Source organism: Thamnophis sirtalis, unplaced genomic scaffold, assembly GCF_051295495.1.
Source record: "Thamnophis sirtalis isolate CommonGarterSnake01/CBP01778 unplaced genomic scaffold, rThaSir2_p1.2 scaffold_11, whole genome shotgun sequence".
In the NCBI taxonomy this organism is placed as follows: Eukaryota; Metazoa; Chordata; class Lepidosauria; order Squamata; family Natricidae; genus Thamnophis; species Thamnophis sirtalis.
Genome location: NW_028261391.1, coordinates 44,352,640 through 44,464,869, shown reverse-complemented (window position 1 = coordinate 44,464,869; position 112,230 = coordinate 44,352,640). Strand labels below are relative to the sequence as shown.

Sequence of the window (112,230 nt, the reverse complement as noted above, 5' to 3'; positions counted from 1 at the left end):
AGATGATACATTTTATCTGATGGTTGTGTGGTTTGCTGTTTATCTTGTTCGTCTCGTGGTTTTTCACCATATCCCGAAGGTTCAGGGTATCCCATCTTCAGGATCTTATGATAGAAATCACGAGCTTTCCATACAGAGCTGAGACAATATCTTTGTTTGTCCATTGTAACTATAATACCGAATGGGGCATCCCATCTGTACTGTATCTGACGCTTTCTGAGCTCTTCCACCAGAAAAGCATAATCTCTTCTGGCTCTTAGCATCTGAGGTGGTATTTCTTTCAAAACAATCAGGTCCTGTCCACCAATTTGAAGCTTAGTATTGTAAGACTCTTGTAATATCATATTTCTAGATTCTCTTGTAACAAAGTATATTACCACGTCTCGGGGAAGTTGCCTTTGTTTTGCCGCCCATGAGTTAACACGAAAAATCCTGTCAATCTGCCAATCAAAATTGGATCCCGGTTTTCCCACCAGACGGTCAAAAGCTTCAGAAAACATTTGCTTTAAGTTCTCCTGCTTTTCTTCACGCAGCCCCCTCACTCTTAATGCAAGCTCCATCTGCTTATACTGTATCATAATGATTTGTTTTTCAGCATTATCAATTTTTTGCTCCACCACTTCAGTTTTGGATATCAGGTTGGTTTTAGCTTCATTGAGAGTTTCTAAATTATCTTCCATTCCAGAAATATATTCTGTTATCACATTTACAATTCCCATCATATTATCATTCATTTTAGTGACCCTGGTCTCGAATTTGTCATATAGAACTTCCATCTCATTCCTTATTTCATCTTTGAAATCTTTAAGCATTTCTATATTCTGTTCTCTGAATTCTTTAAACATTTCTAAGTTCTGTTCTCTGGATTCTTTGAACATTTCCAGAAAAAATTCTTTTGTTAGTACATCTCCACTAGGGGGCATAGATGGTGGGGGCTGCAACTTTGTACCAGGTATGGGAGACGTTTTCGGAGGTAATTTGACAGAGGTTGATTTGGATGCCATTATATTTTGGTTTTAATTATTTATTCTAAATTACTAATCCACTGTGCTATGTGGAGAAAAAGAAATTCCTCCCCCCCCCTTTTTTTCCTTCTTTTTTTTTTCAAGGGGTTTTACGGAGGATTTCAAAAGAGAAAGTCCGTTTGGAATGTTTGGAATGTCTCTGTATCAACAACAAAGAGTCTTGAAAGCTTTAAGGGAGTAGCTCTAATTAAATTATAAGAGATTGTTTCTTTGATTCTGTAGCAGGAAGCCGGAGATAACAAATGCAGAAGCTGTAAACACCATTTTGAAGACAATTAAACAAAAGAGGTTTTTATAACATTGAAGCTGGTATTTCAGATAGAGAAAGGTTTTAAAGTTCACAAGTTTGGTCTTTGCTCGTATTGATTTTTAATAGTCTCTTTTCTAAAGATTGTCCTAATGGGGAGGGGTTCCTGTCTAGTGCTGTGAATAACAGCTGCGAAGTTCAGGTCGGAGTTGAATGACTCAGCTTTGGGTTGATCCTCCCCCTCCGTCCACAGCTCACAAAGAAACAAACTGTGAACTTCAAAGAAGATTCTTACCAGCTGAGATTCCTCACTGCTTTTTTCTTGTCTGAAAAAAGAGTTATCTTCTTGATATTGAGTAGATAACGAACCTGAATTCTGGGGGCAGCTCTGTTAAGCTGCCGACGGCGACAGGCCACTCCCCGGAAGCCCAGATCACTCAAATTCTTATTCTATGATAGTTTAAGTGAAATTTAATTGGATAATAATTTGTTTAACTATGCTTTAGTAAATAAATCATATTTGGGTTTATACAATGCATTAAACCATAAACTATAGTTTAAAAACTAGAGTATGCTAATGCTAATGCTAATGCAGAAGCAAACAAATGAAATGATTCTCTATGTATTGCTTGAATCAAGACATCCTAATGAACAGATAAATGGAAGAATCTAGTTTTAAAAATGGAAACTTGAGTACAACAATAGTCGTTCAATATTTTTTTTCATTAAATAATAGACCTATATCTAATATCCCTATGATTCTTCTTGAAAGATTTCAGACATGACACAGCCAACATGCATTGGAATAAATATGATTGTGAATTACATTGATATTAATAGTTTTGGTGACATGCAAGCACTTGAGAAACACAATTGTTTTCCCAGAGAAAGGTTTCCTTATATTCAATATATTATGCAATCCTTATGCTAAGCAATTCTGAATGAAAAGAATGAAATAAAACATATAATAATGTCCACTAGCTGATGATTTTTGAGAAGCACACTAAAGCTGTTAAGGAAGTAAGAAGGGGGTTAAATTTGCAAGTTTTTAATAGCTTAAGCAAAATATTCTCCCCTCCCCCCTCTTTAAATAGGAACTGTCACTTTGGAGAGGAAAAGTACAGAATTTGCAACACAGCGTTGGTGGTGGAGTGAGAAGGGCAGGGATTGCCAAGTGTGCATGCCATGCTGAAAGTAGTTGAAGTGGAATTGCGATGTAGGAGTTGCGATTGTTCTCCAACATTTTTATTTCAGAACAGCCAGAAATACCAATTCTGTCAATTTCCCAACATTAGAATAATTGAAATAAAACAACCAGGGAAGCAGATAATTAGAACAGATGAGTTCTAACAGGATTTATTTACTAGATTTTTATCCTACTTTTATACTTTATAAGTAATTCAGGGTAGTAAGCATATATAATACTCCTACTTCCCCCTATTATCCTAACAACAACAACAACAACCCACAAAGTTGAGAGAGTGTGACTGTCCCAAAGTCACCCAGTAAGACTGTCATGCCTTACAGAGTGGAACTAGAATTCACAGTGGCCTGGTTTCTTCAGCACTACACCTCTTGGGTAGAAAGAAGACAAATCAAGAAAACTGTCCAGTGACTCCACCATTCAGTGACAGTGTTGCCTGGTTCCCATGATGAAAGTGAATGGGGTGGGGGCGGGAGTGTAGAAAATTATTGGAATCGAACAAGATCATAAATATCCAGAGGATACAGGCAGCCATTTCCTAAGAAAAGGGAGTCTTTAGGATTATTGCGATTAAAGGCTATGGGGTAATTTATTTCCCGCTACAAGTTTTAAGTCCCTTAAGATCCACGAAGTCCGTCCAGCACATTTGCAATGCCAGCCTTTCTGCAGCCCGGGCAGTAGGATATATAATTTTTTTCGAAAAGATTTACAATAAGATCGCATGAACATTCCAAAGCGGTGTTATACGTACATGATGTATACCACTGTACATTAACTAGGGAAAAGAATTGTGTATAGCATACTGACAAATGGTCATTGCAATCAGCGCAGAATACGTAGGTGTGTGATTTAGCAACGGAGCGCTAGATGACATAAAATGTCTTCAGCATAATCAGGAGGCGATACAGTATACAGTAAACTGTACATGTAATGCAGAATGCGGGCGGCGCTCTGATCAAGAAACGGAATTGTGGCAATAGGGCCCTAGTGGGGGGAAAAGGCACAGATTGAAAAGAAAGGAATGGATCTATATTTATGCTCCATTCAAAGGCATGACTTAGCTTAAGAAGTGGGAGGCGGAACTCTACCTAACGAAGAGGCGTGTACTAGGCGGGACAAGCTTTGCGAATGGACGATGGGTTCTCCAATAGGCGTGGCTTCCGGGTACTCTGTAAACAGGGGGCGTGGCTGCAGTGTGATTCGCTGATGCTACTCTGGCGGAAACGGCAGTGGCCGCGGGCCGGCGTCAGGTGATCCGAACTGAGCGGCGTTGAGTCTGAGACCGCGGGGCCGTGGTTTATGCGTGCAAGCGCCCATCCGGGGTTAGATCAGCGCCTCGGACCGGCTCGGCCTATGGATGAAACGAGCCCGCTGGTATCTCCAGAGCGCGGTCCGGCCCCGGGATATGGGCTGCCTGGGGGTGCCGTGCGCTCCCCGCCCTGCTCCGCTGCCCCTACTACTCCCGCTGGACCGTGTCCCTGTCCCTCCCCACCGGGATCCCCCGCAGGTGGCCGCGACCGGGAGCGCCAGCCACTGTTGGATCGGGGTGGTGGTTCGGAGCGTGGAGGCTCCCGGGGGACTGTAGCAACAGCCGGGGCGACCCAGACTCAGGCTCAAGTGGGGGTCGGAGTAGGGATCGCCGCGGGTCGAGGTGAACGGGAGCACCGGAATGAATTTCCCGATGACCCAGAATTCGCCGAGGTGGTGCGACTGGCAGAGCTGGCGAGCGAACGCGGAATCTACCCTGAGCGCATCTACCAAGGTTCTAGCGGCAGCTATTTCGTCAAGGATCCGCAGGGGGTGAGAGATCGGGGCTCGGGAAATATATTCAGATCACAGGACAAGGGGAAAAAGAACAGGACGTGGGTTGGTTGAATTTTTAAAATAACCGAAGGGCTGGAGAGAGGGTGCAAGGGTTGTGGGATATTTGTAGTTGCTACCCTTGTCAGTCTCTTGCTCCCCAATTCCGTATTGACTTTTGCTCACTTTTTTTCCTTCTAAGCTAGGTCTTCAGAATGAGCTGTAGTACTGGAATTGCTTCTTCTGATGCTTAAAAAAATGGCACACCCATATGCCTTTGTCATTATGGAAGATTTTATTGAATTAATAAGACCATATTTAGGAACATAGATAATGATATTTAGTGAAACAACTTTGTTGCATAGTGACATCCTTTCTGTTTGGCCCAGAAACTTTGGGAACTATGCTGAGGTATCAATGAATTTGCAATCAATAATATTAAATGTTTGGTATGTAGTTTTTTTGTTATCAGGATGAAATGTATTTTGAACAGTCTTGAGCCCTATGTTGATTAACAATTTAGAAATTATATTTAACATTGATACATACTTTCCCCCTTATCTTTAAAGGTTTAGTTTACTTTATTGACAATTTCTAGTTTTTATTGCATAAACACTACTGTAGTTCACTATCATCTTTATTCAACATATATTATATACATTGTATAATTAATAAAACAATTAATTTAGGAGAAAGGATATTTTGATGCTAATGCATATTTTTTGGTTGACATGATCAATTAACAGAATAACAGAGTTGGAAGGAACTTAGGAGGTCTTTTAGTCCAACCTCCTGCACAGGCAGGAAAACTATTTCAGATAAATACCATTTGTATACCATTTCAAATGGTTGGTCAATCTCTTCTTAAAAACTTCCAGTGCTGGAGCATTCACAACTTCTGGAGGCAAGTTGTTCACTGATTAATTGTTCTAACTCTCAGGAAATTTCTCCTTAGTTCTAGGTTGCTTCTCTCCTTGATTAGTTTCCACCCATTGCTTCTTATCCTGCCTTCAGGTGCTTTGGAAAATAGCTTGACTTCCTCCTTTTTGTGGCAGCCCCTTAGATATTAGAACACTGCTATCATGTCATCCTTTTCATTAAACTAGACATACTCAATTCCAGCAACCGTTCTTTATGTTTTAGCCTCCAGTCCTCTAATCATCTTTGTTGCTCTTCTCTGCATTCTTTCTAGAGTCTCAACAAATGTTTTTACATTGTGGCGATCAAAATTGGATGCAATATTCCAAGTGTGGTCTTACCAAGGCATTATAAAGTGGTATTATTTAATTTCTTATACTTAAGTGTTTAAGTTGGATCGGAAGTGGAAGCTTTCTAATAGTCCTGTAATGCACTATATGCTGTCTTATTCAAGTAATACTGTTGCTAGCCTTTGGTTCTATTTTACAAGTCACACATGAAGATGATCAATGTTAATGTTAGTCAGTAGGAATACAGTCCAGGTACATTCCTTTGAATTATTTTAGATTCTTAAAAATTTAATGGCTGCCTTATAGCAAAACATTGCTCTGGAGGAAAATAACTGCTAGCTGTAAGAACAACCCCTTCTTTCCTAAGTTTTCTAATCTTTTGAACAAAGCAAATCAAATCTTCAAAATTTGATTTGGATTAATTCTGCATACAGTATTGAAAATAATCTCTGCCATTCATATTTTGGGCAATACAGAGTACGTTTGGAAAAGAAAGCTGAAAGAATCAGACAAGTTTGATTTGTAGAAACAGTTGTATGAATTGCTCATTGTTCTCCTTTTCAGCTTTAAACTGAAGCAGGTTACCATTTGCCCTTTGCTTTCCAAACAACTTTTGCCATTGTTTACTCAACCAGCTTTCAAAAACCAACGCAATTTATTCGTGTTTTTTCACCCATTGGTCATTGATGGCAATTAAACTACAATCTTTTCCCACCTTTTGAAACCCAGCGTTTTAGAAAAGGGGTTAAAATTCTATGAAAATGATACATCAATCCTTTTGTCGCTATTTTAGAGTGTAAGCTTGTTTTGGAGGCAGGCAGCTTCTCATCTTACTGTTCTATAAAACTTTGGGTACATGGACAATGATACATACATTCTATCAAAAGCATTGGAGAAGACAATAAGCATATTTTTTTGTTATTTTTACTGCTATGAGAGTCCTTGGCAGGAGAATAATTCCCCAAGGCGTCACTGGAATTGGCATCACTCAAAGTTTAAAATCTATTTGGGTAAAGATTACAAGAAGAGAAGATTTGTCTCTATTTGTGTTTCTGTATTTGCAACTGAAAGAGGTTTTAAATACTCTTGTTCTCCAATTCTCAGATTGAAGCTCACATAGTGTTTTTTTAGTTTAGAACATCTTTGAGGCTTTGGTTGTGGTTGCTGCTGCTGTTTGCATTTCTGTTTCTCCACTTTTAGGAAACTGGGCATTTCAGTCTATGGTTCAGTTTTACATGCTGTATCATAATGTATTGAAATAAGAGGAACAATTGATCACATGGAGAATGGGATGACAAGTTTCCAATCAGCTGCAGTACATTCCTCATGCTTATATAGAACTGACTGTGTTTGTAGCCTGATGGTTTCCCTTGTGACCTATTATATCTAACTAAATTAATTTGGCTCCTTTATTCTGCATACCCAACTGCATGAAATCATATAGCATTACAAATCTTTTCATTGCTCGGAATCCAGGCTCTTCTTTTCTGCTTAAATTAATGTCCTTTCTTGTTGGATTTGTGAGATGCAGCCGAGATGAATGAAACTTTTGTGTTGATTCACTTTATATCACTATAAAGGAATTAAGTCTTTGAATTTAGGACTTGGTATCTCGGTTATCTGTTCCCAGTTAGCCTTGCAAGATTAGAGTTGGGTCAGTGAAAACTGTAAGATTGTGCTGTGGAATTCGTTTATGTTTGCTGCATGTGTGGGGCTACAGCTATGTTATTGTATTTATTTACTTATTTATTAGTTGTGTGTTCTATTCATTCCCTCAAATCTTAGAATGTCATACACATCATTCTCTTTTCCTCTTTTATCTTCACAATGAAAAGTCTGTGGGTTCAGTTGGATTGACCTAATTATTGCCCCAAAGGGGTAATACCCTATGGATTTCTCTGTGTGAATATTTTTATCCTAAACTATTATTATTATATTTTGTCCCACCTCTTATATATATATTACTCAAGGCAGTGAACATGCCTAATAGTAGTGCCTCCTATTTCCTCATAACAAAAAATCTGTTGGTGGGTTGTGCTGAGAAAGTGAGACTGGCCTAAAGTGATCCAGCTGGCTTTCATGCCTAAGGGAGATCTAGAACTCAGAGTCTCCTGGTTTCTAGGCCACAACTTTAACCACTACACCAAACTGGTTCTCCCATCTGGCTCAGGGCAGACTTCCAAATCTAGTGCCCTCAAATATTCTGGACTATAGTTAACCATAATCTCCACAGAATGATCAGTAAATTATGCTGGCTGGAAGAAATGGGACTTGTACAGTAGTTAAGTATATCTGGTCTTTGCTAGATTGGGAAAGATTGATTTAGGAATATGCTTTTCTACTTGATTAGAAGTGATTTAGCTAGTATGGTATCTGTTGTGGCCCAGCAGGATCCGGTTGAGCTGCTGATGGACTCGGATAGCGAGGAACCATATGAGTCTGCCATGGAAGATGTGGAGGACCCTGGGCAGGGTTCAGACTCAGAGCAGGGACCAGAGAAGCTGGTTGGCCACCAGGAGGCGTCTGAGGCATGGAGCGGTGGGGAGGATCAAAGGCAGTTTGTCCCTGATGCTAGATTGAGAAGGGCTGAGAAACGGAAGCAGCAACTTCATAGGCAGACTCACAGAAGATGATTAAGCACAGGTGGTTGTTGATTGGCCCCTCCCAAGAGAGATTATAGGTGAGGCGTTGGGAGGGGACATTTACAGGAAACAACCGTTCCTATTAGTAGTTAAGAAAATCTATCTGTGTATTCTAGTCGTGTGTGTTCGTTTGGACTATCTGTTTTGCGTCGTTTGAATTATCTGGGTTGCTGCAGAGCTACTGTATTGAACGTGAGTTGCCTGGGCCCTCAGCCAAAGGATTCGTTATCTCAGTAATTGACCAGTGGCAAACAGCCAAGCCTGTGTTCTGGTGTATTCACAGGCTGGGGGGGTCAGTTGTATTTCAGAGGCAGTCAGATCAGATAGCTCAAGGAAAGGAGTAATTTTGGTAAATATTTTCAGAATATTCCATCTGAATATGTTGAAGTCTTCAATATATGGTTCTTGGCAACCTATTTGAATTAAGTTTCTACCTAAAAATATTCCTTAAAGAGGTTTTGTGATAGTAATGTTCCCATCTTCAATTTTTTGCTCTCGTTTTAATAAAAGCATTGATTATATCTGATGGACAAAATGTGTTGTCCTAACATTTACTAGTATATATAAGTCTGGTAAATCAGACAGCTTATCCCGTATTTTCTCCCCTGCATTTTATTTGTAAATTGTTTCTAATGTTTCACAGAAATGGGCATAAAAAGGCTGAAGGTAGAGCTGCTGGCTTGAAGCCTTAATGACTATGCTCTATATATCCAAGGTTTAGCAAAATTATCTGCATTTTTCAGGGGTTCAACAAATCATGAGACTCAGTGAACTTTGTATAAAACAGAAGTCTTTTGTGAAAATAAAATCACTTACTATTTAAGTCTAGGTTCCCCCTGTCCCTGGCAAGCACACTCAAGACTGCTTCTTTTTATATTAGCATTCTGGAAAACTTCATAGATTTGGGAAGAGACATGAGATGAGAGATGACTAAATTGGTTTTATCCTGATCTATGTTTATCTACTGGAGTTACTGGTCTACTACTTCACAGAGTTAAAGAGCAGGAGGGAATGGAAACAAGGGATTCTCCAATTCTGGAGCAGAATATATTGAGCAGAATTCTGAAATATCAGGCAAGAGTCTAGGAAGAATATATTGTTTCTGTAAAAAGAGCTATCTTTGAAAGATAGATTTAAAAATCATTAGTTAGAACTATGTATTGCACAAGATTATTTTAAATCTGGTTATGTGTGTTTGTTTGATTTTTGTTTTTTCCTCTAGTGACTATTTTCTCTATACAGCCTCTCAATGTTTTAGACAATTCTTTATGCCACAGTTGTTTCTTTATTAGTTGAGATCAACTGTCTTGTGATATGCTCAGAGCCTTATATTAATATGCTATGTATTTTTCTATGGGAGGTGCTTTTCAGATCCCCCCCCCTTTATTATGGTGACTGTGTCTTTTATTGGAGTCATGGTTTTCAACAGCCTCTGCTTTAATATTGTGATTTTATTTATGCTTAAACCATACCCAACATCCCATGTTATTTAACCTCCATATTCTACATAAAGCCTTTGCCCCTTTTTTAAAAAAACCTTATCTCCTACAAAGGAAGAGGGAGAGAGGAATTAAATTCCCTAGTCACACATTTTGGAGCTACAGGGTTATCGCCAAGCTGGGATAATTAATTTTCTGTGTTGCCTTTGCTTTATCCAGCCTATATTAGCAATATCCACTCTTCTCTTCTTTTCAGAAAATCATCGGTGTGTTCAAACCGAAGAATGAAGAACCCTATGGGCATCTGAACCCAAAGTGGACAAAATGGCTCCAAAAACTTTGCTGTCCCTGCTGTTTTGGAAGAGATTGTTTAGTTCTCAATCAAGGATATCTGTCTGAAGCTGGTGCAAGTCTTGTTGACCAAAAGCTGGAACTGAACATTGTACCTCGCACAATGGTGAGCCCATTCATAGGAGAGAGATAATCAAATGGGATTAAACTGTGGTTCATGAGGCTTGGATTAGGACCATGCCAGGTACAGAAAACCTCAGGGGCTTTTGGATTGCATTCAACTTCCAACTCCTACCTTGCTTTCCTTTTGGACCTGTGACTCAGACTTATGGAAGTTGCAATTTGAAAATACCTGAAAGTTTGATTTCCCATTACTGTATTCGACATCACCAGACAGTGTCACATCTTCAGACAGTGATATTCTTTCCCCCACTCTCCTTTTAAATTTCATGTCACTTATTCCTCCAGTGAATATTTATGAATCTCAATTATATTTGGTTAGAAACAAAGGGTACATCTGAAAAAGTATCTGTTCTTTTGAAAAAAGACATTGCAGACGGGGAAAAAATGGTAGTAATGCAATACTTACTATATTTTTTGGAGTATAAGATGCACTGGTGTATAAGATGCACTAAGATTTTGAAGAGGCAAATTAAAAAAAAGTTTTTGAATGTTGACCTCCCCAAAACGGCCCATTTTTCTTCAAAAAAGAGCATAAATAGCCTTTAGGAGGCTTGTAGAGTGCTCCTGGGAGGTGGATCCCCCCAAAAAACGAGCAAAAAGCAGCCAGTTTTTTGCAAAAAGTGGCCTGTTTTTTGTTTTAAAAAGGGCATGCATAGGCTTTAGGATGCTCAGAGTGCTCCTGGGGCAAAAAACAGCCCATCTGTCGCTCATTTCTGCCCTCCCCAGTCCCCAGGAGCACTCTGGAAGCCTCCTAAAGGCTCTGCATGGCCATTTTGGTGAAGGGGACTGGGTTTTGGGAGGCAAAAAATGCTGTATTCAGTGTATAAGACACACCCAGATTTTCAGCCTCTTTTTTTGAGGGAAAAAGGTGTGTTTTATACTCTGAAAAATACGGTAAGTTTTTTTTAAAGAAAAATAGTTTTACTTTGACAGTTAAGCACATGTAACAATTGGGAAAGTGGGGCCTGAGTCCTTTCCTGAAATCAGCTTGAGAAAATGTCTCAAACAGGCCACTCCTTAGTTCACATAAAATCAAATGAGGGAGGGGAGAAGCGCATTCAGACTTTTAAGATTTAGGCCCATATGGCATTGGTTTCTTGATTTGGTCTACCTTACAGAGCTGACATATGTGTTATAGTATGTACACTTGACACCAATCTCTAATTTCTCATTCTCCATTGTTGTTATTATTTGTTTTCAAACCATTTAACATCTACGTTCAACCAGATGATTAGAACTGGTTCTAGACAGACAGGCCTGGATATGCTTAGGTTTACGCAATTATGACTTTGTTCTTTAAATGGGGATGGCTAGTATAGATGAGAAACTGATTATGAATTTACAATTTCTTCAAGGTGGTGCACTTGGCCAGTGAAACATTTAACTACAGCGCCATTGACAGAGTGAAGTCCCGGGGCAAGCGTCTGGCCTTGGAAAAAGTGCCAAAGGTTGGGCAGAGATTTCATCGAATTGGTCTGCCACCAAAGGTAGGGGATATTGATAAAGGAGTAAAGCATTGGATATTGTTCTTTGGTATGTTGCTCTTCTTAAGGTATTTGCTTCTTATTCTCAGGTGGGTTCCTTCCAGCTTTTTGTGGAAGGCTATAAGGATGCAGATTGCTGGTTGCGGCGCTTTGAGTCTGAGCCTCTTCCAGAAAAGAGTAACCATCAATTGTTGCTACAGTTTGAGAGATTGGTGGTGCTGGACTATATTATACGCAATACTGGTAGGTTCTGCCTTTTCCTTGCTCTTGACATGGAATGCTGATTAAGGTTATTCATATTGAAAATGCTTGTTCAGTGTATACACTCTCCAGTATGCCTACTTAATTTTTTGTCCAATCAAGGCATTGTTCCATATATCTCAGTATTGCTGAAATGAACTAGCTACAGCTTTCCAGAATTTCACACCGGACTCTTTTCCAGCCATTTCTGAAGATCTTAAGGTCTGGAACTGGGTTCTTTGGGCTGGAAAACATAGGACCTTCTTCCTACTTCATATTCCAGTCATGCCATATTCCAGTAATTTTTTCCTCCCATAATATTGGGATGTGAGGTTTGTTATGTGTGGTGAGATACTTCTCTATTTTCCATCTGTGCATTTCTATTTCTTTGCAGATAGGGGTAATGACAACTGGCTGATCAAGTGTGATTGCCCCCTGGACAGTACAAGTATGCAGGTGAGTAGGGCCCAGTTGGGGCTCTGACAACTCCATATGAATCAATCATTTAGAGAATAAGGGGCTCTCAGAGACTTGCATATAACGTTGTATGGAACAGATGTAGGGAAGTGGCTCAAACACCAGAGATCCAGATTAATCAAGTATACTAGAGATGTACATATGATAAAAAATACTTAGATATGTCATGTGAACTGTATAGAAATATACTTAAAGCTAACTCTAATATTTCTATACAGTTCACATGACACATCTAAGTATTTTTTATCATATGTACATCTCTAGTATACTTGCAGAGGGGATATAAAACAGAGGTAGGTTAAATTATGTTGACATGGTTTAAAAGCCATGATGGTGCAGTGGTTAGAATGCAGTACTGCAGGCTACTTCTGCTGACTGCCAGCAGTTTGGCAGTTCAATTTTCATCAGTTTATATCCCCACTGCAAAGGTGCAAAGGGAAGCCAGGCACTGCTATGCATGGACTCCATGGTGTTACAGACATTATTAATGCACTTTCCTATGTTGCCCCCTATAAAACCAAGATGCCACAAAGTGCTATTGCTGAATTGCCAAAGAAAGGTCTAGCAAATCCTAGATCTCTATATCCATATACTTGTTAGGTCAGTAAAATGTGGACCCAGATTGTTGGGGGCAATATGCTGACTCTGTAAACTGCTTAGAGAGTTCTGTAAAGCACTGTGAAGCAATATATAAGTCTAAGTCAGTGTTTCTCAACCTTGGCAACTTGAAGATGTCCGGACTTCAACTCCCAGAATTCCCCAGCCAGCATTCGCTGGCTGGGGAATTCTGGAAGTTGAAGTCCGGACATCTTCAAATTGCCAAGGTTGAGAAACACTGGTCTAAGTGCTATTGCTATGGTTAGTATTCCATTGTGATGGTTGTGGGGCAATGAATCTTCTGGAATTATGCATTATCTCTTCAACTAATGGGCAGTGATTGCTGGGATTTGTATCATTTCCTGATGCAACATTTTCTGTTTTCTTGTAGGACTCAGAATGGGTTGTAGTCAAGGAGCCTATAATTAAACTGGCAGCCATTGACAATGGTTTGGCTTTCCCTCTTAAGCATCCAGACTCTTGGAGAGCATGTAAGTACTCCAAATAAGAGAAGCCATACAAGTTCATTTCTATGGTTTTTTTCTCAGTATAGATGTTTGTGAAGGGCTAATTTCTTGATGTTTCTTTAATAAGTCTGGGGTGTTAAGTCCTGAAGTATTTCCTTTGTACTTGAATCTATGCTACCCTTATTGCTAGTCTGGCTTTATGAGCCTAATTTTTGCCTTCTGTCTGTTCTTCCTTCATAAGATCCTTTCTATTGGGCATGGCTGCCACAGGCCAAAGTGCCATTCTCTCAAGAGATCAAGGATCTTATTCTGCCAAAGATTTCAGACCCTAATTTTGTCAAAGATCTAGAAGAAGATCTCTATGAACTCTTCAAGGTAACCACAAGAACAACTTAATATTGGAATATTAGGCACCTATTTTTCTCTAAGGAGCAGTGATGTAGATGTCACACCTATCCTAATTAGATATACTATTTCTTTTATAGAAAGATCCAGGTTTCGACCGAGGCCAATTTCATAAGCAGATTGCAGTAATGCGTGGTCAGGTATGTACTTAGTCCCACTGGAGAGATGGAACCTGTGTTGGGCATTGGGCAATTTTTACCATTTATACATTACTTTGGTATTCAGGTTTTTTTTCTTTTATTCCTAGATCCTGAACTTGATGCAAGCCCTGAAAGATGGGAAGAGCCCTCTTAACTTGGTCCAGATGCCTCCTGTTATTGTAGAGACTGCTCGCTCCCATCAACGCTCTGCCAGTGAATCATATACACAAAGCTTCCAGAGCCGCAGGCCCTTCTTTACCTGGTGGTAGCAGTTGCCTCTATTCTCAGTGAAGAACTTTAGAGGGGGCACCATTTGAGAGCAGGCAATCAACCCTCCAGACTGAGGTTACCTGCTGTAGATGGTCGGGAATGTAAGGATCAATCTCAACTTTGCACGTTCCCTGTGAGAAACAAGGGATGTTCATTGGTCTGATTGCTGCTGCCCTCTCTTTGGGCTGGACATGTCTTATCATCAGCCCAAGCACGACAGCATTTCCTAGCAGGAGCCTGCATGCCATGCCCTTTTGTCTCAAGATATCCTTCTAATGTTTATTTGGATGGACGTCTCATAAGGTCTCCTACAAGGAAGGGCTGGTGGTGAGGGGATAATCCAAATTGGATGGAAGCACTTCACTGTGTATCACTGCCAGCCTTGTTCCTTCCTTCCTTGTTGCACATTTATTATTCCTGTTGAAAGCAGGTTTTCCTGCCCCACTGGATTTGCTGTTTCTCTTGTCCTATGGAGAAGCTCCTAGGGTGTATGCCTTGGGGCTGTTCAATAGGAAATGTGGCTATAATCAGAATTTAATCTGATATAAAGTAATTTATTGAGGATTGGAACAAAGCCAAACGTAACAGCTTCAATTCCACTTAGGATAAATAATAAGCAGACAGATTCTGCAAGACAACCATAGAGCAAAAATTAAGCAGTGTGCTTCCCATTCTTCATATGTGGCTAAGACCAAGGGCCTCAGATACTAGTTTTTAATTTGGTTTTAAATTATCCATCCCAAGCTCGTACATTCATGCTCCACATAATCCTAGAGCAAGCGAATAAGAGGTTATATACCTACCACTATTATCTTGGGTTAGCATTTTGGACACATTTATAGTATTCCCAAGAGTAAGCAATAGCTGTCTCTCATTTCTAGAAATGCTGGCTGATTTAGGAGAGAAGAGAGGCTATTCCAGAGGCAATGGTGTGGAAGTTCCATTGGGCTGGTTTGAGCATTGACAATCTGTAGGGAGAGGGAAGTGGGGAGGGAAATTCTCTATGGATGCTGACATGGGGAGATGTCCTCTACAGGGCTGTAGAGAATTGTAAGAGGAAGGTAGAATTTCTACCATATCAAGATGATGTTCTATGTACAGTGGAACGATAGAGTGATTGCTGCTTCTCACAGGCTACTGTACTGAACTTCTGGCAACAAGAACTTATTTGAAATTTTCCATATAAGTTTCCCAGTTGGCTATTTGGCTGCTTCCCAGACCGACAAGAAGAGACCTTTTACTAATTCCAGCTTCCTGCCTCTTCTAAATAAAATCCTGATATGCTGAATGTAGGACCTCTTTTTCTCTGGTGTTGCTGGCTCAAGAGACAGCTTCCTGCATTTTGCTAGAAGTGGCAGGCAGAAGCTGGCACTTGGAAATACTTTACATTTTTGCCAGTCCGAACTGAAATGTATTGTTCTTATGCACTACAGAAATGTATGTAATATATTTAAATCAATGCAACTCTCTTCATAACAGATCTGCTGTTACAGAGTCAGTCTCTTGTGTGTGTTTGTCTTCTGGAGTTAATAAGAACTAGATCTTCTTCCCCCTTCACTAACCTCACACCATGCAGTAGAGCTGCAACTGTGCCTTGACATAATGACGGACTTTTATTTACCATACAGATTATTGTCGTCTACAATGCCTGCATTGTCAGAAAGTCCCTCCTTATTGTTCTTGTTTTATTTGTAAAGTATGATTGCAGGACCTGGTTTATGTTGGAGCTGCTACAACATGGATAAATTTCCTCCTTTCCCGTATTTTAATCATTTATCGTTGCTGCCCGATTAGAACTGACTTAATTATTACATGTTCTATGCTGAAAGCATTGCATGTGTGCAATGACTGAAAATCAATTTTTCAAATTCAACATTAAAATATGGAGTGGGATTACAGGATTATATTCCAGAGTTGTAGGGAAACCATTACATTTAGGCTTAGGGTGATACAAAATTGTATATTGTCTCCTGGGAACTGTTGTGCCTTATTTTTTCCTATGCTGCTGTTTAATTTGGCCTTGACACACTTCCAAATGTTGATTTAGTAATGTTCAGAAACAATTGCAGAGGTGAAGTAAGTAGTAGTGTAACTTTTTGCCCATTGGAAGTCAGACCTTCCTATCAGTGCTTGAATGGCAATATGACATAATTGTTCCTTGGCAGCTGTCAATCGTGTCCATGAAGTGAAAAAGCAGCTAAGTGTATCATGCTGTCCTGCAGCTGCTTATAACTGGTTCACATATTACTCTTAAGGCCAGGTCAGCGCTTTTCAGACTACAGCAAATTATCTCAAATTGGGTAAATGTGGTTTTTCTTTGGTAATGACACACGAACCTATTACCTAATCACAACAGGGACATTTAAATTAAAGTATTTACCTATGTTGGATTAAAAAGATTCTCTGATAAACAGTTTTGTGTAACGAAAGAAAAAAAATTAGGAGGGCACTGCTCTAGGCTAGAATATAGTTGGATCCTTGGTAGTTCAAGCAGGCTACAGAAACTGAATTATCTTTTTATGTGTCAGGTTATCATGGTTTATTTGCAAAGGCATAGTAGGCTATATGAAGATATCATCAAGGGTATGATAATCTGGGTTAATATATTGACTGAATCTAATTATATACAAAGTCAAATGATTCCCTAAGGCTTAGTTGGAGAAGGTAATAATTTATCAAACGTGAGTGTTGCCTGACTCCCAATGACGCCAGATGGCTCACAATTAAACAACTTACAGTAAAATTGATAAAAGATGGCAAGCTTGACAGACAAGATTGAATGAAACAATGGATTCTCTCATGCTAAAGACCTCATTTTTATATATCTTATACATATTATGAACCTATGAATATAGATGTGGATTTAATAGAATTTCTGTGGTGCTTTTTCTGCAATTGTAGGGAAAAGGTACCTGCCTTTAGAATATTTGTGTGCATTTGTGGCAGTGGGAAAGCATTTAGTTCGATCTGCAATGAGTTAGCAAACATGTTCAGAAACTTGCTGTACTTACTAAAACCTTTTATTTAAATAAACCTTGCCAGTTCAATGTTCAAAGCAAAGGTAAGCAGCTTGCAGTTCTAAAATTGATGTAGTCCTTTTCATATTCGGCATACTGCCAACAAATGATTCCAGACCTTTGGTAGGGCAGACTCTTTTCTCTGACACACTGCTGAGCAAAAACTATTGAAGTTGGTGATGTGAGGGAATGTGGCCTCCTACATCGTGATATCATAAAGCTATTACGCTAAGGCCAATATGTTTTCATAGGCTGGACAAATGCACACAATGCATAATCACCAAATTGGTTTCTCTGAAACAATTTGTAAAAGTAGATCAGGTGATGGAAGATAAATACAGAAGCAGTTATTAACAGTGTTTACCTACACCACCTCTGAATAGCGGTAAGTTTGCATATGTGGAATAATGAAAAGTAATTTCTTCTGCATTCTGATTGTAAATTTTTCAAAAGATCTCTTGGGAGAAAACACTTATGTACTACAGAGACATTTGGACTCTTATTCAGAGACATCTTTAGACAGGAAGCTTTATTAAATATAAACCATAAATAGTCAAAATACGTAGTGTTTGTGCTTTGACATAAACTGATCAAGTCTAAATTAGCAAACCAAAGTGCTTTAGAGCAAAATAATTTTTCAATTTTTTTTCTGCTGTTACCTGCAATCATTTGTCAGACATCCTCCCTTTGAGGCTTCTCCAGGCTAGTCTGATTACACTTGGCTACAACCATTGGCATAAGATCACAATCATTTTTCATTGTGTACATAGCCACATCCATCTCTTTTTCCTTCTTCCTAGATTGGGAAGCAATGTAGTGGCCACTTCCATCTGCTATCTCTTTCTGTCTCTTCTTACTGTCACCATCAAGAGCAGTAGATGTATCACAATCTTCAATCCTGTGGGTCAACAAAAGTCTCATTAAGGATTGCATTATACTCCTTTTTCTTAGAAGCAGACAATCAAGAAATAAGGAATAGGGAGCAAAGCCTTGTGATGCTGGTTTGCTAATGTAACAAAAAAATTATACAGCTGCTCTTCAACTCAATATCCTCTTGCTATGTTAGCAGAAGAATATATTCTCCAGATGTTTTAGACTACAGCCATAATTTGTCATGGATCATGCTGCTTAGAACTGATGGAAAATAAAATCCAAATAATCTCTCAATGTCAGTCTACTATTGATTTACAGTATGTTATTTAGCCATGATGGATATATTCTGTGCTTTAACAACCCTTAACAATAGGAAGGGAGAATAAAGAATTTGCCCAGGGTTGCCTATAGCAAGTCCAGATGGCAACAAAATGAGAAAATGAAATGTTTGTAATATTATGATGCAAGCACTGTCCCTTACATAATTAATTGCACATCACGTCCAAAAGGTAGAGGTTATCTTGAAATATCATGACACATTTGATCATTTCATCTTCTCTCCCACTGCAGTTTCCTATAACTTTGTTTCTTCTGATCTGCAATATTATAAATTATTCACCTACCTATTTCGCTATATGAGCTAAAATCTGTTTTCCATTTGTGAAAACCCGAGAAAAATCAATTCTACATAAATTTGGTTATATTGTAATATCCATGAATATCATTTAACAAAAGGTGCTTCAAGACTGGAAACCTTTTAAAGAAACTCTTCCCAATACATGCTTTTATTACTGTTTAATAATTATACAATACCAATTGTATTAGAAATATATTACAATTGAATGGTTCACAGTTCACAATTAAATAGTTCAGCAGCTAACTAAGGGTACCTCTAAATACATGCCAGAACAACAGTTTCAATTTAAAAAACCCAAGCTAAATAAATTCTTACCTTCCTTCCTAAAGAAAGATGTACAGTACATTAATCAACTGTGAACGGAATAAAAATATGTTCACTCTCTTAGCTGAAAGCAACTGAAGAAGTTTCTGGGAAAGGGAATAGAGCCTACAAATTCTGTTTCCAGTACCAGCAATCTAAGTAAAATTAAAAAGCGGTATAAGAGCAAATTTCAAAATTATACCTTAAGTGATTGAAGTGCTGTAGCTCTAGCAATCTGGTACTACTGCCCTTTCCAGATAGAGGCTTCCCATTGGCTTGCAGCTTCAGTTTTCTCTGTCTTCTGTGGAGCTGTTGTAAGGCCCGAGTAATGCATTGGCTTTCTGCACGCTCCCAAATTAGCTGGGCTCGTTCTTCTGCTTGCATATCCCCACTGCTACGGAAGAGACGACGTAACTGCAGTAACCCCACCCCCTGGAAAATATTGGCAGATGCTCTCTTTCTAGTACATGATTTAGCGATTTGATTCTGTGACAAATCACGGGTAATAGAGGCTGGAGTTCCCATGGTGCTAGGATCTCTCCATATTGTAGCTAATGGTGGTTCTGTAGAAAGGACAAAACCAGGAAGAAGCAGATTGGTTAACTGGTCCTGACAGCAGTTCCTCTTTCCTATCATAACCTGGGTCTGTGGAAGCACGCATAGATGTTTAAGAGCCTTAATCTGAGGTACCTACATTTTGGGATCACAGGTCAGAACTAAATTTCCTTATAACACAGTTCATCCTAATTGCTCCCAGATGATGATTCCTCAGAACAGAGGAATCATTTTAGTCATTAAGTCTTAACTTTCTGCTCTATGCAAGAATCCAAATTAAAATATCCATGGCAGACTCCTTTCTCTACCATTGTGGTTATTCAGTTATGCAATATTTCAAGAATGTTAATTCAGAGCTTTTCATTGTTTAAGACTAAAGGCACTGACATTCAGATATTGCAGCTTAATGCGAAAACTGTATGGTAATTCATGTATAGTAGTAGATAGAATATGTATTGTCAAGTCAGGACTTGCACATTTACTCAATTAGCAGGAAACATGAGCTCCAGGTTATTCCACTTAAACTGGTATGAGTACCAGGGTGGATCCATTTGGGGTAGGAAGTTTTCTTAGTCAACAACAGGACATTTTTTTTCTCCATCAGCCTTTCAGGTTCTGACATGCCTTGTGTTTGACAAAGCCTAGTAACAACAGCTACAATTTCCTATGAAAACCCTTACCTATCCAGATGCCCAAAAAGTACGTAAGAAAAGTGAGCAACACACATGACGGACCAACAGCAATTTGAACTGGAGTCGTATTTGCCAAACTGGCAGATTAGATCAATGAGGCACTTCAATTAATCCACCAATCTGACTGAAAGGGTATGTGTGTGTGCTAACACTAATGTCTGGGGGGGGGGGGTCCTTGGTGCTTTCTGAGTTTGCTTCTTTTCTTGCAGACATTTCATTACCCTAACTAGGTAATATCATCAGTGCTGCTAAGTCTCCTTACTAGCACTGATGATGAAAGGTCTGCAAGAAAACAAGCAAAGTCAGAAAGCACCAGGGACCCCTCATTTCATCCCTGAGCTAAAAATATTCTCCTTTATTGGTACTACTAATGTCTCCGTTCTCACGAGGGTAAAAGCACATCCTTTTACAATGCCGAACACTGTTATTTATTCTATAATATCAGAGTTTGAGGACACTCGTATTTAGAAGGGTCCTGAATTCCAGAGGGAGATAGGTTTTTTAAGGTTTGAGAATACATTGAGACCCAGAGAAGTTTGAGAACACATCCAAGTCACAATGAGCCATATATAAGACTTAAACGGAGGCTTGAATAACAATCAGTGTTTACTCTGATCAAAGTTTAAAGCCATGATGGTCAGTTGTTCTCAAGGTACCCCAAGGATATGCAGGGAAGAATTACCCTTCAGAGAAGGTGTAAGCTCCTTTTCATTCAGTTAGAGACATCGTAGAACAACATCCTGACTTTACAATACTCCTCATTAGCCTTATCAGCATTATCTCTTTCCTCTGTTCCCATTTGGCCCCCTGTTGTGAAGGGCACAGATCAAAGGTGAGATACCTTCTTAGGTGGAAGGGGGGACATAACAAAGGTGTCAGTTTTACAGCTCTTTACAGCTCCATTCCGGGATAAATTCTATGCCCATAGATTGCAGATTGGTAAGAGTTCAAATGGCAAGGATCTGACATTTGCCAGACACCTTACAAATACAAGGCATAATATATGTGTGTTACAGAAAACAAATGTTTCTACTAAAACCAACAAGTTTGTATCCTTATTACTATTCTCCTTCAGTTTGAAATATACAATTTTGTAGCCTCTCAGTCGAATGGGCCTTCACTGAATTCTCTCCGATATTCGCAAGTGTCAGCAAACCATTAATATATAAGTAGAACTCCCTGCGAGTCATTAAATCCACTGAGTAATACAGGGCAAGTCCCTCGCTTCAGAGAACCCCACCCCTCACGAGCGCTCTGAATTCTTTGGAGATACGCAGCAGCCGGAATCCGCCTAACTAAAACAAATTTCAGCAGGTTTGTCTGAATTATTGCTAGAAAACCTTCGGACGTCTTTTGGGCGGCCATAAGGAATCACCTTTCTCCCCTCCCTTCTCCATCCCGTCCAGAATTTTAGAACGGCGGGCGAGGCTGAAGGGCGAGGCCTTCAAGCTCTGCAGGCACTCACGGACCTGGCGTCTGCCGTCCTGCTGGGGGTCGCCGGCCCCTCAAAGGCTCTCGAAGATCCGCCAGAGTTGCCCGAGCTCAGGGAAGCTTTAACCTCCCTTCTCAAACCGACCTCCGGCCATTCATACTCGGCTCTTGCGGCAATACGTTTGGCCAATGAAGAGAAACGACCGTTTGCGTCTCAGCCAATCCCTTCCGCGGCCCTCTTCTCCAAAGGCCGAAGAGACTGCCGTGATCTAGCCAATCAATTGTGGACGAGGGAGGGACGGCGAGGCCTCTTTTGCAACCACGTAGCAGGCAGGATTATTGACGTCAGGAGGAAGGAAGTTTTTTAGCCTGCAGGGTGCGAGGACGTCGTTGACTAGAAGTTCGGTTTTGGTAGGGCGTGTGTTTTTGTGCTCAGCTCCTGCACAGACACACTTACCTCGGGCCGCCATCCAATATAAACAGACGGCTGCCCTGTAGCTGTATAGCAGAGATCTTCAAACTTGGCAACTTTAAGACGTGCGGACTTCAACTCCCAGAATTCTCCGGCTGGAGAATTCTGGGAGTTGAAGTCCGCACGTCTTAAAGTTGCCAAGTTTGAAGACCTCTGCTGTATAGTGTCATAGTCATGGGCGATTTTTATTCATTCATTCATTTATTGAATTTATATGCCGCCCATCTCGCTGTCAAAAGCAACTTTGGACAGTTTACCATTTTTCTTCCACACCGCTTCTCGACTTCCTTGCTGTTTCTGTCCATTGGCTTTGCGTTAAAGCCCTTCTGCCCTTTTCACACAAAAGGGTTACTTGGTAGAAAGCCACTTGGTAGAAAGCCATGCCTCTCTGTCAGAGAAGCAATAATTTGTATGCCGAAGTCTGGTTAACCCAGCACCATGATAGCTTGATTCTTCCCATACCGGCAGAAGAGAATATTTGTAGCTCAGGGTTCAACTTTGTGCTCTCCTAGTTTGGTGATTTCCTTACAGACGTTTCATTACCCAAATGAGGTAACATTATCAGTGCTAATAGGGAGTGTGGTTTGCTCTTATTTTTATATACTAGGCTAGTGGCTTGTCCTGTTAGTGTTAGTAATCTTTTGGTTCCTTGATTAGGCTGTTTACTATTGGCTTGCTTGTCTGCATTTGTAATTCCTTCATTGGGGTATTGTTTACTCCTTGACTGTTGGTCTGGTGTTAATTTTGAAGTTAATCTCTGCTCTTATGGGTGTGGTTTGCTGGTTGGAAAAGTGTTTTGGTGGGTTTTTCTTTCCTTTTTGGCTTTTTGATTGTCTCTTTTGAGAAGTATGCACATTGTTTATCTCTATGTACAATACAATAGCAGAGTTGGAAGGGACCTTGGAGGTTTTCTAGTCCAACCCCCTGCCTAGGCAGGAAACCGTATACCATTCCAGACAAATGGCTATCCAACATCTTCTTAAAGACTTCCAGTGTTGTCTGTTGATGGTTGCTTTGTCTGAATGACAGGCTTCCAGGAGTCCCCTAGTGTTTTGGGGCTATTTGACTTAATATATGTTGTTTTAGTACCCATATATATGTGGACAAATAGCAACAATAAGTGACTTATCTCTACAGTAAAAATTGAAAGCTCCACTTAGATTTTTTCTATGACTATCTGTCCCTATGTATAGTCACTAAGAGTCAGAACAGATTTGATGGTACATATTCAGTCATGACCTATAATACACATGCAGCACATAAAATTTTTTTGGTTTGCAAGAGCATATAAAAACCAAAATTAAGTTATAATGACACAAAGAATTGTAGAAAGTTAAAACCCACCCCTCTGCTAGAAAAATGAAATATCCTAGGAGATATTGAAAAAGCAGAATATTACATTTCCCTGGATCAGAAATGGAGAAACATGTTTTTAGGCAGGAAACAGACTCACTCTTAATAGCCCCCACTTTCTTAATGAGCCACTAAAATGCCCCAACCAGTCTATTCTACATAACAATGTGTTTCCCCCTTTAGCTCCAAGGTGATAGGATTAAGGCATGATAGTATTAGCCTTCCACAGAAACTCACCACATGGCATCTGGAAATTCAAACTTGGCCCCATGGGAGTCTGACAACCAATCAGAATACACTTCTTACAGAAAGAACAAGAAACAGAGAGGTGGGGCCGAACAGAGTATAAAAAACCCAGCAAGCCCCTTCCTCTTTCTTCTTCTTCACCCAAAATTGAAGCATGTGATCCCCTTTTCTGTTCAGGACTCAAGCCATGTGGTCCTGTCCACCTTTAAACCATCTTTCCAAGCAGCCCCCATGTCTCCAGTGTCTTTTCCCCCACTTGAGCTGAACCCAGAAAGACATTTCTTCCAACAGAATGAACAACAACAATTCTGAAAGAGTCAGTTGTGGAGATGAACTAAAAGAGTGAAGTAGAACTTAAAATGCATCATAGTAGACAGCTTATGAAATTTACAGGAAAAAAGGAGTTCCATTGGACTGGAATGCATCTGGGATTCATTTTATTTATTAAACTTCTACTATCCATCCCACCAAAGTGTATCTAGGTGGCTTAAAGTTATTCAATAAAAATACTATATATCAATTAAATCCTGCCAGCTGAAATTCATTGACCAAAATTCAAAGTTGCTATACAGAACATTTATTTTCCACTCAAAAATAACTTCCAAAATTTACTCCACTCATTGCAGTTACATTAGGCCTTGATGGACAGCTCCAAGTTCCTCATGTTCCAGCTTCTTAATTTAATACAGAGGGTGTGGTTTTCAAATTATTTACGGATGTGATTAGATCAGCTTCAGTTTGAGGTTGATAAAAAGTTTTACTTGCAGCAAAAAGGGAAGGTTTAAAAGAGACTATGCTTCTCCAAAATCAAAGGTTGCCTCTCTGCAATCTAAAGAATGTAACAGAATTTAAATGCTAGAGGAACAAATGAAGAAACTATTTGTACATTTATGTTTACATCTTCAAGTTCTTCCTTTTAAGGAGTTTAGTGAGTGACTATCTGACTATCACTTGGCCCTTTTCCATGCAGAAGGGAGGGACTGAACTTGATGTCTGCAGAGTCCATATTTTCTTTAGTCAATCTTTTGGGTTTGGCAGAGCCTTGTTGGCCCAAGTAGTAACAGAACTAAGGAAACTATGATTCTAAAGAAGGCAGCATTTTAAGTTCTTGGCTAGAGCTACAGGGGCAATGGAGAGAGGGAGAGAGTTGTTAGTAAGATGAAGGAGAAATGAAATAAACTCCCAAAAAAGGAGGGGCAAGGGTGGGAAAGGGAGGGCTAGAACAGGAAATTGAGAGGCCCTAGTGCAGGAACAACTGCTAAGCTGCAGATGTTTGGCAACTGCAGACAGAGGAAGTGCCTAAGAGGGGAGTGAGATTTGCTGGGCTGAAGAAGGCACTAGAGGAGACGAGCTGCGGAGGACCTAGTGATATAACATGCCTCTTCCACCACCCCCTTCCTCACCGCCACCCCCGTGTCCAGCATCTAGAGAATCTCTGAGCCTGAACAGGCCCTTCCTACGAAGCCTGTTAGGAGGGCTGCGTATAGCACAGCTGCTGTTTGGTGCTGTCTGCTGGATAACTTTAGCGGCACACAAGTATGAAGGAGCAACCTACTTTGCAGTCTTTGCAGCAGTCCTGGTGTGGCTCCTTACCTTGGTTCTTTTTGGGCTCAGTGTATTGGGCCGATGGACTCTGATTCCTGTACTGGGGACCCGCTGGCTTCTAACAAACATTCTGCATGACCTGTTGCTTGGACTTATTTTCTTCACAGCTGCTGCGGCCATCATAGGCTACAAGGCGCGGAGCATCAGCTATTGCACCCTGCCAGGTTACAGCCAGCCCTGCAGTTACACTGCCTACTTAGTGGCTGCTATCTTTGCTGGTAAATCTGCCTTCCTGTACTTGCTCTCCGGACTCTACAGCTTGGTACGACGTTTCCAGGGGCATTTTGATATCATCTGAGAGATGCAAGAAGTTCAAGAAGTACAAACAGATCTTATTCAAATATATGGATAAATCTAGCATGCAATTTACCTGTAGATACCTTGCTCCAGATGGCGTCACCTTCCTGAGGAAAACCTGATGCATTCCCTATTTTTTCTGACAGTTTTGAATGCTCTTATCTCCAGATGAGATCTTTTCATCCACAGATGGATCCATACGGTCAGGACCCAGAAGCTAAAAATGATGCATCTTAGGAGGAACACCTGGAAACCAGATTGTGGATTCATTTCTCTCTCCCCCCCCCCCCATCTCTCTCTTGTCTTCTTTCATTTTGGAAGTAGGATTTCTATGGGTCTGGGAAGTTTTCGCCTGATCTGTACTTCCAATATATCTGATTGCTATAGGAAGGATTTGGTATTATCACCTTCTGGTATACAATATTGGTTTTATTATTCATGCTATCTTGTTTTGGATCTTAGTAATGAAATGTTCAGATTTTATACCATATTGGCTTCTGGAGAGTTTTTTTTTAATCCAGGAATATTCTGTTTTGAACATATTTATACATAATTATTTACTGTAAATTTTAAAACTTTTGAATGCACCCAATAGTATTTGTAGCATTATTATGGTAATGTGTTTTTCAGAAAACAGAGGGATAAAGGCTCCTGCCATCTGAAACTGCACTCTCTAATTGAAAGAGCTGATTTTAATTCCAGATGTATGCTAATTAAATTAAGAAAAATAGTACATGTTGAATATGCTCAGAAATTATTTTTCTGTATGGGTACAGTATTGTTTAATATATCCCAGAACTAAGTTCTGCCTCCATGAATGAATTCCAATCTTATGAGTTTCAATTCACAAAAGAATTGCTCAAATAAAACCTTCTATCATCTTGCCCATAAATGTTGCTGTATTATTTCACTTCGATGAAATCTTAGTCCATATCCTGTAGCCTTCTCTAAAATTGTTTCTGTCAGACGCTTGGGATTCTATTTACCATCTGAAGCAGTGGTGGGTTTCAAATTTTTTTAGAATCTCTTCTGTTTGTGTGGCCTGCTTTGTGGGAGTGGCTTCAAGAGCCAAGGTGGCGCAGTGGTTAAATGCAGCACTGCAGGCTACTGCTAGATCAGCAGGTCAGCGGTTCAAATCTCACCGGCTCAGGGTTGACTCAGCCTTCCATCCTTCCGAGGTGGGTAAAATGAGGACCCAGATTGTTGGGGGCAATATGCTGACTCTCTGTAAACCGCTTAGAGAGGCCTGAAAGGCCTATGAAGCGGTATATAAGTCTACTGCTATTGCTATTGCTATTGCTATTGCCAGCCATGTGACAGGGTGGGCATGGCCAACTTGTAAAATGTGGTGAAACTCAGTTAACAACGCTCTTGCTTAGCAACCAAAATGTTGGCTCAGAAACTCTGGTATTTGAAGCACACAAGTATTAAAGCTGTCAAGTTACAAGACCCTTGCAGCCCTAACCCTTTAGAAAAAAAACCCCAGGGGTGTTCAAACTTGATAGCTTTAAGACTTGTGGACTTCAACTCCCAGAATTCCTCCTTTCGCTCTTCATCTTGATGATGTGCGGATGGGCGGGGGGTGGGAGCTGGAACCGGTTCTAAACAGCACTGTAGATTTGTGAAACCTCTTCTATAGAAGAGGCTAGAACTGGCAGGAACCCACCCCTGATCTGAAGAGAATTATAGAAATATTTTTGTCCAATGTTCTTGAGAGTACCAGATTTGGTAGGTCTTTTACAGCAATCAATCATTATAAATAGGAGGTAATGTTCACAGTGATGGGACAAAAGATAATGAGCAGACGCTTCACCTAGAAATGGAAAGGATTTACTGATAATTAGCTAAAGATACATTTGGAATTAGGGTGAATTATAAATTTTCTCTAGTTAACAATTTCTACAGTAGGCCTTACGTTTATGCAGGACATTTTTTTTCAAGACAGATATCTGGAAATAAAGCTTTCTAAGTTTATCCCCTGAAGCCTCTGTTTTATACAGACTTTCTAAAAATACTGAGAATTTGGATCTCAATAAAGAAGGTATCTAACTATGTAGCAAGGGATAGAGGTATTTTCCAGGTTATAAGTGTGGTATAGCTCCTTTGATGATAGAGCACTATGACTTCTGTTATAATCTGGAAGCATTTGTAATTTATTTTGTATAAAACATACTCAGTTCAACTTGAGACAAGTGAAAGTAGAATTTTAGTGCTTTAAAAGTCTGAATATAATATTTGGTCAAAAGGAAGAGGGTGAGAAATCATTTTCATAGCAACAAGAACTCTTAAACAGCTACTTACATAATTCAGAAAGTATTGAGATCCAGCATGGATTAAATCAGAATTTCATGGGGAAATGGTGGTGTTGGATAGCTACATCGTATCAAGTGATTAAACCTGACAGTATTATAGCGATACCTGTAATCATTCAAATCTTGTAACCAGATCCAACAACAGTTACATCATATAATATTTCACTATACTCATGGAAGATCACTGCCTGTCCTAGTTCAGGAAAATATCTCTGAAATACAGATTTCTTGGACACAGAATATTATGTTTTTTTGTCAAACTTCCTGAGCAGCTACAATGTTGCCTCTGGCAAATCTCTACAACTATTGTGCTTCTATACCAATAGTGCAAATGGTGGAGCTGACCCTCCCTTGACAAAATCTTCATTAGAAAGGAACTTTGTTCTAGCAGTAGCAAATGAGAAGCCAACTTAATAGCCCCTTTACTCAATGATGTCCTAGGACTGGCTTTAGGGGTTTCAGAATGACCGATCTACTTGAACCTCAGCACACCAACCTCATCTACTTACTGAAACGCTTTTCCAGCCATTTTCATCTCTTTTATCATGCTCAATGAAACATACCCGAGTGCATCCATATTGGAACATGAAAGAATCAGAATAGAGCTGGAAGGGACCTGGGAGGTCTTCTATTACAGGTACAGCTTATTTGTTTCTAGATGTTCACATCTGTTTTTAAATTATTTTTTCCAGTATCTTCCCAGGTATTGATGTTGGTTGATTTGTCTGTAGTTTCCTGGGTCTGTTACCCCACCCCTTTTTTTAAGATGGGTACCACATCAGCTCTTTTCCAATCCTCTGGTATTTCCCTGGTGTGCCAAGATTTTTTAAAGATGTGATACAATGGTTCTGAGATAACATCTGCCAGCTCCTTTAGAACTCTGGGATGTAATCCATCATAAATATAAATCTGGTGATTTATATTTATCAAGGTCAGACAGGTGTTCTTTTACCATTTCCTTGCTTATTTTAATTTTTATTTCTTGTCTGTCTTTTAGAGTTAAGTTTTTGTTAGATTGGGCTTTGGTTTCTTTTTGTGTGAAGACTGATGCAAAGAATGAATTAAGTAGCTCTGCTTTCTCTCTACTGCCTGTTACTTCCTTGCCATCTTCTCTTTAGTGGACCAACTGTTTTCTTGACTTTTTTCTTGTTATTTATATATTGAAATAAACTTTTTAAATATATCTTTGATTTTTGTTGCAAGTCTTTATTCCTTCTGAGCCTTTGCTTTCCTGACTTCATCTTTGCAGAATCGGGCTATCTGCTGATATTCTGCCTTAGTTATGTGTCTCTTTTTCCATTTTTTATACTTATCCCTTTTGTCTTTCAGTTTATCAGAGAGGTCTTTGTGCAACCATGCTGGTTTCCTCTTGGATTTCTTGTTTTTTTTCCCCAGTGGTATTGTGTTGGATCATATTTTTCAGTGTTTCCCACGCTTCTTGAGTTGTTTTCCCCTTTAACATTTTTATCCATGAAATTTTGCTTAGGCTCTCTCTTAGTTTGTTAAAATCAGCTATTGAATTCCAGTATGATGTCATTCTTGCCCAAGGTTCCAGTAACTTCAAAACTCCCTTTATCACTTCTCTATTAGTAAAAATTAGTAAGTACTTAATTAGTAAGAACTTCAACTTCCTCTATCACTTATGTATTAATAAGAATTAGGTCCAGTATATTTTTCCTCTGGTTTCTTCTAGTTCTCTCCTCTACCTTTTAGAAGACAAAGTTGTCAGCTTTGGTTGGGAATCTATTTGATCTCCCACTTGCTGCAGAGTTTGTCTCCCAGCTGATATGAGGATAAAACATTTGTTAGATTTATCTTCCATCTTTCCTTCAAGAGCTCAAGATGGCTTCATTTTATCCACACAGCAACTAACTAGCCCATGAAGTAGAGTGATCTGACTGGACAATACAGGTAGTCTTCTATGTGCAAACATAATTAAGCCCCAAATTTCATTGCTAAGCAAGGCAATTTGTAAGTGAATTGTGTTTCATTTTGTGACTTTTTTGCCATAGTTGTTAAGTGAATCATGTGGTCGTTAAGCAAATCTGACTTCCCACATTGGCTTTACTTGTCAGACACTGGCTGGGAAAGTTACAAATAGTGATCACATGACCCCAGGATAGTTCAACTGTCATAAATACATGCCAGTTGCCAAGCTCCCAAACTTTGATCACATGACCATGGGGATGCTGCAATGGCTGTAGGTGTGAAAACTGGTCATAAGTCACTATTTTCAATGCTGTGTAACTTTGAACAGTCACTAAACAAATAGCTGTTAGGTCAAGGACTATCTGTAATCTAATTAATTAATATGGTTATGTCTCAACTTGAACCTGGGTCTCCTCAATCTAAGTTCAATACCTTAAACATTATCCTATATTGTTTTTGTAGAAGAAAAATTCTGTCCAAAGCCATTTGTTTAGGGCATCCTTGACCTTGGATAGGCTATTAGTTTCATATAATAATCTTGCTGTTATGCAGCAATGGAGGGGGAAGAAACGGAGAATGGACACTACCTGTCTTCACACAAGGTGAAATTGATTAGCTACTGGGAAAGAACCAAATGCCCATGCCAAGACAATTTAGCCAAGAGTTTCAGTAGGGCATGGCAGCCTGAAAGTGTTCTAGGAGGAGGAGATAAATATAAGGAGATTAAAAATCTTCAGGCATGCTGAATCCAAGGGCAATTTGGCTCTATTTTAAAGGCAGCCCATCAGTGGGAGGATTGCTGTGCCATCCTACCTACTAGAGATGGGAAGAGCAAGGCAAAGTGTTGTTGCTACTTTTAGCTACTGTTCACATGTTCTAATGTTTAACATATCTGGGAATGGCTATAACATCCATTAACTTTGGAGCATATTGGCCACTCTAGAATATTCTTGAACATAACATCTGGAAAAAGGCTTTCTCAGTAGGAGGAGTTGCAAAGCAAGCAGTATAAAATAGATTAAATATTTAGGGGCATTTGGATCATTTTCCCTTACTTTCCAAAAATTCCACTTTGGTCATTAGACAAATTTCTGTTTCTGCATCAAATTCTAGATATGTTCTGTCTTGATAAAGATTATATTCCAGATCTTTAATTCTGTAATTATATCAGATTCTGAATAAAATGGGGTATACTAAGCATAATCTATTAAATAGCTATATTTTAAACATATCAGCGTTTTCTCCTTGAAATGCAGCCAGAAAAGAGAAAAGGGGAGAAACAACAAGGAAAATGTAACTTGCAGAGATGAGGGCAATACGGGTAATAATAGGTAAGAAGCAACTTATTCATCTTTGGCTGTAAAAAATAGTAATTACAGATTAAATAACTTACAATTTGCTAAATTCCACATATACTGCCTGAGATTTCTGCCTTACTTACTTAATGCTAGGACTGGCCCTGTGCCATATCCCTGCAAGGCAGTGGTGGGTTCCTATCAATTCGGACCAGTTAAGCTGAACAAGTAGTGGTTTGGCAGCCTGGGTCGCTGGAACCGGCAGCGACCCAGGCCTACCATGCCCCTGAACTGGTTCTCCAAGCGGCACCATAAGCGCCACCATCTTGTTTTTCAGTTCTCTGCATGCACAGAACAATTTTAATTGCACTGCACATGCACATGCAGCACCCATCAAGCACACGCAGTGCGCACACGAGCGAACCGGCAGTAGTGCCTGCTGGAACCCACTCCTGCTGCAAGGTGGGTGGTTCCAGATACTGGTAAGGAAGAAATCTGATTTGGAGACAGCATGAACTGTACATCTTTCTTTCATGAGCTTAATGGTTATGTGATAATTTCTTCTGTGTATGCATGATTGTCATCAATTGTTATCTTAACCTCTTAAGTCCTACTTGCACAAGTATGTCCTGCAACTAAGTATTAACACCTATAGTACTATCTTCCAGATAGTACTTTATTTTTGAAATAAAAGATGATTGGATGTTACTAATAAACGGATCATCTGCCAATGCATAACATTTATTTTTTTTAGAAATAATTGATGTGGATGGAATTTAATTGCTTTTGATTTTCACTTGTTCATAACTAGGAAAGAAAGATCCTTGACATTTATAGTTTTTATTGATTTTGGCCTCAAAGCTGTTCGAAACATCACAGACAAAACTGGACAAATGCCACAACAGATTTCACAACCTTCACGTTACTTATTTACTCAGAGACATTGGTTTTTCCTGCCATTTACTTCACTTTGCTATTAAGTCAGCAAGAAACTGACTTAATAGAACATCGCATGTCACAGATGTAACTGTCTGCAGCCAGATAACTGGGTTGTTGTTGTTGTGGAGAAATAGGAGAGAGGAATATTAGATGTTTTTGGCACATTGTTTATAAAAATAATAAAGGTGGGATATAAATGAAATTGTTGACTGCTAGATAGAGATGAATCTCAATAAATATTACTTTAAACATTCAGAGTATTCGTGATTTTTTTTCAAGGAAAGGTTTTGGTGCTGAAAACAGTTCTAATTGTAGAAATTAATTAAGTTGCAGTAAAGATTGTAGACATCAGTAATGAGGAATAGCAGAGATGGAAAGTTATTTTCTATTATTATAAATATGTTGGACTATGATACTGGATAGCATCTGCTTTAAATTGGATGAATAATTTGGATGAATACTTGAGCAGCAAAAGCATAAAAATTTGAAGCAAATCCGCTAATACTTGCTCAGTATGTAAGCATCACCAGTACAGCACTGCATACTGATGAACATTTACACTCCTCATTTATGACAGGAACCAGTTAACATGTAATAATGCAAGAATAAAATGACGGTAACCCCACTTTCATAAAACTGTAGATCATGGTTAGATGGTCACAGAAAGTGGAATTTACAGTTCAAGCCTTTTTCAGAGCAATTAAAGTGAGATCATTTTTAGGAGCACTAGGGTAAGGTTACATTTTACTCAAGGAAGTGATTATGTTGTAATAGCAAGATCAATTGTGATCATTGTGAGTAGATAACACGGGCAGTCAGAGAATGAGGGAAAAATTCAAGCAGAGTGCATTCTTCCTTCTGAAGAATGTTTTTGTATTACTACTTGTAAGATTTTTTACGTTTTTAATTAAAATAACACATTTTAGCTGTTAAATCTTCATGTTTTACCACATGAATTTATGCAGAGAGAATCAGGCAATTACAGTCTTATTGATCAGAGTGAGTGTACTATTGCTCTGTGTCCCATCAGTGCTTTTCAAAAGGCAACTGGACTTTCTTAGGTTTTTTTTGAAAACTAAAGAAAGCTTCTTGGATGAGAAGCGAAACGTTTTCAAGAAGAAGAAAAAACTAAGGAAGTCCAGCTGCCTTTTGAAAAGCACATTTGGGACAACCATGACCAGGATGATTAAGAATCTCCATAGATTTATGCTTTGTGTACATACTCATGGAAGTATTCTATAATAAGAGCACTCCAAATTATAACACTATGTTATTGTGAAGGCAGCCATAATTATTCAAGCTTCAGATCTTCCCTCAGAGTATTATTTTAAACCTGAAACAGCCTGTCCAAACCATTGTTTTTTATCAGTAGACAAGCCCAGACAGCAAAGGAAGGAATGAGACTCAGACTGCAACGCTTCCTGACAGTTCAGTGGGAAGTGAGCTTCTATGGGCAGAGTGATGGGTTCAAGCAGGAAAACCATGCATGAAAGAGCATCAAGGCATCCTGGCAAAGCTGAAAGAGTTGTTTTTTTTGCACAAGAAGAGCTTTTATGCAAGGGAAAAGGAACCATGGAATAAAACTCAGTGGAAGAGACCACCACGGGAAGAATGTACTTGAGCCATTATTAGGAAATGCTGAAACTCATTGCAGGGCATATAAGTTACTTTTCAGGGTTCTGTCAGCAACAATAACACCACACAATAAAGTAGGGGACAGCAAATTCATCGCTAGTTCTCATATAAATAACAGAATGCCTTGCTAAATGTAAATGATCAGGACATAATATGTTAAGATCCTACAGCCAGAAAAAGAAAAGCATTCTGAATTAATCCATTATATAGGGTAAAGGTCTCTACATTGAAAGTTACTGATCAAAATTTATCATGCCGATCCCCTCTGAGTTGATAGATAAATGTTTATCAACTTTCCAGTCTGGGATATAAATTTAATCACCTAGCTTGTTTCTAATTCAGGTGGCCTAATTTATTGCAGATAAATAACTGGTAACTGGTAAAAAAAAAATAGCAAGAGGGGATGCATTATGTAATTATGGGTTGGAAGGGGCTATAAAGATCATTTAGGCCAATCCTCTATAAAGTTAATACAATGCAGACATTGACTTCAACAGCATTTTTGATAGATGGCCATCCAGCAAGGGACAGGTCACCATCCATAGCAGTCTGGTTAAAAAAACTCATACTGTTAACTCTCTCCTTCCTTGTAATGTTAACACACTTTTTTGTCCAGTCTTTTGGAATTAAGTTGTGCCCCAGTCTCTCCATGATAGCTTTCAAGAACTTGAAGAGAGCTACTCTGTTTTTCAAAGCAAAACATAAACATTGCATCCTACTATTCCTCTTTTTTTCCTTTCAGGTCCCTTACATTTGATAGATCTATTATTGACTTCCTATAGTTCACCAGTGTTCTTCCAAAAACACAATACTCAGAACTCTATGTTATATTCTAGGTGCAGTCTGATTAATTCAAAACAAAGGAACAATGGCAATTTTTCATCTGGTTTCTTTATAGTATATTGATGTAGGCTAAGATTAAATTTGGTGTTTGTTTTGCAGCTCTATTACACTACTGGTTCATATTCATCTTGTGATCTACCAAAATATCCCAATCCTTTTTGATGTAGTGCTGCCTAATATGCTTCCTTTATTCTATAATTGTGTGTTAGATTTTTCATCCCATATGCAGGATTTTGCATTTGTCCCTTGAAATTTATTTATTAGATTTATGTGTCATCCATCATCTAGAGGCAACTTGCTGCTTTCTATCCATCATTTCAGTTTTCAAAAATTATTCTGAATTAGTCTTTTGAGCTATTTGCTTTCTCACTTATCTTTGTATCTTTGTAAATTTGATAATTGTATTATCTAATTCCCTCTGCAAGTCATTTTTTAGCATGTTGAATAGCTCAGGACCTAAAACAGAAGTTTGTCATTCAACACTTTGTTCCAGCTTGATGCTGAGCATTAACATGCTTTTGAGTTATGATTATTGAACCAACTATATATCCATCTAATGATAGCATAGTTCAACTCATATTTTGTCATATTTTCTACAGAAATCTCATGATACTATTTGATACTTTATCAAATGTTTTGCTAAATAGGAGATTATACTGTATTACATACTCGTAATTGATCACCGAATCAAAGAGAAATTTAGGTTGTTTTGACATAATTTACTCTTGATAAATCCATGCTGTCATGCTGTGTTTTCCCCCCTAAAGGCTCATATATCAACTGCTTAATAATCTTACTATAACTTTCTGTAAAATCTAAGATCCTATTTACTGAATAGCCTATTCAAGTCATGCCTCTAATGCGTGATGTCCGAGATAGTTTGGACAGAAAATGAATCTTCTAGAATTAGTATTCAAGTTTAAATATGAAACAGAAACTGCTTGTTAACTCTTGCAATAGCTCAGGTCCATATAACTGGCAAGCCCAAGAAGCAAGAACTCATAGAATTCAGAAAGGTACATTTAATTCTAGTCAGGAGTGAAATACATTCCTGACCACTGTAATAATCTCCAGGCAGCCTTACAGCAAATAAATTCAGACCCAGACTTTTTGAAATGTTTCCTTCCCCTAGTGCCTCACCTGCGGTGGGCTACCTGTCCTTATACCAAATGAACTCACACCTGTTCCTCACAATCTTTTACTTAGATGACTTCCATGGGATCTAGAAGTAGTGCAGCCCTCCTAATTCTAGTATCTCAATATGCAATGCCATTGCCATAGTTTCTGGTAACCTGCAAGGTGGGGACTAGAGGCACTGTTTTACATGGATTTTGTTCCTTCCAAAGCAGGCTAAAACAATTATATTAAAGGAAGAGTATTTAAGCATGCCACTGATCCCTTATGGATGCCACATGGTTTGTATTCTGTTACAGTTTATTTAACATTTATATGAAACTCAGGGAAAGGCAATTTACTGATTTGGAATGAATACGAATATATGCTGTTGTTAGCCAACTACATATCTCTACTGTAGCTGGGCAGAAAATACTGTGTACATTCTAAACCTGGAAGCTGTATGCATCTGGATGGAACAGAACAGACTGAAATGGAATATACGAAGACAGAATGGTTATTTATTTGGACATCAAGTAATTTTCCGACTTGTGCCAACTCTGGGTGTAGTTGCACTTCCCTGAAATATATGTTCAAGAGGCCAGAGCTTGCTAGAGGGTGGGAGCTTTGCCCAGCTTTGACTGTAAATTTTATCTCGAGCTACAGCAGATAAGTCTTATTAAAAGTAACTCACATCCTTATTGTTGGAATGAGCACTTGGGGATTAAAAGCATCTGCATGGATTGGTTTGTAACCATTATATGTTTAGTTTAGTTTTATATTATTGTTTACAATGGTAAATATAATGAGTTTTTATCTGAATGTCAGCCACCCAGAGTTTCTGGAGCTGGGAGGATATAAATTTTAATAATGATTGGTATTAATAGTGCCTGGCCCAAGTACTAAAATATTAAAAATCTTGAAATCTATAAAATCAAATTCTATTTGTGTTATTTATATATATGAATTGGCTCAAATTGTACATGTGACAATCTGGGATAAGTAAAGAAAGGGTCTGAAGCATCTGTATAAGAGGTTTCTGTAGGTCTCATCTCAGAGCTGTAGAGAGTTTTTTTATATATATTTGCAAAAGTTTGTCTACATTTTTGACATTTTGGTTCTTGCAGTAAACTTTTCATTATGGATTTTGAATGTTTTTTGTTTTTTTTTAAAACCAGACAATTACTGAGAGATGAAACTGCTGATCTTCCTATCTTTCCAAAGCCTCCAAGATTTAAAGCCTGTTTTCTACCACCACCTGGTGGCTTTGTGAATGCTAAGTTTGACTGTTGACTACAGTATTAGCAGCATGTTGGATACTTACTATCTGCCAGCACACACAACCAAAATGTGACATGTGGTTAACACACACGAGTGTTCAGGTCCACAAAACCTGCGAGCAAAAGAGAGTAAAACAGCCAAAGCCCTATCTTATGGTTTACAAACACAATAGCTGAATTCATATAACATGCTAGACAATAGACATTAAAAAAAGTCAATGAGCATTGCTTTTGTTGAGATATAACTGACATTCCAAATTAATAAAATAAAATAACATTTCAAAGTTATGGTTGTAACAGCATAAATATGGAAGCAATTGTAAATTTTGATAACAAAAGACTAATTTAAGGGATAACGTATCAATATTAATAATGCAAATGCAAACCTTGCACATTATGTTCAAATTAACATTTTCAGAGCCTGCTTCTTTCAATCTGTAGAAAATATTTTGATTTCCTACTCTTATGCCACAAGTTACTATTTCTGCTGTTAGCCAAAAATCCAATCATTTCAATTATTTGTGAACTGAATTTAGCAACAGCCTTTCCATATAACATGGTAGAAATTTCACAATATGCCAACAATGTTACTACAGTTCTTATATTTAAAGACTACTATGGGCATTATCTTAACTTCAACTGAAGCTCAAATAGAATACACCAATATGTAATCAGTACATAATCATTTTTCCATGGTGGCTTTTAAATGTGGCAAATGATGCAAATATATTTATAACTGGAACTTTAATCTTCGTATGACCACATTAGAATTCATTATATATTTTCTAATTAAAGAAGTGTAGTCCACTTGACCAAAATTCTAGTTGTGCATTATAATATAAGAAAATGTGTCTACAGGTGCAGCTCTTTATTTTTTTGCAGTTCTTCATTAAATAGATATTACATTTAGGAGGCATTTTTATTATACCAAGTTGTTTTCATGAACAGAATTGCAGTGCTTTTTTTGTACAAAGAAAAACATTTTTTTTAAAAAGTTGTATCAATATACTGTTCAGGGTATTTTTGACTTTATGTGCCAAAAGTTGTTTTTAGCTCCTAGCGACCACATAGATTTTCTCCATGATGATCTATCTGTTTTTTCAAGTCTCTCACTGATACACTCATTGCCACACTAAGTCCATCTCCCTTGCTGCTGGTTGTCCTTTCCCCACCTTTCCCAGAACTAGAGTCTTTTCCAGAGAGCTGGGTCTTTGCATAATGTGTCTGAAGTAAGATAAATTGAGTCTGGTCATTTATGTCTTGAGAGGGAACTTTGGGTTGATCTGGTTTGTCCCCTTGGCTGCCAATGGTATTTTTAGGAATCTTCTCCAACCACTGATGTTCAAATAGATCAATACTTTTACAATAAACCCCCAAGTGACCTCAAGAGCTCTCAGGGAGTGTGCTAACCACCGGATGACTTCAAAGAAATATGATCCTTCCAACCTTAACCCCCATCCTGTAAGAACTAATCCTTCTATCATTCCCACCATCCTGCCACAACTGATGAAGCTTCTTGGATGATAAGTGAAACATCTTCCTCAAGGAAAAAACAGTCCACATCACAGTACTTTAAAGTCTTTTCCAAGGCCTTCATGGTAGCTGCTGAGTCCTAGACTGCAGCATATTTCTTGACTGCTTTTTTTTAACTGTTGATAGTTGATCCGAAAAGCCAGAAATCAACCACTACTTGGATATCTTCACTGTCAACTTTAATTTCAATTCTAATTGATTTCTAATAACATTCACTGAAGGACTTAAATTTAAAAAAAGAAGTTTTGCCCAGATGACTGTAGCTCGCATTCATTTTGAATTATCATATTTAAAAAGGTTTTTAATAGCAAATACCTACTTTCAAAGAAACAGCTTTACACAAGGCGCAGGGAGCATAAATGGAGTAATCTAAATATTTTCTTTTAATCTTATCTTTCATTCCATCTGGAGGTCCGTCCCACACCATAAGTGACAGAAAACCCGGGCACTCTGATGACAGCCTGGTAACTTAAAACTGTTTTTGTGGGTTACTTCTCTTCCTGCGCTGCCCACTCGACCCAAAATACTTGCGTAAGTTCAACAAACAACAAAATGTGGGAGGCGGTTCCTCTCCTGCAACTAAAGCCACCACCACTTCCTACCTACTCCTATTTTTGTTATTCTTTTTGGAGAAGCTCTTGGAAACCAGGACCACTTTCTGGTTTCAGTTGTCAGGAGGAGCCTGAATTCCTTTCTCAAAACGCCAACTGCCCTTTTACCTTTGTTGGAAGAAATATTCTTCTGCGTTCGGCTCCACGTGGGGAGCCGAAGAAGCTTAGAATGAGACAAATTGAAAAAAAAATATTTTAAAAAATTCTGCTTAACGCTGAATAAATCTTTAATGGTCAACGACCCTATCATGAAATCAATTTTGGCGATTTTAGGAACCTTGACTGAAAAATGCTCTGGTAGTTTCCAGAACGCAACCTTTCATTTATGTTACTCTTGTATGACTGGAGCTTTTCAGCTTTGAGGCAAAGACGCTCCCCAAGAAACCTTGATGACCAACGGCTAACTTTGGCACAGGGGGAAACAGCCAGAGCAAGCTCAGGCCAAAACCACCGCAGCCGCTTCCAGGAACTCTAGCCTCAGCTTGCCAGTACCGCGAGCAAGAAATCCAACTCTTACAGGCTGAGGACTAGAGGTTTTTAACCAATAGGAGTTGAGATTTTCCGGGAGAGGGGCATCCGCCGGTGTGACCCTTCACGCCCTTCGGATTGTGTCGCTGTCTCTGATTGGCTTGCTGCCTCTGATAGGCGGGTACGGCCGCCCCTTTCCCGATGCTTATGCTGAGTAGCGAAGCTTAAGCACAGCCGGGTCTCTCTTGCTAGGAAGTGCGGGCGGCTGCGGGAGGGTCGAGTTGAACGGAGGCTCCGCCTCTTCTCCTGATTTGAGATTGGGGTGAGTGTGGAGCGGATCAGGATCGAGGTGAGGCTTTGGTATCCGGTAGGTCTCCATGATCTGGTCCAGGGAATTGGTGCCTTCCTTCCCCCATGGAGCAAACTTCTCCAACCTTGAACCCTCTGGATGCCATGAATTCCTATAGTTCTAGCCAAGGGCGGCAAGGAGGTGTTTGGATGCGGTGCTGGCAGTTGTAATTCAGTGCATCTGGACGGCCCCAGGTGGGAAGAGATACGCCATGTAGGGAACGTTTACTTCATCCTATCGGTATGCTTGTTTTCAGAGCTCCAAGGCTTAAGTTAAGTGGGGTTTTGTGGTTTCCTTCCTGAATGCCGGGGAAGGGGAAATGCGGTTGATGAGGCTTGCAGACTCTGGGATGGAGAGAATGCAGATGCTGGATCTCTTTGTATCTGATAATTATTAATCACAGCTCTCTTCATCTGTGAATAAATTGAAAACTTCCTTCATTTCTGGAAAAGGAGTTAGGGTCCTTTTTGTTATGTGTATTGAGATAATGAAAAAGAGCATCTGCGTGCGAGCATCTGTTTGAGGTAATAGGATTGCCCAGTTAGAATACAATGCAGAATGTGATCTGGTCTTTTTTTTCTACCATAGATGCACCTCTCAACTTTTGATAAATTAAAGAGCATAGGTTAAGGACTTGTTAGCGCTTGTCAGCATATTGGTTTAATAATGATATACGGGGGTTATTTTCTTTCTAGCTTTCTCCTCTGTGTAATCAATATTTATGAAGAGAGATTTTGTTCATAAAGAAATGATAATTGGGGTAAATGTAAATATAATGATTTTCAGCATTTATTTTGTTTGCAATGCACTTTCCGCTAGATTTTCATGCAACTTCTTCATGCAATCTCAATTTGTTCATTATTGTCTGAATGGGAAATACAATTTTCTATAGCCTTAGAAGTATGCAGCCCATGGATAAATGGTAATTTATGTTTCACTTCAATGGCCCAGAAATGAAATGCATTGCTAGTTTATTTTGCTGTTTGCTCATTAATGTTTGTGTTTACAATTTCCACTATTTAACAGGCTTTGAATCATAGGTTTTAATAGATAATTTTATGTTTCAAAACAGTGTTATTTCAGAAATGTTTATCTTTGTTCACCTTAATTTTCCCTTCAGAGAAATAAATAAAAATTAAGTTAAATCACAAATGGATATTTACAGTATGCAGGTATCAGAACGTGATGGTGGAGTGTCCACAGGGAATGGATTAGACAATGCCACAGCATCTGATGCCCAGCAAGTTTCGCCCTCTCACCCTAAGCCTCCTTCCTTGGACCTCTTTAATCTGGTGATATCCTATAAGCAACTAGAACTGTACCTAGAACCACTGCAGGATGTTGCTGAAGTTGTGTGGTTCCTCCTCAGGTTGGTGCTTTTCTATATAGCTATTTTTTCATAGTTCGTAGAACTATCATCGATCTATCATAGTTCATAGATCATAGTTCAGCAAAATCTATGCCTATTGTCATTTTTGAGAATAGAGGAATTAATTCTTTTTGTAAGATTTGCTTTTTCTAGTGGGAAAAGGGGAAGCCTTTCTGGCCTAAATGTTTAAATCAGAGGATGCACAATACCTTATGATCATTACCTTTCCTTTGTCTTATTGTTCTGGTGTTAGTTCATTTCATTTTAAGACCATAGAAAGAAGTGCTGTTAGACGATAAAAAGGCATTCTTTCCCATACCAGTCTTCTATGCAAATACAATAGTTAAGGATCATAGTTGCTGTGATTCTGAGATTGCATGGAGCTCCTGAACCTCCTTTTCTTAGTTCTTAGGATCCTTTTCCCATTGCTTTTAAACTATGATGAAACAGTTGTTGGTAATCAACTCCTGCCCTATTGATGTTGGAAACAGAAGGTATTTCTAACATAAGGTGTTATATAGGTCTCATATACTTTAAAAAAGAATTTTGGATTGGTTCAAATCCCAGGAAAAAATATATGATACTAGATCCTTTCTAATTCTTTATGCAGCCTTCTTTATTCACTTTTCCCCAGTGCTCTTCCTAATTAATAACTAATAAATAGCATCCTTTTGAGATTGTAAATTTTTGATTGCTTCTACTCCACAGCTGGCAGATGCCCTTCTGCTCTCTCCTTACTTGTTTGGGCCTCAACTTTCTGCTGCTTACTCTGAGTGAAGGTGAGAAGTGTTGGATGGATATGCTGGGCAATTCTAGGACCTGTTTTCTCAGAAATCATGAGATGGATTAAGTTAATGGGAGGAGAGTAGAACCTGATTTTGTTCAGGAAACATTTAGGAAGGCTGGCAGGAGCTTATCATCATGTATGGTGGGAAAATTGCACTGACAGCTGGTATTGAAATTTCCTTTGATGAGACACTATGTTAGGGGGACAATAAAACCAATGCTGATTAGATAAGCTGTGGGTGGCTTAATAAACTCTGCATCTATTCCATCTTGCATTGTAGCTGCTTGGTATGGGCTGTGTGCCCTGCTAATCTCAGTGCCTGCCATGCTCGGCTATCTACAGGAAACATGCCGCATCCGTCTTACTGAAGAGCAGCTGGCACGCCGTAGGTATCACAGTGTGCGGCGAGAAGATGTGAGAAAAGTTCAACTTTCTCGAAATGAGGCTGTGGCTGAAGTTAAGGGCTTGTAAGTCTGCTTGGGAGAGACGGGGTTGGGTTCTTGGGCATTGTTTGAGCATGGAATTGAAGGGCTGTTGCTTGATATAAGTTGCTTGTTGAGCTAATAAGGCTGGAGAGGGGAATGTTTTGTATTGGCTTGAGCTCCTAGTAGTAGAAAGGCAGAAAAATTAGGAAACGCTGTAGGCCAGTGTTGGCGAATCTTTTTGTCACTGAGTGCCAAAATGGGAGCACATGCACGCCGGAAACTGGAGGAGCAGTCCCCCGGCATGCATGTGCGCCAGAAACCAGACCAGCTGGCCAGTGTGCATTCGCGTGCCGTAAACCAGAAGATCATCTTTCCAGTACGTACATGCGCGCTGGGTGGCTCCTCCAATTTCTGGCACTCCCGCACATGTGAAGACCAGCTGCCCGGCATGCCGGACCCCAAAAGAGCAACGGGTGACAGCTCACATGCCCCAAGAGATGGTTCTGCATGCCACTTCCGGCACGCCTGCCATAGGTTTGCCATCACAGCTATAGGCTGAGTCCACTATAGTAACTTTTAAATTTTTTAAATGTTTTTTGAGGAGTTGCGAATCTAGGAGATTGTTTATTGGGTCTGTTTGTGGTAGTGCAACCTCATCTAGTACCAAATGTGGTAGACTCAGAAGGCTCCAAAACCACTCAGTCTTGCCAGGGTTTAGTTAGTGCTTCCCCCCCCCCATCCTCCCCCAGCCCCCAAGAGCTGGGATAAGACATCAGTAACATCTCTTAATTCATCATGGACAGAGATGTAAAATTGGGCATCGTCAACATACTGATGATGCTTCACCATTTGGTGACAGTGGATCTCACTCAACAGCCTCATGTAGAAGTTAAATAAGGCGCTGAAACACACAGCATCACACAAGGAAAAGGTTGAGATCACTCACTTCCAATCAACATGACTGGGAGCAACCCTGAAGAAAGGAGGAGAACCACCAAAATACAGTGTTGCCCATTCCCAATCCCCAGAAGGTATCTAGAAGAATATCATATATTGAAAGCCACTGAGGGGTCAAGTACAGCTAGGATAGATGCACAATCCCATTCTGCTTTCGCTAGAGATTATCTAAAAGTGCGACCAATGCCATCTCCATCCCATGTTGAGGTCTGCATCCTCCCTGAAAGGGATCTGGTTAATCCACTTCATCCAGGCTCTTCTAAAGTGACTGCATGACTGCCTTCTCTGCCACTTTTCTCCAAAAGGGGAGATTAGATATTCAATAAACATTGTCCAGTATAGTGGGATCCAGTTTTTTGAGGAGAGGGTGAACCAGCACTTCATGAAGAGGTGGAGGAACTGCCTTCTCAAAGAAAAAATAACCACAGTATAAACTGCCCTATATGTGTATGTTTGTATTTATTAAGGGAGGCAGTGTACAGAAGACACATTGGTATTCCACTCACCAATCTCTCCTTTATTCCAATAAATTCACTCTTTTAGTGACATAATTTAGAGGCCAACAGTTGCATTTGCATCAAATTTGAGAGGTTACTGATTGATTGGTTGACTGGTTTATATGCTATTCCAGTCTTCCAAGCTTTTGGGAAGGGACTGCTTGTGTTTGAAGAAAACTAATATGACATCACAAATTTTAGAGATTTTTTTAGAGATTTTATTAATATTTGTAGGCCGCCCTTTTCCCTGAGGGGACTCAGGGCGGCTCACATAAAAACGGGGAGGGGGAATACAGACATTAAGATAGAAACATATAATAAAATAGTAAACAACATACATTCATCATTCGGGAGGGGTAACTACCACATAACTTGCTGTAGGTCCCACACTTTACTATTTGTGATATGATGTAAACAAGAATTGTGCAATACTGAATATAACCCAGTAATGATGCATGTGTGGAGAATTTCTCTCTTAAGAAACATTGGACTATCATTACATACTTACTTGCGCTGCCGCTCTAAGGATTCCCCCCCATAGATTAGCTGTTTGTAAGATGCATTACATCATTTCACCCACTGGGGATATCATATATCATTACTTTTGACTCTGTAACTCTATATTGGATGGAGAGTTATTGGGAATATAAATGATTTCATTGTCCATTTCACAAAAGTATGCAATGATAGTCTAGAATAGTGGATTGATTTCAGTTACTAAAGAGGAAGACACATTTTTAAATAATTGATTTTAATAAACTTTTTGATATGTTTACAACTCTATACAGCAATTACTATAGATTTAGCACATCAATTGACTTTCATATGATTGTATAGTTGCATTAGAGATTTTAGCTTTTATCTGGTCTTTCTTGAGCTTGTTTATACTATCTTTTAATGATCCTTATTTTCACCCCTCCCCCACTTCAGAATATAGTATAAGACATGTGCTGGATCAGAATAAGACCATGCTCAATATTGTGTTCTCACAATGACTGGGGAGAAACTCATAATTAGGATAGGAGAGCAGTAATTAGTAGCCATGATGGATAGTAGAGGTTGGCAAGGAATATGCTTTTGCCGGTGCAGTTGGTCAGGACATTTCTTAGGTAAAGAACTAATTTGGCCAAGTGTCACCATTATCACCTTGCCAAATATATAATTTGTGCTGTGCAATCAATAAAAATGCATTTTAAGTACTTTGCATGGAATATTTTATTTATACACATTTCTTTTCTAAATACCAATTCCCCTTTTACCTTCTATAATGATAAAACCTATGTTTGATCATTTTGTGTCTTACTTTGAATAAAGCAACTTTTAAGTGCATGGTTTAATCATGCTGAAATACCGCATACACTTATTTACAAGTGTCTGAATGATTTATGTTTGGGTAGGCATGTGTAGAATGGAATTGTTAGCTTCAAAGAGGTTCTGCGAAGTTGCTTCCATTGTTACCTCTAAGGAATTTCTGCTTATGGCAGATGCTTGTTCAGCATTGACCAATAAAGTTTCATGGTTCAGCAGGGATTCAGCAATCCAGATCTCCCATATTTGGAATACATCACATGTTGTAATGGATCATGCTGATTCTCATCTAGTCTGGGAAACTGATACAGTTGCTTTTTGCCTCCATCTCTGCCTGCCAATCTAGGGCTAGCTGGCATAAGAAGCTCCTGCAGGTCTCTCCCAACTCATGATGGGTGAGCTTAGCATGTTGTAATTGATATTTTACTCACCCAATTACTAATCCAGTGTTACAGATTTGAACAAAAGTTCTCAACACATAAATAATCTGCAACTTTCTGCATCTGTTTTTCACTGGCATGTGCAATCCCCATCCAGCAGGTCACAAGATAAAGTCTTGTGACAGAACATTTTTCTATCCTGTTACAACACATGTCTTGTTTTCACAGCATCTGGCATTGAAGCATGTGCAAAAGTAGGAGAAATATGATACCTAAGCATGCTAAATGCACATGTGGAAAAAGTATGTATTAACTTACCCCATCTTGGTTTGAGTTACAAAAGTATTAACTTTTTCTGGAATGCTTGGAACTTGTGCTTTAAAAAAAACTTATTAGAGCTGACTAAATTTAAATAGTGGTGGCAAAATTAAGCCTAGCTTATTCTATGTGTGGACAAGGGGTCTTCTTTCTGAATGTTGTTGCTTTCTATGATTACCCAGGAATAAATAAAGGGCTGGGGCAAACTTCATCTGTGAGGTTAGGTTGTTGAAGTCTCTATGTTACAGTTACTGACTTCAGTGACTGTAATCACTGTTTGGCTGTGAGCTAGAAAGCACAGTTATATTTAAAATTGTTGTCCTTTCTTTTCAGCCTGATCCGATTAGAAGCGTTCCTGAACAGGCTCTGTGGTGGCTGTGAAGCAGCTTACCGTGTCTTGTTCTGGGAGAACCCTACTGTCTCCTCCCAGTAAGTGTTGACTTAGAACAATGGTGGGTGACCCTTTCAGCTCAGAACAAGCTGTCCTTTTGTTTACTTTTCTTCTCTAGATAATTTGTTTTTTCTTGAGTCTTTTTTTCATCAGTCTAAACACAACATCTTGTAGTTCACCAAATTGTGGTTTAGCGATTGAAGCATTGGGAAAGAAAAGGTTGGGAGCTCTTTTTGAAAATTGATACATCACTGCTGGTCTTGCCTTTCTTAGAAGTTGGATATAGACTCAGGCAAATTAGAATATGAATATGATTGGATAGAATTGGATAGAACATTTCATTGCATTGGATATAACACATCATTTGCCTATTGAGGTCTGCAAGGCCATTAGGTGTAATTAGGAAGTAATGGGCCGGGACTCTAAAGACAAAGAGGCAGTCTTTCATGAACATAGCTTATTTCCAGAAAATTACTTCTGCTTTTCTGGAGCTCTGTTCACTTCCCAGGATCTTTTCCTAGCTATTTGGCACTCTTTGGCATTCAAAATGTTCTCAAATATATAACTCAACTATTCCCTTCCATCTCATAAATTAGTTTTCTTTTAAAGTTCTTTGTATACACAAATAAACATAGTCAGTCTTTAGAAAGCATTACCTCTTCCTAATTAACTGGCAACCTGTATATTGACCGCTGATTATAATAATTTAAAAATCAAGTTCATTTATGCAAAAAGGCTCAAAAGCAAGTTACAAATCTAAATTCAGCATTATATAAAACAATGTAATAAATAAAATATTTAATAAATATTACTTAACGAAGGTAATTGTTGAGTTACGACTGATTATTTAATGACCATTTGGAATGACCATTTGGAGCCTCACAAACTCTGCTTTATAACTCATAAAGTACTTCCAGTCATGATAAGATGTCACACTGTCTCCCCCTCCCCTCCAAGGTCATCTGACCGCATTTCATGTGCTTGGCAACTAACTCACATTTACAACTCCAGATCCTGCGGTCACATGGCTGTGATTTATGTTTTTATAATTGATAATGTTTTTATAATTTATAATGTTTTTTTGCCAGTTACCACCATTTTCTACTAATTTTCTGCAAAGAATACCTATTGGGAGGAATGAATTTGTACTTACGACTGTATTTTGCTTAACGACCATGTAATTTGCTTTAACAACTATCATAAAAATGGTTGTAGAATCATATTTGTTCATGTAGCTGCTTCTATTTGATTGTTTATGACCAAAATTATGATCTCAATTATGGTTGTAAGTCAATACATGATAAAAAAATTAAAACACACAAAAAATATATCTAACCTTGTTTTTATAGCCATAGTTAAAAATCTATCCGTTACACTCAACTCGCCCACATACAAATGTCCTTTGCCTATGTTTATTTCATTAAACATGAAATATATGCAAATATATGCATTTTAGCAAAACTTCTGAAATCAAAAGTGAGAAAAAACAACAAAAGAGGGGGGAAAGTGACTAAAAAAAAGCAGCAGTAGTTTACACTTGAACAATATTGTTAAAAGAAATTGGAGTTTAAAATTTTTTATTAGTGTGCTAATTCAAAAGAGAGGGAAAGTTAGGAATGTGGAGCTAGTATATCCCCTGGATGAGCAAGATCAGGGAAAACAGATGAAAACAATGCAAAGAGAAATATTTGTAAGGAGGAAGTGGCCCAGTTTGACACCACACAGTGGAGCCAGTGTTTTCGTTTTCTCTGGGAAGTTGTATTTGAGTTAGGGAGCTTTTAACTTGCTTCCTAAACACCCTCCCCCACTTCTCAGTCACTTGTATGTAAGGGTCATCCTGGTGTTCAGGTATGTTATGTGTCTTCTGCTCCATTTTTCTCCTCCCTAGGTTTTATGGGATGCTGATGGGTTCAGTTGGTGTCCTTTACCTGCTGCCCATCTGCTGGATCCTTGTTCTTCTTAATAGTGCTCTTTTCTTGGGCAATGTGGCATTTTATCAAGGTAAGTTATCTAAGATTATAACACACTCTCTATAAGGTAGTCTTTGACTTGGAAGCTTCATCTAGACCGAAGTGTCAATTATGTGTTAATTTGTCAATTAACTGGACCAGGGGTAAAATTCAACCAATTCTGACAGGTTCTGAAGAATCGGTAGCGGAAATTTTGAGAAGTTCAGAGAACTGGCAAATGCCACCTCTGGCTGGCCCCAGAGTGGGGTGGGAATGGAGATTTTGCAATATCCTTTCCCCAGGAGTGGGAAGGGAATGGGGATTTTGCAGTATCGTTCCCCTGCCACGCCCACCAAGACACGCCCACAGAACCAGTAAGAAAAGAATTTGAATTTCACCACTGAACCAGACAAAGTTGATTTAACAGCACAGCACCTGTATTAGATCGTGGACTGGCTGCCAGTTGGTGTCTATATCCAGTTGAAAGTAGAGGCTGGTACCTTTGAAACTCCACATGGTTTAGCCCCCAGGTTCTTTTAAGAGGAGAATACTAAGAATTCTCATCCCATGCCTTTTAGAATATTTTGTCCCCTAAGAAATGACCCTGTCAGCCCTTCATGGTAGATCAAATTAAGTGACCAGTGTCATGTAGGTCAATGCTACTTTATTATAAAGCTGCTATAGCAACAGAATTTTGCAGGTCCGGATCTGCTCTCCCCCCCCCTTTTTTCTCTCTTTTCTTTGTGAGAACTGGTGGGGGGAGGAGCTATCTGAGATATTTATTCATGTTACTTTTTTGGCTCCGGACTCGTAATATTATTTGATTGTTGCCTTGATGGTGGTTCTTTCTCCAGTCCCTCAAAACTATTCCTAAAAACAAACCTCCTGGATTTTAGGAAGATCTTAAAAACATTTTTATTATGTGTAGCATTTGGGTGCTAATGATGGTCCTGGGCTTCTCTGGTCAGATTGTTGAGGATTTTTTAAATTGTAATTTCATTACATAGCACCGACTCCTTTGGGAAATGGGTTAACTGTAAATGATTGTATAATTAAAATGTAAACAAATCATTTCACCTGTGAACTTCTCTATTGCATTGGGACTTTGGTAGAGAAAATTGAAGAAGCTTGCTGAAAATGATTTTAAAGGTGGAGGCCTTTTTTGCTAGATACCTGTGCGAGGCAAGGAATCAATTTTATCATATTCTGTGGCTGACAATGCAAGTGGGACTAATAAAACATTTTAGGTTAGGGAACCGGGAGAGAGAGAGAGAGAGAGCAAGAATCATTTTCCTTTTTTGCTTCCTCAGTCCCATGTTACATCTTTTGGTGCTCATATCAGCCAGATGACAATGCCATTTCCTGCAATGTATCTCTGATAACAATGGAAGTCTTGCCATTGCAAGACCTTCTATTTGAAGAAGCTCAGTTTTCAGTTTCTTGTGGAATACAACTTTTCAGTGATGAGGCCACAAAGGGGACATCCATCTTCAGAAAGAAAGCCCTGTGGTGTGGGTTGTATTGAGAAAGTGATGCTGTCTCTTGCATTTCCTTCTATAACTTGATAGAGTAGATTTTCAAGAGAAAATATACTGCAGAGATCCATTTTTGGTGTGTAATCGACTGAAAGCTCTGTTGTGTACTTTGTCCCATATAAAATTTAGGGAACCCTCTCCTCCCAGAAATATTTGTTTCTTCACTTCACAAAGCAAACAGAGTTCTTAGGGCAATTTCTTGAGGTGAATGGTGCACCAAAAATCTGGGGGAAATTAATTTAGACCTCTTACTAGTGGGTAGCGGGAAATTAGTGTGGCGGAAAATAAACCTTGACTGGATGGCATTACAGTGTTCAGGTTTTGTGCTGAAGTGCATTTTGGAAAATGCATTCATAGCCATATTTGGCTCTTCTGGTTTATTATTTTTTTCTATGTAGTGGCAGGCAGTGTAATGATCAGCAAGGACCCAGATCATTAGACCATGGTGTTACTTTGTTCTAAACATAGACTGGATCCGCACATCACTTTCAGTCTTGCTTTTTTTACCCATGGTTTCTTCAATAAATCATAATAACTTGGGTTACATATAACAAAAATAATATTTCTAAATAACACAGTGGTTGGGAACAGTGATCCCTGTCCTGGCCTATTGTAGCATGTGAGTTCATCTTTTGTGATTAACTGAGACAGTGGTTGCTCTTCTGCCTGTACTTGATTTCTTGGCATTTGGACTGGTGATGGGAGTCAATGACCTGCTGCTCTGCCAGTGTCAGAAGCTGGAACTGGTCTGTTGAGAAGTTCTCTTGATCTTCTGGAGGATGTCTAGCCATTTCTTTTTCTCTTTCCAGTGATGCTGGACCTAAAGTCAGCTGTAGAGCAGCGCTTGGGTTTCAGATCCATCCCTGTGGCCCCAGAGCCTGAAGAGCTGGATCTTGGAGAAGGGGAAGGTACTGTCTTGTCAGATTGGACACCTACCCTGACTGGGACTGAGGTAAGACTTGGTGGAAGGAGCAAAGCAGAGAAATAATTAAATCTGTACATTCTGAAATCCCCTTCGTAAGATTTTATCTATCCTGGCATAAAAATCTGGTGACCTAAGGATTGCCTGTAGGACATGGGTGTCAAACTTTATCATGTCACATGACATATTGGGATGTATCGTGACTTTTTTGACTTAGTGGAGCCGGGGTGAGTGTGGCCTGCGCATGACGCATGTGGCCCATGGACTTCCAGTTTGACACCCCTGCTGTAGGATTATTCTTCTAGGAGAGTTGCCCTCATTTTCTTTCCTTCTCCTTTCTGCACTTTTTAAGTCCCAGCTGGTTATTAGGCAGAAGCAATGCTGGTGTCAGCCTCTGTTTTGCTGCTTGCTTTCGGCTGCCATTGAAACGGGGAGGGGGGGCATTGTTTGTGGGGAAGTGTCAGCACTGGAGAGACTGAATAAAGGGAGGTGTTCTCACCATCTACTGTGCATGCTGCAGATAAAGGATTTGCCGCCCAGACCAACTGTCCGGCATACCAGCCTGATGATGCATTTTGAAGATGTCTCCCACATGACACCTGTGGGGTGTACTGATTGGACTATGGACTAAGGTTACCAGAGGGAGGGGGTTGGGTCACATATTGATATCTATGATTACGCGCGCTTTTGCCTCCGACCTCGCTTTGCTTAGCTACTATCTACTCATGACCAGTAAAAGTACTCTTAATTCTGCAAAATGAAGTTGAGTGGTTTCTTTCTTGGTTACTGAGTGAAGCAGCCTTGACAGCTGGTTTACATCTAAATGAGTTGTTAATTTCTCTACTTTTTCATCTCAGTCCTATTACTTTACTAATTTTCTAAGTTTATTCCTGAACTCCTGCTCCTTTAACAATAACTTCAAATGTTTTTCATAGGACCTAACTCCTGGCAGTGTGGAGGAAGCAGAGGAAGCAGAACCTGATGATGAATTCAAGGATGCAATTGAGGTCTGTAGTTTGAGAATCTAGATTGGTCTGTCTTGAGACAAATAAATCAGTTTATCCCTGCCCAATGCTCTCCAGAGATGTTGGACTTTATAACTCCAAGTTTTTGGCTGTGCTGTATATAAATTGTGGATATTATAGTCTAATGTCTCTGGAGAATAACAGGTTGGGGAAGACTGGAATAAGGAAATATTGATAAGCCAGTGGATTAAAAGTGGCATTGGGACCAGGGTATTAGGTGAACCTTATTGGTTCGTTTGTTGATGCTTCTTCATTAAGATATTATCCATTTCAACCCTTCGCACATATTAATTGATTGTTGAAATTTCTTTTTCAAATTAATTTGGAGTTCTTTGTTGCTTTGGTTTTAATTTCTCGTTAGTTGCCCAGAACTGAGGTACAGAAATGAATCACTATAAAATGTGCTAAAATAAATAAATTCACATTTTTGTTCTAAGGTTAGTGAGATGTTAAAGTTAGGTCAAGGTCTTTGCCTATGATGTAAATACTTCTACATGTGTGCAAGAAATAAAAGGGACCTTTAAATAATATACTGTCCTATAAATAGAAAGGAATACTTTTAAATACATGATACTGGGATTGGGCTATACCGTTTTCTGTCTTTTGGCCATCTTCTCTTGTCTTTTGTCTTTGCTGCAAGAACAGGAGACGCAGCTGCTTGTAATGGTGAGTGCAAGAACTGGGCTGCTCTGTCTTGAGCTTGAATTCCCTTTTTGTTTTATTGTTTGTGAATCTTAACATCTTAAGAATCAGTCTATGATATACTTTTTGTCTGGATCATATCCCATCTCCTTATCCACTCTTCCAAGTTGAAGGGTACAGGATCCAAACTGGGTTGATTACCGGGACAGAAGTTTAGTCTTCTGAGCTTTCAGACTTATTCTGAATCCCATCCTCAGAATACTTCTCTTTCACAAATGTGTGAGAAAGTTCTGGTGAGAGAGAAATTCCCTGAGAATGGGCTCCAACATGAGTCCAAAAGCTCAGAAGACTAAACCTCTTGTCCTGGTGACCGACCCAGATTGGATCCTGCAATATTACCCTGGGACACACATATTTGCTGTCATTCATTTGAGGGTTACCTTTATAAAGTTTTTCTGCCATCCCATCCCTTCTCCAGGCGTGACCCAGCTTTTCCTAGTGTTTCGAACTATTCTTCTGGATTGTACTTTCCAGGATGCCTTAGAGTTTTTCCCAAACAATATGTATACCACATTCCTCATAACCTCTCTTTCTGTCTAGGAGGAAGATGACATATCTCAGGGTTCAGGAGAGTTTGACCTTGGCCTTCCTGACAGTTCTTTTATGAGCAAGAATGAAGTGATTCGTAGCAAGGTGTCACGGTTGACGGAACGACTGCGCAAACGCTACCCAACCAACAACCTTGGTACTGGACTGAAAGGGGAAGTGGTAGAGGGTTATTTGTAGAGGTGCATATTGTTGGGAATGAAGCAGGATTATTCAGGAATATTGGAAGAAGAGGAGGCTTGATCGAAAAACTACTGCAGAGGAAATTAGCATGGAGTAATTTTACATGGGTCATGATAGAAAAATGCTATCCTGACCACAGCGATGTATGCAAAAATATCAGGGCCAAGAAAAAACTAAATTTCCAATGTTATTTGGTGTAGGGATGGCAACCTTTTATTGCCTCTTCCTGGTTTTATTGGTTCCCAATTGCCACAAGAAAATATGTTTAGTTTTTACCTACTTTAAAGTATGTGTGCGGTTATGTTTAAAACACAAAAGCTACTTTAATTTATCAGTTTCCACTGCATCTAACTTAATCTCTTCTAAGTTCACCTGTTTTACTAGTTATTTCTTTAAAAAAAGTTGTACCACTAAATTTCACCAACACTATATTAGAAACTTGGGGTACAATAGCAATAGCAATAGCAGTTAGACTTATATACCGCTTCATAGGGCTTTCAGCCCTCTCTAAGCGGTTTACAGAGTCAGCATATCGCCCCCAACAACAATCCGGGTCCTCATTTTACCCACCTCGGAAGGATGGAAGGCTGAGTCAACCCTGAGCCGGTGAGATTTGAACAGCCGAACTGCAGAACTGCAGTCAGTTGAAGTAGCCTGCAGTGCTGCATTTAACCACTGCGCCACCTCGGCTACAAAAAGAGCCTGGGTCCAAAAATGTGTGATGTAAACTAATGAAGGGAATCAGGGCTTAAAAATTGATTTTTAAAATCCAAACATAATTTGATTTTAAATTAATCAATTTTAAATTAATTCAAGATCAGTAGTAATTAATTATATTTAATTCATTTATACTTACAGTATTTTTGGAGTATAAGACACACCAAGATTTTGAAGAGGCTATTTTAAAAAAAAAAGTTTTTGCACTCTGCAGACCTCCCAAAAATAGCCTGTTTTTTGCAAAAACGGGCCCCATTTTTGTCAAAAAAATGGCATGCATAGCCTTTAGGAGGCTTATAGACTGCTCCTGGGGGGGGAGAGCAAAAATGGACCATTTTTCGCTCATTTGTGCCTTCTCCAGCCCCCAGGAGCACTCTGGAAACCCCCTAAAGGCTATGCACGGCCATTTTTGCAAAGGGGGTGGGGTTTCGGGAGGCTAAAAATGCTGTGTTTAGTGCATAACACGCACCTAGATTTTCACCCTCTTTTTGGGGGGGGGGAAAAGTGTGTCTTATACTCTGAAAAATACAGTAATCGTGTTATGTGAAAGCAATTTGACAAGAATCACTCAGTAAGGTGAGATGTTTTCTACCAGTCTTCCTTTATTTCATTTGTTAAGATCTGATGTCCACTACATCTTTGGTTCCTCCTGACTGTTTTAAGGCACGAGGGTGTGTGTGTTGTATTTCACCCAATTGTAATTTCCATGTGTATATAGGATTTTTACATTTCTGCAGCTGATTCAAGATTTCAGGTTTTAGAATTGGTTTCTCTCCAAAGAAGGCACATATTTGTTCAGTGTTTTGTTTTTGCTGAATCCAAATTTTATCATATTCAGATTCTTGCTTAGAATTCTCATTCCGAACGTCTTGGTACAACTGACTCCAGACTAGTCTGGTTGAATGTGAACCAGACTTGATTTTTGTGAGTTATGTCTGAATCCAGCCATCAATGGCATGATGGAATTGTAGATGAACAAAGACTTTGCTCAGTGGTTGGAAAAAGAAAGGAAGGCCAGGATTTTGGTTTTGCTTACTAAAAGAAGAAAAGCCGTGATTAGGTGTGATAGTTACTTGTATCCTTCTGCTCTGTTACAGGAAACTGTGCAAGTTGTTCTGCCACTTTCTCTGTCTTGAAGAAGAGGGTGAGTCTTTTCTCCAGCCCACCAACTCCCTGCCTGGCTTGTTCCATTTTCTTCTTTCCCTGCTCCATCATCTTCTTATGGATCTCAGACTGAACACTGCAGCCTGCTCACTCACTCACCTTCTTGCATCTTTTCCTTCTCTAGCGAAGCTGCAGTAACTGTGGGAACAGTTTTTGCTCCAGGTGCTGTTCTTTCAAAATTCCCAAGAGCTACATGGGGGCTACAGGTGAGTGAATAACAACAACAACAACAACAACAACAACAACAACAAGGAGATGGGACAGAGGGGAGAATCGTTTAGGTAAAAGTCCTGTGGGTGGGTATTTTCCTTTCCCATTGGAGGTCAGGGGAAAGAGTGAACTGCTATAGTGGGAAGATGTGTTCTGAAGATGTGACATGCCTGGAAAGGGGTACCGGTAGTCCTCGACGTACAACCACAATGGAGCCTAAAACTTCTGTTGCTAATTGAGACGTTAAGTGAACTTTTCCCCATTTTACAATCTTTCTTGCCACAGCTGTTAAGTGAATCACTGCAGTTGTTAGGTGAACCTGGCTTCCCCATCGACTTTGCTTGTAAGAGGTTTCCAAAAGGTGATTACATGACCCCGGGACACTGCAGCTGTCATAAGTATGGGTCAGTTGCCAAGCATTTGAATTTTGATTGTGTGACCATAGAGATGCTGCAACCGTTGTGTGAAACGGTTCACATAAGTCACTTTTTTTCCGTGCCAGTGTAGCAATAGCAATAGCAGTTAGCCTTATATACCGCTTCATAGGGCTTTCAGCCCTCTCTAAGCGGTTTAGAGTCAGCAACTTGCCCCCACAGTCTGGGTCCTCATTTCACCCACCTCGGAAGGATGGAAGGCTGAGTCAACCTTGAGCCGGTGAGATTAGAACCGCTGAGCTGCAGATAACAGTCAGCTGAAGTGGCCTGCAGTACTGCACCCTAACCACTGTGCCACCTCGGCTCCTGGGACTTTGAACGGTCACTAAATGAACTGTTGTAAATCGAGGACTACCTGTCATGAGTGGGATACTGCATAAGCTTTGGTTAGTCCTGAAGTCCTGATTGGTGTTTCTAATTGCAGCCCCAGATGCCCAGCGGGAGACGGTCTTTGTATGTGGGCAGTGTAACCAAGTGCTCACCAAATGAGGAGCCCATATGGAATCCAATCTTCGGATGAATCTGCTGAGGATCTTACACTACACTAGCTGCTACTTGAAGGGAGACAAGCAACAGCACTGCTTCTTTGCTTCCTCCCTATACTTGTAAAAAAAAAGGAGGGCTAGCACATCTAATCTGCTGACTGCTCTGTGTGTTACTGCTCTCTTTCTTGAAAGCAACTGAGGAGATTCCTGCAATCCTAGTTGTGTGGAGGATTCTTCATGCACTAAACTACTGTAGGCTTCCTTCCCTTCTTCCAGTTCCAAGAGCAAATATTATTTCATTTCTAGTCTGTGGCCCCATTTTTTTTCCTGGAGTTTGGCTGACAGGAGGTTGGCTGTCCTCATTTTTGAAAGGTCACTCTTGGCACTTGGACTCCTCACCTCTCAAAGTGTTTTACTGTTGCTGAGGTGCCACCCCACTCTTTCTCTGTGTTTGTGTGTTCTGAAATGAAGGCTGGACCTTCATTCAGATGATGGTTATAGTTGGCTCTGAGAGCAGGCTTTGCAGGGCCAAGAGGATCAACTGTGTCCAACCGGTGGGGTAGCTGGATCTACTTTTTCTGCCTATTTCAGGTGAGGATAGTATTTCTCTTCCTTTTCCTCTTCCATGCCACCGACTTTATTTTTTATTTTTTAATCTAAAGCCCCTTTTATCATGGTCAGACTAGGGTCTGGAAAATGTGTGTTTTTCATTCCTGCATTGTTAGAAGGCAGAGGCTGCTGTTGTTAACTGGGTATTTTGCTAATAGCAAAGCCCAGCTGAAAGTCAGGGAGCTTCCTTTCTGTCTACAGAAGTGGGACATTGTTGGACTACTGCAGAATAATATATATCCTACCAATAAACAATATCCTTGGGTGTGAAGGCAACATTTTCAAGAGTCTGAGGTAATTTTTATTGCTGTGCGGACCAGAGAGTCCCTCTGAGACAATACAGGATACGGTGGTTTCTGCAGAATAGACATATTGTGTCTTTAACATGCTGACACATGTGGGATATGAGGTGGAGCATAATATATATAATCCTAAATGTCAAAAGAAAATGTTTTGTGTGTGTGGAGCTGACAGCATCTCAGACAGTCCCTTTGAGACTCAACCATGATGAAATATTGGCTATGCCTGATGGGAATGTAACTGAGAATGTCTTTTGCTTTGGGGACGTTAGAAACATAAATGCAAAGCCTGGCTGGAAATAGAACCAGAACACTATGCTTTTGACTTAATAGATGAACTAAATCTCCGCATTTTTCACTGTAGGCAGTTGTACAAGTCATCAAAGGCGTTTGGTTTTCCAGTGCTGAAAATATATTGCAGGACTAGGTGGAGTCTTTAAAGATATGAAGTGACATTTTTATAAATGTTCACAGTATGTCAGGCATCCATAACATTTTTGAGTTACTTGTTTCATTTGAGAACGTGTTGTGGATGCTCATAAAATGATTGTCGGGGCAGAGAAAGGATTTTCTACTGCTATTCTTTGCTCCAGACTATTAGAATACTACCATCAACAATTACCATCCATTTCTCCAAGCACCCCTAGTTCACTGCTTCTTCTACTAAGCTTTGTCCTTTTTCTGGATAGGTGGCTATTTCCAGGTGAAGTTTTGAAGTACAGTATCATAAAGATGATGCTGAAGGTTGGCATTTCTCTTTATGCCAGCTTCCCAATTGTTGAAATGCATTATTTTTTTAATATGTAATGTGTGGTGAAACCAGGAATCTAGTAGTTTCTATGAGAGGAGTCTCTGTGGAAAGATGGGAGGTCCCATGAGAAACATGACTTACAAATTAGAAAAAAAGATAAAACTTCTTGTTTACTTCCTCCTGTTTTTTTTAAGTGTCAAAAACAGTGGAGACTTTGGTGTCTATAAAACGTCATTAGCAACCATTCAGTCATGTCCGATCAATGGCTCCTCTATGTCTGTGAAACACATACTGTATAATACTCTCACCAACAACACCTTCAATTAGGCTTGAAAGTTGTTAATTCATAGAAGAGGTAAATAGAGCTATTCATCCCACCCACATAAGCATTTAAAAACTAGTCAGCTGCTGGGGAAAGGAGGTCTATGTAAGTAACAATTCAGCAGTAATAATATATTACTTCAGATTTTGTACACCACTCATACAATATTTCTAATAATTTCCCTTATGACTGGTCCAGTATGTTTTGTTAAAAACTTGAGCAAATGAGGAATTCCTGTCCCCCATCCCCAAACTGCACATAGGCAATTGCACTGGAATAGATCAATTTATCCTGATAGTTGTCGCCAAATTCTCTTGCTAAGATAATGTAAAGCTTTTATTACGGTATTTATTAATTGCCATTTTATTGGAAATATCAGAAAACAGTGCCACTGCTGCTGTTGGCCTCCCCAGAGTCAGAGGACTTGCAAAAAAATTAGTCACGCTGGGGGCTGAATGGGGCCGGGGTCAGGTCAGGACTGTTACAAAATGAGACCCTGAGGTCTCAGCCAGCCCCAGGTCATTTTATGTTTATGCTTAATTGCTTTTCTATATTAAAAATGTGTGTCATTTTGTTTATGGCTTTCTAGTTAAAAACCTGAAGGATCATTTGGAAAGTAAATTAGCTTGATGAAGCCCGAGGTGGCGCAGTGGTTAAATGCAGCACTGCAGGCTACTTCAGCTGACTGCAGTTCGGCTGTTCAAATCTCACCGGCTCAGGGTTGACTCAGCCTTCCATCCTTCCGAGGTGGGTAAAATGAGGACCCGGATTGTTGGGGGCAATATGCTGACTCTGTAAACCACTTAGAGAGGGCTGAAAGCCCTATGAAGCGGTATATAAGTCTAACTGCTATTGCTATTCTCACTTGAATTTAAAAAAATATTCATTATTGGTAGAGTTGAGAAGAAAATAGAGTAACTGCAAATGATTCCCCCCCCCCCCCCGGAAGTATTTAAGCAAAGGTGGGTCTCGCATTGGCAGATTTAATAGATATAAAATGATGTAAAGGAACTATAAATCAAAACATACAATTTATGGGTATGCTCAGATTTCACCGACTGAAAGTTCTGTTTCCTGGTGGTCAGCTTTAAAGTTGTTCTTCAGGATAATGTTGGTGGTGGTTGTGTGGAAAAAAACCCCCATGTAGGATGTTTTTTCTATAACTTATCTTTGGAGTGAGAACCTTTCAAATGAGTTTGAGTTGCATTAGTCTGAGAGCAGAATGAAGAGGTTTTGTTTATAAGAATAGACAAAAGTTCTGTCATGAAAGTAATTTAAGAGGATGTTTTAGCAATTGATAGGGAAAGTTGAATAAGTGGAATCCCAGAACTGGTCATTTTCCTTGTGTCAACAACGCATCTATCCTTCCAACTTTCAAAACTGTATTTGTGTGTTTGTTTGAGATGATTTTATGAGGAAAAGACTTGATCTATGTCTGTAGGGGGCACTCAATGCAATAGTTGTGAAGCTTAATTGGAGAAATGTATTTTGTCAGTTTTTAACAATCAATTTTCATTTTATTTAATTAGCAAATAGGCAATCTTCTTGCAAGGAAAAGTACAGATTACACTAGAAGTAATTAAACCTGGAGATTTAGGAACTAAAAGTTCTCATTACTCCAAAATATTGTATCTTTGGTGGCAATCCCACATATTTTGGCACAACATAAGGTCTGGAATACAGTGGAGGATAGAGAATTGAAACTAAGCCACCAGTACTATTTATTATGTTGCTTGCAATGTCATCATATAACCCAAAGAAGAATACCTTTTAGGGGGGGAAAGTAAAATAAAAGATATAGATGGATAGCAAATTAAAATATAAACTCAGAGAGTCTATGAGAAAATATTTAGGGCCTGTGCGATATAATGCTTTTTTCCTACATAACTGATTTTTAAGACACAACTTTCAAAGTGTTCCTTTTTCAGATTCTATCTGGTGCAAATCACCTACCTATCAGGTTTTTTTCTCCCAACTTCCCCCTGCCACCCATTCTTGTCCTAAAACTTCAGAAATGTCCATTTTTTCATCTATGAAAACTTACCTGTTGTAGACAAATATTTAAAAGAGTTGTGGCAACAATGATGGCAGAAGCAATCTCGATATCCACAGTGTGTGTGTGTCACGTAAGACTGTTTGCTCTAGTAGTTAAGGCACAATGTTAGAAACCAGGAGAGTGAGAATTCTAGTCCTACCTTAGGTATGTGACTTTGGCCAATCACTCTGGCTCAACCTGCCTCATGATTATTGTGGGAAAATAGGACAAAGGAGTATTACATATATTTGCCACCTTGAGTTATTTACAAAATAATAAAGGTGGGATTAAAAATAAAAAAAATTAAATATGTGAATTTTGCAAACTCCACATATCTTAGACTTGCCAGGTTGAGATACACTGTTAAGAGTGTCTAAAAAAGCTTTTATCCCATTTGGAAAAGATATTTCTTCTCATCCACTTTTTTTCTCTGAAAGTTTTGCCTCTGAAAAATGTATCTTTGTGCGAGAAGGATTATTCCTTTCCATTTTCTTTGTTTTAGGCAGTTCTCCTATCTCCCAGCCAGGCAAATGCTATACATGCATTTGTGTGCCCAGCTGTAGGAGACAAGGAAAGCAACTTCACCCTGTTTGCCATCTGGCTGGCATCTATTCTCTTGGTGGTCTGGCATCCTGTATGGTGGATAGCCACCTGGAAGGCCTGGTTGGTTTGGCATCCTTCCTTGAAGGCAAACACAGCAATACTGATACTCACATTGCCAGCCTCCAGAACAATATTAGAAATAGTTTCAAAACATATCCAGTAACTTGGCCTTAAAATATGCCCACATGTTTCAGGGTAGAGATGCTAATGGCAGGGATGTATGTAAGTGAAATTATGGGTAAAGAATCCCTTGCTCAAAACTATTGACTGCCTTTTAGCACCATCTCAAAAAATTGCTCAAACTTTGCTTGAAATTCTATTTGTTTGAATTGAAGATAAGAAAGCCCAAAATCTGGTCAGGTTAGTAGAATCCTAGTTTGAGCAATGTATATTTCTTCAAGTACATGTGAATACGGTGATCTACCATACTTGGAATCTGATTCCTGGACTATTGTTAAAAAAATAATGTAATAAATCGCTTTAGAGAGGTTTAAAAGAATGTATAAATGAATGGTTCATTAAACATGGATTTCCTGCTCTTAATCTTTATGTATTTAAGACTTTTTATTAGAATGAAATGAAAATGGAGGAATTTATTTCAAATGTTCGTTTAATTATATGTTTCCATTAAAACACTGAGCAATTCAGATTAAAAGAAGATACACTGAGATGTGATGATGTTATTATTCAAAGCCACATAGACTTTTCTTATTTGGCAGCTGATGGTATTTCAAGGCTAAGGAAGAATTTCTGTAAGATCTCTGAAGTCATATGAGTATCAACAACGTGCAGGATTCTTCAGAATATTTTTAAAATCAAACCCAATTATCCTATGGAAAACAGAATCCTCAGAAAAATGGGCTCTAACAGCTTGTATCTTGATGTCAGCCGCCCACAGAAAAAGGATATTTGTGTGTGGGGCTTTCAGTGGGGGTCTGATCCATAAAAGAATGGATAGTGCAAGGAACATGGATAAGAGAACATGAACTTAACTGCAAATTTCATTTCCTTGTTCTTCTTCTCCCAGCGGTAAATGGCCAAGACTAGCAGTCTGCCACCCACTTTTCGGCCCATAACCAGAAAGCTGCCACTGAGGTCATCAAGCTGAGGGCATGGACAGGTGCCTGCATTCTTCATATACAGTACCAGCTTTTTGGTGTCCTTGCGTTTCAGTGGCCCCACTTTGAGCAGTTTTTTTTTCTTTTGAGTGGCCACTAATCGCCTCTCCCCATTTTCCTTTTTGATCTCCTTGATGCGCATCTTCACCACTGTGGAAGAGAGGATAGATCATAAATTGCCTTAAGACATTACAACTTAAGGAGGGAAGTCAGTGAAGGTAGAATTAGAGAAGTAGATAAAATTGTAAGCATGCAAATTATGGAGTTTACTATAGTTCCTTTGATTTTATGAATTTCTTTAAGACTTGACCTTTAAAATGCTAGCAGAAGACCAAAGACAATAGATAGATGGTGGTTGATGCTGCAATGGGAGTGATTTAATCATCCCTTGCCACATTTTCCTACTGGCGACTTTTTTGCATATGACAGATGTCTATTTGTTTCAAGGCCCAGCTACCAGATTTTTAGCTATGTCCCATTGGTCGTCCTGAAGTCCACCACCATTTCAGTAGTGAGAGTATTTGGAGAAGATATAGCTTATCCAATTTTTTTTACAGTCTGAATTCAGAGCTTTTTTGGATTGTTAAAAAGTTTATAGAGCACAACAGCATTGAATGCAGGTATAGGATTTGGGGGAATTATTGTACTTATATAGTGATATACTACTGATTTCATCTTTTGATTTTCCCACGTGAGGGAATGCTTTGGGTGACTTAGCACAGATTGTTTCGAATAGAATATCGCATATGAACAGATCTTCCAAAAGGCACAAGAACTGGATCATCCAAAATGCATGAACAAATTTATATTTGGTTATGTGGGTGGAAATGTGCTACTTTGGGAGGAGCATTATATTACCATGTACAGCCTGGAAATAAAGGAAGGTCAGGTATTGATTTATAACAACTTTTGGGGGGAAACCCTGGGAAAAAAATTAAGGGAATGCTACAAATTGTGTTTTTGAATTGAACTATTAAAAAAAAGCTATTTCATTTTTTTTTGGGGGGGGGAGAAACTGGTGCTCATCCCTGAATTAAATGGAAGTCAAGACTGACAACCTTAATGTGACACCAGAAGTAGAATATCCTGCAAGCCCATCTCTTAATCTCCACCTTCGCCTGTGGTAATAAACTGCTTTCCTTTCAATGGCACGTAATTGCCTTCATGAAGCAGCTGCCTTAGTCTGGGTAGACCTAGCTTCTCTTGAGGGTGTGAAAATGTACATGAAAAATATATCATGTTCTGCTGCTGGTATCATCTTGTCTCCTATACATTAGTTCCTTAATAAGGAAAAATCGGCCATCTTTAACCACGGTTATTTTCAATCTTCGGTTCGCCTAGATCAGTGTTTCTCAACCTTGGCAACTTGAAGATGTCTGGACTTCAACTCCCAGAATTCCCCAGCCAGCGCTGGCTGGGGAATTCTGGGAGTTGAAGTCCGGACATCTTCAAGTTGCCAAGGTTGAGAAACACTGGCCTAGATTGATTATTCTAAGTATCTAGCTGATCTCATCTTTTGAAGGACTGAACTATAACTACATAAATATTTTATTATGATTATTTTTAAAATGTAGACCCTGGTTCTTCAACAAGGACTATTCAAGGCAACAAATAAATGATATACCCTTTTAAATGCAGCACTACAAAATCAACAAAAGAAAAATAAAAAGTACTGGAAATTCTAATAATTATAAGGGAATACAACACCATTATATGAATTATATGATCAGGCTGTTATTAAAACTTTGTTTTTAAAAAATCAGAATATTCAAGGATGTTGGAAGATAACAAATCAGGCAGACCTAAGTGACAAGGCTGCTTGGAAATGTGAGAAAATATCCTAATTCAATCTATTAAGAGATGAGATGGGTTCAGACAAAGGCTTTTTCCTGGAGTCAGAATTTAGGACTATGGTGAGTAAAAAAAATCATATTGATTTGATCCCAGAAACAATCTGGAAGCTGCTGAAGGATCTGGTTGAAAATAAGTGGAGTTCAAGCAGGGAAAAGGAAGTAAGAATAACAAATATTTGACATATTCCCAACAGCTCCTGGTCTCAGATTCCTGCTGATGCTTTGTGTGTATGATTTACCAAAGTCACTGGAACACATCTGCTCCATGATGCCATCTGCTTTGTGTTCCATCTCGCACTGGGTGCAAATCTTCGACACTGTAAGATGCAAAAAATGAATGTGAGCTGAGAAAAATTAGGCATATTTAGCATTCTGCCCTGTATATTCCTGTCTCTGTTTTTATAGGCAATTGATCTCAAGTGATGATGGTGATTTCCTAATTACCTAGCCTTGTTATGAACTTTGTAATTGTCCTGAAATATCCTGAATAAATAAAAAAAAATACAGAATTCACCCTATCCAAATAGGAACTTCATACTGAAAAAGTGGGGTTAGGAACATATTTCAGGAAAACTTTTTTTACATATAGCTATTCCTGTGTGTTTTCCCCATTTCTTTTATTATGCAACAACTTTGTCCAAGTTGCTTTCCATTTACTTTTCCTACTTTTTGAATTAGAAGCCTGCAAAAGAGTGCAAAAGATATTAGGAAAATCAAAATATATTGTCTCTGAAGGAACTTCATAAATAAACTTCATATATATACATACATACATACATACATACATACATACATACATACATACATACATACATACATACATCATACACGCTTTGGCTTCTTTGGAACAAAAAGCCTTAAGTAAAGGCTAAATAACAGAACTGCTCTCTCTCTCTCTCTCTCTCTCTCTCTCTCTCTCTCTCTCTCTCTCTCTCTCTCTCTCTCTCTCTCTCTCTCTCTCTCTCTCTCTCTCTCTCTCTCTCTCTATATATATATATATATATATATATATATATATATATGTGTGTGTGTGTGTGTCTGTGTGTGTGTGTGTGTGTGTGTGTGTTATTTGTGCTGATAAATAAAGGGAGGTTTATTTGTTATTTATTTATCAGCACAAATAAAACACAAATATAACAAAGGCAACAGTAAAAATATTGGGTTTCTGTCGTGATGGACTCTTGTGACGAGCCGATTGACAGATGATGGAAGCAATTAGCTTCCTCCCATAATTGGGGCTTACCAGGGGTTGTGACACTAAATATATATATATGTATGTATGTGTGTATGTATGTATGTGTGTATGTATGTTGTGACGAGCCGAAGGACAGAGAATGGAAGTGTGATCTTCCTCCCATATTTGGGCATACCAGGGGTTGTGACTTTAAAAAATATATATTTGTTGTATTTGTGCTGATAAATAAAGGGAGACTAGTATAGATCTATTTCAAGCTATTTAGCTCTCATCAGCTAGCCATACCCTTACTGGGAATCGAACTATACATACATATTTAAAGTCACAACCCCTGGTATGCCCCAATTATGGGAGGAAGCTAACTGCTTCCATTCTCTGTCCATTATTTATCAGCACAAATACCACACACACACACACACACACGCGTTAGTTAGTTAGTTAGTTAGCTGTTAGAATATAGAATATTGATCGACATTTTTCTCAATTTGGTGCTACCTAGGTATACAAGGAATAAACTGCAAACATCCTTGCCAGATGTTGGCCACTGGATAATGAGAGCTTTAGATCTTTACTAAAGAGTATTTTGCAATATTCAACTCTTTGGATGCACCCCTTTGAAGAACCATCTCAGTATAGCTACTGAATTCTATTTTTAACATGTTAATGGGGATGCTTAAATAGATGAGGAATAATCACGTTTATATGAAATGTAAGTTTAATATACCATAATCAAATTTAGTTTTTACCTGCCTCTCCCATTCCTTTCTACTGCAGCCCCCAGCATTCTACTCAGTGGGCAAATGAGACTAAGACAGCAGGAAAGGGAATATTGTTCATGAATGTATGTTGCCTTAATGGGATGCGTTATTAGAGCATTGCTCTTTAGTTGTTACTCTGGATCCTACATGGTGGTTGCACTCTATCAACTTCTAGGAAGATCTGCATAATTACTATATTAGTATACATTTGAAGAAAGGGAGAGGAAAATGAAAAAAGGCAATAAAGGACAAAGGGGTTTTTTCCCCCCACAAAAAAACCCCCACCAGTGGGTCTAGTTTTCTTCCAACTTATTAAACTGGATAGGCTAAGGCTCTTACTGTTCTATGAGTATTAAAATACAAGAAGTGTGACATCTTTCTTTTTAACTCAGATAAAGAAAGACACAAAGTTGGACCCATACTGTGAGTTTGAATTAAAGATATATCCTGGATATGTACTATAAAATTCATTGCATGATTATTTCTTTAGCCTTTTTGTTATTTCCTGGACTCTGCATCAAGCACTAAACATGACTTGCTTAATACACAGGCATATAAAGAACTTTGCTAGCAAGAACCTCTTCAGTTTGCCAAACATTATACTTAATCAAGTCATTGACCAAAAATGATAGTAAGGACAGAATAAAATCTGCATTGCCCTTCTGAAGCATGCAGAGAGAAACCCCAGTAGAATACATTATTAGCTGTTCCTAAATATCCAATGGGATGGGAGTCAGTAGAGATTATCTCCAAATACATTTCATAGTGATTATGTTCCCATGAGAATTTTTGGATTTTGGCCAAATCCCTCCTACATTAGCAGCACTTCTACCCCATTCCAACTGGGAATAGTGACTTTGTGGAATCCTTGCTGCTCTGTGAGTGCCTGCCTGTTCATTCACCCATCCATCCATTCCATCCATCCATCCACAAGGTAACTCTGGGTGGCTTACAAGGTTAAAAGCAATAAAACTAGTAGCAATAAAAATATGTGTACTTAAAATTATGGTAATTAAGATGGGGAAAGGATGCAGTGGCTCAGTGGCTAAGACGCTGAGCTTGTCTATCAGAAAGGTCAGCAGTTTGGCTGTCTGAATCCCTAGTGCTGCGTAACAGAGTGAGTTCCTGTTACTTGTCCCAGCTTCTGCCAACCTAGCAGTTTGAAAGCATGTAAAATACATGTAGAAAAAACAGGAACCACCTTTGGTGGGAAGGTAACAGCGTTCCGTGCACTTTTGGCATTTAGTCATGCCGGCCACATGACTATGGAGAAATCTTCGACAGCACTGGCTCTTCAGCTTTAAAACAGAGATAAGCACTGCCCCATAGAATTGGGAACGACTAGCCCATATGTGTGAGGGAAACCTTCACCTTTACCTAAGATGGGGAGGGAGCAAAAATGTACATAGGAGGGGGGAGGTGAGATCAGCTATTGGTCCATCAATCACCTCCAGTGTGATACTTCCCCAGTGGAGCTCCAAGCTTGGTTGTTTTCTTGCAGATGTTTCACACAACTAGGCAACATAGTGATACTGACTTTGTTATGTACCGGTAATTGTGTAATGTATCTACAAGAAAACAACCAAGCTCAGAGAGCACCACGGATTCCACAGTTCAACCCTGAGCTACAAATATTTTCTTTTATAGAGACATCTTTCAGCCACCACAAAATAGGCAGGGGGGAAGTTACTTCTTGTGGATGATTATTAAAATTCTACATGACTGACTGTGACTAGTGTCCTTAGAGCGAGTTGGGGAGGAGGAGCTTAATCAAACATTCCTGAACGGCTGTGGTATCTTGTGGGTGTATGAGACAGAAAATAAAAAAACAAACAGTATACCTAGGGAAACTTAATATTAGGAGACAATGATTTTGAGTCTCTTCCTATTCAAGCCAGAGAAATAATTTTTGTAATTTTTTTTTAGAGGACACAGCTGATGGGGACTGGGGTAAGTGGGGGAGGTGAGCTCAGGTAGAAGTTACTTCAGGGTTGTCTGAGAGAAGAAATAGTTTTGTATCAATGACAAGGTTTAGGTATTTGCTAATGTCTTGATTCAGTCTTGCAAGTTGAGTGAATAGGACTGATGTATGTGCATGAGAGACAGATTAGTGCTGATGTTTCAAAACCATCCATTTTAATATTCCTCTGTTTTCCTGCTGTTCTTTTCATCTTGCTCTGGGCTGTACAGCAGAGCTATTCTGAAATGAAGGAACCTGGAGCTAAAAGCTGTGCTGGCAGTATTTCTCAGCCTTGGCAACTTGAAGAGATGTGGACTTCAACTCCCAGAATAGTCAAGATTGAGAAACATTATGTGCTGGAGGTTGCTGGGATTTGGCTTCTAAGGCCTGGGTTATGGAAGTAGCTTGGCTATATCTCCTTCTTGTGTGAGGAAAACATTCTCATAAAAATTGCTCTGAATGCTATGGTGTTTGGGGTGAAAATAATATGCTTCGCCTCCATATCTATCTATGGAGATTCTCAGTTATCCAGGACATGGTTGTCCCAAATATGATTTTTCAAGAGGGAACTGGACTTTCTGGATTTTTTTTAAAGAGACGTTTCACATATCATCCAAGAAGCTTCTTCAGCTCTCAGCTCCATAAATACTGTTGATTACATTCAGAAGTCTCTGTGAAAAATGGTGTTTCCTAGATCCCAGATATAGACTGGTTCTTACCAGGTCCAGATTTGGTGCTCACCAAGTCTAGGTGTAAAAAAAAAAGAGTTTCTGTGTTCTTTTTCCAGCTTGCTCTATAATCGGAATACCTCTGAAATTAGCCTGGGTTCTCTTTTGATCAGACAGTGCCTCCAGCTGGCTGCTGGGCCAAAGAATTTGCAAACAATTGCTTGTAGATAGCAGATATGCATGCCTATGTGTGGGCAAACATTTTTTGGTTTTACTTCTAAACTCTCTCTGTATTCACTTCTCCCAGATTGCATGCCTGAGAGGATGAGTTCCTTCAAGGGTCATTATGTGAAGAAGCTTGCACTCCTAAAAGATGTATACTAGAGAAAAAGTTACATTATGTTGGATGTTTCATCCTATATGAATGCTACTGCTTTTGTAATTGGGCTTGGAAGTTATATTCCAGAATAAAAGAAGCTCTGTACAGCAATCCTGAAATCATTAGAAAGAACAAATTATATATGAGGCTACTCACAGACTGTATTTTGCACTGATAGTAACATGCGTTAATTACAAGGTACTGGGATATATAGACAATAAGAGAGAATGAAAGCCCCAGTGTCCCTAAGGCAGGTAGGAGGATAATGAAGCAGAAGGTAATGTCCTGCTCTTATAATACAGAGAGAGAGAAAACATTGATACGGGTACAGTGTTGTGTGGCAAATGTCTGCACAAGTTGCCTAATATGTAGAAATTGTAAAGGATAGAGGGTGGAAGTCCAGACTAGTGTTTTCCAATCTAAGACAATTTCTAAGTGTGTTGACTTCAAGCCTAGAGCTTCCCAGCCAGCATGGTGACTGCTGGGAATTCTAGTACAGGTAATCCTTGAATGACAACAACTCATTTAACAACCATTTGTAGTTACAACAGTACTGAAAAAAGTCACAACCAGTCCTTGCATTTACAATTGTGCCAGCATCCCGATGGTCATGTGATCAAAATTCATAAGTCAAGGACTACCTATAATAGAAATCCAAACATCTGGAAGCACTGACACCAGGAAACACTAATATAGACAGAAGCATGCAGGAGATTTGTTACTAGGAACCAAAGTCCAAGGAGAATTGTAAAGGGGGCTTCTATAGGAATGGTATAAGAAATAGCTGTATTAATTTTTCATCCCACCTCCCCTGCCCTCCACACTGTTACCTGGTGGCTGTGTAACTTGGTTGTTTCCAAACTGCACTGTGATGCAGAGGTCGTTGTCAAAAGGAAATTTGTTGCAGTTGAGCATATCAGGCCAGGGGAAGCCATAGGATTCCATGACAGGCGCACATGAATCACGCACAACTTCACATAAGGAACGGCATGGATAGATGGGCTGATCCAGGCAGACGGGCGTAAACAGAGAGCAGAGGAAAACCTGTGTGTCTGAGTGGCATCTCTTGGCCAGGAGAGGTACCCAGCTGCTGGCTTGTTGCTTGACCTCAGGCATAGATTCATGTTCCAGCAGATTAGGTAAGCGCATTCGTTTGTAACCCACATTGTGGCAGAGCTGCAGATCTACTGGGATGTCCACACACTGTGATTGCTTGGTATAGAAGTGTCCATGCTGAAAGTTATCTGAAGGCCAGCTGTAGTAATCATACTCCTGACTCATGGACTGCACCCAGCCTTGCACCAGAACCAGTAGTAGTGCATCCAGGACATTCCACCGACAGAGAAAGATCATGGTCCAGAGATTACGCTGTTTCTGCTGGAAAAGAGGCAAGTGAGTTGCCGCAGGTGCCACTGGCAACTAACTTTACTGCTCTGTTCTAATCCCTGCCAAATTGAACTGCCAGTACCTGCTATGGAACCCAGGTATGTATGCCCAGGAAAGCAAATCTCTTCTCTCCAAGTGGCTCTTTATATTTGTCACTATCAGTGGGATGGAAGGAGCTGGATTCACGTAAAGCCTCTGCTCCAGGCTATTTAGCACCACCCCTTCTAAGTTTGCAAAGGAGCCTCTTGGGGGTAGGTAGCAGCCAATCTTCACTAGCAAGCTTCCCTCCTCCCAAGTCTGACTTGGGTGCCAGCCATGAAGATGTTTCTACGTCTAACTCTGGGCTGCTCCTCCACCCTCCATCTCCCCCTCCCGCCTCCTCCCCTGCTCTGGACCATCTGGGTTGTTCGTATGCCTTGCACAACAGCCTTGTTCTTTTACATGGCATCAGGCTCCAGGTGCCATGGTCCCGAAATGCTACAAAGCAGCTATCGTTAGGCAGCAGATTTTCTGTCCCCAGGCTTCATTTCTGGAGTGCATTAAACACGAGCAGATTAGTATAAAGCGGCTTTCATTCTCCCCCTCCTATTTCAGGTGCAAAATATGTTAGTCCTGATAAGCCCATGAAAAACCTGTCTGTTTTGATTAGCAGTGTCTTTAATGTATTGGGACAAATGTTTAGCCTACTAGTTAAACAATCACATTCTGACTTTTTCCTGTAGAAGTTATAGATAAAGGTTTTAGTTACGGGGGGAAGAAATACAGTCACCCCTTTTACAATGTTTTTTGAGAGAGGCAAAGGAGAGCAAGTTTGTGTTGGTTTTAGCAAGGTTAACAATTGGGGAGGTGGGGTGTCTTGCCAGGATGGAAGGACAATCACTAAGAATGTAGAATAGCATCTTCTTCCACCTCCTCCCTACATCACACAAGGAAATAGATACGTATGCTTCCTGGAGAACAAGAACTTGGACCATGTAGGCCACCAGAAATTAACATGGGGGGGCATATAGGAGACTTTTGAAAGAACCATTGTTGTTGTATCAGATGAATAAATGTCTAAAGTGTTATTCACTTAGACCAGAGGTCTTCAAACTTGGCAACTTTAAGACTTGTGGACTTCATTTCCCAAGATTCTCTCCAGCTGGCTGGAGAATTCTGGGAGTTGTTATTATTGTTATTTATTAGTTTTGTATGCCACCCGCTCTCGGAAGACTCTGGGCGGCTTACAATAAAAAAGGGAGGGGGAATATATAAAACAATACAACAATTTAAAATTACAGCAACATTCATAACTTAAAGTGGGGCTGGATAGTTCAACAGCCCCAGGCCTGCTGGAACAGCCAGGTGTTATTTGCTTTACAGAAGGCCGGAAGGGTAGTGAGGGTCTGGATCTCAACAGGGAGATTGTTCCAGAGGGCCAGAGCTGCAACAGAGAAGGCTCTCCCCCGGGGAGTCGCCAGCCGACATTGGCCGGCAGATGGAATCCGGAGGAGGCCTAGTCTGTGCGATCTGATCGGTCTTTGGGAGGTAATTGGCAGGAGGCAGTCTCTCAGGTTGAAGTCTACAAGTCTTAAAGTTGCCAAGTTTGGGGACCCCTGACTTAGACAGAATGTGAACAGACAGACAGTAGTTGCTTACAGATGCAAGCACCTTATTCTTTGGGAAACTCTTTGCAAAAGGTATATGCTCATATATTTTATGTAATATACTTACATGACTGTCCATTCACCAAAGAATTCTGGGTGGCAAGCAAATGAGTCATTTGTGGGCTATATAGCTGCTCCCATATAAAGAGCCAGCACTAAAATAAATCACCAGCATTACATATTAGTTGTGCTTTTACACCATGAAAACCCATGATTAACTGAATTACCCTGATTGCTGTAGTTTGCACAATACACTCTAAATTAACCACACTGACTAGATTTATCCAGCATAATCGATGATAATCTCTAGGCCACCTTTCCGCTTAGCAAAAACATTTAGTGTTACAGTTAAAACAATAACTACAGTGTAGTATTTAATGGACAGTAAAATATGGAATAAAGAATGTTTTTTTCTTTTTACAACCATTTAATTTTTTTATTTGGGGTGAGTCAGGGCAGCTATAAAGAATATAAAAACTTTAAAAAAATGAAAGCACAAATATTTGTGTATTCATTTATTACTACTACTTATATCCTCCTTTTCCAATTCTAATTCTATCCAAGTAGTTTTCAAGTAACATAGATAATTCTGAATTAAAAATAAAACATTTTTAAACAAACAAGCACAGAAACATTTTCTAAACCCCTTCCCCAGGGCAGTTGACACTAATGGCTTTGTAGCAGAGAAGGGAGAATTCGGGAGAAAAGGCTTTGATAACCCCCATTCCCTCCCCCCCTTGGCTTAATGAATAACTCAGTCAGTTCTGATTCAGAAAACTGTGCTTAAAACATGTCATAGCTAACATGTCATTCTTTTGTGGCAAGATAGCTAGAATAAAGTCTGTTAAGATTTCTAATAGTTTCTAACCTAATATTTCACAGCTGTGATGTATAAAGTTAGCGCTACAGGGCTTGTGATAAACCCTGATATGTTCCTTACCTAGTCTGTGTTCCAGCTAGGTCATGTTTGGGGGAAAAACAACAACAGATGGGTTTGAATGTCTGTCTGCTCTTCTTGTAAGTTCCATGTAGGTCAGTGTTTCTTAAACCTGGCCACTTTAAGATGTGTAGACTTCAACTCCCAGACGTCTCTAGCTGTAAGTGATGTAAGTGATGATGCAGAGCCACTTCTGTAATTGAGACTGAAACCAAACGTCTACTTGAGCTAAGGGGCAGAAGGATGTGCCCCTGCTGACTGTCAATGCAGCTGGAAGGCAGAATTGAATCTTATTGAATGTGGCATGTATTCATTCTGATGGGATGTGTTAAAGCACTCCTGTTTTTTAGGAAGTGTTATTGAATCTAGATGGCAGCAAAGACACAACATTTATGTGTCCCTATATTGCCATTTAGTGGTAGTTTGGATTTCTGCAACATAGATTTGCTTGCACTGTCTTTGGATATGTAGGATTACAATGCACAACATCTGTAGCCAGCATCATCCTTAGGTAAGATAGAGGATGAGGGGAGTTGCAGTCCAACATCTGAAAAAAACTAGATTTGGCTATTACCTGGAGTCTCCTAATATATCCAGCACACCTGGTCTCCATTACTTGGGCCAATTGTGAAATGATAGCATAGAGTCAGATGGAGGTAGGGGTTTTTTTCTTGAGGGGGGGTGTAGTTGTTTTCTTCTATCTACTGGCTATCTGTATTTTTTCCAGCCAGATCTGGTAGCCCTTGATAGAAATATACATACAGTGAATAGAATAAAAGAGGAAGCAAACCTGCTTTATATTATGTTGAAATTGCCATTGTGTTCTAAGAATTTTGAGATCAGCAGAAATTCAGCCGGTGTAGTTTTCTTCATTGCTGTTGAATGCTTTGATTGTTGTTGAATACTTTAAATTCACAGGACCATTTCCATTAAATAAGTGGATAAGTGGATACAGTAGTGTCAGCCATGTTTGTGATTAATAAGGTTGTGAAAAAGAACTACAAAGTTCTGAATGACAGCTAAATGTTAGCTAATGCACAAACAGCTCTTTGCTTCTGTTTCGTGGTTATTTAACTTTTTTGTGGTCCAAATCTCATACGGTAGCCCTAAGTTAAAGAAAGATTCTCTTTATTTTTAATGAGAAACAGTCTGCCCTGAATACGTTGGAGTTGGGATAGATACTGGAGCCCATTACAATGAGGAAAACCTAGCTACTTATTAAATATAACAATGTTTTATAAATCTTGTAAGAATTTATGTTGCAACTAACAGCACTAGAGAATTACTTCAAAGATCAGAATAAAAACAAAATGAAGCCAGAAAACCACCAAATAACATTATTTGGGAGAATAGATATGCTACCACTCTGCAGTGAAATGTGTGTAGAGTTAATGTAGATTTTCTTCCAAATATTGAATGGATGTACTTTTAGCAAGGGATGTGGTGGCTCAGTGGCTAAGATGCTGAGCTTGTCGGTCAGAAGGTGGGCAGTTCGGTGGTTCGAATCCCTAGTGCCGCATAACGGAGTGAGCTCCCGTTACTTGTCCCAGCTTCTGCCAACCTAGCAGTTTGAAAGCATATAAAAATACAAGTACAAAAATAGGGACCACCTTTGGTGGGAAGGTAACAGTGTTCTGTGCACCTTCGGTGTTTAGTCATTCCGGCCACATGACCACAGAGACATCTTCGGACAGCGCTGGCTCTTCGGCTTTGAAACGGAGATAAGTACCACCCCCTAGAGTCAGGAACGGCCAGCACATATGTGCGAGGGGAATCTACCTTTGCTTTTAGCAAATTTAGAAGTGTTTAAAATGAGCAATTTATTAGGTTTATCACCTTTTCATTTTAGGTGAAAAAAATATGCTTTAAATAGACCAAATCAACCAAGACACCTTTCTCTAACACTGAATCTAATCAGTCAGTAGAACATCTAATTAAATGATCTCTGATCAATAGCTATTAAAAGCATCCCTGCCTGATTGTGGCAAAATGTTGTAAATGAGCAATTTGGTAAAGTGCACAATAAAAAATGTTTAAATAATTACCTGATTATATGACAATATGTCAAAAACCCTTCTTTGATATTCTCAGAAACCATTCTCAATGAAGAGAGCCTAGCTATGAAATATGGCCACTAAGTCACTGCATCGAGTCACACACAACACAAATGGACTTTTGAACCCACTAGGCCCTGGAAATGGGGCAGGTATGAACAAAGTAAGTTAGTTAGTTTAGTTAGTTTATTAGACTTGTATGCCGCCCTATTCCCAGTGGGAAAGAGTTTCAAAAAGATTACTCAGTTCTGGGAAAGAAGAAAGCATGAGAAGGACATTCAACAGAATCTCACCTTGACATTGTTTGGTATAAGAAGTAGTAGGAGAAACTCTTAGAAACTTTCAAGCTTTACTATATCCTACAACAATACCGCCCCCCCTTGCTCCTGTTTCTTGACCTTGCATGCCTCAAAGGACTGACAGTGAGTAACATCCTAGTATCCTTCACAACACTTGATATAACAACTGAAATATATATCCACCCCAAAACAAGGTTCAGTAAACTTCCCTCCCAGGCAAATAGATCTAGGCTTATGGCTGGAAGACTAGCATTTTTATAGTTGGAAACTGCTTAACATGACAGAAATATTTGTAAAATGCATTTCAAATAAAATCTTTTTGCTAATCTTGCTATTTCTGGTAGTTTGTAAGTATTATATGATCATCATCAGGTGCTGTCATCCGGTTTCACATATACTATTTAGCGCAACGATAACTTTTGGGGGACATAGATTTCAGGTGGGATCCAGCTTTGTTTTTTTTTTAAGTTGAAGTGGAGAGACACCCTCTCTCAAGCATATTAATTGGTGGCTGCCGCTGGAGTTCAGATAAGATAAAGACATGGCTTTATCAAACCCACTGACTTGAGTGAAGGGGATGGCTTCAGGGCCCCAGTTATCCCAGCTAAGAACAAGATAAGCTCTCTGGCACTGACAGAAAATCGCTGGCTTCTGATGAATGTGCTGTTTTGATGTTGGTAATGAACAGTATGTGGAGGGAGAGAATGACAGGCTTTGGAGTGTGAGTATCACAAGGTGAGATTGTATGTGGGAATTTATAGCAGTGTGAAAACAAAACTGTATGAATCAGCCGTTTGGGGTGATTTGGGGCCAACTGCTGGTTGTTTCTATTCATTATGTTATTTTTAAGAAATGAGTGAATTTTATTTCTTTTTTGCTTGAAGGAACTGTTAGCCTGAAATGATTGTACACCCACTTAGAAAATATGGAAGGAAGGGCCACTTATGTTTTTTTTGTGAATGGCAATGGCAACTGCCTGCCAAATTCTCAATATCATTTTTCTTCAGAAAGTGCCCCAAATATACAGATGCACTTCTTCAGGCATCTTCCTTCATATGGTCCATTTCTTTTTCTAGATATAATCATTCCCAAATGGTGGAATGGAAAGAAGTTCTAGTAAGCCTGGGCCAAGAATGGGGAGGATAAAGGATCCAGAAACTAGCTGTCTGGTCAGGTTCTTGGAACACAGCTTAATAAACTCCAGCTAAAGTATGTCATAGAGATGCTCAACCTAAGGCCTCCTTCCCACTTGTACATGTAGTTGCATTAACCCTGGTGGAATCCCTTGACTACCCTGATTGCTGACACAACCAATAGAGAAAGAGAGAATTGTTATGCAACTCAGTTGAAGACAAATGTTTTCACAGCTTTTGGTTATAAACAGAATAATAAGCAAATGATTTCTGGCTATCCAGCCCCTCGATCTCATCTTCTTCAGATGTGCCATGTCTTACATTTCCTTCTCCTAATGCCCTAAATATGTATAGAACATTCAAGATGCAATCACTGAAACTAGAGGATTCACCATCACTATGAGGTCTAGAGAGAAAAAAGTATGTATTATTGTGTTACACCAAGGTAACTTGGGATTTATTGAGCCATGTTAATCTTAATTAAATCGTAAAACTGATTGCCTGAATTCACATAGTACATTCATCCATTAATTAGCCAATCACATTTTAACATATTGAGTTCTCACAATTCAAATCAAACTAGCATATTTTCTGGATCCCACCACTAAATGGATGTGTTGTATAAATGCCTAGAGCAGGTGGGATGGATATTGTGGGAGAGTGACTTGATTAGGAATATAGCTTGTGGGTTCTTTACTTAAGGTAGCTGGGTTTCCAGACTCTTTCAAGTTGTAAAACAAAAAGGCAGGAGATAAAATAGTGTATAAGGCTTGGCAGTATACATTACATATAAACATATTAAGATCAATATATAAAGCCTAATAACAAATGACTATTTTGGACTGATCACTTTGGAAATATAGGGTTTAATAACTCCAATCAAACCAAAAGGTGATTTACTTAATTCTGGATTATTATCCTGCAACTTTATTCCTCTTGGAGGCAACAACCTTGAAGATTCAGGTAAGAGTTTATGGCTATGTTTATACAAGAGTCTAGTTCAGCCTAAAATGAGGTTAGCTTGTGGTTCTGCCTATTGTAGAAATTCAGCCATTGTTCTGGCAAGTAGGGCAAACAATGTAATTTCATTGAGCCATAAAATGTTTTATTTCTATTGCTGCATTATTTTATATAAACATAGCAATAGTGCTTTGTTAATCTGTGTTAAGTGGGTTGTATGAACCCAATCAGTATGTCTAATATTATTTAAGCATGTGTCATCTATGGTACTAAGAGGATTTTTCATCTTATGAAGGAAGTGTAGGAGGTATTATTGGCTTTTTAGACTTTTAACGGCTTCTTTATAGTCTGTACAACCTACTTATAATTTCTTGTTCTGCTTGCCTCCAGATGTATGGGGATACTTGTCCTAAATCTGAAAATGAAGATTGGTTGACTATTGTAACCTAGTGATTGAGATATACAGGCAGCTGGTGTCCAGAGAAATGGCTAGATCAGGGAAGGAAGGAGTTAATTATGATCAAAGTGTTGGATAGATAGTGGGAAAGGAGGGGTTAAATCCACCCTTTAACTGGGGGATAGGCAGCTATCCTCAAAGGCCAGTTGGGAGGGGCAAATCGATTTCCCTGTGGGGTCTTTTTGTTTGTTCTGTTCACTGAGAGACATTATGGTGAGACAGCATGACGCCACCCTGAAAATGAGTAGAGAGAGTTGAAGTATTGCTGTAGAAAGGAAAACAGAGGGAATACCAGGTATTGATAATAAGGGTGGAGGGTGTGGCAGCCTCTACTGATTGTAGATTAGTAGGTAGATTTGCTTACCATGTAGATTGACAACTTCCTACAAGTTATTACCTAGGGAATGTCCAGATGGACATTTTGCATAGTTACTGAAATATGTGATAAAGAAATCCCCATGTGCATTTTCTGTGTGATTTCACCTTCTTTGACCTGGGTCTTTCATCATTGTCCAGCTAATATGGCTGTTTGCAGAGTAATTATAATCACATGGGAAACTGGCTTGAGATCTTTTTCTCTTGCTAAATGGTACGTTCCAGCTACTCCCCTAAATTTGGAGAACTTAGACACAAGACACAAGACTATAATCATTAATGTGTGTGTCTGTAGGGCACAGATAACCATATAACGCACATCTTAAGCAGTTCTGTTAATGTGGTTATAATGCTGCCAAGATCAGAATTTTCTCTGTCTCTTTGGTGTCCTTTGTCTTAAGTAAAAGGAATGAAAGAAGTTCCTTTTGCAATCTGTGACAGATGCAATCTATTTTCTCTCAGCACCTCAAGAGTGTAAATGTCTTTTTTCATTTTACATTTTGACGTATAGGCACATTAGTGATGCCTTTGGATACTATATTTTTGTAAACATGGACCTAATCAGGTCAAATGGTGGAGTTATATTTCACCAAGAGCTGCTTAGAATAATTTAGCTGGTAAAATCATCCCAGAGACTAATTATTCCAGGATTACAAAATTACAAATATTTCTAAATTTCTGTTGAGTAGCAGATTTCAGGATCTCCTGCAAATTTTACTGAACCTTGAGAACCAAGAGCATATTAACAAAATATGCATACTGTATCCTGAAAATATATTCTTCAAGCTCCCAGTGTGGGTCTGTGGTCTTTCCCTTTCATAAGGACATTGATGGTTGGGAACAGTTCAATGGAAAATGAGTGGGGATGATGATTGGTTTTGAGTGTTAGACATAAAAATATAAAAGAGCTAGACAACCTAAACAAATAAGAAAATACTGATAGCATGATACCATTTTCTGATACCGCAGAGGTTGATTGGACTAGGATAATGGAATATAGACACACAGAAAGGGATCCAATTAGCATTAGAGTAAAGGGCTAACTGCTCCTCTGGACTTTTAAAAGTAATTTGTGGCACAATACATTTTAGGAAAAGCATTTGAAAGTCTTTTCTGAAAAGCTGTAGCAGTTTCACTTTGGGAAAATCATCCGGTTTGGAGATCTTTTAGCCTGTTTTGCTTCCAAGATTGCTCTTTGTTTTCTTAGCAGACTTTTGTTGCCTTTTCCAGCTGTACTGATGATCATCTATACTTCTGTTGGGGAAAATGGACCATCTGTTGAATGCGGTTTGCAGAAAAACACATTATGGTTCATCTATAAAAATATCACAGCTCTCCTTGCTGCCTGGTCTGCCATGTTGATGATGTGAGCAGGCTTGTCCAGGCATTAAGTGCATCTTTATTGCTTTCTCTCTTCTCCTTTATAGCATAGCCTGCCTGCTGCCTCCTGTTACAATCTGTCCCTTATCCATCAAAATTGAGCCATGCCTGGAGTGTCTGCAAAAGCTGTCTCCTTGGAAAACTACAGCAACACACACCATTTGTGCTTTATCACAGGCAGCCAGAACATATTAATATTATTGGCTGTGAACAGCATAACTCAGTGTAACTGCTTTCTCCAGGATTTGCTTTATCTTAGCCTTCTCTCAATTTATATGTTGAAGTGATCCAGTGTTACCATCTGCATACATAAAGACTAGGCGTATTTCCCCCCCCTAGCTTCTACCTACATTTTGAGATGTTAAATACCTTTATCTTCCCCAACCTCATGCTCCAGATGTTGAACGTCAATTCCCATAATCCTTAGATTCCATTTTTGTGCTGGCCAAGGATTACAGAAGTTGCAGTCCTATGCATGTGGAAGGCACCTAGTTGAGAATGTCTGATCCTAAACACAGTATTTCCTGCTTTCACTTTCTTTTATGTAAAAGAATCCAGATGATGTCTGGATGGCACAAAGATGTTCCACATTTTCGAGTTGGCTCTGGTCAAATTTTACTCTATACGGTATTTTGCCTCTTGTCAAATTTTATTGTGTACAGTATTTAGGTACATATTACAAACTTTGGTGCTCCAGTAAAGAAATAGTTGATGGAGTTGATGAGAAATAACTATGACAATTTAACAGTTTAAAAATAAAATCCCATTAAAAAAAAAAGATTCTACTAAAACTAAATCCCCCCCCCACTATCATTTTCCTCTTGTAAGAATGATTGTGTATTGGTGAAAGATCACACAGCTAGTGTGACAGGAGATATTGAGTTTTCCTAATTACAATCCCAGGTTTGTTTTGGGATAAACTAATTTCCCCTAAATATCTGCATTATGTAAACACAAGAAAAAGACTAACAGAATTAACCCTTTCTTTTTGTTGCTAAAACAAAAATAAAATACAAATACACTAACTTGGTTCTCTTTGTAGTGAGTAGCTGGCTTTCCTGTCAAGAAAATCACTTCCTTTTAGACCAGTGTTTTTCAACCTTGGCAACTTGAAGATGTCCGGACTTCAACTCCCAGAATTCCCCAGCCAGCATTCGCTGGTTGGGGAATTCTGGGAGTTGAAGTCCAGACATCTTCAAGTTGCCAAGGTTGAGAAACACTGTTTTAGACCAAGTCATCTGAGCTGCCTGCTACTGGCTCATAGATCAGTGTTTCTCAACCTTGGCAACTTGAAGTCCGGACATCTTCAAGTTGCCAAGGTTGAGAAACACTGTCATAGATATTAGTGTTTAAGGTAGCAGCAGACAGTGTCAGCTGTCAGTTGTGTAAACACTGCCACAGAGTCCAAAACAAGTCTTGATGATTAACCCTTTGCTATGTTTCCAGCCTGGTTTTTGTTATTGAACTTAATTTTTTACAAAGATTACCGATCAGGAGAAGGCTCAGCTCAGAGTAATGTCTACAGAAATCTCTTTTCCATTTTAGTGTCTGCAGGGGGAGGTAGGTACTACTTTTCCTAAGCGACGTGACACATAGTCCCAAAGCGACATATATGGTTTTGCTTACTGTATTTAGATTCCTGACCTCAGAATTCTAGACCTTAAATCCTAGTCATATTCTGCCCCTAAGTATTACCAGCATCTTATACAAATTCCCATGATTTCATGGTTCTGTTGGCCCTACGTTTATGCAAATTAGATTGATTGACCAACTTAGGATGCTAGAATTAGAAGAGCATCCTGTTTTTCCTTCAAGCATCTAATTTTCATCCTCTGTTAGACTGTGATGCAGTTTGTTTAGTTAGTTTTAACGGTTCAATTGTGCCCAACCCTTGGTGACTTTATAGGCAAGTGTTCTCCATACTATCCTATCCATGCTGTCAGCTGATGGATGTTCATTCTTTCTATCAGCTATGGTGGTATCAAGCCAGTGAGTTCTTTGCTTACCCCTTCTTCTTTATTCACTAACCAGGTTCAGGTTCAGGTTCAGGTTGAGTTTATTTGTATGCCGCCCTTCTCCGGGAGGGACTCAGGGCGGCGAACAACTCAAAAGGGGGAAAGGGGACATAAAACACAATACACATAATTAAAATACACAAGAATCATACAGTCATACAAGTTGAGAGGGGAGGGGAACTCATCAACCCCAGGCCTGCCGGCACAGCCAGGTTTTGACGGCTTTCCGGAAGGCCTGGAGAGAGGTGAGGGTCCGAATTTCCACGGGGAGTTCATTCCAAAGGGCCGGAGCTGCTACAGAGAAGGCCCTTCCCCGGGTGGTAGCCAGGTGGCATTGGCTGGTGGATGGAACCCGGAGGAGGCCGACCCTGTGTGATCTAACGGGTCTTTGGGAGGTAATTGGCAGCAGGCGGTCTCTCAAGTACCCACGTCCAATACCATGAAGGGCTTTATAAGTTACGACTAGCACTTTGAAGCGTATCCGGAGGCCGATCGGTAGCCAGTGCAGCTCGCGGAGGATAGGTGTAATGTGGGTGTACCGAGGTGCACCCACAATCGCTCGCGCGGCTGCATTCTGGACGAGTTGAAGTCTCTGAATACTCTTCAAAGGCTGCCCCATGTAGAGCGCAATCCTAGCATCGTTGATTTCTCCAATGAATTTGCACACATGACATGACTAATATAAATCAGGGGTAGTCTTGTGATTTTGACTTCTAGTGATGTTTCTAGTTTGTTTAAGGCCTCCTAAATTAGTGTGCAGTAGTCCACTATTTGAACTTAGTGCTAGAGTTGCCAATCCAGGTGCCATCTCTTCCTTCAGAAATGTCTTGAGATGGCCTTTTCCCAGATGTCAGCACAGAGTCTAGTAAAAATAAACTTAAAAGGCCACAGAATTACCTTTCTGTTCAAGGGTTGATGAAAGGCCTGTGCAGGATAGGCTTAAAGCCAGCTGGTTAGATACTCCTGTCTGTCAAGACACCCTCATTACTACCTCTCTGATCTTCTAGCTTAGAGGACTTCATTGCTATTGATCTTTGGAAAAGAAGAAAGATTAATGCAGCAAATTCCTGCTGCATGACTCTGACTGACTGGATTGGGCTGCTTTCTTATGCCCAGTTAATTTATACTCTGCACATTTAATTTCTGCTTTAACCTCCCCCTCTATTCTATAATGCCCCCCCCCCCCGTTTTTTATGTAGAAAACATAAGTGTTCAGTGTCTTATGACTTTTCAGTTCCTCAACTTCGTAAAAAAAAATCTTCCATGGACATGGATTTTCAGAGCTAAAACTTTGATCAAATTGTAAGTGAGGAACCAAAAGCATTAGAACCCCTCTACCATTTTTTTCTTGTTTTATTACTGTTTTCCAGTTATAGCTTCCTCTGGCTTTGCAGAGGAGGAAGCGGTTTGGAGCATGAATAACTGCTTTGCAAATTCACGGGGCCTGTGGTGCACCTGTGCCTGTCAGTGACATGCTGGGGTTAGTCCAACCTTTCAGCAGAGCAGTGTGGGAGACAGGAAGAATCCTGTGTTTACCGCAGATCTGTACAGGACTCAAAGTTTATCTGAAAATGCATTGACACCCTCATCTAGGACCAGGAGACAGTTCCATTGCAGGTATGGTAATAACATTTGTTCTGATTAGTAGGCTGCTCACAACAAAATACTTAATTGCCACACTATAAGTCCTTTTTTTTGTAAGGCTAAGATTTCATATCTAAGGCTATTGTGGAACAGGCTTTATCCTTCTTATTGTTATGTTCACTGCAAGGCAATCCTGGTGGGCTGTTCACCTAAATCAGTAGTTCTCAAATATTTTTATCTCTGGATCCTTTTACATTCTTAAAAATGATTGAAAGCCCCAATGACCCTTGATTTTGCTCTCTCTCTCTCTCTCTCTCTCTCTCTCTCTCTCTCTCCCTCCCTCCCTCCCTCCCTCCCTCTCTCCCTCCCTCCCTCCCTCCCTCCCTCTCTCTCTCTCTCTCTTATGGTACTTCGCCTTTAAACTTTTCATTTTCAGCCTATTATACTATAAAATAACTCAGAAGACAAATCTGGCAGAGCTGAACCTAACCTTTTCTTTCAAGCAGATATCTGAAATACACACTGGATCAGCACGATCACTCAGGATTAAATGTTGGACAAAGTATGTTTTATCAGCAACTGACCTGTTTTCTAAGTTGGAGAAGCCACAATCATTGCCACCTTGACTTCCTCGATTAGGCTATCACCTGAAAGGAAATGAAGCATAATCATCAATCTACTTCTCTTTTTTTTTCATGGCCCAAGATGAATTTTCTTGTTTATTTAGAAACATATCTGTCCATTGTATACATGATTATCCTATTCAGCTCACAATAATAACCAATAAAAGCAGAATAAAACCAACCAGATCATATTTCTCCATCACAGTGCTGCAATATTCCATTAGCTCTACACAGAGTTATATTTGCTAGGTTCACTGCTGCCCTAGTTTCAATCCTGGACCAAAAACCAGGTCTTCACAGCCCTTTGGAAGGCTAATAAGGTGACTTCTCTGAATCTCAAGGACAGGGCTATTCCAAAGGGTAGGGGCAACCATGTAAAAGGACCAAATGGCAACATTTAAGGGAAGGGATCTGTAGTATGCTCAGTCCACCTAACCTGGTGGAATGGGCAGTCACCCTCAGAGAGAGGCTGTTCTACAAACCAGGCCCCAGGTCCTCTCTCTCTCTCTTTCTCTTTCTTTCTTTCTTTCTTTCTTTCTTTCTTTCTTTCTTTCTTTCTTTCTTTCTTTCTTTCTTTCAAGCCCCAATGACCCTTGATTTTGCGCTCTCTCTCTCTCTCTCTCTCTCTCTTTCTCTCTCTCTCTCTAATCTATCTTTCTATCTATCTATCTTATCTGTTTGTATTGAATTAGAAATGCTAAAATATTATTTATTTGACTTCACGCACCCACAAAAAAGATTTTGGGGAACCTCAAAGTTCCTCAGACCATACTTGGAAGAACACTGACTTAGATGAACTGTGCTAGTTCCAAGAATTCTTGGTCCAGTTACAGGTCTCTTTTGATTTGTTCTGTATCTCCAGCAGCTCCATGTTCTTGAGGAAGCTGTTAGTTATAACTGGCTATTTAAATCACAGGAAATGGTGGAAAAGTCTGTTGATGATTGTAAAGGAAATGATGAAATAATTGGTAAGGCAGGGTAAGAATACATACAGAGAAGTATTGGGAGCCTAGATGATAAACTCTAAAAAACCTGTGTGATGATAAGAAATTGCCTTCTTTAGATTCTGAATGTGGCGTTCAGACTTGGGCAATTTCTGTGGTACATAGAAAGGAATCATCGGCTGAAGCTCTTCCAACCAATCTATGGCAGCACCAGATGTTGGTGAAGCACATAATAGAGAAGTGGTGCTTTTCACAGGACCCTTTAGGGATGCCCACATTCTAATTCTACTGGCTTCACATTACTTTTGGCTTATTAACCTGTCTTATCTCTATGATGCATATGCAAACTCTTGTCTCTGAAGCTCCAAATTATGTTTTTAATTAGAACTCACCTCAGCTGTGAAGCAGTAAACTGCACCTGGGAATTGCTCAGTCTTGTGTTGTGCTGCAGCTTCAGCTACTAATACATCCTTCCTGGTTGGTAGGTGGGCTAAGGATATGCTTGCTGCCTTTGCACTCTATGACCTGAATTCTTTTCCCTAGAAAATGTTGGATTAGCCTAGCCCTAGAGTCTTGAGCAGCTTCATTACATTTATAATGTGCTCCCTGCCTAGCAGGGCTGGCTGGCTGGCAGGAAGATATGAAATATGAATGGAAAAGCTACAAAAGGGAATCCCAGAAGGTTTGCTGCCTGGAAGTCCCTTCAGCATTATCTCTGCCACACTCTCATGGGAATGTTGGGAATTTCTCCTGGATTCTTCCCCTCTCCTGAGGTCTGGATGCTTCAAAAGGATGATTAAAAGGAGATGATGAGAAGCCACAGTGGTGTTTCAAGGGGACAAAAATTATCAGTTATGGAGGAACCAACAAGATGTTGGATTCCCTTTCCCCTGATGTATTCGAGAAGGTGCTAAAATGTTCTCTTTTTTTTTACAACTGCACTAGTAAGTTCCCCTAAACCAGCTGTTTACTAGTGCAGTTTTACATGGATGAACTGCAACACAAACACACACACACACATGAGCAGCTGCAGATTTTTGGATTATCTTTGAGGGCAATCCCATGGAGAGACCATTGTAACACTCCAAGTAGGAGAGAAGAGTGAAGCAGGAGATACCTTCAAAAAAGCATGCTGCTCCAGGAAAAAAACAATTGGCATACCAGGTAAACTGGGCAAAGATTTTCTCAGCCACCGGTGCTACCTGTTCTTTGATCAGGAGCTGTGAGTCTAGGAAGAGCCTCAAGTGATAATCTAGTTCAGTTTGAGAGAACACAACTTTATCCAAAACCACCAGAGTTGGAATAACCCTGGAATATGCCTCTGCCTTTTGAGGAGTGAGCCTAAGATTATTCCTCGCTATCCAGATCTTGACAACCTCTTAGGTACTGCATGATCTATGTCAGTGTTTCTCAACCTTGGCAACTTGAAGATGTCCGGACTTCAACTCCCAGAATTCCCCAGCCAGCGAATGCTGGCTGGGGAATTCTGGGAGTTGAAGTCCGGACATCTTCAAGTTGCCAAGGTTGAGAAACACTGATCTATGTTGACGGATGATTTAATCTTAATACACATTTTTCTTCAAATGTGCCTACAATCTGTAAAATGTTTTCTATCCTGTGCTGCACCTTTTCTCCTGTCTTGGAAATCTGCACAACTAAACATACCCTCTCAGATACCTCCCCTCCCCCAGTTCTTTGTATGACAGCAACATCTAGAAAATGCCGTGTAGAATGAGAAGTGATATTAACATCTAAAGCTATGCATATTTCAGCTGTGAGTCATCATATACCAACTGTATGCCAGACATTTATATATCACCTCTGTCATTAATTTTTGCATGTGACAGAGTTCATAACTAGCACCTCACTTGTGATATAGCACCTATAGTCTAGGACAACTGAAGTTGTAATTTCTCCCATTTTCTCCTCTGAAAATACAAAGGTGATAAATATAAGTATTATTCCTTCATTGCATGTGATTAGTGTGGAGGTTTAAGAGTGAAAATCTACTTGATTTCTCAGAGGGAAGTCTCATTGTATTCAGTGAAGTAAGACCCAAATTAATACAGTATTTACAAATTTGAAGCTTTTTTCCTCACTGTATTTCCCCCTCAAATTATGTGAGATATAAACATGTATATGATTTAAGTCAGAGGTGCATTCCTACTGGTTTGCACCGGTTCGGTGGGAATGGCAACTGGGTCTCCGAACCGGTAGGGACGGCATGCTCGTCATGCCCCCGAACCGGTTCCCTGGTCACTACAACATCTCTTTTTCACCTTTTTAAATCTTCTGTGCATTCGTAGACCTATTTATAGGCAACTGTGCATATGCGCATAGCGCGCATCAGGCATGCTTGTGAGCAAAGCGAGTGTGCGTGCGCACCGAACCGGCAGTAATGCCGGAACAAACCCACCCCTGATTTTAGTATGAGAATTCATGAGCTACTCTAGCTCCCAATAGACTTCTTGGTTCATCTCAAGACTGTTCCTATAAAACTGCACATACAGGACTACCTTTTTCCAATTATTTCTGCCTTTTCCACATTCTAATAGGTTACGCATACCCTTCCATTGTCCCTTAAACCACGGGTCAACAAACTGAGGCTCTGGAGCCGCATGTGGCTCTTTCCTCCCTCTTCTGCGGCTTCATCACCGGTCGGCGCCACAATTTTGAGAGGAGCTTCCGGGGGGGTGGGGTGGAGAAGCACAGTGCACCAGGAGAAGACTCTATGGAAAGGGGAGGATTTTCTAGTTGTCTCCACAAATTATAGGGCTTTCAGTTATGACAGGTAGAGGAAAAAGTACACTGCGCTAGGGGGAGACTCTATGGTGGGGGAACTGAACTTCCAGTCAGCTCCAGAATTGAACAGGAGGCTTCTGATTAGGACCTTTGTGGCTCCCGGTGTTTTCTTTTCTGTGGGAAGCGAGTCCAAATGGCTCTTTGAGTGTTTAAGTTTGCTGACCCCTGCCTTAAACCAAAATCACTTAATGGGATTCAAAAGGCAAGCATTTCCCCTGCAATGACTGCCCCCTGGAATGATAGCCCTCACTTCCCTGATTGATTCCAACCTTGTTAGCTTTTAGGAAGGCATTAAGAACTTGGTTTTTTTCTCTGGGTGCTACAGCCAGGAAGTTAGGAGCTCCCACCTTGCAAGGTGTATATATTGAGAGTTCCCAAGGTGTATATATTGAGAGTTCCCAATTTTCTATTTTGTTTTTTTTAGATTTTATCCCATCTTTTTTCATATTCAAGTCAAGCAGCAAACATACCAATACTCCCTACTCCTCTTATTTCCCCCCTCAACATCTCTGTGAGGTGAGTTGGGCTGAGATAAAGTGATTGGCCAAAAGTCAACATCTATGTCAAGAGTAAAATTTCCATTTAATATCTTCAACCATTGGCATTCTGGTTGGAGCCAATGAAATTGATTTTGATGAAGAGTATTTCTACAGTGCTAACAGCAGTTCCATATCATTTCCCCCCTCTTATTTAGACACCGGGTGAGAGAAACATGTTGGAGTCACACAGGTTTCAGGGGTTACCTATAGGGTTTATATTGTCAATTTAGGTACTGATAGGAACAGCTGCACAGCAGTTACTGGGATGATCTGTTCTTGAGTAATGATTTGCTTGACAGTAGACTACTGAGATTGTGGAAGCAGTCCAAATTTGCCCTAATTCTAACAAAACACTGCATTGTCTATCACTTACAAAAAGAGACAACATATTATACTGAGCTCTGGTTTATTGAGTAAGCCCCCATTTAGTTATACCATGCTATACCATAAATCATTATTTGGCAGTTCAGTCGGATACCTGACTTTCTGGGTAAAGATGTCAGTTTTGCCAAAAAATCAACAGATTCCTTGTTTTGAAGTGAAAAAGTACAAGGTGTGTGTGTGTGTGTGTGTGTGTTTGTGTCTGTGTGTCTGTGTGTCTGTGTGTCTGTGTGTCTGTGTGTCTGTGTGTGTGTTGCATTTGTGCTGATAAATAAAGGGAGACTAGTATAGATCTATTTCAAGCTATTTAGCTCATCAGCTAGCCATATCCTTACTGGGATTTGAACCTGGTATGCCCAAATATGGGAGGAAGCATACTGCTTTCCTTTCTTTGTCTATCGACTCATCTCAAGAGACCATCCAGACAGAAAGCCATTATTTTTACTGTTGCCTTTGTTAGGAAAGCAGTATGCTTCCTCCCATATTTGGGCATACCAGGGATTGTGACACAAAATTACATACCTATTTCCCTGGCTCAGCTGATAAAGGAGGAGAACCTGTGGCTTAGTGGCTAACACCACTGCCTAATATGTAATACAGCACAGGTTCAAATCCCAGGCTATATATATATATAGCCTTGTACTTTTTCAAACCATGGAAAGTACAGGGAAAAGAAGCACTTGAATTGAATCACAATTGATGTTAGAAAGGGCTGCTCTCCATTTTGAGAGAGGATCATCACTTGTTTTAATTGGCTTAAAAACAATATGAATAAAAGGGTTTTAGGTAGCTGTGTCAAGATGTGTGTCTAAAGGATCATCAGAACATCCTGCTTCTTCAGGATCAAAGATGCCCCAGGAACCATTTGTGGAGAGATGAACATGATGACATTATCTTCAACCTGCCCCTGGTGTTCCACAAAGGCAACTTCCTTTTGCCTTTTCTTGCTTCTCATCAAAAATGTCTTCCACAAGTACATGTGATGCTTGTGGAACTTCATTTCATTGTGGACAATGAATTATTTAATAGACCACCTTAATTACTTAATAGATGTTGTAGAGGGCATACCTCCTCCCCTCTGATCACGGATCATTGCCCTCCATGACCATTTCATCTGGGGCTGGTGAGCTGCCTGCCCTTCAAAAGGAATGTCTCCCATAATACCACCCCTTTCAGTTTATGAGGTATATTTTAGATCTTACTTAGATGCTTTAGCTATATAAATATATCAGAATTTTGGAATATAAATATACTGCTTCCAGGGATCATTGGTGATCATTTGTGTATTTCCAAATAGCTCATGAATTTTAGTGAGTGTAAGAAGATGAAGTGATAGTTGCTTTTATCTTTTAGCCCCGCCTTCAATTTACAGGGCTATATTCCACATAAATGCAGCAAGGCAGTGCCATTTGTCTGTTTTAATGCTATTTTGGGTACTCCATGGGAGACTTCTGGGTGCAGTGGCCATTTCCTACTTAGCCTTACACATGAGGGATTTTTGGAATCTAGGGTAAAATTCACAAAGAGCAGGTGCCATCCGGATCTGAGAAAGCAGTCGAAGTAATCCTGCTTTATTGGACAACCTTTTTCCTCTGGATGATTAAATTAGACCAACACTATCATAATGAGTCACCTGACTGTGAAATGGACTAAAAGATCAGTGAATACAATATATTATGGCACAATATGGCAACATTGACATGGCTTATCTGTTAAAAGGAGAAAATGTTACTTTAACACTGGAATAGATAGTTTTAAGCTGCCTCAACTATGGGCTCGGGATGAGGTGAAGATATAACAGTAACAAAAGGTTGCCAGGAGATGCTCATTCATGGTGAAATGCAAGCCAGGAAAGGCCTAGACTTCTACCTTTACCTGGCATATCTGTGATACTTTGGATTTGATTCATTCATTTCTTCTGAATATTGTGTCAGGTTCAACTGAATGGAGGTTGGTGGGCATTATTAGCATGATGTGAGAGGCACATTACATGAAAGCAATATTTGTATTGGGGTTCACATTTGTCTAACAGCAGATGGATGTGGACAAAATAATTATTCAAACTGCTTTAAATCCATCTGCTGTTTGAGATTTTACCGTAATTTCTTTGTGTTCCTGATAAATGATTCTTATAATGCACTGATAGCCTGGCTATGCCTACATAGTTCATCTCTGCGTGACATTAATCTACCCAATTCTGCTACTTGAAAAATGATTATATAATCGGAGTAGTATTGGAATTAATGGTGAAATATGTACACGCATATACAAAACAATTATACAGCTCTTTAACTTACGCTTACTTTGTAGTTGCTAATGTGTAATAAGTGATGGATGGAATAAGGAAATGAACAATAACTCTGATTAGGATACAAAAGTTCCCAGAAGAGCTTTTAGCTTAGAACTCATGGATAAATATTCTCTATTTTTCACAATGCATAATTAGATTCAGAGCTTCAAGAAAGTATCATCTCTCAACAGATTGCATCTGTTTTAGAGAAGAATTAATTATTCAGTGTGGCTAAATAGATTCCCACCAGTCCAACTTCCAGGGTGGTGTTTTTTTTTTGGTGGGCGAGCAGGGGGAAATGCTGATGAAGCTTTTAGGAAGCAACAGTGATTGTTTTGCTACTGTTCTCATACACCCTTATTCTCAAGTTTTTTATTTGGAAGAATTGTGAGTTGTTTCTTATCTGAGAAATCCAAATAATGGCAAGATCATATATCATATATCACATATTCTTGTACTTAGAAGACCCTAAGGTTTCTTGAATTGTCCTTCAAAAGAACTAGGAAGACCTCTGTCTTTGAATAAATAACACTAGTCTAAACACCCTAGCAGTCTGAACTTGACACAGTAAGCTTGATCAGCTCAGATGCAGTTCTAGCCTGTCTCCCCAGTAGATGCTGAGATCATTACTTGGCCCAACTAGATGGTGAGAGAGAGAGTGAAAATGCACTCTACCATCTGCCTGCCCTGTTTGCTACCTGTTTCCTCACACACTGAGGCCTCCAGCAGAGGATTACCCAGGATTGAATCAGTTGCTTGAGCTCAGGAGCTCATCCCTGGTGGGCTGCCTGCCAAAATTTTGCTCCAGAAAAAAACTGCCCCTCTCGGTGGTCTTGGGACTAAGTGCATCCCACTTTGAATTTTTGTGCTTTGTTAAATCAATGTTAAAACCTTCATTAAATGTTAAAGATAGAATACACATTCACAAAGAACTGAGCAAAATAAAATAACAACAACAAAACAACAACAATAATCATAATAATAGAATAGAATTCTTTATTGGCCAAGTGTGATTGGACACACAAGGAATTTGTCTTTGCTGCATAAACTCTCAGAGTACATAAAAAGACAAGATACATTCGTCAATAATCATAAGGTACAACACGTAATGATAGTCATAGGGTACAAATAAGCAATCAGGAAACAATATAAATCGTAATGGGAAGGAATCCCTTTCTGTATTATTGTAGGCATGGGTTTGTGTATATTACATACATACATACATACATACATACATACATACATACATACATACATACAACTTTACAAGTTTGAAAAGGCAACGTGATTCACCTGCAATCAAAGGCTCCGATCGGAAGGCAGCAGGGGAAGTGGGGGGGATATGGCAGAGGAGCTGCTTTCAAGCCTTTGGAAAATATATCCAATCCAACTTCTGTGTTGTTTGTGTTTGTTTGAGAGTGAGTGAGTGAGAGAGGGATCCAACTTCTCTGTGTGCGTGTGTCTGTTTGAGAGAGGGGGAGGGAGGGAGAAAGGGAGGAAGGAGGGAGAGGGAGAAGAAAAAGAATGGGAAAACTTATTTTGCAAGGGGAAAAGTGCTGTCGCTTTAAATCGGAATTGAGCATGCCTGGCTGTGGAATTCTGGGAGTTGAAGTCCACAAGTCTAAAAAAATTGCTGCCTCACCAGCCATAAAGCTCACCGCATGTCACTATCATTCATACATACATACATACATACATACATACATACATACATACATACATAGAGAGACAGAGAGAGAGACAGAGAGAGAGAGATTGAGACAAAGACAGAGACAGAGAGACAGAGAGAGATAGGACCTGGCGCCTGGTTTGTAGAACAGCCTCTCTCTGAGGGTGACTGCCCATTCCACCAGGTTAGGTGGACTGAGCATACTACAGATCCCTTCCCTTAAATGTTGCCATTTGGTCCTTTTACATGGTTCCCCCTACCCTTTGGAATAGCCCTGTCCTTGAGATTCAGAGAAGTCACCTTATTAGCCTTCCAAAGGGCTGTGAAGACCTGGTTTTTGGTCCAGGATTGAAACTAGGGCAGCAGTAAACCTAGCAAATATAAGTCTGTGTAGAGCTAATGGAATATTGCAGCACTGTGATGGAGAAATATGATCTGGTTGGTTTTATTCTGCTTTTATTGGTTATTATTGTGAGCTGAATAGGATAATCATGTATACAATGGACAGATATGTTTCTAAATAAACAAGAAAATTCATCTTGGGCCATGAAAAAAAAAGAGAAGTAGATTGATGATTATGCTTCATTTCCTTTCAGGTTATAGCCTAATCGAGGAAGTCAAGGTGGCAATGATTGTGGCTTCTCCAACTTAGAAAACAGGTCAGTTGCTGATAAAACATACTTTGTCCAACATTTAATCCTGAGTGATCGTGCTGATCTGGTGTGTATTTCAGATATCTGCTTGAAAGAAAAGGTTAGGTTCAGCTCTGCCAGATTTGTCTTCTGAGTTATTTTATAGTATAACAGGCTGAAAATGAAAAGTTTAAAGGCGACGTACCATACGCTATAGAAATTCCATCTTGCTGATGAGATGTTTCATTTGGCACTTTGCCAAATGCTATGTTTGGATGGAGAGGATAGCACTGAGATAGCAATACAGTCCCAGATACTGTGCAGCCCTTAACCATCATGAATAGGTTCCTTTTTCTTCTCCATGTAGTGATGTTTCACTATAACAAGTAAGGTGCTAGGAAGTATAGATACCTGGGGCATAGTGTACAAATCATTTATTTTTCCTCCTGTAGAAAAAAATATCTCAGAAATAAAATGACGGAACAAAATTTCTGCTTCAAGAAAGGAGTTGCAGACCATGGTGAATTTGTTAATGGGAATCTCTTATTCATGGATCTAAAGGCAGAAGTGTTGCTATAGAAACCACACCATATCCCTTTCTGCCAGCTGGAGAAGACTTGTGGTTAACAACATGAATGGAATGACAGACATGTGGCACAGGAATAGATGTACTGGGTTGGTCTATGAGACAGTTGCAGAAAGAGAAAAGGAGGGACCAAGTAGCTTTTGGTGGTGCATTGGCACAACATGCTGATTAAACCAGGTTATCCAAAGTAACCCAATTATTTCAATTTCTGGAACATATGGAAGCACATACCAGCCAATCACATTTTACAAAGTAGCAACCCTCATTGCCCTTATTCTTTAATAGAGTTCCAATGTCTGCTGCATTATTGGTTATTCTGTAGCTATGTAAGATTCCTTCTCTACATTCTATAATAGCAGCTGCAGTGAAGTATGCCTTGTAGTAGCATCTATAAACTAAATAGTGTGGCTTGAGCCCAGGACGTAGGCATAACTTTGTGCTATAAGACACTGTTGCTGGTAGATTTCCTTTTTTACATGGGGCCACTGATTTGTGAGGCATATTTCCTTACCAAAGGCAGCTTACGTTGTACAGTGAAACTTGTTTTTAAACAGTCACATCTTTAGGAAAATGGTAAGCGCCAAAGAAAAGTCCTCTGTGTTCAGCTTTGTAATCTGAGCTGCAGAAAGATTTATTTCTTACCGAACTATAACACAGTGATTTAAGATATAAAAATCACAATTAATATAAGAATTTTCCTTTCTCATTCTACATTCCTATTCAGTGTGCACTGTCCACAGGGCCCATCGCAACCAAGTGTTTAATCATTGCTTCATAATTAAAACATACATCCTTTCCCTGTGCTGTTCCCAGACCTGCTTTTTTCTTAGAGCATTCACAGGGATAAGGAGAGTGAGGGATGCAACATGCATCATAATGTCACCATACAATTGGCAGAAATTACATCTGACACTTTGCACCATGATATGACTGGCATAAATGACATTATTCATGCTAATGTGCATATGCTGCATATGACACCATTGTAATGTCTACTATCCACCTTCCCTAGCTCAGGCAGTCCCAACCATCCTATCTCTTTCTTTCCAGATTGTGATCTGAATATGTTTTTAAAGTCCAGACTTATTTCTTCTGCAGTTTTCTTGGCAACAGCAAGGATCATTGCCTTTGCTTCCCAGACTAGCCTGCAGGTCTACCATAACTTGATAGTCTTTTATAAAATAGGATCAACAGAACAAAAGAAATAGAAAAGCAGTTTTAGAGCAAAGTTCGCAGCACAGCAAATAAAAAGAAAGTTAAAAATAACAAATTCAATACATAATAGTCACTGTAAGCAACATGTGGGCCCAGGGTCATAAGCAGCTTCTCTACATTCTATAATAGCAGCTGCAATGAAGTATGCCCTATTTTGAGTTCTTTGACTATAATTGCTACAAATCAGAGCCTCTATTTTTTGCTGTTTTAAGGCAGGAAATGCATAAAAAAGATAGCATACTTCTAAATTAAGTTTAACAGATTTAAAATAAGCAATGCTTCTTTTTCATCTAGAGAAAAACAGAAAACCGAAGCCTTATTGACATGTACAGTAAAGCCTCCCTTTGCCTTGCCTACAGTTGTTCTCCCTTCCTCCTCTTCACAAATGTTGAAGGAAGCCTCCAGGCATAGAAAATTCTAAAGCTTTTCTTTGGCACTATTCACTTGCTAGACAAGATGGAAGCAGAACTCCTAATGAGATGCATGTCTAGCTTATATATTAATAATGATGCCCAACCCTGATTAGTCAAACAGCAATGAGATTTTAGAGCTTTCAAGAGCATCCTATCTTTTTATAACAGAGGTCACAATAATTTAAACAGTTCAGTGACTGTGAGGGAACAAAACGAATTGCTTAACTAGACAGAAGATGAAAATAGACAGAAAGAAGTATGTAAAGCTTCTGATACTAAACAATTGCAGGGCATAAGTATGAGATTGAATGCAGATTTCCATTTCCTGAGAACCTCAGTTTTCATGTTCAAAGAGGGGTGGGGGAAGCCTTTTCATGTGAAAATAAGACCTAGAAAACATCAGATATGTAACTGATGAGAATTCCAAAGCCATATGGAGGTTATAATGAAGTTTAAGGAAAAGAGTCTACACTATCACACACTACTGTTATTCCAATCCACTCTTTGCAGAATTATGCAAACTAAGCAAAGGCATTAAAATAACTAAATTTGATTAATTAATATAGACCATGGAATTAATTGCCTTGTGTTATGGAATGCTGGTCTCTTTACTGTTTCTCTGTAAAATTTAAGAAACTATATCTTAGATTTACATTAGCACAGCAAATTAATCAATCTGACTTTTTTTTTTTAAAAAAAAACCAGTTCTTCTTTGGCCCTGAGGACAGCTATGCGACAGCTGCTGTTGGGCTTTCACCAGATCAAAAAAGAATTCTGGAAGTGGGAGCAGTCTCGGCACTTTCCAGAGAAACACTGCAGTTCAAAGCCTCAGAAATATAAGGGTGAAAAGTGCTGCCAAGCAGCTTGCTTGTTTGCTTGCAAGCTCCTGCAAAAGACAAGCAGGAAATGAACGTCAGCTGAGTTCTTTTCCTAGCTCTGGCAGCTCCGCCTCTCACAGTCCCTCCCCTGAGTTTGAGCTGGATCTTGTCCTTCCAACATGGGGATGCAGAGGAGGGGGGGTGCAGCTCCCACTTAAAGCTGTTGATCCCCTCCCCTTATGATGCCACTAACTGAGCCAGCCTGTGCAAGGAAGCTGAGCTACCAACTGAGGGATCAGCTTGGGAAATGGTCGTCAACGCTAGATGAGATGCTGGCCTCCAGTTCCTGTTTTTCAAATAGCAAGTTTCAGGACCAAGGATAGCAACCACCCGCTCTGCGTCTATTTCCCACCGCAGGCGCCACCACAGCGCAGCAGACTGAATTTCGCCCCCGCTGGCAGCAGCTTCGAGATTTGAGCGCTTCCTCTGACTACAACACCAGGGACAGCGCCTTTTCTGTGAAAGCAGTCTTCTTCCTCACCGAATTGCTATCGTCACAGCTTGTCTCCCCTGTGGAGGAACAGCACTGAGCCACGTTGGTGAAACATGGCAACTGAGGTGAGCAACGCCGGCAAGGTAGAACACACATCTTCTGGAGGCTGTGGCTCTGCCGAATCGTTGGAGCTGCAGTCAGATTTTCCTGGGTTGTGCTTGTTTTCTCTGATGCTGCAGGAAGCTTTAAACCAGGCACCCTAATGTTAGCTGTTATTGGTTGTTGTCGCCTCATGTTCCTTGGTTTGTTGTGCTGAGGATTGCTTGCATTTCCTGAGTTTGTTTTTTTGCAGCAATTGTACAGGAAAGAAAGAAAAGAAGTAAAAAAAAAACCCGATGGTCTTTGAGGGCTAAGAATACCATCACTCACTCCAAAGTTAATTGCCTGATTTCCACCCCCACCACCCCCAAGGCAGACAATTGTTAAGAGGAGCAGGTGGCCCTTTGCTCAGCAGTGAATCAATGGATTTCCCTGAACACATGGGAGACACCCATAGACAGAAAACCAGAAGCCCGTGGGAGACTCCTCAGTTGGACTGTGCTAGCAGCCCAGTCAATAGCCATGCTTGATAGTTATTGTGGTGTTATGAATCTTGAGAGAACAAGGTTGGACCTGTCTTATGACTGATGCTTTGGATTTAGTTTCAGTTATACCTTTTGTGAACAGGGAAGAAAGAAATACAAGAGCTATGCTTTTCTAGAATAAATGGATGTTCCATTATTCAGATTAATCAATTATGGACTCAGAGGCAAGTCCATAATATGATTTTTTTTTTGGTTAAGATAAGGTTAAAAATGCAGTAGGAGTAGAAGGGAAAGAAATTATGAAGTGTTTTCTCTAATGGTGCTATATTCTGGTTTCAAAACTCTTTCAAAGTCAGCCCTTATCAAGAATCCCATCCTTCAGTGATTTTTTTCACAATCATTATTGCTCTTGTCCCATATTTCCCATGTTCCAATTTCAACTAGTAAAATCATGTTTGTCAATAAAAGATGTGTCCCTAAACAGGAGAATTGATCTGAGTCAGATCACAAATAGCTAAAAGCTTGCTTGTTGCTAGGGGAAGGGCAGCAGTTCCTGAGGGCATGGAAGGGTGGGTGGCAGGAAGCACAAAGGACTTGTGAGGTATCTCAGGATATCTCACAAGTCCTAAGGATATCTCAGTGAGATATCCTTAGACCATGAAATAAAGAAAGTACATAAGTACATAAATTCATTCTCCCTCCCTTCCTCCTCCCCCCGCTCTCTCGCACACATACACATTGGCAAAATAATACTGTAGGTACTTGTTTTTATAGTTATCTAACTTCAAATTTCTTCCACTCCTAAAGTAATTTCAATCTTCAATTTCTGCTCTTGGGTGTCTATGTAGATTCTCAGTCATCCAGGTCATGGTTGTCCCAAAGGTGCTTTTTCAAGAGGCAACTGGGCACCAGAAAGTCCAGCTGCCTCTTGAAAAAGCACCTTTGGGACTTCTGTTCTTGTAAGATTTCCATTTAAACACAGAATAAGATAAATACTGGGTCCAAGGGTTACCTTCACATTCAGTACATCTATTAGTTTTCTAAATACTTAGGAAGTTTTATCAAACTAGATGATCTCATATTTAAACTAATAAAACTTGTTGGATCTTTAAGAATATAAAAACAGCTTTCCTGGCCCATTTTTTTGTCTAACATTATGATGTCATAACCTGTTATTTCATTTTGAACCATTTCAACTCTTAGAGTCAAGCAACATATAATGTAAGAAATAAACTTAAAGGCAGCAGCACTGAGTCTTCAACACTAATATTTCTTAAACTGCCCACCATGAATTGATTAAATAGCCATCATGTCATGGTAATGCTAATGCATTTTATATAAAATTCATATAAAATTCAATGCATCCTATTTTCAAATCATATTGCAACTGCTCCAAGTTTGATATCATCCACAACCTTAATCAACTCAATGCTTTTAATGCAACCACAGGCTAAGAAACTGAATCTTATAAGGCGATGTTTATTAAGTGAGCTCTTACAATGCAGAGGTTTCCCTCTATGGATGGGAAACGGAAATAATCCTATTGATTTAGGCTTGTCCTGTTTAATTGTGAATGTATTTCAACATGTTGTAATCACTTGAAGGCTATTATATGTACAACTACAGAGACAAAAATATATATTTTTAAATGTGAAATATCCAATAACATATCATCTTTGGTAACATGCTAGAACATCTTCATTCAGCTTGCTAGTTTAAATTATTTTCTATTTTGTGACCTTAGTTAGCAAAAGAACCCCCTCTCGTCTTAATAACCATATATTAGTCTAAGTGTAGATAGCTAATGCATATTTCAGTGTGTTGTGAAAACATGATTTTTACATTGGACTCAAATATAAATAATTGAGATTGAAATCCAGTTATGTCACCATTTAAACGTGATGCTTACTGGGTGACTTGAGGAAAACATCTTCTTTCAGCTTGACAGGCTCTATGATTATAATGAGAGCCAAACTCTGATGATCCCAATCAGAACTGAAATTGGACCATTCTATTTGAATGGGGTGGGCTTGGAGAACTAGAATTAAGGAATAGTGGAATATTGGTTTTCTGTATTTCCACCTCATAAAAGATCCTTTAATGTTTTGGGAGGGAGTAGCCTGGAAATGTATAATTAATCTGTTTGACTATTTTCATTATACTTTGATTAATTAAGAAGATATTTATCTAAATAATTAGGTAATAAGGTAATATTTTTCATTTAAAATGCACAAATTCAATTTTTAACTGAAGTGTACAGTATACTTAGAAGCACCTGCAGATAACCATCTGAAAAGCTTATATGAAAATAAATTCCACTTTGAAGATGGTGCCAAAATGACTCATGAAACATTATCTAAAAACAATTTCAGCATCCTATCCATATCCCATTAATATGCATTTTAATGCAGATATTGGTGATAGTTCCAATTGTTCCTATTACAGTATATACAATGATCAGTAACTACGTACATACATAGTTGAATGATCATCTGCCTTAGTGGGGCTGATGGTGTGAATCTCCACGGAGGCAGAAATCATTAAGTCTACTTAGGCCATTTATATTTTTTCTTAAACAATCCTGATAATTAAATAGCTTTCCAGTAGCTACAAGTACAACTGGTGATTCTTAAATGGTTAATTAAACAATTGAAATGTATAAGATTAAATGCTTTAAGATGTCTTTAACACCCGTACTCTTTTGCGAAGCTGAGTGCATTGCATTTGCTCCCTTACTATGTTATAGAACAGCATGTTTCCCCTGGACCTGTACACTTACTCTTTAACATTTACGCCCTGAGACGGCAAACAAAACAACCTACCAGTGTATAATTTATTTTGGGGAGAACTTTAGTATGCAATGAGATTAAGAGAGAATTATGTGTTGTCTCTGAATGAAAATGAAGAAAAGTACAAAGTGAAGCATAGAGCAATCCAGGAATGAAAAAAGTCCATGCGCTTGATCTGCAAGTATCAGAATACAATGTGAGGTCCCATCAGCTCTAGTGTATAGGAAGATTTCCCCATGTTGTAACTTCCTGATTTCAATTTTCTTCAGGTCCACAATCTCCAAGAACTGCGGAGGAGTGCTTCATTGGCTACCAAAGTTTTTATACAGCGAGACTACAGTGATGGGACTATCTGTCAATTCCAGACCAAATTCCCTCCTGAACTGGACAGTCGGGTACAATCTGTTATTTCATATGGTTCTCCTGGCTCACACACTATCACAAACTTTTATATCAAACCAATGAGTAGACTAGAGCTCAGATTAAGCTATGATGTCCCATTAACATTCTATGAATGTTTCAGTGACTTCCTTATTTTATTTATTTAAAGAACTTATATGCTGCCTACTTCACCTAGGCAACTCAACCTATTAAAGCACATTAAATTTTTCCCCACCAAGGGACCATAATCACCTATAAAATTAAACCACTTGAATCAACTCCACCCTACCTCAATACCTGGGGAAAGAGTCATCTCTTTGGGGCCTTCTGGAAGGCTACTAGGATGCTACTTCCCCTCCCCCAATTTCAGTCGGGAAGCTGTTGCAAAGGAATGGAGCAGCTCCAACAAAGAGACACCTCCAGGCCCCACTGAATTTATTGTAGGTGTACTTTTTTGTGGAAGGGCTGAAGTAGCAAAGTAGGAACCAAAGAATTTCAGACTAGACAGGACTGTTATGTAAGGAGGATGCAGTTCTCCTCCACATTCCTGTCTGAGAAAAAGAACAACAAAATGTCTGTTGCTACAGAAGAGTCTTAGGATTTAATTCCTGGGCATATTCACCCACCCATTCATACAAGGTTGTATTTCTGCATTCTGTCATAGCTGTTCTTTTGCACAGACGGAGTGTGTAAAAATGTTCTTACCTAACCCGCATTGAGTCCTTTAGGTTCTACTGTTAGCTAGTAACAGAGTGCGAAGGGGTTGGATTAAGCATCTGAGGAGTTGTGAATAAATCTGACACTTTGAAGGATTTTTCCTAACCTGTTAACTGGACCAATCACACATTAACTATACAGTAGCAGAGTCATTTCTTTAAAAGAAAATGTTCGCACATAAATGGATATTTCTTACAACATATCTTATTTTGATTTGGCAATGTCTCTGTTCCGCCTTTTGGCATTTCCATAAAGGAGAACGTCATAGTCATAAAAATGACATGCTGCACATCACTATTATGTGGTTTCCTTTCTTTTTCCCTCCCAAAGATTGAGCGGCAATTTTTTGAGGAAACTGTGAAGACACTGAACAATTTCTATGCGGAGGCTGAGAAAATTGGGGGCAGCTCTTATCTGGAGGGATGTCTGGCCTGTGCAACAGCCTATTTCATCTTCCTTTGCATGGAGACCCACTATGAGAAGGTTTGGAGACATAAGAGAAGATTTACAATAGTCCATATCATAAGTGTTTATTATACTGTATTAAGGGCTCCCAACGTAGGGAAAACAATATCAAGCTAACTATTTTAATTTTACAAGTTACTGAAATAACATGCAGTGGCCAAGCAATTTGCCCTCATTTGCACTGCATATCATGTAATGATACATATCATACATATACATATACATATACATATACATATACATATACATATACATATACATATACATATACATATACATATACATATACATATACATATACATATACATATACATATACATATACATATACATATACATATACATATACATATACATATACATATACATATACATATACATATATATATATATATACATATACATATCATATATATATACGTATACATACATACATATATATATATATATATATATATATATATATATATATATATATATATATATATATATATATATATATATGTATATTACATTTATACAGCTGTTTTTTTAAACCTACTGTATTCTGTGTAAATGAGTCCCATTATATGATCATACTTGTCTATACAAGGTTTACATCTATGTACAATCCATTAATAAGTGGCAAGTGCAACCAGATCTTCAATTCATTGAATAAATGGAGCCATACATTTAATTTTCCAATGCTGCAAGATCAGTCTTTAGTCATAGTAAGAGTCCAGAGAATCCATTTATATTGTCCATATGTTAAATCCAGCTATTAGACAGATAGTTCAAAAGGATATTATCCTCTAAAAAGTGTAGTTTTTGTCAGGCTGACTTAAAGTGCTACCATCCTATTACTGATAGAAGTCTACACTAGTATAAAATCAATTTTATACAGTCCTGCCACAGGCAAAGTGCTGGCAAAGAAGGTTACTTTTATCTATGATCCACAGATATGTTAAGGAGAACAGATATGGATTCCTTGGACTTTGCTTGACTTACACCCTACAAATGCAAGGTGACTGGAGGGAGAAGTGGGCTTTAGTAGATGATGGATCTATCCTACCTCAATCTGGATTTGTGTTTTGCACTTTAGCACTTTAGCACTTTATCCTGCGTGACAAAAGCTACAACTTTCAGAGGATAATATTGATATAGGTTTAAGTGCTATTTTGGATACATTTTAATAGGGTTCCAAACTGATATTATTTTTGGGATAGTACAAAACCCATATTCAGAAGGAGGATGACTATTATCTGATAAGGCATGGAAAGAACTGCACTATAAAGCAGGAGAGGAGGGAGGGATGGTTGGGTGAACCAAGGAAAGTCCCTAAAATAGTGAATATGAAGACAAAATATGAGAAATAAGTGCAATTAACAGTGAGCCAGGATTATTATTATTTGTTCATTTTTATAATAATGCACAATTTCTAAGAGTACTTGGAACTTGTTTAATAACTTTCTTCTCAACTTTGTGCTATATGTTATCTGGGAACATGAAATTGGTACTAATCTGGTTCTGATTGGTTCACTAATTATTTCTTCAGGTTCTGAAGAAAATTTCCAAGTATATCCAGGAGCAGAATGAGAAGATTTATGCTCCACGAGGACTTCTGCTGACTGACCCGGTGGAGCGGGGCATGAGAGTTGTATCCTTCTTGGTTGATGCCAGGGATGAAAATAGAATACATTACTGCCCAAAACTAGGTAGCTAGTTCTGATTTATGCTATAGACACACCTTATAACCTGCACTATTATTTTCCTATCCCTACTGAGATTTGGAATCATGTGGATATTATTTATTTTTCAATTTTTTAAATGATAATGATAGTGATTCCCAAAGGGTCTCACATTCACAACAGGATACAATACATGACTTAATGAGTGCAACAATGATGTACTGCAGTGGTTCCCAAACTTGGCAACTTTAAGACTTGTGGACTTCAACTCCCAGAATTCTGCTGGCTGGAGAATTCTGGGAGTTGAAGTCCACAAGTCTTAAAGTTGCCAAGTTTGGGAACCACTGATGTACTGTAATGGTCTAGGAATGGGGAGAACTTGGTTCAAGTCCACCTTTAACAATAGATGTCAGATAAAACATACACTGTACATTTTTGCACAATGCACACTTGATCTGAGTAGCTATCACCTAACTTTACCATGAAGGGAAATGAAGTGTTAAGTAAATTTTGCATCGTTTTGAGTTCATTATTGTTATCCCGCATTGGCTCATCTCTCCCAGGAAAAATGCATTTAAATTGGGTGTTGAAGTTAAGCTGTTTTCAGAACTTGCAACAAAATTAAAGCTAAGGTTAGCATACTCTGTGCATGGAGCTGCTAAGATTCCAAATATGTTATAGGAATTCAGAAGTTGAGTTCTTAGGAAGTGGACAGGCTACAGTAGTACCGTAGCTCTTCCTGGTTATCTGCCCTACAGAAGAGCTGGGCAAAAGAAGATGGACTCCATATTGACTGAAGACTTAACTATGCACTGGATTGCCAACTTGGGATTTGGCTATGATATGTATGTCAGCAACCAGTAGCTTGATTTGGGAACAAAAAAGAGGTAAGGTCATATCTCTCTCCCCCTACCTTCCCCACCTCTCTCAAAAACCAAAAAGATGTTTGTGTGTGTTTGTGTGTGTGTGTGTGTGTGTGTGTGTGTGTAAAAACAGTACAGTTGCATGAATGACATAATGTCTCCATACCTGCTTAGCCAACAACAATCTGACCTGCTGAGTTCCAGTAGAGCAGTGGTTCCCAAACTTGGCAACTTTAAGACTTGTGGACTTCAACTCCCAGAATTCTCCAGCCAGCTCCACAAGTCTTAAAGTTGCCAAGTTTGGGAACCACTGCAGTAGAGAAAGTATATTTGAGAGAGGGCCTCCTTAGCTGAGTGTGGTGGAGCAGGATTTTCATGGATTTGTTTGTTGTCCTTATCTTCTTGCTTTCAGATTGAGATTTCTATCTATGAAGATCGTTGCAGCAGTTCCAGCTCAGGCAGCACCAGCAGCACCAGCAGTGCTGGGGGAGGTGGGGGAGCAGGAGGCCGGTGACTGGCACAAAGTCCCGGCAGGGACTTGTACTGCCGGGACGATGGAGTCTCTGAGATTCGCAGGCTGCGCTATCAGAGCACCCGTTTCTGAGCTCCCCCAGGGGGGTCAGGATGCCAGCAAGGAGTATCATGACACCCCTGGGATTTATAATGGTCAGTGAAATCCTGGATCCCAGAGGATTCCTGACCTTGACTTGAGTGGCTGTTACCCCTGAAAGAGTTCAATTTCTGTGGCCGAAATCTTTATATCTTGAAATATTGGCACTTCCTGTATTGGAATTCCTGCAGACATGATGGCACCTGATTTTCCCAGATAGATTATTGCTCCAATTCTGTCCTCAATCTATGGGCTTATTATCTGAACCGGCTACAACTGCTAGCTGAAGTCAAGTGATCAGCAAATAGCAACCCAGCATAGCGAGCTGGGATGGAGTAGGCTGAAGAAACAGGATATTTTTTTTAAACCAAGTTATAATCCCATGACTGAGAGTTCCTGCCTAGTTCTTTAACAGGCTACCTGAGCTCCTGTCTTTGGGTGCTATGTATATTCCTTTCCTGAACTTCAGGCATGCTATATGCTTTGAATATTCAGTTGTCCATAGTGCTTCCACTTCAGTTGCCTGTATTCTCTCCTATACCTCCAGTGCTGGTACTTCCAAAACATGTCTTTTCACAGATGCTAGGATGTCTTCTATTCTTGAAAACCATAGAACTTGCCTTATGCTCTATTTCTTTCAGGGCACTAGAAAAGAATATAGAGCCACAGAAAGGAACGGCTCCTTAGTCTGGGACAGTAGCATGAATACTACTGAAGACTATAACTTCATCCAAATTTGGAAGTCTGCACCTCATTGATTCTGGCCAACTCCAAAAGATTTCAGTACAATTCTGGAATTATGGAGAGCACTAAAGATATTCTAAGCGTTAAAGGTGCATTGTGGGTAGAGGGGGTGGGATAATGATTTATTTATTGCTTAACTTAGTCCAGCCCAAGAACTATACTTTAAGTATGTATATAAATATCTACTATAGCTCTAACTATTCAGACTTCATCCTGCCTCTGCCTCCAAGTTGGTACACAAAGTCACAAGAAAGACTATTTCCCCAAAGCTAATAGAGTAAGTGTTTTTCTCTATAGCTTTTAACTTACTCCCCAACACCGGTGTTTTGCAACATCACCTTATCACTTGTATGCACAAGTTGTTCCTTGTGGCATGTTTTCTCATCCTGTATATAGCTGTTTGGGCCCTATAAATATTTAAGAAACTCTGGGTATTGGTGCTTCAGTGCCATGTCTTTGAGTCTCTTGGTGCCACTTTGTGAAACAAGGTAGATCAAAAGAAGAGGATGCCAGGTTGTCCAATGAATCAGTATTCAAATCATGGATGAAGTTTGTCACTACCTCCAACAAAAAACAATAGATCCTTAAATACTTCCAATTTTTCACCTATTACACATCTGTCTCTGTATATGGTAGGCATATGCATGCTGAAAGCCTCAAAGAATAAAATTGTACACATGTCTAAGGATGGGAGAGTCTTAAGTTGAGTGCACACTAGGGCATTATTATTCACTGAATGCCTGGCCTAAGAAACTTTGCTGCAACTCATTGTCATTACTCAGGGGCATGGTGGGGCATCTGCTGAAAGCCCTGGTGCTAATAAAGATACATTGCCAATCATGCCATAGCCAGCATCAGTCCCCTGTCTGGTGCTTCTGTAGGATAGTTCTTGCGGCATCAGTAACTGTTTTCCCACTGTTTCTATCCATTGCTCCCCTTGTGACTCTCACCCTTCCTTGGCTTGGTGAACCTGCTTCCCACGTTTCTAGTAAAGTCTGAGCCATGCCAACTACGCCTGCTTGCTGTCATTGCTGTTGGCCATTCATCCATGGCACTTATGGATACACTGTAGAATGATGATTAAGGCAAGGCCTACAGCCTCTCCTAAAAGTTGGGGGAGAAAACAAAAAAAAGAGGACAGAATAGCTTATGTGAACCTTTAAAAATAAGAAAAAAATACAAGTTACAGATGGGACAGAAAGATGCCACATTAACTTTCATACTTATTGTAAGTACTCATGAGGCACAAGAGTGAAGGAGACATAAGAGATTGGAAGGGTCAATAAGTAACCAGCATGTGGCATCTTGCAGAGATTGTGGTAATAGAAATTATGGGAGATGTGGCTACTGGATTCCCAGATGAAACAGGGTCTCTTCAGCAGCAACCATGTTAAGGGTTCACTAACAACAGGAGATCACCTTGATTTCAGAATTGGATTTCCCTGAAAGTGAGAAAAGAATTGGAAATTGACCAAACCTTGTTCTCTGGGACTGGAACTGCAGAGGCTATGGCAGATGCATAGACATTAGGCCAGATGTACCCAGATGCCTTGAGCAGCTGCTCCTCATGCCATATGTTGGGTATCATTTTTGCCACATGAATCTGGTCATTACTCAACCCAATATGTCTCTACATGGTGATTTCTAACAATAAATGACAAGTAAGAAATTATCTGTGTTTTGTTCTTTTTATCCATCACCTTTAGAAACAGCATATTAGTTCCCACCTCTATGGCTACTTGTTTCATGCATCATAATTCTGAATCATAGTTTCAAATGTGTGCATGACTGACTACTTAAATAGTTTAGTTGATATACAGGGCTATGTAAATCATTTGAACAAAACGCTTCATAAAACTTAATCATCCAATGTTCTCTTAACTTTCAGTCCAAATTGCCTGTGATGGTATGTAGCTAACCAGGTCATCATTCCAGGAAGGAAAATTATCTTCCACGTGGAAATTTTCTCAACAATGTGACTTGTGAATACACAAAAGATGCAACATATCTCAGAACCACACATTTGTATTTATCTGAATCTCATTTCAGATTAATCTAAAAATTATAAATTAGTTTAGATTACACTTGATAATTTTTTTCAGAGGCAATTAGAACTTCAGGGAAGAGGGGAGAATCTGCTAGTCTATTTTGCCCTCCAATATTTGCAACTCCTGCTTTATCCTCCCATTCTCTCAGCTTCCCTCAATTTTCTTTCTTCAATTTTCTTGAAGCTGCGAAAAACCAGAAAAAACGTGAAAGTGGATCCTTCTGCTGTCTCCTTCTCCTCTTACATTTGGTGACAATTTATTGAACCACAAAAGTTATGAAAGAGAAGTTTAATTAACGGAGAGGATTGTGCAGATTGCATTTAATATCATGAGCATTATGGATTACTTGTATGGGGACACGTCTGAAGGAATTTAAGCTGCTTTGTTTCCCCCCAAGCTCAAAGAAATGAATAGTAGTAAACCTGGTAGCATTGACTATGGAGAGTCTCTATAACACACATGAGAAACGGGGATCAGTTCTCTAATGAGACATTGATTATACCAAAGTAGAAACAATCTGAAGGTAGGTTTAAACATTCCTGTAAAAACAAACAAAAATAGATGTCTGTGATTATAAATCCCTATGATCTTTTTAGATTCATAATTGTGTAAATAGCACTCCCAAATGTTCAAGTGATGAAAGAACTATAATTAGAATGGAATAATAGGTAGTCTACCTTCCCTTAAATTCTCAAAGCAGATAACTAGTTTTAGATTATGTCATGCCCCTGCATACAAGGCCTTCCACTCCCCCTCTTGGGGTCTGTGTATGTGTATGACATTTCTCTAATTTTACACAGTGTATATATCCTGTGTAGTGATTTCATTTACATTAACTACTAGAACGCACCAATTTCATCCTTTGGGGATTCATCAAACATATAACCAGATATTTCAAGAATAGAATAGAATAGACTAACAGAATTGGAAGCGACCTTGGAGGTCTTCTAGTCCAACCCCTTGCTCAGGCAGGAAACCCTATACCACTTCAGACAAATGGTTATCCAACATCATCGTAAAAACTTTCAGTGTTGGAGCATTCACAACTTCTGGAGGCAAGTTGTTCCATTGATTAATTGTTCTAATTGTCAGGAAATTTCTCCTTAGTTCTAAGTTGCTTCTCTCCTTGATCAGTTTCCACCCATTGCTTCTTGTTGTACCCTCAGGTCCTTTGGAGAATAGTTTGACTCCCTCTTCTTTGTGGCAACCCCTGAGATATTGTCACCCCTAATCCTTCTTTTCATCAAACTAGACATACCTAGTTCCTGCAACCGTTCTGCATATGTTTTAGCCTCCAGTCCCCTAATCGCCTTTGTTGCTTTTCTCTGCACTCTTTCTAGAGTCTCCACATCTTTTTTACATCGTGGTGACCAAAACGTAATGCAGTATTCCAAGTGTGGCCTTACCAAGACATTATAAAGTGGTATTAACACTTCACGTGATCTTGATTCTATTCCTCTGGCAACTGCTGCACACTGCTGGCTCTTATTTAAATGGTTGTCCACTAGGACTCCAAGATCCCCCTCGCAGTTACTACTATTGAGCAAGGTACCACATAAACTGTACCCGTGCATTTTGTTTTTCTTGCCTAAATGTAGAACCTTATTTTTTTTCACCATTGAATTTCATTTTATTAGATAGTGTCCAATGTTCAAGTCTGTCAAGATCCTTCTGTATCTTGAGCCAATCTTCTGGAATGTTGGCTATTCCTGCCAGTTTGGTGTCATCTGCAAATTTGATGAGTTCCCATCTATCCCCTTGTCCAAGTCAATGATGAATATGTTGAAGAATACTGGGCTTAAAACAGAGCTTTGGGGAACTCCACTGCATACTTCCCTCCATGTAGAAGCAGTTCCATTGAGGACTACAGGTTGAGTGTGGTTGGTTAGCCAGTTACAAATCCATCGTGATGATGCTGTCTAACCCACATTTTTCTACTTTATCTAGTAGTCGGTTATGGTCTACTTTATCAAATGCCTTACTGAAGTCCAAGTAAATTATATCGACAGTATTCTTTTGGTCCACTAATTTTGTCACTTTGTCAAAGAATGCAATAATATTAGTCTGGCATGACAAATCCATGTTGGCTTTTGACAAATGTTGGCTTTTGGTTATTACTTCGTTTACTTCTCGGTGTTCACTGATTCATTTCTTGATTAGCTTTTCCAGAATCTTCCCTGGTATTGAGGTCAGACTGATAGGTCTGTAGGTTCCTAAATCTATTTCTTTTCCTTTTTTAAAGATGGGAACTACATCAGTTCTTTTCCAGTCCTCTGGAAGTTTCCCGGTACTCCAGGATCTTTGAAAGATTCAGTGGCTCTGAGATGTCATCTGCCAGTTCCTTTAGAACCTTGGGGTGTAATCTATCCGGTCCTGGTGATTTGAACTTGTCTAGGGTAGACAGGTGTTCACTTGCCATTTTCTTCCCTATTTTAACTTGTGTTCCGAATCTGTTTTTTGTAGTGCTGTTTTTGATAGGTTGGACTGTTTTTTCCCTTCTTGTAAAGACAGATGCAAAAAAGAAGTTATGTAGTTCTGCTTTCTCCCTGTTGCTTGTCACATTCTTGCCACTTTCTCCCAGCAATGGACCAATTGTTTCATTGTTCAGACCATCATATTATATCATTTACATTATGTGATGCCCAAAGCTCCATCAGCATCAAACTGTGTATAGTCATCTGAAGTGTGAAGGTCACTTTTGAACACAGTTTGAATTCCATAGAATAACAACTTGCTTCATATGTCTGATGAATCCCAGAAAATCTGGCCAGGTGGTGTTTCCTGATGGTCAATATAACTGATAACCAGAATTATGGTAGGAATATGCAAGATTTCTGGTCTGCTGTAACGGGCATAGGATACAGTTCCCTCATAATCACACATATTTGCAATGGGAAAATATCTACCTCTCAGAATCTCAGAAACTAAGAAGACATCTAAATAATATTTTTAGTAGCATGGAATGAAGGAGAACTTCTGTTTTCACACAGCCTTGCTACTGTAGCAGGAAGAACCCCAGACTTCTCATGGTGGAAATTGCCCAGCAACATCCTTGGAAGCTTAATTTGTTTTTCAAGCAGATTTGAAGTCTCATCAGTGATGCCTGCAGTGTTACAGAAGTCTGGCTTTACTTCAAACAGAGACTAGTGCAAAGCCTTCCTAATTAGCTAGAAGAACATCTAAAGGAGTCTTTGGTTCTGTCTTCAGATTCAATATTTAGTGCCATCTGCTAAGGAAAGTTATTTTGATATTTAAAGAATACCATGGCACATTTAGAAGTTGGAAGAAAACAGATGTCTGCACGATTATCCCTTGCAGAGAAAGGGAAGGATTGGGTGGGAGTTGGAGTTTGGGACTTATTACACCTGGCACAAAAGAAGGATGGCAAACAAATCAAAGCACATACATACATACATACATACATAAAGGTGACCAGATTTTCAGATTGGTAAAGAGGGACACCATTGACCGGGGGGGGGGGTGTTTGATTAAATTTTTTATATTTTGTCAAAAGGTCACCCCAGGACACTAAAACCAGCATAAATACGAATCTGTTGCCAAACAAAATTGTGATCACGTGACCACGAGGATGCTGCAATGGTCGCTAAGTGTGAAAAATGGTCGCAACTATTGACTTATAAATGGACTAATGTTCTGAAAACCTGACCTAAATTACTATATATTTTAAATAGCTGTAAAGCTATGCTGAAAAAGTTGTTCTCAAGGTATTGTGATAAATTCAATAAAAAGAAGGGAATTCTTCATGAACTTAAGGAGAAATGAAAGTATTGGAATGGGCAAATAAAATTACCAATCAAAGAGAATATTTGCACCTCAGGGTTGAAATGAGATGTTCTCTCCTACTCTTTCCTCTTCCTCTCTTCTCTCTCCGTCTCTCTCATCCTCTTTCTCTTTGTCTCTCTTCTCTTTCTCCTTCTTTTCCATTCTTCCTTCACTTATTCTTTCTTTCTCCCTTCTCTCTCCTCTTTGTCTCTTTCTGTCTCTCATCCTCTTTCTCTTTGTCTCTCTTTTCTTTGTCTCTCCTTCTTTTCCATTCTTCTGTCAGTTTCTCTCTCCTTCTCCCTTCTCTCTCCTTTGTCTCTCTCTCACCCTCTTTCTCTTTGTCTCTCTTCTCTTTTTCCTCCTTTTCCATTCTTCTATCACTTTCTCTTTCTCCCTTCTCTCTCCTCTTTGTCTCTTTCTCTCTCTCTCTCTTACCCTCTTTCTCTTTTTCTTTCTTTCTCTCTCCTTCTTTCCCACTCTTTTGTCACTTTCTCTCTCCTTCTCTGTCTCTTTCTGTCTCTCTCCCCTCTTTTTTCTTCCTCTCTCCCACTCTTTTATCACTTTCTCTCTACCACCCAACCTGTCCCCATACTTATCTTCGACTGATCATGTTTGCAATAATTTACCTTTTCTAAATAGGCGCAGTTCCCTTACCGGATCCCTCGCTCAATCAAACACACACACACACACACACACACACACACACACACACACAAAACCATTTCCCTCCAAACTTTGGTCACAGCATGGTTCTGACTTCGGCTGGTGGGAACAGCTTTCTCCTTTCCCCATCCAGTTTGGCAGCGAGTCTAGCGGAGAGCTGTCCCCATCCCCGGTGACCGGGGCGGAGCGAGGGTAGCAAGAAGGCAGGCGCGGCTCTTCTTGGCTTCTGCCTCTCCTTGCAGCATACAAGAAACGGCTCGTGGTCACAGATAAAAAGAGGAGATCGCGACGGAGAAAGAGCATCCTCCATTAGCGCTGCGCTCCCTCCCTTCCCTACTTCTGCACCCGGACTAGTTTCCCCTCCCGCCTCGGAGGCGCTCCGCTCACCATCTCCCGATGGGCGTCTCCGGCGATCCCCCGCTGATGGCGAAAAAAAGGCCCAACACCACGCGGAGGGCGGAGAAGAGCAGCACCTTCCTTCGCGCCCTGCGGAGTTTCTCGCACACAGGACGGGCGCGATCTGC

The 112,230-nt window shown here is 39.5% G+C and overlaps 6 protein-coding genes across 13 annotated transcripts; 4 read left to right on the top strand and 2 right to left on the bottom strand.

The window, feature by feature from the left end:
* The first annotated feature begins 3,703 nt into the window (after positions 1 to 3,703).
* On the top strand, positions 3,704 to 15,597 carry PI4K2A (phosphatidylinositol 4-kinase type 2 alpha). Its single transcript, XM_014066554.2, has 9 exons — positions 3,704 to 4,276; positions 9,822 to 10,022; positions 11,395 to 11,526; positions 11,613 to 11,766; positions 12,158 to 12,219; positions 13,229 to 13,328; positions 13,546 to 13,679; positions 13,790 to 13,849; positions 13,957 to 15,597. Exons 1-9 carry the CDS (start codon positions 3,776 to 3,778, stop codon positions 14,116 to 14,118), a joined length of 1,506 nt encoding a protein of 501 aa, XP_013922029.2. The 5' UTR covers positions 3,704 to 3,775; the 3' UTR covers positions 14,119 to 15,597.
* A 2,053-nt stretch (positions 15,598 to 17,650) lies between these two features.
* On the bottom strand, positions 17,651 to 21,874 carry AVPI1 (arginine vasopressin induced 1). 2 transcript variants are annotated; one of them, XM_014066546.2, is made up of 3 exons: positions 21,572 to 21,874; positions 19,152 to 19,512; positions 17,651 to 18,034 (listed from the first exon to the last, which is right to left on the bottom strand). In XM_014066546.2, the coding sequence occupies exons 1-3, from the start codon at positions 21,591 to 21,593 to the stop codon at positions 17,809 to 17,811; spliced, it is 609 nt and encodes a 202-aa protein (XP_013922021.2). In that variant the 5' UTR covers positions 21,594 to 21,874; the 3' UTR covers positions 17,651 to 17,808. The 2 variants fall into 2 exon arrangements, with proteins under 2 accessions (XP_013922021.2, XP_013922022.2); XM_014066547.2 differs by having other exon boundaries at positions 21,666 to 21,873.
* A 3,078-nt stretch (positions 21,875 to 24,952) lies between these two features.
* MARVELD1 (MARVEL domain containing 1) lies at positions 24,953 to 26,486 on the top strand. The gene has a single exon (XM_014066549.2). The coding sequence runs from the start codon at positions 25,074 to 25,076 to the stop codon at positions 25,599 to 25,601; it is 528 nt and encodes a 175-aa protein (XP_013922024.1). The 5' UTR covers positions 24,953 to 25,073; the 3' UTR covers positions 25,602 to 26,486.
* Positions 26,487 to 39,793: 13,307 nt separating this feature from the next.
* Positions 39,794 to 61,495, top strand: ZFYVE27 (zinc finger FYVE-type containing 27). Of its 5 annotated transcripts, none has more exons than XM_014066559.2 (13): positions 39,794 to 39,907; positions 41,073 to 41,276; positions 41,985 to 42,055; positions 42,344 to 42,530; positions 46,282 to 46,377; positions 48,228 to 48,340; positions 50,633 to 50,775; positions 51,681 to 51,752; positions 52,416 to 52,436; positions 53,013 to 53,157; positions 55,016 to 55,062; positions 55,207 to 55,288; positions 56,151 to 61,495. In XM_014066559.2, exons 2-13 carry the CDS (start codon positions 41,074 to 41,076, stop codon positions 56,213 to 56,215), a joined length of 1,245 nt encoding a protein of 414 aa, XP_013922034.2. In that variant the 5' UTR covers positions 39,794 to 39,907; position 41,073; the 3' UTR covers positions 56,216 to 61,495. The 5 variants fall into 5 exon arrangements, with proteins under 5 accessions (XP_013922034.2, XP_013922036.2, XP_013922035.2 ...); XM_014066561.2 differs by having other exon boundaries at positions 39,813 to 39,880; XM_014066560.2 differs by lacking the exon at positions 39,794 to 39,907 and adding an exon at positions 39,933 to 40,101.
* Positions 61,496 to 61,569: 74 nt separating this feature from the next.
* Positions 61,570 to 83,635, bottom strand: SFRP5 (secreted frizzled related protein 5). Of its 2 annotated transcripts, XM_087725708.1 has the most exons (4): positions 83,572 to 83,635; positions 69,592 to 70,135; positions 64,041 to 64,118; positions 61,570 to 62,098 (listed from the first exon to the last, which is right to left on the bottom strand). In XM_087725708.1, the coding sequence occupies exons 2-4, from the start codon at positions 70,112 to 70,114 to the stop codon at positions 61,755 to 61,757; spliced, it is 945 nt and encodes a 314-aa protein (XP_087581834.1). In that variant the 5' UTR covers positions 70,115 to 70,135; positions 83,572 to 83,635; the 3' UTR covers positions 61,570 to 61,754. The 2 variants fall into 2 exon arrangements, with proteins under 2 accessions (XP_087581834.1, XP_013922012.2); XM_014066537.2 differs by lacking the exon at positions 83,572 to 83,635 and having other exon boundaries at positions 69,592 to 70,193.
* GOLGA7B (golgin A7 family member B) lies at positions 82,924 to 106,871 on the top strand. Of its 2 annotated transcripts, none has more exons than XM_087725709.1 (6): positions 82,924 to 83,020; positions 96,317 to 96,517; positions 100,035 to 100,160; positions 101,194 to 101,346; positions 102,863 to 102,964; positions 104,271 to 106,871. In XM_087725709.1, the coding sequence occupies exons 2-6, from the start codon at positions 96,506 to 96,508 to the stop codon at positions 104,370 to 104,372; spliced, it is 495 nt and encodes a 164-aa protein (XP_087581835.1). In that variant the 5' UTR covers positions 82,924 to 83,020; positions 96,317 to 96,505; the 3' UTR covers positions 104,373 to 106,871. The 2 variants fall into 2 exon arrangements, with proteins under 2 accessions (XP_087581835.1, XP_087581836.1); XM_087725710.1 differs by lacking the exon at positions 82,924 to 83,020 and adding an exon at positions 92,838 to 92,894.
* The last annotated feature ends 5,359 nt before the right edge of the window (positions 106,872 to 112,230 follow it).

Excerpts from the sequence above, each read along its gene's own strand:
- PI4K2A (XM_014066554.2), top strand. The coding sequence starts at position 3,776 with ATGCGTGCAAGCGCCCATCCGGGGTTAGATCAGCGCCTCGGACCGGCT. Across the intron at positions 4,277-9,821 it reads TCGTCAAGGATCCGCAGGGG|AAAATCATCGGTGTGTTCAA; the intron begins GTGAGAGATCGG and ends TCTTCTTTTCAG. Across the intron at positions 12,220-13,228 it reads TGGACAGTACAAGTATGCAG|GACTCAGAATGGGTTGTAGT; the intron begins GTGAGTAGGGCC and ends GTTTTCTTGTAG.
- AVPI1 (XM_014066546.2), bottom strand. The coding sequence starts at position 21,593 with ATGGAGAAGGGAGGGGAGAAAG. Across the intron at positions 19,513-21,571 it reads GGAGAAGGGAGGGGAGAAAG|AACCACCATTAGCTACAATA; the intron begins GTGATTCCTTAT and ends TCCTTTCTACAG. Across the intron at positions 18,035-19,151 it reads CAGCACTTCAATCACTTAAG|GATTGAAGATTGTGATACAT; the intron begins GTATAATTTTGA and ends GTTGACCCACAG.
- MARVELD1 (XM_014066549.2), top strand. The coding sequence starts at position 25,074 with ATGCCTCTTCCACCACCCCCTTCCTCACCGCCACCCCCGTGTCCAGCA.
- ZFYVE27 (XM_014066559.2), top strand. The coding sequence starts at position 41,074 with ATGCAGGTATCAGAACGTGATGGTGGAGTGTCCACAGGGAATGGATTA. Across the intron at positions 41,277-41,984 it reads GTTGTGTGGTTCCTCCTCAG|CTGGCAGATGCCCTTCTGCT; the intron begins GTTGGTGCTTTT and ends TCTACTCCACAG. Across the intron at positions 55,289-56,150 it reads GAGCTACATGGGGGCTACAG|CCCCAGATGCCCAGCGGGAG; the intron begins GTGAGTGAATAA and ends TTCTAATTGCAG.
- SFRP5 (XM_087725708.1), bottom strand. The coding sequence starts at position 70,114 with ATGATCTTTCTCTGTCGGTGGAATGTCCTGGATGCACTACTACTGGTT. Across the intron at positions 64,119-69,591 it reads CCAAGTTACACAGCCACCAG|TGTCGAAGATTTGCACCCAG; the intron begins GTAACAGTGTGG and ends TGCATCTTACAG. Across the intron at positions 62,099-64,040 it reads GATGTGTTCCAGTGACTTTG|TGGTGAAGATGCGCATCAAG; the intron begins GTAAATCATACA and ends TCTCTTCCACAG.
- GOLGA7B (XM_087725709.1), top strand. Across the intron at positions 101,347-102,862 it reads TGGAGACCCACTATGAGAAG|GTTCTGAAGAAAATTTCCAA; the intron begins GTTTGGAGACAT and ends TTATTTCTTCAG. Across the intron at positions 102,965-104,270 it reads TGGAGCGGGGCATGAGAGTT|ATTGAGATTTCTATCTATGA; the intron begins GTATCCTTCTTG and ends TCTTGCTTTCAG.